Raw genomic sequence first — 144,179 nt, forward strand, 5'->3', positions numbered from 1 at the left:
ATGATATACACGGCTTATGTTCATTCATTCATTGATTCTCATGTATCCTCAATCTTTTCATCATATTCAAAAAAAAAAAAAAAATTTTAAGAAATTAATTTTTTTGAGTTTGGTATTTAATTTTTTTTTAAATTTGCACCAGTCATGGTTGAAAAGAAATTTTTCAAAAGAATATCAAAGAACGATGGCACATTTTTAACACGTAGGTAGGTATGCCTATAATGGAATAATTGTTTTAACAGAAGAATAGAAAGAAGGATTTTAAATGGCTTCGAACTTTTTCGAAAGTATCATCGATATGGGTACAATTTTATTATCTGTTGGATTTGTGACAAGCTTCCTAAATTTGCCAAAGGATTACAAAATTTGTGTATTTATGCGGCTTCAAATACATGTTTTTTTCAGATTTCAAAATTTATTTTTTCTGAGGTATTTGATATAATATTTTTTCGTCAAAAAAAATTGAAATCCACATTATTTTGTTATTTTTCAATGAATATTATAACAAAAAACGCAGTGAATTTTAAAAGCTTTTCAAATAAAATATGTAAAAAAAAGTAATGAGTGAATTTAAAAATTTGGTAAACACCTGGAGACACCCTGCGCAAATTGTTATATAATGTATCTATTTTCCCGTAATATGTATGTACTGTAAATATTTCGTTTATTTCAATGGAGCTAACAAATGAAGTATATTCTCCGATCTAAAAAGCCTAAAATACGTAACTTTGACAAATAAGTTGTTTAATTCGCAGAATAATTTGTTTTGGTATTCGGTATAATTTCGCACTAAATTTTACAAAGTTTTATTTTTAATATCATATTGCTCTCCATGAAGCCTTTACAAACCCATAAAACTATTGTAATACATCCGTTTAGGAGCACTCATTGCTTAAAAAATAATGGTAAGTGGTTATGAAATAAGAAAAATTCATAACAATACACATCTGTTATTCGACAGTACAGATCATATAGGTATCAAATATTAGAAATTAAAAAAAAAATATACAGGTTTTTCCGACTTTTAATTCGAACTCATGAATGATTGGTACTGATTTTGGTAAACTTCATCTTTAAATGGTACAGAAACCAACAAAAAACCACAACTCTTAAATAAAACTAAGACCACATATAACATTTTAGAAAAAGCTTCGCGGGCCACAAAAAGACAGCCGCGGGCCACATGTGGCCAATGGGCCATGGTTTGGCCACCCCTGTTCTAAACCATTTGGTCTGAAAAAAAAATCAGAAAAAATCAACAGTTCATGAGCTTTCAAGTCAACAATGAAGAATTTTCGAGGCGCAAAATGCGTAAAAGTTGCAAATTTGTGCAAAATTATTTTTACCATGTCTTTTTGCATCGTAAATATCTCAAACACTCGTTACCTTAAAAATCTATCAAAAATAGGTAAGATAGTGCTTTTCATAACCAACACAACGCTTCTAAAGTTTTGCATATCCGAGCTCTATCAACGTAGCTAGCACCGAAATAAAGTGCCCGGATACTAAATGATCATAGCCTTAAACATTTATGGAACGAATATGTGTTTATGTTACAGCTGTATGAGTAAGGAGAATCGACTTTTTTGGACTTTTAATATTTTTTTAGACTCTTGATTAGAAACCGCGTAATTTTTGTTGTTGAATATATAAATTCACGAATTTTATCCATTGTCGAAATGACTCTATCTTTTCTTCTGGACTTATTTGTTGTTGGTTTGTCACAGAAAAAAGCGTTATGAAAAAATCATTCACACCATTTTACATAACCATAAATCATAACACGTTCTTCGGGTGTGAAAAAATGTTTGTCTTTCAAATCCTTCATCGGTGTTCGAAAGTATCCAGACCCATCTTTCGGTTGTATTTTTGTTTCTGTTTTTAATCGAATTTTATGATGCATGCGTTTTCCTTCCAGGAATTTCGTTTACGTTTTCACTGTGTGTAGCAAGGACCTTCAACACAAAAGAGTGGAATGTGAGAAAAGCGAGAAACCCTCCCATCCTGGTGTTTCGTTCACAAGGCTTAAGGCCGTTTGGACATGTGTGCCTATTTCGAACCATTTGCTGGAAAAAATCAATTCCCATCGGGATTTGAATTACGTTAAATGTTCTTTGGTTTTTTTGTCGCGTTTGTTATTGTATCTCGATGATGAATGATGTCTTGAAGGTCAAGGGAAACAGCTGGAGAAAGCTACATTCGAAGTATTGAAAAGGGTTTATTCCTCTGACAAAACAAACATAGAGAATGTTTCAAAATCATATGGGCACCTTGCATTTCATAGAAATGAATCTTAGAATGGTCTTCAAAATTAATGACTTTGAAAGACGATTTCGTAATTGTATTATATAGCAGTCTGTAATAATTCATACTAATCACAACTTACGCAATTTATCAAAACATATTCGGGCTCAACCGGGATTTGAACCCGGGACCTCTCGCACCCAAAGCGAGAATCATACCCCTAGACCATTGAGCCGCTTGCATTTACTAAAATGATTTGTGCCTCAAAATTGGTGGCTCGCGTTGTTTTTCTCAGTGCCATTCGTGCTTTCACTTAATAAACCAGCTGAGCCAATAAAATACTACCAGCAGACTACTCAACAAGCAGCATTGCACCAAGACGAAAAAAAAATCGTGCCGACGATGTGAGAGGTGGTTGAAGGCAAAGAAACTGAAAATAGACAAACCAGTCTTCGTGGGGGGAGTTGCGTTTTGTTTTGGTCTGGGGGGTTGAAATCAAGTTTGATTTTCTCGATCAGCTGGCTTGGTGGTTGGTTTGCTACCATTTAGGCTCAATTTTGTTGCGCTTGTGCACTACGGTCTCTACATGGCATGTGGCTCAATGGTCTAGGGGTATGATTCTCGCTTTGGGTGCGAGAGGTCCCGGGTTCAAATCCCGGTTGAGCCCGAATATTTTGATAAATTTTGTAGGAGTCAGCTCAGGTTTTGATATTCTGTTCTCCCCACACCGAACTTACTACTACCCTGGTGAAGCTATGATCGGTGTAAGAAGTATCAAAACTTTTGAACATGATTAAAACATTCCGCATAATTTGGACAACGTTTCGAGATTAAAGGAAGAATTATCAAGGTGAAAAGGATTTTTCAGGCGATTTATTGATGTTTCAGCTCAACTTACCCTTATACTGATCAGAAAATGTACAGCTCCATCCAGACTCTAATTCAGCTGAATAATTATTTCTATCTAGATCCATGCCTTCGCTTACGGAACAATGTGGGTCGTGTTGCCTTTTATTTTCGAAAGGGGTTTCGACGAGAGACGTAAAATCCCATAAGTGATGTTTTCAAAACAAACCCAACTCATTCGGACAGAATATTACAACATCATACCATTTAGAGGGCCTTATCGGTAGTTTCAATCTGCAAAACAAAAAAAAAAGGGCAGAGACGAATGCTCTCGACGACGATATGATTAGTGTTCCCACTTCTTCTAGCAGCCGCGCAGCGGCGTAAATTGCAACGAACTCCATCCAGATTGTAATGTTTGCTCCGCGATGAAAATCTTGCCAAAACACCGTGGGCGTAAGATCTACTTCACGTTTTTTTGCGCTCTCTGCCGCGCCGTTATGTTGTTGTCTATATCTATATGGCTTAGAGTCCTCTCGAAAAACTATCTCAACGGTGCATGTTAGGGCGGTGAACTTGCGCGTATTTGACGTTGGTTGTTGTTGGGGCTGCTGCTGGAACGATTTGCTTTCCTTCGCTTGGAATTGACAACTCGCCGACCACGCCACACCACACCAAAACTTCAAACGCTGCTCTCAAAAAGCTGAAAAAAATGGCAGCAGCTGCTGCTGCCACTAACATAAAGAGTCTGCCATTAAAACAAATTGCGTCCATGTTAATACAACTCGCGCGCGGCGTACTCACACGCAGAAGTAGGTTGTACTCAGCTGTACCTACGACTTGTTGCGCAGCGCATGATAGAGAAACTTTTGCACCAAATTATGGTTCCAAACAAGTTTGATGGTCCAAATCGAGCGGAATAGTGGCGGGCGGCTTGGTGCAATTGCATACGCCCTTTCGGTTACCTACTTGAGTAAGGGCCGCGGGTTTAAGCGAAATCGATCGAGCAAATTGGCACCAGCAAAGCCTTCAATATGCAGCGGAAAACAACCACAAGCTGCTAGAACAATTTGCAGTTCCTACTCCTGACTTGGCCCACATACCTTAGATGGCTAGATCGGTTCAAAACATTTGACAATTTTGACAATTTTGACAATTTTGACAATTTTGACAATTTTGACAATTTTGACAATTTTGACAATTTTGACAATTTTGACAATTTTGACAATTTTGACAATTTTGACAATTTTGACAATTTTGACAATTTTGACAATTTTGACAATTTTGACAATTTTGACAATTTTGACTATTTTGACCATTTTGACAATTTTGACAATTTTGACAATTTTGACAATTTTGACAATTTTGACAATTTTGACAATTTTGACAATTTTGACAATTTTAACAATTTTGACAATTTTGACAATTTTGACAATTTTGACAATTTTGACAATTTTGACAATTTTGACAATTTTGACAATTTTGACAATTTTGACAATTTTGACAATTTTGACAATTTTGACAATTTTGACAATTTTGACAATTTTGACAATTTTGACAATTTTGACAATTTTGACAATTTTGACAATTTTGACAATTTTGACAATTTTGCAGTGATTGAATTTTGCTGAGCATGAGTTGATCAACCATCTCTCGCTCAACGCTTTACTCGGAAGCAAAGGTTGCTTTGAGGCAGCGAAAACGACAAAACCGATGATGTATACGCTCTCAACATGGCTGCCTTCATGAAGCAATATACATTTTAGGCAGCGAATCCAAAAAACCAAACGAATGGCTCTCACTCATCTCCTGTCCCAACCTTGAGGGAACCGAATTCAAAAGGCAGAGCAAACCCGAGTCTCCTCGTTGATAGATGATAAACTCAATTTTAAATGTCATTTGAACCTAGTTCGTAAAGCTACCCTCAACAAAATTAACATCCTCCGCATCCTTAGCAATAAAACCAGCCTAGCCCATCGTGAACCTCTCTTCCGTTTTGTTCATGGTTGGCTGCTACCAGCCTCCCTGTACGGTTTGGGTTTTATCAGTAGAGCTGGAGAAACTCTTTTTAAAAAACTTGAACCCCTGTATAATGAGTGCATACGAACAATTGGAAACACCTTCAAAACCAGTCCTATATTATCGCTAATGGCTGAAAGTGGCCAAATGCCCTTCAAATTCCTTATTGCCCAACACCTATCTTCGAAGTCTTTGCGATGGTTAGCCTTGGGTGGCTCTGAAAATGCCTGCATTGTAATCCGTACCAATTCCCTACTACAAGAGTTAACTGATTCGCGTATCCCTCCTATATGCCCAAGAAAAGCTACAAGATTCCGTTACTGGTCCGATAAAAATCCTTCAATCGACTTAAGTCTACTGAATAAAGTAAAAGCTGGCCAACCTCCCCAAGTTGTGCTACCTCACTTTCGATCTCTGGTTGAACAAAAATACTGCTCTCATGTTCATATTTTCACAGATGGATCCAAAACCGATGATCATCGAGTGGGATGTGGGATCCATGATGGCTCTAACAACAGAAGTCTTGCCCTGCCTGCCGACTGTTCGGTGTTTAGTGCAGAGGCCTACGCCCTACTCAACGCTCTACGTAACTTGAATCCAGAAGTTGGTTCCCACGTTATCTTCACCGATTCCGCCAGCGTTCTTAATGCGGCCCTCACCGGCAACTTGAAACATCCCTGGGTATCGAGCATTTCAGACGAGGCTCTTTCGAAGAAGGTTAGCCTTGTATGGATTCCTGGACATGCAGGTATAACGGGGAACGAAGCCGCAGACCGACTTGCGGCCGAAGGAACTAAATTATCTCCTCCCTCCCTACCCATTCCTCAACAAGACGCCTACCGATCAATCAAAAACACACTGTTCTACGCTTGGGAAGCCAAATGGAGTTCGATACAGAACAATAAACTCCGGGAGATTAAAAACAGCACCCTTAGATGGGTAGATCGTCCCAACCCCAGGGAACGCCGCGCTCTAACACGGCTACGCATTGGGCACACTCTCCTTACCCACAGCTACCTAATGGATCGAAAGGATCCTCCCATCTGCTTTTCATGTCACTGCCAACTCACAGTCAAGCATGTTCTCATCAATTGCCCCATCCATGAAAGCCTAAGACAGTTCTTCGATATAGGCATAAGCCTTCGGGAAGTTCTTTCCAACTGCCCCGATGAAGAAGACAAACTGATAAAGTTCCTTCAGAAAACCGGCCTAATCTACCAAATTTAAATCTTATGTGTCAATCTATCCTCATCTTTCCTATCAAAAATATGAAAACGACCGATATTATTTCCCTACTTTTATGTTTCTATCTTTCCCTTTGTTTCTTCCAAAAAAAAAAAAAAAAAAAAATAAAACCAAAAAAAACAAAAAAAAAAAACAAAAAAAAAACAAAACAAAAAAAACCAAAAAAAAAAACACACACACTAGACACGGACGGAGTCGGGATGAATCATCCAAACGGATGAAAATCCTTGCAAAAAAAAAAAAAAAAAAAGAGTCTCCTCGTTTGTGCCTGGATCGAATGCGTGAGGTTTTTCTGCTATTGCTATTATTGCACAGCAACCGCACGCAGGCAGCTAGTTTTTTCATTTCTTTTTCTTCCCCCCTCTTTCACCATACGTTGCGGGCCGTGCAACGCAATAAGTTCGGTTGTTTTTGTTGTTGCCTCAACCTTTGCGGTCGGCTCGAGTTATTCAAATTCAACAACGTAAATGAGTATGTGTGCCTCGTCTTCTTCATGCATCATGTAGCAACCGAACGTTGAGAGAGTTCGTTCGGGGCAGCAAACGGATAGTGTCTCTCAGAGCAGATCCTCCTCATGGGGGGAGGTTTGAATGAATGTATATGTATCGTCTCCTGTATAGCTATGCGAGGCCTCAAAGTGTGTATTTTGAATGCCTCTGATGAGAAAATTGGTGAGGAGGAGAGGATGGCAACGCTGCCGTGTAGAAGCTGCTCGTGTTTTAGTCCGCGTATTTTTCAACTTTTAAAACGTTTTTATTATAGAGTTTTAAAATATTGTTCCGAAACATCATCAAGAAGCCGACAACGAATGTTATTGATACATATTTGTGTTATTTGCTAAGTGGAAGTGATATTTTGAAGATTGTGAAGTGCAATTACGGCCCCGAAGTCACTGAGGAGAAGGGGGCTTATGCTACGCCCTCTGGACGCACACAGAAATGCTGACGTGGAAAATGGGACCTTCCAAGCAAACTGAGCTAAAAGAGGCCATCTGAGTTCAAGATAAGTGATTTGTTTCTGTTTTTATTTTTATTTTACCATAATATTAAATGCATTTTTTAAATTTAAAATCAAACATTCAGCAAAATTGAAATTAGAACCTTTTCTTACCCTGGTAGTAAAGCCCGAAATATTTCTTGGAAATATTTCATTTTCCCTATTTTATGCAAGATTGTACACAAGCAGGGGTACAAGTCGAAAGCTTCTTCGATAATAGTCAAAGCTCAAAAGAGCTACAACCAGAGAAGCTCAAATCTAACTACTTGTGAATTTAAATTCCAATTAGATTTCAATCAAGATAATTCTCATTGAATTTATTTCGATGTTTGTTGTTGTTGTGGTCATCTGTTTCATTACACGAAGTCAGGTGTTTAGTTTGTCAATAAAAATCAAAGGTAACATTAAGTCGGGGAATTTCATGTTAGGCTGACGACATACTGGAGCGGTGTGTGCTGTTGCAATAAGTAATGAGAGTGAATAAGACGGACATAGTGTGGAAACAAATGCACTGCGGGGACATAGCAGGACGTAGCTAAGTAGAAATAAGTGTAGTTGCATCTCGTTTACACGTATTGAAATATCGGAACATTATTCCGATATCAGTTTAGAATAGCATAAGCGATAGAAGAAAAAGGCTACCTATTCTTTCCTTAAAACCTTTCTATGGGCATCTATTAGAATTTGAGTGAAATGTTCTTTGCATTTCACTTTCGCACAAAACCATCACCAAACCTCGTTTTCGCTTCCATCGTCTATAGCTATACAAAGAGAAACTTCTAGGGGTGCTCATCTATTCAAATTATTCAATAAGTTGGATTTTTCTAATTAATGTATTTTTTTTTATCTTTACGGAATGAAATATCTTATTAAGTGATGTAGTACGTGTCAAATTAATAATAATAATTTATCAAAATTATAATTATAATGATATTATAACTTTTCAATCATGGGAACTCGATAGTTAAATCCAATTTTTTTAATTCTTCATGAAGGGTAAAGAGAAACTTTATAATGTTAAATCATCAATTGTCGATTGAAATTGCTTACCGAAATCTATTTTCCGATACACCGAATAAAAAAACATTCCTCCTCACAAGCTCCTACAAGTTTTACTCTTTATGCAACGAGGTACATGTTGCTATGGAGCAATGTCATTTATTACTATCGTTAAGTGGAGTCCTTTTTTCTTTTTATTAGATTTCCATGTTTATTGTTCTTTTTTTTCTGTTATGATCCATCCTAATAAATCACCTAACACAGATCGGAGCGCAGCATATTATAAAAATAATATATGTGCATATCAATGTTATATTTGTCAATTTTAGTTGTCTTATCATCACATTGCAAATATTTCAAATTTAAATTATTTTTATGTCAATTAATTTTTTTCAGTTGGCCTTATTCATCGTATCAAATTTACAATTCTGATATTTCTGTAGTTAGTTTAATTGAAATTTTTAGATTCAAAGCATACATTAAACTACGATTTCAGCATATTATAATTTGAAGCCATCATTCCCATTCACCGCCCACGGGCAAAAATATAAATTTAAATAATGTATGATTTAAGTTTTTTAATTTTTTTTTAGAACGCTCTCAACTACATATTATGAAAAAGAAAAATAATGAAGGAACTATATCTCTTACATTTGCTATTATGTAGGGGAGAGTGGGGTATCGTGGGCCATGGGGAAACGTGGGCCACTTTTAATATCTCAGATGTGTGTTGAGATAAAAATCTCAAACCAACTGTCATCGTCGTCGCTTTGCGTGAGCATATATTCCTATATATTGTTGACTGAAATACGCATCATATGCTTCTTTTATTTATCAAGCTAAAAAAAGTTGGAAAAATTTACTTATATAATTAAAAAAACACCCACTAATTTCATCGACGGGGAACCTTAAGTGCATAACTAAAATATGCTCATACGCTTTTGATCTTTGTTTTGTCATGATCTTTCACATGGAAAAGGAATTTTTGATGAAACATCAATAAGTCACACAAACGCAACCAATTTGCAAATCATAGCTTGTGGGGAATCGTGGGCCACACATCTTGAATCACCTATATTTTTATGTTTTTATACACATTCAGAACTTAAAATACGTTTTACCTATCTGCAAAGTTTTCTTATGCCAAATGAAGAGTTATGAAAAATATTTTGTCCATCCTATATAAGAAATTCAGCCAAAACGTTCGCGAGCTAGGTTTTGAAATCTATGCGATCATACACTGCTCCCTTTTTTATTTCATCATCTGAAATTGCTTTAAAATAACGAAATGAATTAGGAAATCACAATTTTGGGTCAATTCATAAACTTCGCATGTTATTTGGTCGATTTGAAATTGGTGGCCCACGATTCCCCACCATTTTTCAAAATCCAAAAAATATTGCATTTTTTTAAACAATCAGAATTTGGGGAAAATAACTTATTAAAAATTTTAAAAAAATACCTTCTGATACCTTTAAAATGTAGAAAACCATATCATTTTTTATTTTCATTTTATCTTTTATAATAAAGAAGTTATGGAACAACGAAAAAAAGTGGCCCATGATTCCCCACTCTCCCATATTACATCCACCAAACATATAATTATTTTAATGTTACTTTTTTTTCAGCTCCTCAGAACATTAATTCCATGTGTAATTTAAACTGTTTTAATTTTATTTTTTTTATCCATAATTTTTACCTCCGTCCATATCACTATAAAACTTATCAACATGCATTGTACTAAACAATAAACTAAATACACGTCGATCTTTTACTAGGTGTCTAAGAGTACTAACTTCATATAATTAGTTAACAGTTGTTAAATTTAATTAGGGGCCGTTTAAATATTACGTAACGCAATTTTTTAGCATTTTCAACCCCCCCTCTCCCCTACGTAACACATTCGTCTCAAAATTTCTAGGCAAAATTCACGAAGCGTAACAAACTTCTATACCCCCTCCCCCCCTAAAAGCGTTACGTAATATTTGAATGGTATCTTAGGTGTTCCGTAGCTGCCTGCCGGTTGAAGAGGTTTAAAACATCGCATGGATTACTAGTTTATACGGGTTCATGCGTAGGACAGAATTGAGTGTTTTCAAACCGTTTACGGGATGAATAACAAAATGTGTTAAAATTCCTCAAAAACAAAGAAAAAAACAAACTTAAACCAGATTATGTTGTTCAACATAAATTACTAATTATTATTGAAGTTTCACAGCTTTATAGGAAAAAAACCCAATTCACAAAAAATGGTCTAAATCTTATAAAATTTTATGTTTTGGCTGATTTATTAATGGTTTAAGATTTGTAAAAGTTAAACAGTTATATTAACATTAGAATATGAAGATTTTTTTTTTAAATCCTTAAATTTTCAGCTGGATCGCCACAGGATGAATAACAAGCAGAAATTTCGAACAATTTATGCATCAAATGTTTTATTAACCATGTTTTTTTTTCAGAAAAATATGATAACTTTATTTCAGTTTTCAACTCTTCCGAATTATTCGTTTTTTAAATAAATCTTTTTTTTTTACCCATATTATTTATCTTTATCTACATCATAATAGTAATTATAATTGAAACATAAACTAAATACCTGTCTATCTTTTATTGGACGTATTAGGGTGCTAAGTTTATATAATTTGGCAATTATATTTATGAAGTTCCTGGATACGTCAACAATAAAAGATGGAAAGACTAATCATAATTTCATGACCCTTTTGGTCATGCGGCTATGATTGGGCGGGGCTTATTGGCAATGAAAGTAGCCTCAGGATGTGCAGTTGCCATTCTGAAATGGGTTACTGGAATTTCAATAGAGCTAACACCACCAGCACCCGCGATTGAACAATTTTAATCAAACGGATTAATATTGGTTCTTTTGCATAACATACCTGCCAGCTCAGGGGGTCGTTGGATGGATTATACATACATACATACATACATACTCTGATGAGAAAATTGGTGAGGATTTCAATCACTGCAATTTTGACAATTTTGACACTTTCGACAATTTTGACAATTTTGACAATTTTTATCCGTTCATGTACATAGAACTTTCTCAAAAGAACAAAATATTTTCAATCTGAATTTGGCAAGCTTTTTCCAGAGCTTATAGATGTGTAACGAGTTTGCGTAAAATCTCTAGATTTTTGTTTTATTTAACTGTTTTACGCCGGGTGTCTTCGTATCTAACCCGAAATTTCGGATTTGTCTACATTTTTCATAGCCTTGAGTAAGTGAATGTTTCATTTTGGTGTCTTGAGATGATAATTGCGACAATTATTGAGCTACAAGAATAATTTTTTTGCCTTTTTTTTCAAATTTAATCTGTTATTATAGGCTTATTAAATTTAAATACGTTCTGATGTAATTCTTCATGATTTCTGTTGAAAAATTCATAGTTATGAGCATTTGAAAAATGATTCAATTTCTAACACTTTAACTTAAAATATATTGATTTCTATTTCAATTTGCGTGAAAATTTTGGGGAAAAATAAAGACCCCAGTTGTGCGGAAATCTAATAAATTCCATTAAAGCTTGTAACCCTTAGGATCGGGGCGCATACAATTTTCGATTTCTACACGAAGAAATAACACACAAAATTCCCAGCTAACATGAAATCGTAACAGAAATTATAATCCAAATCAACTATTAATATATTTTCAATAACAATCACAAAGACGTTGGTATTGAGTTATTTTCTATCATTTATTAACGACATGATTTGCCCAAAATAAGTTTCGTCTAAAAGCAGTATAGTTTAATATAATCTCATACAATTTCATCTGGAATATTTGCTTAAATAATTCTGTTGTCACTGCGATATACCTTCTTAAATGTTTGCTGGAGTGGTACGAATATGTTTTTGAATGATTTTTATTTAACGAAGAGAAAAATATAAAAGAAAATTGTTTGCTGTTTTCATGATTTTTTTAAACTTTTCGTCGAATACCTCCCGTAACCGTATCGCTTATTTTTTCTATCGCTTTGTCATATCAGATGATGATTCGATTGATTTGCCACCCTTTTTTAATTTACGCTTGACTATTGCTCAATATCTTTCGATGCCCAGCAAACATTATTGTAGCTTTATTGTTATGCTGTTTTAATATACGTTCCGCATACATTACAGAATGGTCGTATGAAAGTTAAAAGAAACTGCATTTGCTTACCAAAGTGAAGGCAATATACATACAAAAATTTCATTTCTTTCTAAACCGACGAAAACTACACCAATTAGGCGTTATCCGACATCTTATTCGTACCAATCGGAAGAATGCAATAGAGCGCCAGATTTTGCTTCATAGCTTTCAAATCGTTGCCAGTGACAATATTTCCCAGTTCCCTCATTGGTCAATATTACTCAATTTCCACCTGATATTTGTAGCCATCTGAATGCACTGCTGATAACGATGTTTTCCTCACTTGAAGCCCACGCGGAAGCAAAATCATTTCAAAATTTTCAAACATGGTGGGCTTGCTATCATATCCGATTTAAACTGACTTCAGACGACATTTTATACGATCTTTTATAGTTAGAATAGCGATTCGCAACACCATTGAAAACGACTTAAACTATCATTTCTGATACGAATTCATGTTTGCTGGATTTGACGAACTTTATCCGAAAATATATATATAAAAAAAGCTAGATCGGGCCTCATGAGGCCTTCGTTTGACTGGATAAACGGCATAGCTATATGTATGTATTTTCTGAAGAAATTTCTACTAGTAAACTTGTCCATACATGGATGCTCCAGTGATGAAAACTTTCATCTTCTTTTAACAGCCAAACATGTCCCGCTTTGTACGAAAATGTCCCGCCGTCCCGCTTTTTTTTTCTGAGAAAACTTTTGGGGTAGATTCAACCAACTCTCTCCGATTCTACCACTTCAAAATAGTTGGTCCGCGCTACATAAAAAAGGCTTTTTATAAAATCTCTTCTAGATTATTTGCAACTCCCTCTTGTTTTTCTAATCTTCTTTTGTCCATCTTTGATTTTCAAAACAAGAAATGATCATGACAATCATCGATAAGGCTGTAAAAATTAAAAACACTTTTATGAAGTTTCACTGACTTACACTGGAAAAACCAATATTAAGCCTCAATTTAAATTTATAAGTTCAACACAGAAAGTCATTCAAATATAATGTATTTTTTGTGACTTTTTCTTAATATAAGCAGCGTTTTTTGTTTTTCAAAGTTAACGCAAGACACACACACAAGACACAAGACAAGATAAATAACTCGTTTAATTCTTGAGGCCGATTTACACTACACAAATCAACGTGAAAAATCATATTTCGTCAATAACTCAACAACGCGACGAAACGGGGTTTTGTAACATAGTGGAATCGATGGGGAATGGTTAAAATATGAAATCCCAGCCGGACTTGTTCCTTAAAACCTGATAGAATTGCTATTATTCCAATTCCTCCGCCATAAAGAAATTTTCTCGGTGAAAACCGGGGGTAACGAATTAAAGATATTTTAAGAAGGTTTTAAGCAACAAGTCCGGCTGGAATTTCATCTTTCAACCATTCCCCATCGATTCCACCATGTTACACATGCTTTTCGTGAGTTGTTGTTGAAATAACTCACTCGAACTGTAAACTGAGCTCTACCATTTAAGGTTACCAGGATATTTTCCAGAGAAATCTGGACCTGGCGAATCCGGGCACTTTTATCAAAAAATATGCAGAATCTTGGCATTTAGTTTTACAATTTTCAACCCAAAATCCCGGCAAATTTGGGGAAAACCACGAAATTATTCAATAAAAATCAAAATCAATACATTTGAAAAAAAAATTTTCATCAAAATACATCAACAGATTTTGAATCGAATTTAAGGCTTCCGAAAAACTGTTCATGATTATTTAGATAAAACTTGATCAAAACCCGTAATAGGACGCAAAAATAAAAATTTTTATAACTTAATATGAGTTTTTTTTTCTAAATTTTTAAAATTTATTGCATAAATCTGTGCAAACCCTAGGCTTTATTCTACAAATACCTACAATCAACCCGAACCGATATTTTCTTAATTTGTTTGTCAAATATCCAGGCAAGTCCGGGTAAAACCGGGAAATCTGGCAAGCTTAAATATCTTAGCATCACGTAAACAATCTGGTTCAGTTAAGCGTTTTTGAGAAAGTTCTAGCGATGTAAATATTTTTCAAATGAAGAAAATATTCTATAAGATGCTTCCAAATAATGATGGCTCTAGACGGTTCCCCGGAATCCCAGCAGAATCCTTTGAATGTTAATCTTCAGGAAAAAGTCAAATTCCGGATAAAATAGAACAGGACAACCGAACAAAAAAAAAATGCAATAAAACAATGAATGTATGGACGAATTAAATAAAATAAACTTGATATATGGTCAAAAACGGCTGTTGATAAATTTAAAACTTTTTACAAATTTCGGGTTTTCAATTTCTCTGATACAACATTTTAGACTGGAGTGTTTGCGGTATACAAAATGGAAGTTTTCTTGAGAATAAAATTATTTTAACAAATTTCATTTATGCATAACTTATTACTTTCTACGAGCTATTTTTGCAAAAGGAACAGATACTTATGTATGGGAATGGTAGTAAAAAATAGGTTTTTAAGAGGTTTTAAAATGTCCCGCTTTTTTCGGCAATGTCTCGCTTTTTTTTCGTGAAATGTCCCGCTTTTTTCTGAAAGTATCTAGTAAGCCTACTTTAGGGGAACTTAGTGTGAAGTTCTTCACTTCAGAAACATGTCTTTCATACGGGAAGTAAAATTCGGGTTGCCCTGCCAGTCATTGCTATCTTGGGTGAAGCGTTTTCTCGGAGTTCTGAGCTTAACATGGAATCACAATTTTGAAATGCATTTTCTGGCCTGCCTTTAGAAAGGTTTCTTCGGGGTTCTGAGCTTAATTTGGGATCACAACTTCAAAATGCATTTCCTGATTTTAAGAATCGTTTTTTCGGGATTCTGAAGTAATTTGGAATCACTGTTTTGAAATGCGTTTTCTGGCCTTTAGAAAGGGTTTTTCGGGATAATGAGCTTAATTTCTGATCACAGCTTTAAAATGAATTCTCTGGCCTTCAGAAGCATTTTTCGAGATTCTAAGCTTAATTTGGGATCACATTTTTAAAATGCATTTTCTGACCTTAAGGAGCATTTTTCGGGATTCTGAGCTTAATTTGGAATCACAACTTTAAAATGCATTTTGTGGCCCTATGGAACGTTTTTTCGAAGTTCTGAGCTCAATTTGGGATCACAATTTTGAAATGCGTTTTCTGGCCATGAGAAACGATTTTCGGGATTCTGAGCTTCATTTGGGATCACAACTTTAGAGTGTGATTTATGGCCTTGAGAAGCGTATTTTCGGGATTCGAGCCCATCAGCACCGCCATGATGCAATTCAACGAGAAAACTGACTTTACCAACTGCATGTTCCCTAGGGGGACCCCACAAAGGGGTATGTCCTAAAATCAAAACCCTGGGGCTGAAATTGTTCTTTGGCTTACCAAATTTCAGCTCATTTGGTTGATGCACCGATTGCTCTACAAGTTTGGTTTTCTTAACCTAATCATAATTTCTCACATTTTCATTGGAGACTCAATGATGGTACGATTAGCGAATGATACACTTGCTGAAGAATTGGTTTATCTTGGATAGCTCAAAAATCAAATTTTTCGGATCGATTCTTTGGTCTGAAAAAAAATAAGATCAAGATTACAAAAAAATGTGCTCATATTTAAATGTTCTCCTTTACATCCTCTAAATTTATTCGCAGGTTTCTCCAAACTTGAACCGATCTAACTAGAATGTTCGATTCACCTTACAGCAATGTGCCAAATGGAGTTGAATTATCACGCCAACGCTATCATTTGGTTCCATTCTGAGAATTTCGCTTGTACGGCGTTCTGGCGGCGGCCTCCAGTGATAAAACCTTGAAAGGAGTGAAAATCCGCCAAACCAGAAATTATTTCTCTATCCTCTCGACTAACGGCCTAACGGTGTTTGTGGCTCCAAAGGAATTCCACGGTAGTATACTGTTTTCTGATACCTACCTCCTACAGCAACCGAATGCTACCAAGGAAGTTTTGGCCAGCCTTCAACCCTCCATTATTGATTGCAGCAACAGCAGACCTTGCAAGGTAATTTCAACTTATGCAAAACTCACGATCACTTGGAGCAGCACTTTTGTCCGATGCAAAAATGCAGCGAACGGCAATAATGCGAACTATGATTCTAGTCCCCGGGTTTCTTTCTGAGCCGTTAAATTTACCGTTTCGAATTTGCTGATAATACGTTTGTTGTGCTAAGATAGGTCCCGGTATCTACCAGTCGTGAACCTTCTTTGTGGCCTATAAGTACACACTTTGGGAAATGACCTTGAGCAATGGACGGACACGTTACGAAATCGGAATCTCAATTGCAAATTCTTGATTCCGGTCAAGCAGATCGAATTGATTTGTTCCTGGTTTAATTTGAGGACACTAAGAAAATTGGTAATTTTTGTTTTGATTGCGCATCATTGCGATGCAAATTATGGAGGCAAATTGGCTGATGCGTGTGACTTGCGGTCAATCTCTAAATTAAAAAAAAATGTTTCAACTTTAATTTTGAAAAAAGCTGGGAATGACCTAAGAAAACGAATGCAATGACAAAAAAAACAACAAAAAGCAATTTAAAAAAAAATTAACACTAACATAAAACGAAAATGATACAAAAATGACAAAAATTACAATAAATACAAAAATTACAAAACTGACAAAAATTAAAAATGACAAAAATAACAAAAATTACAAAAATAACACAAATAACAAGAGTTACAAAAATGACAATAATGACAAAAATGACAAAAATGACAAAAATGACAAAAATGACAAAAATGACAAAAATGACAAAAATGACAAAAATGACAAAAATGACAAAAATGACAAAAATGACAAAAATGACAAAAATGACAAAAATGACAAAAATGACAAAAATGACAAAAATGACAAAAATGACAAAAATGACAAAAATGACAAAAATGACAAAAATGACAAAAATGACAAAAATGACAAAAATGACAAAAATGACAAAAATGACAAAAATGACAAAAATGACAAAAATGACAAAAATGACAAAAATGACAAAAATGACAAAAATGACAAAAATGACAAAAATGACAAAAATGACAAAAATGACAAAAATGACAAAAATGACAAAAATGACAAAAATGACAAAAATGACAAAAATGCCAAAAATGACAAAAATGACAAAAATGACAAAAATGACAAAAATGACAAAAATGACAAAAATGACAAAAATGAAAAAAATGACAAAAATTACGCAAAATACAAAAATAACACAAATGACAAGAGTTACAAAAATGACAAAAATGACAAAAATGAAAAAAATGACAAAAATGACAAAAATGACAAAGATGACAAAAATGACAAAAATGCCAAAAATGACAAAAATGACAAAAATGACAAAAATGACAAAAATGACAAAAATGACAAAAATGACAAAAATGACAAAAATGACAAAAATGACAAAAATGACAAAAATGACAAAAATGACAAAAATGACAAAAATGACAAAAATGACAAAAATGACAAAAATGACAAAAATGACAAAAATGACAAAAATGACAAAAATGACAAAAATGACAAAAATGACAAAAATGACAAAAATGACAAAAATGACAAAAATGACAAAAATGACAAAAATGACAAAAATGACAAAAATGACAAAAATGACAAAAATGACAAAAATGACAAAAATGACAAAAATGACAAAAATGACAAAAATGACAAAAATGACAAAAATGACAAAAATGACAAAAATGACAAAAATGACAAAAATGACAAAAATGACAAAAATGACAAAAATGACAAAAATGACAAAAATGACAAAAATGACAAAAATGACAAAAATGACAAAAATGACAAAAATGACAAAAATGACAAAAATGACAAAAATGACAAAAATGACAAAAATGACAAAAATGACAAAAATGACAAAAATGACAAAAATGACAAAAATGACAAAAATGACAAAAATGACAAAAATGACAAAAATGACAAAAATGACAAAAATGACAAAAATGACAAAAATGACAAAAATGACAAAAATGACAAAAATGACAAAAATGACAAAAATGACAAAAATGACAAAAATGACAAAAATGAAAAAAATGAAAAAAATGACAAAAATGACAAAGATGACAAAAATGACAAAAATGACAAAAATGACAAAAATGACAAAAATGACAAAAATGACAAAAATGACAAAAATGACAAAAATGACAAAAATGACAAAAATGACAAAAATGACAAAAATGACAAAAATGACAAAAATGACAAAAATGACAAAAATGACAAAAATGACAAAAATGACAAAAATGACAAAAATGACAAAAATGACAAAAATGACAAAAATGACAAAAATGACAAAAATGACAAAAATGACAAAAATGACAAAAATGACAAAAATGACAAAAATGACAAAAATGACAAAAATGACAAAAATGACAAAAATGACAAAAATGACAAAAATGACAAAAATGACAAAAATGACAAAAATGACAAAAATGACAAAAATGACAAAAATGACAAAAATGACAAAAATGACAAAAATGACAAAAATGACAAAAATGACAAAAATGACAAAAATGACAAAAATGACAAAAATGACAAAAATGACAAAAATGACAAAAATGACAAAAATGACAAAAATGACAAAAATGACAAAAATGACAAAAATGACAAAAATGACAAAAATGACAAAAATGACAAAAATGACAAAAATGACAAAAATGACAAAAATGACAAAAATGACAAAAATGACAAAAATGACAAAAATGACAAAAATGACAAAAATGACAAAAATGACAAAAATGACAAAAATGACAAAAATGACAAAAATGACAAAAATGACAAAAATGACAAAAATGACAAAAATGACAAAAATGACAAAAATGACAAAAATGACAAAAATGACAAAAATGACAAAAATGACAAAAATGACAAAAATGACAAAAATGACAAAAATGACAAAAATGACAAAAATGACAAAAATGACAAAAATGACAAAAATGACAAAAATGACAAAAATGACAAAAATGACAAAAATGACAAAAATGACAAAAATGACAAAAATGACAAAAATGACAAAAATGACAAAAATGACAAAAATGACAAAAATGACAAAAATGACAAAAATGACAAAAATGACAAAAATGACAAAAATGACAAAAATGACAAAAATGACAAAAATGACAAAAATGACAAAAATGACAAAAATGACAAAAATGACAAAAATGACAAAAATGACAAAAATGACAAAAATGACAAAAATGACAAAAATGACAAAAATGACAAAAATGACAAAAATGACAAAAATGACAAAAATGACAAAAATGACAAAAATGACAAAAATGACAAAAATGACAAAAATGACAAAAATGACAAAAATGACAAAAATGACAAAAATGACAAAAATGACAAAAATGACAAAAATGACAAAAATGACAAAAATGACAAAAATGACAAAAATGACAAAAATGACAAAAATGACAAAAATGACAAAAATTACAAAAATTACAAAAATGACAAAAATGACAAAAATGACAAAAATGACAAAAATGACAAAAATGACAAAAATGACAAAAATGACAAAAATGACAAAAATGACAAAAATGACAAAAATGCCAAAAATGACAAAAATGACAAAAATGACAAAAATGACAAAAATTACAAAAATTACAAAAATGACAAAAATGACAAAAATGACAAAAATGACAAAAATGACAAAAATGACAAAAATGACAAAAATGACAAAAATGACAAAAATGACAAAAATGACAAAAATGACAAAAATGACAAAAATGACAAAAATGACAAAAATGACAAAAATGACAAAAATGACAAAAATGACAAAAATGACAAAAATGACAAAAATGACAAAAATGACAAAAATGACAAAAATGACAAAAATGACAAAAATGACAAAAATGACAAAAATGACAAAAATGACAAAAATGACAAAAATGACAAAAATGACAAAAATGACAAAAATGACAAAAATGACAAAAATGACAAAAATGACAAAAATGACAAAAATGACAAAAATGACAAAAATGACAAAAATGACAAAAATGACAAAAATGACAAAAATGACAAAAATGACAAAAATGACAAAAATGACAAAAATGACAAAAATGACAAAAATGACAAAAATGACAAAAATGACAAAAATGACAAAAATGACAAAAATGACAAAAATGACAAAAATGACAAAAATGACAAAAATGACAAAAATGACAAAAATGACAAAAATGACAAAAATGACAAAAATGACAAAAATGACAAAAATGACAAAAATGACAAAAATGACAAAAATGACAAAAATGACAAAAATGACAAAAATGACAAAAATGACAAAAATGACAAAAATGACAAAAATGACAAAAATGACAAAAATGACAAAAATGACAAAAATGACAAAAATGACAAAAATGACAAAAATGAAAAAAATGACAAAAATAACAAAAAAGTCAAAAATAACAAAAATGATACAAAAACGATACAAAAATGATACAAAAATGATACAAAAATGATACAAAAATGATACAAAAATGATACAAAAATGATACAAAAATGATACAAAAATGATTCAAAAATGATACAAAAATGACAAAAATGATACAAAAATGATACAAAATTGATACAAAAAAATTACAAAAATTATACAAAAATGATACAAAAATGATACAAAGATGATACAAAAATGATACAAAAATGATACAAAAATGATACAAAAATGATACAAAAATGATACAAGAATGATTCAAAAATGATACAAAAATGATACAAAAATGATACAAAAATGATTCAAAAGTGAAACAAAAATGATACAAAAATGATTCAAAATTGATTCAAAAATGATACAAAAATGATACAAAAATGATACAAAAATGATACAAAAATGATACAAAAATGATACAATAATGAAACAGAAATGATACAAAAATGATACAAAAATGATACAAAAATGATACAAAAATGAAACAAAATTGATACAAAAATGATACAAAAATTGAAAAAAAAATGATACAAAAATAATTCAAAATTGATACAAAAATGATACAAAAATTGAAACAAAAATGATACAAAAATGATACAAAAATGATACAGAAATGATACAAAAATAACACAAAAATAATACAAAATTGGTACAAAAGTGTTACAAAAATGATACCAAAATGATACAAAAATGATACAAAAATGATACAAAAATGATACAAAAATGATACAAAAATGATACACATACGATGCAAAAATGATACAAAAATGATTCAAAAATGATACAAAAATAATATAAAAATGATACAAAAAATGATACAAAAATGGTACGAAAATGATACAAAAATGATACAAAAATATTACAAAAATGATACAAAAATGATACAAAAATGATACTTAAATAATACAAAAATGATACAAAAACGGTACAAAAATGATACAAAAATAATACAAAAATGATATAAAAATAATTCAAAATGATCCACAAATGAATCAAAAACGATACAAAAATGTAACACAAGTGTTACAAAAATGATACATAAATGATACAAAAATGATACAAAAATGATTAAAAAATTATACAAAAATGATACAAAACTTATACAAAAATGAAACAAAAATGATACAAAAATGATACAAAAATAATATAAAAATGATACAAAAATGATACAAAAATGATACAAAAATGATACAAAAATGATACAAAAATGATACAAAAATGATACGAAAATGATTCAAAAGTGAAACAAAAATGATACAAAAATGATACAAAAATGATTAAAAATGATACAAAAAGATACAAAAATGATACAAAAATGATACAAAAATGATACAAAAATGATTCAAAAATGAAACAGAAATGATACAAAAATGATACAAAAATGATACAAAAATGATACAAAAATGATACAAAAATGATACAAAAATAATATAAAAATGATACAAAAATGATACAAAAATGATACAAAAATGATACAAAAATGATACAAAAATGATACAAAAATGATACGAAAATGATTCAAAAGTGAAACAAAAATGATACAAAAATGATACAAAAATGATTAAAAATGATACAAAAATGATACAAAAATGATACAAAAATGATACAAAAATGAAACAGAAATGATACAAAAATGATACAAAAATGATACAAAAATGATACAAAAATGATACAAAAATGATACAAAAATGATACAAAAATGATACAAAAATGATACGAAAATGATTCAAAAGTGAAACAAAAATGATACAAAAATGATACAAAAATGATTAAAAATGATACAAAAATGATACAAAAATGATACAAAAATGATACAAAAATGAAACAGAAATGATACAAAAATGATACAAAAATGATACAAAAATGATACAAAAATGATACAAAAATGATACAAAAATGATACAAAAATGATACAAAAATAATATAAAAATGATACAAAAATGATACAAAAATGATACAAAAATGATAAAAAAATGATTCAAAAATGATACAAAAATGGAACAGAAATGATACAAAAATGATACAAAAATGATACAAAAGTTATACAAAAATGATACAAAAATGATACAAAAATGATACAAAAATGATTCAAAATTGATACAAAAATGATACCAAAATTGAAACAAAAATGATACAAAAATAATTCTAAATTGATACAAAAATGATACAAAAATTGAAACAAAAATGATTCAAAAATGATACAAATATGATACAGAAATGATACAAAAATGATACAAAAATAACACAAAAATAATACAAAAATGATACAAAAGTGTTACAAAAATGATACCAAAATGATACAAAAATGATACAAAAATGATACAAAAATGACACACATATGATGCCAAAATGATACAAAAATGATACAAAAATGATACAAAAATGATACAAAAATAATACAAAAACGATACAAAAATGATACAAAAATGGTACAAAAATGATACAAAAATGATACAAAAATATTACAAAAATGATACAAAAATGATACAAAAATGATACTAAAATAATACAAAAATGATACAAAAACGGTACAAAAATGATACAAAAATAATACAAAAATGATATAAAAATGATTCAAAATGATCCATAAATGAATCAAAAACGATACAAAAATGTAACACAAGTGTTACAAAAATTATACATAAATGATACAAAAATGATACAAAAATGATTAAAAAATTATACAAAACTTATACAAAAATGAAACAAAAATGATACAAAAATAATATAAAAATGATACACAAATGATACAAAAATTTAACAAAAATGATTCAAAAATAATACAAAAATGATATAAAAATGATTCAAAAATGATCCATTAATGAAACATAAACGATATAAAAATGTAACACAAGTGTTACAAAAATGATACATAAATGATACAACAGTGATACAAAAATGATACAAAAATGATTTAAAAATTATACAAAAACGATACAAAAGTGATACAAAAATAATACAAAAATGATACAAAAATGATACAAAAATGATACAAAAATGATACAAAAATAATATAAAAATGATACAAAAATGATACAAAAATGATATAAAAATGATACAAAAATGATACAAAAATGATACAAAAATAATACAAAAACGATACAAAAATGATACAAAAATGGTACAAAAATGATACAAAAATGATACAAAAATATTACAAAAATGATACAAAAATGATACAAAAATGATACTAAAATAATACAAAAATGATACAAAAACGGTACAAAAATGATACAAAAATAATACAAAAATGATATAAAAATGATTCAAAATGATCCATAAACGAATCAAAAACGATACAAAAATGTAACACAAGTGTTACAAAAATTATACATAAATGATACAAAAATGATACAAAAATGATTAAAAAATTATACAAAACTTATACAAAAATGAAACAAAAATGATACAAAAATAATATAAAAATGATACACAAATGATACAAAAATTTAACAAAAATGATTCAAAAATAATACACAAATGATATAAAAATGATTCAAAAATGATCCATTAATGAAACATAAACGATACAAAAATGTAACACAAGTGTTACAAAAATGATACATAAATGATACAAAAGTGATACAAAAATGATACAAAAATGATTTAAAAATTATACAAAAATGATACAAAAGTGATACAAAAATAATACAAAAATGATACAAAAATGATACAAAAATGATACAAAAATGATACAAAAATGATACAAAAATAATATAAAAATGATACAAAAATGATACAAAAATGATATAAAAATGATACAAAAATGATACAAAAATGATACAAAAATAATACAAAAACGATACAAAAATGATACAAAAATGGTACAAAAATGATACAAAAATGATACAAAAATATTACAAAAATGATACAAAAATGATACAAAAACGATACTAAAATTATACAAAAATGATACAAAAACGGTACAAAAATGATACAAAAATAATACAAAAATGATATAAAAATGATTCAAAATGATCCATAAATGAAACAAAAACGATACAAAAATGTAACACAAGTGTTACAAAAATTATACATAAATGATACAAAAATGATACAAAAATGATTAAAAAATTATACAAAACTTATACAAAAATGAAACAAAAATGATACAAAAATAATATAAAAATGATACACAAATGATACAAAAATTTAACAAAAATGATTCAAAAATAATACAAAAATGATATAAAAATGATTCAAAAATGATCCATTAATGAAACATAAACGATACAAAAATGTAACACAAGTGTTACAAAAATGATACATAAATGATACAAAAGTGATACAAAAATGATACAAAAATGATTTAAAAATTATACAAAAATGAAACAAAAGTGATACAAAAAAAATACAAAAATGATACAAAAATGATACAAAAATAATACAAAAATGATACAAAAATAATATAAAAATGATACAAAAATGATACAAAAATGATATAAAAATGATACAAAAATGATACAAAAATGATACAAAAATGATATAACAATGATACAAAAAGGATTCCAAAATGATACTTGAATGAAACAAAAACGATACAAAAATGATACAAAAATGTTACAAAAATAATATAAAAATGATACAAAAAATGATACAAAAATGGTACGAAAATGATACAAAAATGATACAAAAATATTACAAAAATGATACAAAAATGATACAAAAATGATACTAAAATAATACAAAAATGATACAAAAACGGTACAAAAATGATACAAAAATAATACAAAAATGATATAAAAATGATTCAAAATGATCCACAAATGAATCAAAAACGATACAAAAATGTAACACAAGTGTTACAAAAATGATACATAAATGATACGAAAATGATACAAAAATGATACAAAAATGATTAAAAAATTATACAAAAATGATACAAAACTTATACAAAAATGAAACAAAAATGATACAAAAATGATACAAAAATGATACAAAAATAATATAAAAATGATACAAAAATGATACAAAAATTTAACAAAAGTGATTCAAAAATAATACAAAAATGATATAAAAATGATTCAAAAATGATCCATTAATGAAACAAAAACGATACAAAAATGTAACACAAGTGTTACAAAAATGATACATAAATGATACAAATGTGATACAAAAATGATACAAAAATGATTAAAAAATTATACAAAAATGATACAAAAGTGATATAAAAATAATACAAAAATGATACAAAAATGATACAAAAATGATACAAAAATGATACAAAAATAATATAAAAATGATACAAAAATGATACAAAAATGATACAAAAATGATACAAAAATGATACAAAAATGATACAAAAATGATTCAAAAGTGAAACAAAAATGATACAAAAATGATACAAAAATGATTCAAAAATGATACAAAAATGATACAAAAATGATACAAAAATGATACAAAAATGATACAAAAATGAATCAGAAATGATACAAAAATGATACAAAAATGATACAAAAATGATACAAAAATGATACAAAAATGATACAAAAATGATTCAAAAATGATACAAAAATGATACAAAATTGATACAAAAGTGATACAAAAATGATACAAAAATGATACAAAAATGATACAAAATTAATACAAAAATATTACAAAAATTATACAAAAATGATACAAAAATGATACAAAGATGATACATAAATGAAACAAAAATGATACAAAAATGATACAAAAATGATACAAAAATGATTCAAAAGTGAAACAAATATGATACAAAAATGATTCAAAAATGATTCAAAAATGATACAAAAATAATACAAAAATGATAAAAAAATGATTCAAAAATGATACAAAAATGGAACAGAAATGATACAAAAATGATACAAAAATGATACAAAAGTGATACAAAAATGATACAAAAATGATACAAAAATGATACAAAAATGATACAAAAATGATTCAAAATTGATACAAAAATGATACCAAAATTGAAACAAAAATGATACAAAAATAATTCTTAATTGATACAAAAATGATACAAAAATTGAAACAAACATGATTCAAAAATGATACAAATATGATAAAAAAATAACACAAAAATAATACAAAAATGATACAAAAGTGTTACAAAAATGATACCAAAATGATACAAAAATGATACAAAAATGAAACAAAAATGACACACATATGATGCAAAAATGATACAAAAATGATACAAAAATGATACAAAAATAATACAAAAATGATACAAAAATGATACAAAAATGGTACAAAAATGATACAGAAATGATACAAAAATATTACAAAAATGATACAAAAATGATACAAAAATGATACTAAAATAATACAAAAATGATACAAAAACGGTACAAAAATGATACAAAAATAATACAAAAATGATATAAAAATGATTCAAAATGATCCATAAATGAATCAAAAACGATACAAAAATGTAACACAAGTGTTACAAAAATTATACATAAATGATACAAAAATGATACAAAAATGATTAAAAAATTATACAAAACTTATACAAAAATGAAACAAAAATGATACAAAAATGATACAAAAATAATATAAAAATGAAACACAAATGATACAAAAATTTAACAAAAGTGATTCAAAAATAATACAAAAATGATATAAAAATGATTCAAAAATGATCCATTAATGAAACAAAAACGATACAAAAATGTAACACAAGTGTTACAAAAATGATACATAAATGATACAAAAGTGATACAAAAATGATACAAAAATGATTTAAAAATTATACAAAAATGATACAAAAGTGATACAAAAATAATACAAAAATGATACAAAAATGATACAAAAATGATACAAAAATGATACAAAAATAATATAAAAATGATACAAAAATGATACAAAAATGATATAAAAAAGATACAAAAATGATACAAAAATGATACAAAAATTATATAACAATGATACAAAAAGGATTCCAAAATGATACTTGAAGGAAACAAAAACGATACAAAAATTATACAAAAATTTTACACAAATGATATTCATATGATACATAAATGACACAAAAATAAAACAAAAAAGATACAAAAATATTTCGAAAATAATACAAAAATGATACAAAATTGATACAAAAATGTTACCTTAATGTCACAAAAATGACGCAAAAATGACAAAAATGACACAAAAATGACACAAAAATGACACAAAAATGACACAAAAATGATACAAAAATGATACAAAAATGACACAAAAATGAGACCAAAATGACACCAAAATGACACCAACATGATTCAAATATGATACAAAAATGACACCAAAATGACAGAAAAATGACACAAAAATGACACAATAATGACACAATAATGACACAATAATGACACAAGAATTACACAAAAATGACACAAAATTGAAACAAAAATGACACAAAAATGACTCAAAAATGACACAAAAATGACACAAAAATGACACAAAAATGACACGAAAATGACACACAAACAATGGGACAAAAATTACACAAAAATGACACATAAATGCCACCAAAATGATACACAAATGACAGAAAATTACTTAAAAATGACACTGAAATGTCACAAAAATGGCACAAAAATGATACGATTAAGATGAAATATGACATAAAATAATTTCTAAACAAAATCAAAATTTATTTAAAAAAAAAGGAAAAAATAAGGGAAAATTTGGGCCTTTTAATGCAAAATAAGGGCAAAAAGAAGGCAACAATAAGACAAAATAATAATAGAGCAAAACTGAGAGTAAAATTATGGAAATTTTAAATTGATCGTCTTTTACCATTATTTCCGGAAGCTCCCCAAAATCACAATTCCTGAATATAAACATACCGTAAAATCTTTCAAATTAACAATCTTTTACTCTACATTAACTACTTTAACCTGTTTTGAGCCTGTTATACTCATTAGTTTGGATAGATTTTTTATTAAATGCTGAGATTATCGGAATACAATTTTCGCCATGCTTGACATGTAAGCTCATTTTCAAATCTACCTCCACGAGATTAGAAAAGTGAATACCCCTTCATGTGGTTACACCCCAAAGTCGTCAAAATAAACGCATTTAGCTCAAATCAAGCCTGTTACACCTTAGTTCAACATATGTACATTAGGGTGACAATGGATGTATGGGAAAAATTTCATGATCGAATTTTTAAAACAAATGATCATAAACATTTCGTAGATTGGTCCAACCAAATTTATTGGTTGACTTCAAAATTTTAAAAATCACGTAAGAAGGGCCAAAGGAAATAGGAAAAATCAAAATTTTTATTTTGATGCCAAATGACATAAAAATAAATAAAAAGTCACGATATGGTGTTATCTCGAAAAAATCATTTTTTTTCCTAAAATCGATTTTCTGGGTCCCAGTCAGTTTTCCGGAAAACAGCTGAATTTCAGGAAAACGGCAAAATCCCAAAAAATCGATTTTTGGCAAAACATTTGCTTGCGACAATAGATACTGACGTATTATGCTTTTTTTTTTGTAATTTGGCATCAAAATTGAAATTTTGATTTTCCCAATTTCTCTTGATGAGGGATGACTTTGATGATTTTTGAGGATCTAAAAACCGAAAGTTTTAGCGCTTTGAGGCATCCCTTAATCAAATCCGATTGAGCTGAAATTTTGAACAGGTCATTTTTTTTGCCAATCTACAAAATGTATATGATCGGTTTGCGAAGTTCGACATGATCCATTTGGCAGCCACCCTAATGTAATTCCATATTCCTTCTCACTGTTCATATGAGATCGCTTCTATTGCACATATGAGAAGGAATTTCGAACGAGACGGACGCGTGTCTCCCCGGGGTAAAATTTATTACATTGCGTCAAAGATATTATATTCTATCAAGATACCCGGCTGCATAGATTTTCGGATAAGTAGTCTGGGACATCGATACGTTTGTTTACGGTGCTGCCACTCAGCGAAAAAGACTTCAAGCTTTAAACTTGCATGCAAGTTGAAAAACGAGCAAGTTTCTCATGCGACCAACAAAACTACCCAAACAAGATTTTTGTGAAAAGAAACTTTAGCTCAGGTTTTTTTGCCTGGTTCGTTAGATGGAATGCCAATCGAGGCATCGGTGAACACTGATTTTGTCAATAGGGCAGATTCTGGAGAAAATTGAAATTAAATAATTTCAAATTTCGTTTTATTTCGGACATTTTCTCCTTTCAACTGAACATACATAATTTTTCATTGATGATTGATCATGTTAAGATAGGCAGCCTAAATTTGCAAACAAAAATCAAATTTATTAGAATGGAATAAATGGGAAAGCTGCATCGTCAGCTGCAGTTCGGCGGAAAACGAATCCTTTGGTGGCTTATTTTAGTATCGATTCGTTTTTCTTTGAGCTTTTTTATAATCACCGATAAGTTCTTGTAGCTTTTTTGAAATAATTTTTGTAGTTCTTTAGAGCAGCATGAAGGTTTCCGAGAACTTGAACCAATGATGTCCATGAGCAAATACATTCGGAATCAGTCCTGCATTTGGAACGATGTTCCCGGAAAGGGTCTTCATCACGTTCTGTTGCCCCTGAAATACAAAATCAAATTTTCAAATTGAAAACCAAAAATCTTTTAAAAGTTCGAAACTAACTTCAAACCATTGCCATCGTCCCAGAAGTAGTTCTCGGTGATCATGTTCTTGAAGTCCAGCAAAGCGTTTTTGCCTCGCAGGATGATTTTGTTCCACAGGAGCACCTGATTGAGCTCGTTCTGTTCCGTCTGGTATTCGGCCGTCAGATACAAGAATAGCTGCTTCACACTCCATTTGAACAATTCATTGAGATCGAACGTCAGGAAGCCCAGATAAATTTTTTCCCGGGAAGCGCTGAAGTCCGGAACGTTGCTGCCAGATTTCATCAGATTTCATCGAAACTCGAATCACTCCCACACGAAAAAAATCAATCATGGAGCTTTCATCGATTGTGGTGTAAACAAAAACTCCAAAGCATGCTGTTAAAATTTTCGAATTAATGGTTAAAGTCTAATTCGTCAATATTATTTTGGCGCTAGTGTTTTGTCCCCAAAATTTCTCAGAAGCCGATAGTACCTGATTGCGTGCACCAATGTTATCAGTTTGTTTTTAATTGAATGTCCCGTTTCAAAGCGATCGTCGCTCCCAACCTCTTGCTTCTAACTAGTAGAGGGGAAAAACTGCAATTGCGCGATCTTTCGGCGTATGGTTCAACCCAATCACTAGTCGCTGGTGTTGGCTGGATGGAAATGCATCATGCATGCAGCAGCTGCCATTGATAGATTAATTGCTTTGGCTAGAGCTGGAGTTTAGGGGAAGGTGACTTAGTTTGGGAATCTCTAACGCTAAATTTGAAGATCCTAAACAATTTCTGAACAATCATGTTCAAATATTGTTTCCAAACCATGTTTAGGTACCTTAGAGATATTTTTTTTTATTTTGTGGATCACTGAATCTAGATAGAATGTGACACTTTTCCCTAATAGGCTTTTTTTTCAAACTTATCACGCACGCTCGTGCGCAGCAGCCATGCCCGTAGATGTCGTTTTTTGACAAAGCTGGCAGTGTAATTTGTTTTGAAAGCCCGTTTGATGTATGACCAATCACAAAATTACGAGAACTCGTAAGATCTGCGTTTCGTTTCTCCTCAATTGACGATAGAGTTAATAACTGAAAAAAAAACTACAACTAGGAACTTTTACCCCGATCGTAACAAAAGGCCTCAAGTAAGATCACACAAAATCTTCTACACTATGAAGGAGTAACAATTTCGTAAACACACCCATCATCCATTCATCTTCTTAGAATCACTCGCTTGAGGAGGCGGGACGGTTGTTTTCGTAACTGACGCTCGTGTAAAGGGTATTTCATTCATAAAACCGCAAGCGAACCAAACCGGAAGACGACTTCAAAACCGATCGAAAGATTCGGCCCACACCATACCTAAATACAAAATGCAATACTCTGCGCTGCGCTGCTCGAAGCGACACAATGTAATTAAACGCCCGGGCGAAATCTTGTTCCATTAATAACCATTCGAGATGGAGAGAGACAGAGGCTTAGCCGAGATTAATCCCTCCACCATCATCAGCTATTATAGGTCCTACAACATATAGCTGCAAATGGATCACCATCGTAGATCGTCGCTGTCGTAGGTATGAATGAATGGAAACTCCCACACGATTGTTGAGTAGATGTTAGATGTTAGGTAAGGTTGGGCTCGTGACAACCAGATGAAGCGACTTTAATAAGTCGATTAAGTTCATTAATCTAGTTTGTCATAGGTTTGATTATCGCGTTTGCTAAGCGTGTAGGTTATAATATCGAGGACGATTAATTTCGAAAGCATTACTGGCAAGACTACTGAAAGTGTGACATTTTTCTTCGACTTAGATGAAGTTAGAAATATGGCTATTATAATTTTGCATTAAAGTCGCCATTGCCTTAACCATTAAGGACAAAAATAGTTGAAAATTAGCAGATTTAAGACATACCTATTTATAGTTTAAGGTTCATTATTTCGTCGAAGAACTTCGTGCTTGTGCCCAGGGCCATGAACAGTAGAAAGAAAAAAAACCTGCCAAAAATTTCCGCTATCAAATTTTCAATCATCAGTAGGCTTTGATTTGCTGTCCAATGCCCGACCCATGCTGGCGAAGGTGCAAACAACTCCGCCAAAGAGAAAAAAATCGGTGCCGTGACTTTTGGTTCGTAGGAATTAAAATGAAAGTAGTATGAGAGGGTCCCTTTTACTAGATGGGAGGAGCTTTAGGAGACTTAAACCTTGCTCAGGTCCAAGAACATTACTGTATCAAATTTCAGGCTAATCGGTAGAGCGGTGTGGATTTGTATAAGTTGCAGACATAAACTTGCTCTATTGCCTGGTTATCTATCCGGACTTGCCCGAATGTTTAGTAATTTTTTTTTCTATGAGAAAAGGTATTAAATGTTTTTGTACAATCTGAAAGCACAAGGATTACATTGTTTCCTTCGTCAAGAGATTTAACAATATCATCGCTTATTTCAATCATGGCTGCTTTAGTACTATGTCCAAATCTGTAGCTTGGCAAATTTTCATTGAAAAGCTTGTATTTTCTATATAAAGTACAGTTCTAGAGTTTGTTTTGATTAGGTCGTATGAACCAATATAAACAAAACTAGACGTTCTTCGATCGGCCAGTGGCGCCATAGGTTGTGCCCGGCAACGCCTTGCAGAATTCCCAATGGCCAGTTCCATCACACGGTATTTCCCGATTTTATCGGAAGATTGTTTACGTGGATTTATTGGATAGGAAAATTGAGTAAAGCATTTCGCTAATCAACTCCGAAAAAATTAATGGCCTTTGGGCCAACCAAACCAGTTTATCGATTGACCGAAAAGACGTCTACGCCAAACGAGAAATGCATTAAGTCGTAAGTATATCTTTATTAAAAATAATTAAATTATCACCAGTTTCAAGTACACTAGCATGTGATAGTGATGCGAATGTCATCCTGAAGACAGTTGGGATCGTAACAGTCGCATAACATTTTTCAATGACATTCGAAGAGATCTAATTGACATTCAAGGTCATCCAAAAAAAAAAGTTACACGATTGGAAAAATTGTAAGGCTATGATCATTAAGTATCCGGGCACTTTATTTCGGTGATAACTACGTTAATAGAGCTCGGATATGCAAAACTTTAGTAGCGTTGTGTTGATTATGAAAAAGACTTTCTTGCCTATTTTTGATTGATTTTTAAGTTAACGTGTGTTTGAGATATTTACGTTACAAAAAGACAAGGTAAAAATAATTCTGCACAAATTTGCTCCTTTTACGCATTTTGCGCCTCGATAACTCTTCATAGTTGACTTGAAAGTTCATGAACTGTTGATTTTTCTGATTTTTTTGTTCGTACCAAATGGCTAAGAAGTATTAGGAGCCACTCTAGGATCCACACGAAGTTCAAACCAACCATCGGAATCCAACCCTTGATCTTAAATATGGTAAAAAGGCTATTGTTTATTTTGATAACTGAATGCAGAATCCTTAAATGATGCAAAAAATCCATTTCCGGCTGACAAAAAGTGTTGCCTGTTAACTAGACACCAAGTAAATAACTAATAATGATCAGTTCCAAAGATCGCAATCTGTGCATCCGGTTTTTACACAATATGACAGATGTGTTCTGATGGACAAATTTTTTTTGTTAAAACCGAATTTAAGAGATTAAATTCTTCGAGATGTCTACTCATGAAAAGGTTCCAACCAAATTCCAATTGCTTTTTCCAGATGAGTTTGTGGAAAATATTATGATTTTGCAAAGGTTTTGCTTCTGTGGTAAAAAAAAAATAAATCAATACATGACTGAAAAAAGTGTGCAAAGATAAAAAAGAGATTTTATGAAAAAGTTAGAGTATTTATTAAAATCATTGCTAAATATTTTTTTTAAATTTTAACATTAAATTTCATATTAACACTTCATTTCCTCCATAGAAAGTTTTTCGATCAAATGAATAGTTTTTAAAATACACACGTTTGTAACTTCCCGGATTCTAAATGATCATAGCCTTAATTCAGTTTTGCAACGAATGACAGTTCTCAGAAAAATGTCATCATTTCGATAACATTTTTGACTTGTAACTTTCGAAGATTCTTTCTGTTGGTCCTCTGACAGTCTGTAAGACATTTTCAAATTTTATATCTCGTGAATGTTATGAAAGAAAAATATATCATGATTTTGACGGTCCATCTGGCCGGGTCCGGAATCCGCAAAATCAAAATGATAGTATTTTGAGTTGCGACAAAAATGATACAAAAATAATACGAAAATGATACAAAACTCATACAAGAATGGTACAAAAATGATACAAAAATGATACAAAAATGATACAAAAATGATACAAAAATGATACAAAAATGATACAAAAATGATACAAAAATGATAAAAAAAGATTCGAAAATTATACAAAACTCATTCAATAATGATACAAGAATGATATAAAAATGATAAAAAAAATGATAAAATAATACAAAATTGATACAAAATTGATACAAAAATGATACAAAAATTATACAAAAACTATACAAAAATGACACAAAATAATACAAAAATGTCACAAAAATAATACCAGAATGACACAAAAATGATACTAAAAAAAGACAAAAAATATACAATAATGATACTAAAATAATATAAAAATCATACACAAATTATAAAAAAATGGCACAAAAATTATTCAAAAAAGGCACATAAATGATACAAAATAATACCTTCAAAAACAATATAAAAAATTGTTGTTTATTGAAAATAATATCATCTGACATAGGTGTCTTAATGATCTACTTAATACTATTTGTACATAACATTATAGGCATTTTTAGTTTCGTAATTGTACGCTTAAATCAGATTCAATCCGACGTTTAAAAATTGAAATGGATACATTAAAGTCAAAGTGTGTAAAATGACGTAAAAAGCATGTTATTGCGGAACGTAGAGGGTCGTTGCTGCCATAGCGCGTGCTTTTTGATTCCAGGGAGAGCCAATTTCGATTGCGAAGAGTTCGTTCTGGTGCATAGATGTTACATCGGGAAAGCAGCCATGCGCAATCGATTTCGTTCCGTAAAATCTTTGCCACGAATAGAGATTGGCCGATGGAATGACGATTCGATAGCGTCTGGAGACCAAGCAGGGCACAACGATGAGCATAAGGTGGCAGGTTTAAAGGATTCTCCCAGGGTAGCTCACGAAGAGCATAACGCACAAATCGTCGTTGAATTGCTTCAAAACGCGTAATCCAAGCAGCTTCGAAAGGCCACCAGGAACATGCGCTATTATGCGCCACCTAAGCGAATCGCTGATTTTCTATGTATTCCACGTACAAATTGTGTTAAAATTGAGTGTAATCGTTGAAGAAAAGTGTTTTCTACAAATGCCTATGATTTTTTATTACTCAAACTGCTTCAAAAACTTGATTTTTAAAGCCATATTCAAAGCCACAGAACAAAACTGTGTTGCAAATACGCGCCGCTGTGTATTCAATACGCGCCTAGCAGCCGAACACACCCGAAAGCAGCCGAAGATCGAAAACACACCAATACTTACAGACACTTTGACTGAAAAGAAAATCAAAATGGACTAATCAAAATTTAAAAAAAATTAAAAGTAGATTTTTTGGGCTGAATTAACGCTCAAAACATGGTTTAGACTTTTTGTTCATTTTAAATGAAAATTGGCCTTTTTGAAAAATTAATGCTATTTTCAGCCTACTACGATTGGCGCGTTATAACGAGCGCATGGTCAGTGATAGAACATACCCATAAAATGCATACCTTAGCGAGTTCAGTATGATTTTTTAGCATGAAATCATAGTTAAGATTTTTCTCTATCAATGTGTCAGAAAATATTGTCTTATGCGTTTTTCTCTGCTTGGTGACACCTTATTGAAAGTGTTTTGAAATTTAGTTCGAAATGAAGAAAAACCTAAATTGTGAAATTATCACGATACAGGGGCATTTTAAGGAAAAAATCATACTTGCCATGACCAATCACAGCATTTAAAACAAATTGGTAATATTTTGCAGGCTTGAAATGTTTCAGATTCTTCAAAACAAAGGTGGCGCGTTTTAGCCACATGGGGCGTTATATGAAGTTTTCCCCTACCAGGTTCGCCGATTCCAGTATTGATCGAACCAGGCAGCAATACAGAGCTCGCAAGCAGATCGGATCGGTGAATTCTTTACTCAAACGTATGATGAATCCCAGCATGCGGTTTGCCTTTTCAAGTACCACAGAGTAATGACGTTTAAAAGTCATACGACTGTTCAATAAGACGCCAAGATCCTTTATTTCCTCCACACGATGCAACTGCTCACCCAATATATTGTAATTATAGAAGAACGGATGTTCCTGCGCCCAAATGTTATAATACAGCACTTCGGAACGCTCAAAACCAATAAATTACAGGCACACCAGCTCACTACTATGTCCAGGAAGCGTTGTAACGCGTAACAATCAGCTAGACTGTTTATAACTTAATATATTTTTAGATCGTCCGAATACTGGAGAACGCCACATCCCATGAGTAGTAAATTGATATCATTACAGAACAGCGTAAACAATAATGGACCCAGATTGCTGCCTTGTGGTATGCCAGAGTTTGGAATGAAATCAAAGGATTCAGCAGAACCAATTTTAACAGCTAATCGGCGATTCGTTAGGTAACTTTTTATCCATGCACACAGTCTTTCCGAAAATCCTAAGCGATGCAATTTTTTCAGGAGGATTTCATGGTTCACTGAATCGAATGCAGCTGAAATATCTGTGTAAATAGCATCGATTTGTTTGCCGCCATCCATTTTCGATATACAGAAGGATGTAAAAACTGTTAGATTTGAAGTTACCGATCGTTTAGGGAAAAATCCATGCTGATTCTCAGAGATCCAGTTCCGACAAGCTGAGAACATAACACCGTTGACGATCCTCTCCAATACCTTTGAGCATGCAGCTAGCGATGTGACACCTTTGTAATTAAGAACATCTTGTTTGTCGCCTTTTTTGTGGACTGGACTCATATGCGATTTTTTCTAGATGGAAGGGATTTTCTGTTGTACTAGGGACTGATTAAAGATGTGGGTAAGAGGTTTTATCAGTGAATTGCGACATTTTTTCAATACGCATGCTGGTATTCCATCTTGTCCGAAAAAATGATACAAATATTAAACAAAAATGATACAAAAATGAATTAAAAAATGATACATAAATGATTGAAAAAATTTAATAAATAGACACAAAATGACAAAAACGTGGCAATAAAAATGACAAAAATGACAAAATGACAAAAATTACAAAAATGACAAAAATGACAAAATTGACTTGATTCCTATCATTTGTATTTTGCGGATTCCGGAACCGGCCCGATTGTCCAGTTCACATGAGCTTAGTCCCACTTCCAAAACTCCTCTGAAGAAAACAAGCAAGAAACCGTTTTAACTGCCTCGACATTCATTCATTTTAATAACATTTAATTGAAATTCCTATGAATGTTACGATTATGATTCTGTGACATTCAAAATGTTAAATGTCGCCATAACATTTGCGCATATGAATAGCATCGAAGCTTCGACCGATTTTCTGACCGTTATCACCCCTGTTTAAAGCAATCGACTGGAACGCACTTATCGTGTAACAATTTATTGCTGTCGTTCAAGAAATTTGCTAGGTTGTTCGAATCAAAATTTGAATAAAAAAATCTCCATTTAGATTTTCAAAATGATCGAGGATCAACTTCAGGACTTTTTTTTTCAATAATTTCCAAAATAAGGATATCGGTAGGTTCAGTATTAATGTCAAGAGAAGCATATATCATGTCATGATTTGACGCAAAAGGTACGTTTATCTGTCCAAATCTGAGAACTTTTACAGGTTTACTCTAAATCAACAATTCTAATTGAGAACAACCGTTTTTATAGAAAAATGTAGGCCCTGAACCGATATTGGTTATGGACGTTGAAACAAGCATTTCCTTTAAACGGTCAGCTTTAGGGGTATGTACTAGCAACTTATTTAGTATTGAAGATCACATAATTCCTTCTTACTGGAAAAGGGAGGGGGTATCCAAAGCAAAAAAAAAGAAATATTAGCATAACTTGAGAACCAAGCAAATGGTACCAAATTTGGCATTGGAGGGTATTTGGCTACGAGAAATATTTCTACGAATGATTGGTACTGGTACCCCTCTGTTTTTCCAGAGAGGAAAAAGGAAGGCGGATGGGTGCTCTCTTACATTTTTTAACTTAACTCGAGAATTATTCAAGCAAATGGGACCAGATTATTCGGATTCGGATACAAGAAATGTTTCAATAATTATTTGGGACCCCTCCCTTCTTCCAGTGGAGATACTGACAGAGGGAAGGAAGCTTCCATACAATTTTAATTGCAAAATTCGATAATTATTCGAGAAAATGAAACCCACTTGGCTTGGGAAGATATTTGGATTTGGGAAAAGGATAAATGATTGTTTGAAACTTCTTCCGATTTGCATGGGAGGAAGAGGGGAGGTGGCCCATACAAATTTTTTCAATACTCGATAACTGATCAAGAGAGGGGAATCAAATTTGACATGCGAGGATATTTGGGTGAACGAAAAGTTCTCAAGATGGTTTGAAGCTCTTCAAACCTTACATTGGAGGAACATAAAGGGGGAGGGATCTCCCAAACAACTTTTTTTGTCTGACTGGTGTTTGATGGAATTAAATTTGGCATGGGAGGATATTTGGATAAGGAAAAGACTCTATGGTTGTTTGAGACCCTTCTCTGTTCCCGTTAAAAAAAAATTTAGAAGAGAAGAGGGGGCCACCACCGTTTTTTTACACTAAACATACTGACACCTTATATATACCAATTCATACCGCGAGCGGTCAAATGACGGCAAACAGTTTTTTCGCTAAAACTTTCTTGTTTCTCAACCGATTTCTAAAAAATTAATATTTTCGGAAAGCTTGTAACGTGACTCACTACTCATTGCTAGTTTTATCACAGATAACAGAGTTCGGGCTGGAGCTCGAAACGTGTGTGAGAATATCAACCTAAGTTTCAAACCAAATTCGTGGACTAACATCCATAAGATGTCGCTATCAGTACACCTAATTTTTTTTCATTTTTTCGACACGCTTAGAAATTAATACTCATCGCTTATCTTAAATGAGGCCAGTGCAATATATGACAGTAACACAATTTGGTGTGTAATAAATTAGAAAAACATCATGATTTATAAAAATGCAAATCATATTTCAATCACACTTTAATCGCTGTCATTTGCCCCAGCATATGCTCCATATTGAATTGAAAGTTGAATTCCAAGTTTGAAAGTACTGGCTGGGCTGGGATTTTACTATCAGTAATCAGTTTTCTAGAACTGAAAATATGAACATAAATGTTTAAGGGATGAATCAGCCTATTGGTTGAAAATCCCCAGAAAAAAAAATAACATAAATGTTATAATTGTAAATTATGGGTCGATATTCCGGTTGAAGTTAACTGAGATCGATACATAAGGACTTTTAAATCAGGATTAGTAACCAGTAGAAATGAATAAAGTTATTAATAATCATGAGTTACAAGTCCTCATGTATCGATCTCAGTTAACATCAACCGGAATATCGACCCATAATTTACAGTTATAACATTTATGTTCACATTTTCTGTTCTAGAAAACTGTTTACTGATAGTTAAATTCCAGCCCATACTTTCAAATATGGAATTCAAATTTCAATTCAATATGGAGCATATGACAGCGATTAAAGTGTGATTGAAATATGATTTGCATTTTTTTAAATAATGATGTTTTTATAATTTATTACACAAAAAAATGTGTTACTGTCATATATTGCAATGGTCTCCTTTGGAATAAGCGATGAGTATTAATTTCTAAGCGTGTCGAAAAAATGAAAAAAATTGGGTGTACTGGTAGCGACATCTTATGGATGTTAGTCCACTTAGAAATTGGGTTTGAAACTTAGGTTGGTATTTACACACGTTTTCAACACATTTTTGTTCGAGGCTCGTTGTCTGTTCTCTGTGGTTTTATTCAGAAGGGTTTTGAAAGTGACAAATTTGTATTTTTGTCAAGCATTGCATCGCCAATGCAGTTACATCACTAGAGCCGGTATGACATTCGCTTTCTTTTGCATATAATTTTTGTGCCTAAACCTTACGTTAACATACTCAAAATCCAGTGGAAAGCTGAATTTAGGTGTAGGAATTGTTTCAGAAAATGCAGATTAATAAAAAGTTTGAAATACAGCTACTTTTGAAAAGTCGAAAAAAGCGTGTTCCTTCATGTAATAATACAGCGTACGTCATGAAAATCTCCGCCTGCATTGTTTATCGTAGAATTACAATCAAAACCTCACTACAATATGTTTATGGGCATGGGATGTTTTCAAATGTTTAGAAAAACAGTGGTTTATTTTTAGTAATGTTGTTTATTAAGCGTAAAGTCCTGTACGAAACATTTAATTTTTCTTGTTAAAAATAAAGTATCTTCAATCAAATATCGATGGTACAGAGCATAACTGAAATTGCTCATATTTCGGTTGTTTCACAATCATGCAATTACAATTCAATAGACTTTGGCTTAACAATTTGTTTACACATGTTTCTTAATTAATATTTCAAATCACTTGAACATGACGACAAACAAGCAGTAATGAGGCTAACATTGAAAAAAATACCGTTCATGAAGCCAACGCACTCTGTAGCTAATCGGGCTAGCATACCTTTTTCCCTGCTTATTTCATAAGGTATTCGATTTCATTCTATCACACTATCTTCTCTTTGTCACTACCATCCCTTACTTGTGAAAATAACTTCCGCTTCAGTTCCGTTTCTGTTTTTAATTTGTTCGATGAGGACTTATAAAAATAAATACAATTGCTAAAAAGAAAAAAAGATGTATCAATATTAACCCCCAAAACAAAATAAAACACAAAACAAACCAGTAATCCGATCCACGAATAACTATGACTCAGGGCGAAGCTTTTCTGGATACTTATTCCTCATCGGTGATGTCGGCATCCTGCACCGGAATGATTGCGCCCAGAGAAGATGATGTTCCGGAACTTGTATCGACCCGTCCACGTTAACATTGGAAAATAATTGCTTCAGGCATTTCGCTGGAGGTTGCCTGCATCGAAAAAAGTCCGTCATGGAACCTGTTTTTGTATTAAAAAAGACAAATTTGTATCTAATGTATTCTCGGGAATTATCAAAAACATTAAAAAACAAATTTCAATGGAATCTTACCAGGTATAAGTGTACTCGGCGACCTCCAATTGTCCACTAGAAGCCAGGCCAGGAGTTGTGCCTCATCGTTGAATATCGGGTCATTTCGTGTAGGTAGCAACTGTAAAATGAGCCCAATTGGAATAATCACTAACTGAAAATTGGAATTAAACATTCACCAAAACAACGACATACACTGCTAGTTTTTAACACTCTTAATGTTTAAATTATAGCAAAGGATGGATCGGTAACTGAGACCATTTAGCCTACAGTTTTTTTGCCTCGATTCAATGTATCTCAAAAACTACATCATAGTTATGGATTGATAATGAATTATTAAGTGATAATGCATGTTTATGTCTTTTTGTTACAATGATTACAGTTGTTCTAATGATTACAGTTGACTAAAAATTAGAAAATGTTTTAAATTTTGCAATAACGAATGTTAAACTGATTGAATATTCAATAGGTTCACTTTCAAGTCGTACGAAGAAACAATAGACTCCGTAGCAGCGTAGCTTTACGTTCTAACAAATAGACATTAGACATTAACATACATTATCGCTGTATCAGATTTAATAAATAACATAAATAAATTCGATTATCAATTGAAGCTCAATTGCTTCAATCAAGGATGGATCCAAGCTGAATTATGCATTTGGCAGTTTCGGCCTTTCGAAATATCACGCTGAATATTTTTATTGATTGTTAAAAACTAATTGAATCAACTTCTTTTAGATTTTCGTGTTGAATCTGAAAATAAACAAGCGAAACTGATCATTAATATGGATTACGTTTATCTTTCCGGTTTCAATGTTTTGATTACGGATTTTGTACTGATTTATCGTAACTTAAACATCTTAGGTAGTTATTCATACATTATTTAATAAATGAAATCCTTCTTCATTTTGACGGATCCAACTTTTTTCAGATTAACGTTTATGCAAAGTAAACTTTCCTATCATCCTAGTGATTTTTTCTCATTTGTCCGCACGGAAAATGTTCTTGAAATCGTAAAGACCTCACCTCAAACTTCTTGTTTGTAGTAGCACCGATGAGGCGGCCAGTTACCAATTTCAATATGGACGGACATAAATCGATTCACTCGAGTTCCACTTTTTGCATCTTCCGGAATATGACGACCAATTCTTCAGGACGTTGTTGATACACAATGCAGCTGTTGTCACCAAAAAACAATTGTTCCGGAGTACACTTAAGGACAGAAGCTCTGATGCCCGGCCAAACAGCACGTTGCCACTGAACCATCGTGTTTCTTCATCGTGCTCTTTAAGGTAACCCCGGTTAAACGTATCCTTACTTTTATCAGTAGGGTTAGAATGTGTAGCATTTCATCTGTTCCTTAACACAAAGCATATTTATTCCTATTATCGCACAACTTTTTGGAAACAATCAGAAGAGCTGCTCATTAAATTTGGTTTACTCCGCCTTCTTGGTAGTACTGAAACATTTCTTGGAACTGGAGTTTATGGAAGACTAAAATTTTAAATGTCTTATAACATAGTAAGAAATGAAAGAATTGTTTTGCTTATTTGTTGTTGATTTTTTTAATAAGATTCATGTGACGGGATTTTTTTGTGTGTTCCGGATCACATCGTAGGCCAGTACGGGGATGCCTTTTCAGAGCTACTAAAACGAAATATTTCAATGCACATTCTTTGAAGCATAGTTAATTCTGGAGCGAAACACTTACCTTTTGTTTTGAACTATCTTGTAACAACAACTGAATTATATTCCGCAAGGAAAACCTAGAAAGTTGGTTTCAGTTCCAGCAGCTTCTCACCGAACCAGATTCAAACTCAAAATCACAGATGTTATTTTAAAGAAACCAAAGAGAAATTTTTCGCGACTTGATTCGATTGCAAATAGACGACATGTTTGAAAAGATTGGTTCACTGCCAATGGCGTGTAAATGAAATTACACGAATGACATACGAAATTTCTTGTGATGAACTGTGTTGTTACATGAAGACACATTCGACCGTTTTTATTGATGAAATTTTACATGATATTTTATGCAACACAACTTCAGTGCAAAAACAAATCAACTTCACATGCGATGTGATATTACATTTGATTTACTCTGTACATTTACAATACACAATGAAACAAAATGTGAACGGAGATTTACATGAACAAGCTTTATAATTACATGAAAATACCCGATTCCTTTCTACCCATGTTCTTACATGTAATTTCACATGGATTTTCTAAACTGTGAATACTCGCTTGTGTTTCTTACATGTCTTTTCAAGCGATTTTTCTTTTAGATGTCAAAAACTCAAAATTCCGTGCAATGTAACATTACATTTTTTTTTCTGTGTTCCCTACATATCATGAATTTCCTAACAAATTTTAAAATGTCCCGCTTCATTTTTGAAACGTCCCGCTTTCTTTGAAAACCATCTGGTAAGCCTAAACTAGGTCGATCTTCAGCCAACCTTTTTAACTTAAAATTTCAGTTGTTTTGATTGATTCTTCGATAAAATAAGACTAACATTAATCGCATCCGTGAGATGTTTGACTCAATTTGAAGCTAAATTTACCTGAATACGATAATTTTAGGCTTCAACAACTCAAGATTCTCTCCAAAGAGCTTTAGGATTTTTTAAGCAGGATCGATCTTTCGTTTCTGGAACTGCAGCTGAATCGATTTTGGAGATCAAATTTTTTCCCTAAAGATCTAACAATCCTTCATCAATCAAATTCTCACAGTTTGTTTGCAAAACAGCTCCACATTTCAATCGCTAGCATTGCTCTATTTGGCACAAAAAAAAACATCGTTTTAATAGCCCAATTCGTTATACAAATATTTGAGTCAATGAAGAGAGAAGAAATAAAAAATAGAGAGAAAATAAGAAAAAAAGATCGGGAACTTGGAACAAACCGTAGAAAATTTTTCTTTCTTATCGATTCTAGGCAACTGAAATTGAGCAGATGTCTGACAAATGTGTGGGATCCAGCATGGCCAGATCTACGGATTTCTTCGAAGATCTCGAATTTTGAGCACTTCTACGGATCCACGGATCGATGCTCGAAATTTACGGATTTTCAGCATTTCATACGGATTTTCTATGGATTATTAGAAAAATTGTAGCAGTGATGCGAATGTCATCCAAAAGACAGTCGAGGTCGTGACAGTCGCATAACATTTTCCAATGACATTCGAAAATGTCTCAATGACATTGACGGTCATCCAAAAAAATGTTAAACAACTGGAGAAAATGTCATTCAGTTTTACAATGACAGTCGCTTAGAAAAATGTCATAGAATTATTCATCTCAATAACATTTTTAACTTGTGACAGTCGAAGAATCTGTTGGACTGTCGGAATGACATTTTTGAATTTTCGATTCCGTGACTGTCATGGAAAAATTTTAAAAAATGTCATGATTTTGACAATCATGAAGTTCATTGGCCACGGCCAATCTGACCGGTTCCGGAATCCGAAAAATCAAAATGATCAGATTTTAACTTCCGACACATAAATAGAAAGCTCTTGGCCTGTACATGATGGGAATTGTTAGGAAAAGTGAGCTTTCTATTCATGTGTCGCAAGTGAAAATCTGATCATTTTGATTTTTCGGATTCCGGAACCGGCCAGATTGGCCAGCTAACATGGCAAAGAACCGTTTTGACTGTCGCGACATTCATTTTAATAACATTTCATTGAAATTTTTATGAATGTTACTATTCTGTGACATTCAAAATGTTAAATGTCGCCATAACATTTGCCAATATTAATGTCATCGAAGCAACGACCGACTTTCATCAGCTTATCGTAACATTTTTTTTCCATGACTATCACAATCTTGATGCAAGTTGTGACATTCATCCCAAATGTTATTTGACATTTTCTCGAGGGAATTTCTTAGCGATGACATTCACAAAATCCAAAAAGGAAATGACTGCGACAGTCGTTTTCGTACTGATGAATGTCGCTCTATGCTTCAGAAAAATGTCAAATGACATTCGGACAGTTATCATACCTGAATTGTAGGAATTAACGGATCTCTTACCGGAGGATTGCAATGGAGAGGGAGTTCTCAGATTTTGCAACAGTTCGTACATTTCTTCTCTCTTTCTCTCTCTATCTCTCTGAATACTGGGTTCTCTAATTTTAATTCAAATTTACTCATTTAGCCGCACAATTGGTTACAATTTACTACAGTTTCAATAATTGGATGCACAATTTGTGTGATCATTGACGTATCATCTCTCTTTATCTCAGTCTCCTGTCTCTTACACATGACTCTCACTTTCATCTGAACTCTCTCAAACACATCTGCTCTATTCTCTCTCTTTCACCCGTGTTTTTTTACTCTCACTTTTTCTCCCTATCTCTGAACCTTTTCATAAATAGTATTACTGACGTAGGATCTTTTTTTTAAAAGTGTAAAATGTTCTAAGTTTTCCAAGACTGTGATAGATTTTATATTGTGCGATAAAAATCAGTTTTTTGTTCAGAAATTCAAAAATGATGTCAGCTCATTGCGACACATTGTTGTTGTGACCATAAAAACTCCCAGCTTAAATGAAATCGTAGTAGAAATGATAATCTCAATCGAATATAAAGACATTTTCAATAACCATAGCAAACAAGTTGGTATTGAGTGATTTTCTATCATTCATTTACGACAAGCTTTGCCCGAAAATAGTTGAGTCGGATAGCAGTTTAGTCAATTCGTAAATATGTCTCCAAAAAGTTGGGAATATGCTAATTCGACATTTACGATTTGAGTGGACTGATTTACGATAAATGGGCGGTCCATCGATTGAAACTCTATCCGATCTCTCCGGTTCGTAAAAATAAAATCTCGCCTATAGAGTTATAGCGTGGATCTTATCAACTGATGAGTTGGCATCGTGGTAAGATACCGGACTGCGAACTCGGAGGACTGGAATTCAAATTTCGGTCGGGAAACTTTTTTTTTCGTTTTACTCATATTGCTAAAAATCGTATATTTAGCATTTTGTTGGGAAATCGAATCGTTGAAATCTTGTCATTGTAGATATATTGCCTCCACTTTTGTAGCTACATATATACTATTTTGATAAGTTTAATACAATCATTTCATCTGGTATAATTGTTTGAACAATTCTGTTGTTCCTGCGCTATACCTTCTTAAATGTTTGCTGGGCTTGTCTCTCCTTCATTGGATCAAGATTATCGCTAAAGCCTAGTCCACACTAGGAGACGGTCTCAGCGTCTCCCATTTTCTTCGGGAGACACTGAGACCGTCTCAGGTTTCCAACAACAACAACAGACAACAAAGTTCGTCTCATAACAAAAATCGCAGTTCATGTTGCCTAGTGTGGACTAGGCTTAACGATGCCAGCCAAGAAGAAAAGGTTTGGCGGTAGAACAAAGCAAAAATTGATTTTAAATTTATCGTTTAAAATTCTTGTTGAAGGTTCAAATGAGCAGTTTTTCTAAAATTTCCATTTTAATTGATAAAAAAAACATTAAATTAAACAAAGAAAAAATTTTGTGAAATGAAATTTAGCTTCCGCCAGACACCTGATAATGAACAGTTTTGAGAATTGAACTTTGATAACTATTAAAACCAACCTCGACGAAAAAAAGGCATCCATACCACTGCCAATTGCAATAAGTCCAAAAATGGCAAAGACTAGGTCCGGACTCCGCCGGGACAATTATCTACACCGATCGATTGGATCGAAGAGAAAAGAAAGCTTTGCCCGAGTTGTCCGTTGGGGTGCTGGTCTGGTAGCCATCAATGATCTTATCGACCTGGATTGGTCTTCATTCTTCAGTAAAGCAGAGCCAGACCGCTGCCTGGTTCCTCAAAAGGACAACGACGGACGCCATATAACCAACAAAGTGGGTTCCTCCTCCTCCTTCTAGAGGCCCCAGGTAATTGAAACTGATCGGGTTGGAAATTGATTATGATTAAATTGTGCGTCTCAAGTGGGTCATAAAAATTTCCAAGGGTATTGCTCGATTTGTAGTGCGTTGTTTTTTTTCTTCTCTTCTGGGGGAGTCTACCGGATTTCTGTTGTTGGAAATTTGCAAAAAGTTTTGTCCCAGTTATGGAGTGCTTGTTGTTTTTTTTTATTGTCCCAGTACCAGTGATGCCACATTTCTATCGGTATTTTGAAACCCAAAAAAATCTTTTATCGGTATGTAAATCCTAAAAATCGGTATGAAAATCGGTATTTGAGGTAGATATTCAAAAATGCTTACATTTTAAACTTCCTAACGTATTTTTCTTTAAATAGAAGCTTTCAATAAACAGCAAGTCTCTTATGAATGTTCATTTTTAGTTCAAAACTAGCTGACTAAATGTGTTTTAGCATATATTACAGGAAGGTTTTTTTTACACTGATATACGTACCGCGTAAAAAAATCCGTGCCGTGTAAAAAAAAGCTGTGTTTATTGCATTTCCTCCGTAACTTGGTTCTAAGTAAGACTAGTTTACACAAAATGACAATTTTGAAATTTTAACAGAACTTTATGTTTGTTATGACTTGTATATTTTTTTTTTAATTTTTAAACTATCTGCTTTTGCTGACGAAAGCACAAATCACGAATGAAAATTCAGCAGAAAATCCGAAATAGGTATTTTTTCCAGTACTCATAACTGAATGGGAATTTATTTTAAAAGTTACCGTTTGATAAGAAAAATAAGTGGCATGGCGAGAACCTTCAGGTTACACGTTGTTTAGGCATATAAATTAAGGAAAAACTTGAGACTTCAATTGATTTTTGGCTGAAGTGGGATGTAAATTTGATAAATTCGATAAGGCAATAGAACCAGGTCAATCTAAAGGAAATTTTAATTTAGTAAACACTTACAAATCCAATGGCTTTTTGACGTTCGAGGTAAGTATAGGCCCAAGTTGATGTTCTTCGTTTTGTTGATGGATTTTCGCCAAACTTTAAAAGAATAGGTTCTTCCGAAAAAGATTTAAAACACATAGTTTTACTGTAACTGAAAGTACCCATTTTGCCTGGCGTGGTCTTTAATTCTGCGATCTCTGGTACCTTCTTATGATATCATATATTTTGCTAACAAGATGCAGAAGGATTGAAGATTATGCCGATGATATTACATACCGTGTATCTGATTGCACTTCAAATCTCGACATACCCCACGACGAGTTGAACAAGGATTATATTCAAACGGTGTATGTATTTCCTTGAAAAGTTAGCATCTCGCGAAACAAGAACTTTAATGCGATCGTCAATTGAAATTGACCTTAAGAAACTTCAATTGGCAGTCGCAGAAGGTCAAATATCAGCCTTGAGCTTAGTCCATTGGCTTTTAGGTTGAGTACCATAATAGTGCATCATTTGACAGAACAAAAGAAAAAACAGCGCGAACAACTAAACGAATTATGAGAGTGAGCCGTGGAGATCTTTGCAGAATACTTTCAAAGCTGTACAGATCAAAGTTACGCCACGCCAGCTACCGAACTTTGTCTTCTTTCTACGGGACCTTTACGAGGATAGCTTGAATGAAGTGGGAGTGTTGAAGGGGGATGAATTTTGAGTTGAAATCTTAAAAATCGGTATGAAATCGGTATGTTTTGCCAAAAATCGGTAATCGGTATATACCGATTCTTGGTCAAAATTTTGCTCAAAAATCGGTATAAATACCGGAAAATCGGTATGTGTGGCATCGCTGCCCAGTACCTATTCCAAGTTTGCCAGTCAAGTGGCTGGGTCGGTCCGTTTTGAAGTTTTATTATGATTGTTACCCCCTTTTTGTCATCAATAGAAGTTGTAATGGGGAACCTCGTTGGGAATTCCAGTTCGGTTTACATTGACTAGCATCTCGGGTAGAAAAAGTACCCAAAACCCATAATGAAAGAAAAAAACATTCTACTTGAAGAATGAATACCATTCCTCCGTCGCCGTTAGTTCCCTGTATCTCAAATTAACGGCCAATATTATGACAGGTAAAAATTGCAACTTAATTCATCCGGAGGCCAAATGGACGCACGAATTAAACAGCACTTTTATTATAATAACACACGGCGTAATGTATCCATTACAGTCGCGTTAATCTGCATGTAAACGACGATGACGACGATAGACTCTTGATGGAGACTACGACGACTGCCGAGGGACTTCAAAGCCTCCAAAGGTGCATATGCGCATAGAAATTGGCCAGTAAGCGTCATCGGCGTGCCGGGCAAGTTACTTCGAATGGGTCCAACCAGTCTCGCTAAGATTCAAAATGTTTTCCTAACCCTTGATCGACTACCGCTGCTGCAGTGCTAATCTAGTGTATATGACTAAACGCTGGAAAGATTCCTCGTAACTTAACATTCGGTAGGGAAACTGGGGGTAAAATGCGCACATGGAGAGTAAATAATCTTTATTCCACAGGACATAAAATACCTTCAAAACTTCGTTTAGTTTGGTTCGTACACGCGTACGTGTGTTAAAAACAAACAACAATTTTAGTTCGAGAAATAAAGATTGCCACTACAGCTTCCAAATTGCATATCTATTGAAATATGTTGGTGACCGTTTTGCCCCTACTGCACATTCAACCTGAAGCCCGCTTTCCTTGGGTACTTTTTGCAGTGCATCCAGGTGATCACGAGTTCAGGCACTTTGTCGTCACTTCATACAACACTTTGACTATAGTTAAGGCGGTGGACTGCTCATGGGGCGATTCAATGTGCACGGAATTCAGCTATCGCTGCCAGGAAGAAGCCAGATAAGTAAAGGCACGTTCGAATTCCTCAGCAGCTGACTATTTAGCTGACTGGGGTGACTAGGAAACAATTTGTATATCTAAGCCTATACTGTTACAGGCACGCGCGCACCCGCGCCGTTTGTGACAAATTCGTTTGAAAGAAGTAACATTCAACAGAAGAAAAAAGGAAAATCTACCCCGTTAGATGTTGTTAGTCATCCAAAGGCAACGACATTAGCTATAAAATGACGATGATGATAATGGGACTTTGCCCAGCGTAAAAGGGCATCTAATCTGAACGATTTAAATTGGAGCGATGATCTTTTACTAAATGTCATGTGCGAGATCGCTATCGGTGATATCGTTTGCTGCTGAAGTACGTTAATGGGAAGTTGGCTTACAGCAGAGCTGCTAGTGGAAATGTCAAGTTCGTTTCTTATTTATATTATCCAAAGTGTAACGGATAGGGGCAGAGTCCTGGAAAAACCAATGTCTCTAACACTTTAATATCTTAGATACCTAGTTCCGTCTCTTGTCTTAGTTTTCATTTATTTTTGTATTTTACAAAATTCAAACTGTTTCAATCAGCAAAATTGTAAAAACAAAAATTGAAAAAGCATTAAAAAATGAGTAATGATGAGGAGGTTTTGCGCCCTTTGGAGAAGGACCTCAAGAGGAGGAACACTCCCGCGGGCTTTTCCCTGCTCATACATACATAGAAAACTAAAATGGCGTTATTTTTTCAATTTTTAATTTTGATAACATACAGAATCTCGTGGATTTACTTTGCATGAGTCCCCTTAGAATTGGGTCTCAATTTTATTGCATCATGTTTAACTAAGTAGGAGAAAAATCAACACTCAAGGTAATGCCCAACACCTCCTCTTATCGGGGTTAGTAAAATTAACATAAAACTAAACCAAATAGTAATTTTTACAATTTTCTGCGAGAAATGATTGGAAAGATGCTAACCTTACAATTCGAAATCATGGCAGATGTCCGTCAACTTTATCGACTGCCACCAAATGCAAAGAAAATTCTGGCTCCTTACTTTAATTTCGTTTTCCCCAAGTCCTGACAAAATGTTTAGCCTTGAGATGTAAACCTATATTATTTACGGTCTATTTTTTCTGAAACCGCTCTACTCAGCAAAACAAATGTAAGCCACTCTACGTATTATTAATGATTAGTTCTCATATTCGAGAAATATAACAATTTGTTGATGCTAATATTACATCTTAATAATGTACTAATTTTGAGCACGTCTGGTAGTGTAATATCACAACTTGCTATGCATTATTACACCAAAGTAGTTACGGTTCAATTTCTCGGATCGATGTAGAATATGTGTATGACACCAATAAACACCGGTATTCTTTTGTTTTTTCATTTTATAGAAAGTTTACTAATACGAAGAGTTTTGAAATCAATCTTTTATGATATAATTCTCAAATTAAACTCCTTTTTTATTGTGTGTGATGAGAGCATATAAGTTTTGTCATGCAAGCATTTTATTTCTGATAAGATGCGATCGGTTTTTAAAGACAAATCGAACATACTTTTCTTCCTAAAGCATTTTACCGAGTCGGAACAAAAAAGATTGCTTATCGCATCCGCAGAATAAGTTTGAATTACTTGCTAATCCCTGCATTAAAAAAATCTATGCATAAGCAAATAAAAATAGTCCAGACATTTTCCACTGATAATAATTTCGCTTTTCCGTTTTTTATTTTGTTTCCTTGTTATTACTACATTAAATTTGAAGAAAGATCCACAATTTTTCAGGAAACTCTGTAACATTTGAATCACAATATCCTCTAAACATCAACAGAACACTTCCATCGTTGCTATGCTCTCGTTTGTTTTCATGGATACCTTAATCCGGGGTAAGATTGATCTTTTTTTTTTCTAATATATTGCGATTATTTTTTCTTTTAAGGGAAATATGGCATTTTTGTCATTTTTGTCATTTTTGTCATTTTTTGTCATTTTTGTCATTTTTGTCATTTTTGTCATTTTTGTCATTTTTGTCATTTTTGTCATTTTTGTCATTTTTGTCATTTTTGTCATTTTTGTCATTTTTGTCATTTTTGTCATTTTTGTCATTTTTGTCATTTTTGTCATTTTTGTCATTTTTGTCATTTTTGTCATTTTTGTCATTTTTGTCATTTTTGTCATTTTTGTCATTTTTGTCATTTTTGTCATTTTTGTCATTTTTGTCATTTTTGTCATTTTTGTCATTTTTGTCATTTTTGTCATTTTTGTCATTTTTGTCATTTTTGTCATTTTTGTCATTTTTGTCATTTTTGTCATTTTTGTCATTTTTGTCATTTTTGTCATTTTTGTCATTTTTGTCATTTTTGTCATTTTTGTCATTTTTGTCATTTTTGTCATTTTTGTCATTTTTGTCATTTTTCTCAATTTATGCAATTTTTTAATTATGTCAACTTTGTCAAACGGCATGACAGAATTTGAGATGATGTGCTTCGTACGTTAAGGGCAATGTCATTTTCTCGTTCTATGAGAAGCTTTTACTTGCGAAATGAGCGTTGGACGAAGTATCGAAGTTACAATCGCTATCGCAGTATTCGATGTGGAAATCAAGTCCCAAACTTCCAAGGTTAATAGCTAAACATCGAGACAACAGAAGACATCGATGCCGCCATCCAGGGGTTCCAGGAGGCTATTCGAATTGCAGAAAACGGACACATCAGGGAGGTGCCAGTTTATCGTAAGTCTATTGAATTTGATCCAATTATAAAAAAGCTTATTGCGTTGAGAAATATTTATCGTAGGCAGTATCAAAGAACAGGCTTGCTTGAAAAGAAGATAACGTTCAAAAATCTCTCGAAAATTGTTAGAAATAGGGCAGATGAATTGCGTAATCGAAATTTCTCGAAACATATAGCTAGCCTTGATAATTATAGCAAACCCTTTTGGAAACATGCAAAGTTGCTAAAAACGAAACCTAAACCTATCCCTCATCTTGCTTCTGATGGTAGAAATCTCTTAACACCGGTTGAGAAATCTAATGCTCTAGGAAATCATTTTTTAACCTCACACCAGCTGGGTGACAGGGTTGTTAGTACACAAGCTGATGTGGTGGATAATGTTGTCCGTACTATTGACGAGTCCCCAAATAACTTCCCAAGAGATCACACAGTATCGGCCGATGAGATTAAAGCCACCATAAGACGATCCAAAAATATAAAAGCACCTGGTTTCGACGGTATTTTGAACATCGTGCTGAAACATCTGAGTTCAAATGCTTATCAACATCTTTCATCAATCTTCAATAGATGCCTTGAACTTGGCTACTTTCCACTTTGCTGGAAACTGGCAAAAGTAACCCCCATCCTAAAGCCAGGCAAAGATCCCACATCTCCTAAAAGTTATCGCCCAATAAGTTTGTTATCGTCACTCTCCAAACTGTTTGAAAAGATCATCCAAAGTCGTATACTGGACTTTGCGGATACGAATCATGTTTTCCTCGAGGAGCAGTTCGGTTTTCGGAAAGGAAGATCCACTGTCCATCAACTTACCCGTGTCACTGATATCATCAGATGTAATAAAGCAGTCTCAAAAACATCTATTATGGCTTTACTGGACGTCGAAAAGGCCTTCGATAACGTCTGGCATAATGGCCTTATATGCAAACTGAAAAGATTCAACTTCCCAATCTTCCTAGTGAAAATTATTAGAAACTATTTAACAACCAGATCCTTTCAAGTTTCAATTTGTAACACCTGCTCTGACACATTCAACATCCACGCTGGTGTCCCCCAAGGAAGTATCCTTGGTCCCATCCTGTTCAATATATTTACATCAGACATTCCAGAACTCCCTGATGGAGGACAATTGTCACTATTTGCCGATGACACTGCTATTATTTACAAAGGCCGCATCATCCGCTCGATCGTAAATAAACTGCAAAATGGACTGGATGTTTTGGCAGAATACTTTAACAATTGGAAAATATGCATCAACGCAGCGAAAACCCAAAGTATTGTCTTCCCTCACTCAAAGTCACCAAAGCTCGTTCCACCCGAGGATGTCAAGATTCGCCTAGGAGGTTCGTCTGTTGAATGGTCAAGTGATGTTGTGTATTTGGGGATAACTCTCGACAGTAAGCTGATATTCAGATCTCACATAGACAAAATAGCTACAAGATGCAATATGCTTATTAAGCAATTGTACTCTCTAATCAACCGAAAATCGAAACTCAGTCTGAACAATAAGCTTGCTGTTTTCAAGCAAATCGTACGCCCTGTGATTGAGTACGGACTTCCAGTTTGGGACTCGTGTGCTAAAACGCACAAACTAAGACTACAAAGGATTCAAAATAAAATCCTCAAAATGATTTTGAATCTCAACCCCAGAACGAGTACAAATGAAGTACATGAAAGAGCTGAACTAGAAACCCTAGAGCTGAGATTTCAAAAACTGGTCCTGTCCTTCCGCCAGAGTGCTTCACACTCAGAACATTCAATAATTCGCGATCTTGTATCATAGTAACTCAACCATCAGTCAATTCTTCCCAAATGTAAATATTTGTAAATAGTAGGTTAAGTAGTTAGGTATTTAGGTTAGATAAAAAAAAAATTTTAAACAGTGATTGTATCACAAAACTGACAAGCTATTGAAAAATTAGGAGTAAACCAAGATGTGTCGAAATGTAGGTACCAAAGATGCAAAGCAATTAGGCTGAATCACTTGAAATGTAAACTCAACATAAGAAACTGTAAATAAATTTAAATTCAACTTTAAAAAAAAAAAAAGTTAATAGCTAAACCGGTAAAATAATTAAAATTAAAAAAAATGAGCTCTGCAATTTGGACTGGCTTGTAGAAAAAGTCTGCTGTAGGAGGAAGCTCCTATACAATTTTCTGTAACGATGACAGCATAGCTGAGTGGGAGAATAGGCTGTTAGTTTCTTTCTCCTTTCTACACATGGTAAATTGTATACCATGATATCGAGCGCTCCCATCTCCTATCGTGTCTATGACGTCATGTAGAATTTGGCGTCATCATCAAAACTCATGTTGATTAGAGATTGCTGGATGTTGCAAGCAAGCCAACTGGATACGATCTTTGAAAGAAACATTCTTATAATATTTACAATGAAAAAAAAAATTAAAGCTATTTTATTTCATTCTTTCAGTGTTCGGCATCGCTAACTGAAAAGTTAGCGGCGCTGATTAGATCGCTAATTCGGTCAAAGTTAGCGATCGCTAATTAAAACAGCTAAATTTTGCGTTAAAGTTATCGATCTATTAAAAGCGCTAATCGCTAATCGATAATAGAATTTAAAAAAAAAAAAAGCAAAACGCAAAGTTTGCAGCCATCTTTAATTATAATATTGACTAGAAAAGTTGTTAAAGGATATATATAGGTAGTATTTGGTGAAAAGTAAAAGGAAAAACTTTTGAATCAAATTTTTTTTAAATGTTCACTCGTTTATCATTTTTCACACCAGTTAATACAAAGGTCCTCTTTAGGTAGATTCTTTGTTTGTCCGAAATAGTTTTTCATCTTTTTTAACATTAATACTCAAAAGATTGATTGATTTATTGACTTATTGGAAATTTCAATTTTTCACAACTTTCTCATCTCTTTTATATTCAAAGAAGGCTTATGCTTCAGACATAAATTCAAGTGATGACAATTCAATAAGACGCTTATTCCTATGATTCCAGTCAAAATCGAGATCGAATGACTTCTGAAATCCATATTTAATGAAAACTTGAATACCTGATCGAATTCAAAATTTGAAATTTGTAAGATGCCGAATTTATGATCTAAATATAAGTCTTTGGCCAAACTAACACTTCAAAGAGGTAGCGTTCTTCAGTTAGCGGAACTAAAAATTAGCGGAACTTTCTTATCCGCTAGCTGAAGAAAAATTTAGCGAGAAAATAAATTCGCTAACTGAAAGTTAGCGGACTAATTAGCGATTAGCGGATTAGCGTTTTTTTTGCCGGACACTGCATTCTTTTAAAGATTATAGATAAAAAAAACATTTTTTAAGATAAAAATCACTTTAATTGTGCAGCACAGTTTCGCTAAACAAAGTGTGCACAAATTCACACTTATTCACAGGCATCTTCAGAACTCGTCGAGCTGATTTGATAGGTATAAAGGTAGGTCTAAGGTAAACACACATAATGTTGACATCAAGAAGTGTGTTTTTAAAACTTGATGACAATCAAGTTACAATCAATTAATCAATTTTGAGACTTTCCGGCGCAAATTGTACAAAAGAAAAAACAACAATAACTCATTCTATCATTCTAGAACCAACCATAAACAAGTTTTTTATTTCGTTTATAGCAGAGATGTTTAGAACGATTCGACATTTTAAGTTTTTAGTGTTGCAATTTTTCTTGGCTTGTCCAGCATTTATTGAAGAGTAAAACGATGAGTTTTTCTTGTTTGAAGGTTCACTTTCAACCCGCATTGTATAGAATAGAGAAATCCCTTCAGCGAAATCGTTAAAATTACATAGACGCCGGTCCGGATAACTTAGTGAAGGCGTTTAATATGTTCGTTTTACCAATTAAAAGGTGTTCATCCTAGACTAAGGTTGCCAGATTGCCCGGTTTTATCTGGGTTTGCCCGGGTATTTAATACAAAATTTTAGAACAGTCCGGCCCGGCCCGGTTGCCCGGATTTAATTGAAAATGCCAGGATTTTGTCCGGATTTTTCCACTTTATTTGGCAAAAAAAAAACACCAAAAAAATTAATTTTTTTTTGTAAATCTTTTTTATTGAGCTACCAAAACAAAAATATTTGAGCAGATTGTGCAAAAATAATCATGGAAGGATTTTTCGAAGATTAAAATGCGATTTAAAATTTGTAGATGAAATAAGATTTTTTTTCAATTCTTTTATCTGGGTTTTGACAAAATTTGCCCGAATATTGCCCGGATTTTCGATCTCGATTTAGAAATTAAATGCCCAGATTTTGCCAGGTTTTTTATAAGAAAAATTGCCCGGATTGTCCGGCCCGGATACATGTTGAAAAAATTCTGGCAACCTTATCCTAGACCACATAAGTCATTTGAATCGAACGCATTTTCCAGAAGCGATATGCCTGCAACTGTCGTCCGAGGGCAATATCCCCATTAGGAAGCGCTTTCATTAGCAATGTACCCAGTCACGGATGAGAAACAGGAAGTCTGCGCATCCCAAAATCACCACCTCTAAGCAAAGCTTGGATGTTGCTGCCGGTATGAATAAATCATATCCAGTTAGTGATGATATCCGTTTTGGTTCTTGATTGTAAATCTTGCGTGGTGTTGAAAATTCGCATTGCCGCATCCATTGCGACCAGCAGCAGCCCATCCTCAAAATCCAATCAGACACATGTCCCGCAAATTTTCGCAGCTCTAGGCACTGTCGGCCGAGGGAAGTTTTGCATGTCAATGATCTCTCTTGATACACGAATTTGCATCAGTTAATTCAATCATGTAATGTAGCAAAGAGAGTCGTTCGGTTTTATACCGGATGAGGGACTGTTGTGAAGGTGGAGTCTTTTTCGGAGGGATCCAGAAAAGGGAGGCAACAAGCTGCACTTTATTTTAATTTATGTCGTACGCGTTGAAGCGTTCTCATGTGCACGTTTGACGCTGCTGCTGGAGCATTTCTTCAAAAGATTATGACGGAAATGTGAAGGAAGTTGGTGAAACAGTTTCTTTTTTACTTATTCTGGCCTGTCGGTTTCGGGTTTGTTGAATAAATGTGGTTCAATATAAACGGTTCCGCTTTTAGATTAATGGTCCGAGAGTGTAGTTCAATTTGAAACTATAAAGACATTGTAAATCCAGACCATCGCAAGTATACTCACTTATAAGTTTAGAAAGTTTTCAATGCTAAGTCTGTGGAAAGTTTTCTCACAAAAACACCAGATTTTCTGAATGAGAAAAGTCAAAGGGGTTCCCATGAGTAAAAAAAAGTAAATTCACAAAACACTGCCGGCAAATTTCAAGCTGTGAAGAATCACGCCATTCCAGCTTTTCGATGCATTCGCTTCACAGACGCTGCGCTGTTGCGGTGCGTTTGAAGATGCAAAATACGAATATAGAAGTGAGGTTTTTTTTTTCTCGGTCGGGTAAGAAGCGTTTATTACGGAATGCACTTAATGGTGCAAAATTTATTTCGTCTCGAAATTGGCATGAATTATTGACATTAATTAGGGCTAAACGGGTAGAATTAGTAGCCGCTTAATGGATTTACAAGTACTTGCGCTTGAGCTAAGCCGAAATAAGCGAAAATCGATGGTGATGGTTGGCTTCCAAAAAAAAACGAGACACTACAGATACTCTTATTCAAAATGAAATACAACTGACTAATTTCGTTGAGAAAAAAAAAAGTGCGGTAGCGTCATCTCACACGTTTGAATCAAACAAAAACCGTCTGTCGGATGCACCCAATTGAAGCCTACACTTGGCAATCGAGTCGAGTACCGTGTTCCCGCCTCTCGTTCGTTTGGGAATTTCAAGAACCGGTAGCCAACGACTGCTTCTTGTGGTTCTTTCAAGAAGACACTCCAGACGTTCCGTTTTGGGGTCTCTCCTCCTCATCAGTGGATTCCCCCATCAGCTAAAGCGGAGGCTGGCCGAGGGCAATCCAAATCCGATGTACTTCTTCTTCTGAATCTGGCTGGCTGAATTCTGAGGCTGGAACATTCTGAGCCAGGAATCTGCTGGATCCCGCCGAGAACATGCCGGACGGACATACACGGACATGGAAACATTCTTTGTATGTTTGCGCAAGCGAAAGGTCGGAAGAAAAAATCGACCGGCCAAGCCATCTGTTGGTGGGTGAGGGATGCTGTTGTACTCGATGTTTGCACCGGACAGGAACATTGGTTTGCTTTTAGGAGTGCATACGTCGTTGTTTTACCCGTTGAGCAAGGTCGGAAGGTTATTCTTCGATGTAGGATCGGAACCGTTGCGTTGCATCGTTTTACCGATATTCATATTGTTGTACCTATATGTATAGCCAAAATTTTCGTTAAAAAAACATTTTATGAGATATATACAAACATGCCAAAAATAACCCCTTCGAAAACAATAAAAATTGCTTGGATCACAGGCCCCCGAATTTCTACACCAACAAATGGGGGTCAAATGACATTTTTTAAACTTTAAATGACTATAACTCCTATAATGAATGTTTTTCGCAACTTTTTCTACATGACAATTTTTATTTTTTTTTTCTAAGTTTGTAGATTTTGAAAAACAAATGTATACTAATATTATATTTACAGCCGGGGGACAAATGACCCCTACCACTTTTTTCCGCTATAAATTTCTTGTTTCACTACCGATTTTTACAAAATTTATAGTTTTGGAAAGCTTGTAACGTGACTCAAATATGATTCTCAGGCAATATTCATCTGCACTCATTTATGTTGAAGTTATTCAAAGTCGAAGAAATTAAAAAAAATATGCTTCGGGAAAAAGGCTAAGTCAGATTTGGTAATGCACCGCATCGCCCAAATGATTACTTCACTAAAACCGGTATAAAATTGGCCTTTCTTTAACACATGGTTTATTGAGATTTCTTTGCTTTAACATACTCAAAATTAAGGGCAAAGTCGAATTTAGTTGGTAGAATAGTCTCAGAAAGAGCAGATTGATAAAAACATCTAAAAACAGCTACTTTTGAACAGGCTTAAAAAGTTCTGTGTTTCGTGTTTTATTAATTTGAAGATGACAAAATGTCACTTTCCATTTCACTTTTTAAAAAAATTTCTATTGTGACTAGGACAGCTTTGGCGATTAATACATTAAAAAGTACAGTTTCTACACCACTTTTTTACATTTTTTGTGACCATGATCTTAAGAAATTTTAAAAATATTTCCATATTTGCAACACATTGCTTTTACCTTCAGATTTCTCAGGCACTAAGTGAATTTATTTTCGAGCACTTAATAACTGACTTACAGCCTATTTCCCGAAGCATGTTTTTTTTTTCAAAAATTAATTCTTCGACTTTGAATAACCTCAAAATAAACGAAAGTAACTGAATATTGTCTGGCAATCATATTGAGGTCACATTACAAGCTTTCCAAAACTAAATTTTGTAAAAAATCTGTTGAGAAACAACAGAGTTTAGAGAAAAAAGTGTTCGGAGTAGTTTCTAAACAAAGCAGGGATGAATTTTCTTTCAATTTACATCATTATTTATGATAAATTTTAATTATTCGAAGAAAAAACAAGAAAACATTGATTACGATGTTTTCCATACAAACATCCGTTAGAAAAAGAATGAAATCGTCTTTTGGGCGATAATGAACCTAATTTTCTATTCGGCACCAGTTTTGATCGCTTATTTGATTTTTACGAAACTACAGCTCAAAACATTTTTACATCGTTGGACTAAATTTTAAGATTTTTCAAAAAAAATTGTCAAAGATACAGCGAAGTGAGTGAAGCAATTCCAAATTCCCCTTTTTACGGGAATAGCTATTTCTTTGTTTCCAGTCATTGTAAAGACTTCAAGTTTTTTTTAGAGCGTTAGTTAAATCGTGTGAAAATTTTCTTGAAAAATATCAACCAAACAAGAAATGGCAGCTTGTCAAAGTTGGAAGAGAGTGTGCAGCTTCACACGATTTAATTCTTTTTGGAACGCAACTGCATGTGTTTAAGTGTCGGTATGTTAAGTGTTGAAAAACTGAGCAATGTTCGCTATTTTCGAAGGCGCTTAAAATAAATTACTTTAAGTTTAGTTTTCAACCCTTTAATGCATGACTTTTTTTAAATGAGAATTGCAGGTATTGAATCAGTGAAAAAATAACATTTTAATTCGAATTACAAAACTCAACAGGTTTGAAATCGTTATTTTGAGTATTATAAAAGTTCTGGCTCATTAAAGTTGAAAAATAATTTTTGAAATTTTTTGTTGATTTCAATGCAATTTTGCAAATTTCTTCAAAACCTTGTTAATTGGGTGCAGGAAGGTGTTTATAAATGATTGAGATTATAAAATTTGTTAGAAATTGCAAAACGGAAGAAATAACAGCGATTTTCCAAAAACTACTTTTTTCAAAAAAATAAATAAATTCGATTTTTGCAATTTTTTTTTGCATACTTTGTTCGATGTCTCACACATACTTCAAAATATAGAAATAAATATACCATGGGCTAATTTCTTTTCATCTCTTAAATATTTATTGTGAATACACCATTAAAAAATATCCACGCGTTTTCGAGATAATTGGATTTTTATTAGTGTTGTTTTAAAACAACACTATGCATTAAAGGGTTAGGGTCTGTACTCGAAAAAAAATGCACCACTTTTTTTGGTGAATTATGATTTGGCGGATGGAATCTAACGTGATTTTTACTTGTGCAGAATTTTATGAAAATGTGTCAAGTGGTTTTTGAAATATCTTCTTAACCGTTTACTGCATGGACTATGTATCAGTTGAGAAAAACAATCTTCAACTGAAATAACTTTATTGCAATTTATGCCACAAATTGTTCATAACAGTTTTAATTGTTTCAATAGTCGTTCTATAATCTTATTTTGGGTGTTTATTATTGCTAATCATATGTTTTATGTATATTTTTTTGTTAATTCTTTAACAGTACTGAGTTATACAGGCCCCGTTCGTTTTTGGCAACATTCGATTTTGGCAACATCCGATTTTGGCAACATCCGATTTTGACAAAATCCGATTTTGGCACATGTGCCAAAATCGAACGGTTTTTAGAAGCGACATTCCTTTTTAGTTTTCTCTGTAACAGGACTAGAGATGTACCGAATAGTGGTATTCGGCGAACGGCCGAATACCGAATATTGACCTTTTCAACTATTCGGCCAAACGAATATTCGGCCGAATATTCGGCCGGATATTCGGCCGAATATTCGGTTGAATATTCTATTGAGTTTTCAATAGAAATACTTCTATCTCTACTGCTATTACTGATAGAAATCTTCTATTTCTGCCATCTTAATGTCCCTCATGTTTTTAAATCGATTATTTCCAATCAGATGTATCAGATCTTTTTTAAGTAGAGGTTTCTTTAATTTTCCAAATTTTCACTATAAGCTGAAAGGACATCAAATGACTTATCGCTTCTAGGACGTTTGTCACAAAAGAGATTGGTTTCCAGTGAAATCTGGGACAAAACATGTCAAAACAGGTGTTAAGCTTTTTGAAATTGCTTTTTTTATGTCTAATTTTTGCTAGATATCTTCAAAATAGTTGCTAAAAAGAACGAAGATCTTTAACCTTAAGCATACAATACTTTTTACGACATCGGGTCTTAACGATTTATTGAAAAACTTGTAAAAAAAAAGGAAAATCTGAACAGAAACTAGGCACTATTCTCAAACATACAAGAGGAAAAGGATATAAAATTACTTGTAATTGAAAGTTTTCATCGAATTACAACAGCAGTGTTCAAATCGTATCTAACAAATGGATTTTCTCTAAAAAAACGTTTTGCAACAGAAAATTTGAAAATTTTCAAGCAAATATTTGTTTTTTTTTTATTTCATTTAGCAATAAATAAACCCGGGTGAAATTACTAAAATCCGGAAAGTTTTTAAAAATAATCGGCAATCCCGGTCAGATTTAATTTTTCTCGAATTCTTTATTTTGTTCATGGGCAAGCCTGGATGTACCTAGAAAATTTGAAATAAACGATAATCAAAGTTTGAAGCTATCTTCAGTGAAAAATACACGGATACATTTAAAATGTTTTACTGAAATCATAAGTTTTTGATGATTTTGATGGTTTTTCAACATTACTTTTGGATATTTAATAAATTATCCAACATCATTTAAAAAATTTGATAATTCTGTCTTTGAATAAATTTAAAATGATAAATATTCGGCTTATTCGGCCTATTCGGCCGAATACTTAGCTCAACTATTCGGTGAGCCGAATATTCGGCTTAACGGTTTTTCGGCGATATTCGGCGCCGAATATTCGGCCAACCGAATATTCGGTACATCTCTAAACAGGACCCATATAATTTGGACAAACACCAAAGATACGTTTTAACGTTCAGAAATGATGATAGAATAAAACAACAAAAACAAAAAAATCTAAAAAAAATTATGAAGTACTCAAAAATTACAAAAAGATAAAAATCAATAAAATCAAAAATAAACACAAACAAAAGACTAAAAATGACAAAATTAACTTAAAAATTATGAAGAATGACAAAAACAAAACAAAAATAGTGCCAAACGATCAAAACATGAGAAAAAAAACTATAAAAATTCTAAAAATGGTCGGAAATTGACTTAAAATAACGTTAATGATTACAAAAAGAGTTATTATGTAGAAATAGGAGAAAAAAATTTCAGAAAAAAACCGTCCGATTTTGGCAACACAAAATGTTCGGGCATGTTGCCAAAAACGAACGGGGTCTGTATAAGCTAAAAATGTGAAAAAAAACTTCGAAGGCATATATGGGCTCGTATGCAGTAGAGGGTTTACAAGAAGAACATAGACAGTAAATTTTACGCCTTACTGGCGCCACCTTTCTGACAGAGAGTGAATCACATTTTTTTTAAATCCAGGGCACTTTATAAGACTGTTCCTTATTTTAAATGCAGTTTGACGGGTTTGGAAGATTTTTTCGGCTTCTGAGCAAAAACTATATTTTTGGATTTTTATCACTGTATCGCATAGTTTTCGCGTTATAGCACGATGCTAGAGATAAAAAATCTAACTTTTCGAGAGACTAAGAGAGGTATGAAAGTGAGAACTTCTCTTAAAATTTTACAAAAATACTCACGCGGGACTCATCAGCAAAAAATTTCTTGCCGGAGATCTGCTAGACGCCCACTATAAAGTACGTTCCGTAGTCCATTACAAAGCATTTCAGAATTTCAAACACCTAGCGATAGTTGACCGTACACGGAAAAAAAAGGTAAAATTTACCTTTTTGCCATTGAAAAATTTATATTTATTTTATACAAATAAATAGGGACAATTCATTATATTATTTTTTTTTAAATATATCACCTTTTTTCGCCAGGCTTGTGGCAATTCGGCTTCTCGTTCTTCCGCGCCATAATGGCGACTTATCCAGTCAGGTCCGGCTTTTCCGGAATGATATCTGTAGGATGACGTGGAATACACCTCAAAGCTGGGCCGATCTGAAACAAAAGCAAATTATTATGATGAGAACCAGCGCAGCTAAATAATAGCTAAGAAAACACTTACCATTCTGTTCCGATTTTTCCATATTGGCACGAAACAAAACTTCCCTTCTGAACGACAAAACAGCTTAACCTCAATAAACGGATTCGGCAAATAGTTCTTTTGTTCGAGATGATTGTAAGATTTACCTTTTTTGGATTCACCTTTTTCCTCGGTGAATTGTACCTTTTTTCCAACCTCGATTCAGGTCAATTTTACCTCGCTGTGAGGTGAGTTTCACCTCGAAGAGGTAGAAGTTACCTTTTTTGCTTTCACCTAGCTATTTCGGTAAATTTTACCTTTTTATTATTTTCCGTGGTAGTATTCTTATGAAATGCGTCCTGTTTCTATGTCTGATGGACGAACCAGAAAGGAAAATGGACCATCTTTGGCGTTCTTAAATCAAAAGGTTTAGTTTGGACATGATTTAACCCTTCGCCTTTCTTGCCTTCATAGTAGAGTCGATCAAATCAGCTTTTATTTCACTTCCAGCTAAACACTGGGTTCTCTAGATTTTTCCAAAGATTTTTCCGCATGAATAAAGATGAATAAGGTTGTTTTTAGCATGGGAAAAAAAAAACAAAAAACACGGTCAAATGTCAAATTAATCTGATTAAATCACCGACCAGTGAGCAGGCATCAAATTTTTTGTTTTCATTAGAATGACCATTCTTAAAACTTTCTTAAGCTGTTGCAGGAGTTTTGCTTTGGATAAGTTTACAAGTTTCACCAAACTGAGCATGCCTCATCTTTGAAACAACAGCTTTATTGATTTTGTTCGGTTCCGGCACGAATTTTTATTATCTTTTCAAAAAGTGCTCATTTTTCTGTCGAAATGTAAGAAATGCTGCAGCAAAATTTCTTTTTGCCTGACCTACCCAGCAAACATGAAATCGCATTACAAATGATAAATCAAGTCATTAAAAACGTTACTGCGAATCGTAATTCCAACTAACGCAAGTAAAATGTCGTAAAAATCGTTACTCGAAGTCGTATTAAATGGGTTAAATCGGAAATGATAAAAAGTCCGCCATGTTTGCAGAATTTGAAGACGATTTCGTTCCTTTTTTTTCTCCCGCGTGGGTCAAAAGAGAGAACAGCTTTGTTGTTCTCTTTGCGACCAGCAGTGCAACCAGATTGCTAAAAATCAGATGGTGTATTTGCAAGAATTGCCCAATGACAGAGGCAGCAAATATTGTCGCTGGCAAAGGTTCGCATGCGTTGAGAGAAAAAACTTGTGCTCTCTTGCATTCTTTCAGTATGTATGAATATGGTGTCGAAATCGTATACTCTTATCGCTTTAGCCAGAAGTTGAAAATTTGTATGTATATTGCCTCCACTTTGGTAGGTAAATGCTGTTTTTTCGTGTTTCATACGATCATTCTATAATGTATATGAAACGTATAACAAAGTTGTTGAGTAATATACCTACAAAAATGTTTGCTGGGTAGGGTTTTAGCAATGTATTTATGTCAGGATCAACCTGTGGGATTGGATAAGAGTTCAAGTAGGCGTTGCCTTGCACGGCTGTTAAAAGTTTAGCTCCATGGAAAAAAAATTCTCAATCGAAAGACAGTTAACCGCGCAGGTTAACATGCAAGTGAAGTGGGCTGTCGCAAATTCTCGTGAATATTTCATACAACGGAAAGATATGAAGAGGCAAATCGGTTTTAGAAGTTCCGGTTGCAGTAGGTTCCAGCATCAAAACATTACCACGATTCCTGCCAACTAATGACGCACGGATCCAAATCAATAAAAAATGCATCCTCTCGGAGACAACTTATTTGGTGAAATACAACCTTTTAACAGTATTTATGGTTCATGGCATCAATCCTTGGCATCCCCAACGCATCAGCAGCTCGGATAACGTCTCAAATAGGAAACTTTATCTGGGAACGACATCCAACCAGAGTTTCAATGGAGCAGATTGGTCTTGCAGTTGAAAAAGGTGGCCTTAACCTTCAATTACCAATGCAGAAATGTAGGTCTCTTTTGCTTAACCGTTTCGTTCGATGTCGAGAACACAATCCCTTTGCTTCCTCATTTGAGGGATTAATGGCTAATCCACCGTTTCCTGGATGCATCCCGGCCTTATATCCGTGTCTTAAAACTATCGCTCGAGAGATGGCGTACATCCCAGCTAATGTTCGAGAAAGTCCATCGGCCGCAGTACTTTTAGAGGTCTACAGAGGAAGAAGTAAAACACCTAAAATTGTTGAGGAAAATCCTACGGTCCAACGAGTTTGGCGGAATATTCGACACCGACATCTATCATCACCCGAAAAATCTCGGTACTATCTTCTGGTGAATCGAAGGATACCGCACCGCATGCAGCGTTGTTGTAGATATAGACAAAATAGAACAGATAGTGAATTTTGCGAGCATTGACCAACAATGATCGAAGATCTTAAACATAAATTCTCTAGTTGTAGTAGAATTTAACATCTCTGGTCTTTTGAAAAACCAAAACTAGAATCAACTTTGAATAGGAGAATAGTTTATAGAGATTTTGCAATTCCTGATTCCAATCAAACAAGAGCATCAAACAGAAGAAAAGCGCTAAAAATGTTTATAGTTGATGTGAACTTTATCTCAGAAGCTAGTAATGATTTGACGATAGGTGCTCTTGATTTTGTGTTGCACTGTGAAAATTTGTAAGATGAATGCTATGTAGAGAAGAAAATCCAAATAAATCTGTTTACAAAAAAACAGTATTAAACTATAACATTGCATTATTTTTTATAAAAATACATATGAAGTGTTTGGGAGTCTTAAATTGTTTTTCAATTTTCCAGATAAAATCTCGAGTTATTCAAAAAAAAAGTCGTATAAGAGAACTTCTTCTCTCTTACTATTTCCTCAATGGAATAATGGGAGGGGACCAAATAATCAAAGTAACATTTTTGGTACCCAAATATCCTTACCTGTCAAATTCGGTTCTCGATTTGTTTCCGAATTTTGCAAACATTTGTGTGGGCCCTTTGGCACTTTGTATTTTTTCCATCAGAAGGAGAAAGGGGTGCTTGATCGTCTTAGAAAAAATTAACGTATCCAAATATATTTCCATGTCAAATTTGGTTCCATTTACTTCATAAAATTTCGAGTTACGCAGAAAAATGTATTTCAATGCACTTCCTCGTTTTCTTGTTTCCCAATGTAAGAAAGGAGGGGTCTCAAATAGTCATAGAAACATTTCTCGTATTAAAATATCCTCTCATACCAAGTTTGGATCCATTTGCTTGATTGGTTCTTGAGTTGTATCAATATTTTTATTGGAGACCCTCATTTCCCTACAGAAAAGCCAAATCATCATGAAAACATTTTACGCCAAATTTGGACCCGTTTAATCGATAAGTGTTCGAATTAAGCAAAAAATAGATAGGAGCCCCCTCTTCCTTTTATATTTCTCTACTGAAAGGAGGAAGGGGTAACAAACCATCATAGAAACATTCCTCATATCAAAATACCCTTCCATGCTAACTTTGGTTCCATTTGCTCAACTAGTTTTACACTGTCATGTATATTTTGGTTCCATTTGTCTAATCAGTACTCAAATTATGCATTCATGTTACTATTGTTTGGGAGTTTTCGAGTCAATAGGGAACAGACAAACATAAATTCATTTTGATATACAAAGATTTATATGGAGCCAACAGTGGCAAGGGGTTTCAATACAATAAATTAAGGTACGCCGGGGTAAGTGGGGACGGGTTTTCATATAGTTCAACTTAAAAAAATCATGAAAAAATCAGCAGTGGGTCAATTTTGATATAATTGCGTTCAATATGATGCTGAACATGTTTTTCACAAATGCTGAAGAGATGAGCTTGATAGAAGCAAAGCGAAAAAAGTTCTCACGTAAATTGTTATGGACTGCTGGTGTCTTCACTTGCCCCGCTTTATGGGGTAAGAGGGGACGGTAGATTTTCCCTTTGATTTCTCAGGAAATTTTCAACAAATTTGTGTTTTTTTGGATGAATGCGTTACTTTATTGCTCGAACCGTCCGAAATTTCGAAAAAAGTTCATGGTACTATTAATAAGGCATCTTTCAATAATTATTGTGTGTAATCCGATATTATCGAAAATATATACTTATTTTAGAAAAAACAAGTACTTTTTCCAATTTTTCTTTATCTAAATGCTAAATAAAGCTAAATTGTATTGAATGAAGGAGAGAAAATTGAAAAAATGTGTAAACATCAAGTTTTATAAAGCCGTCCCCACTTACCCCAGGAGACAAAATTTTAGATTTTTGCAAATAAACCCTTTTTTCTCAATTTTTAACCGTCGTTTCATTTCCTAACTGGTTGTTTCGAATGTAAGGATTGTTTCAATGTAGAGTTTTTCGTCAAGAGCCAGCTAGTTTACGAGAAATTTGCGATTGAAAAAGATGTACATCAACTCCACATCGTAGTTAAAAATAGAAAATTTATAAAAAGTCACCGTAAACATCCGCAATTGTCGGAACCGTAACTCTTCTACAGTTATTGGATAGATTACAAGTAAATTTAACATTCTGCATTAAAAGTTTGAAAAAATAGTACACAGTATTGTTTTAATAGCCACCGTCCCCACTTACCCCGCGTCCCCACTTACCCCGGTGTACCTTATCTGAAAATATCCAACAAATAAACTCATGATGCGATAATTTTATATTCTATGAAACTTAATGAAGATAAAAAAAAGTATAGGTTGTTCCATATTTTATGTTTATTTTGAATGGGAGCCCTCTCTCCTTCAAGTTAAAGCGTAAAGTAAACGTTAAATCACAGGTTAAATCATTATAGAAACCATCTCCGACCCCAATTTATTTTTATATGTATAAATTTGAAATTTGTAATTCAATATTTTTATTTGAGTTACCAATTCCAGGTGTGAACAAGAGTTTTCATTCTTTGTTTTTAACATGAATTTAAACTTATTCTGAACTCTCAATCCTAATTTTGAAACATAAACACATGGCCATATTCTGAATTTTCGTTGTTCGTCTGGCAGTAGTACAGTTTGAAAGTCGTATCTGTACCCTTTCAGCACCGAGCAAGAAGAGTATACACTGCCGAAAATAACCGACCCAAATTGGAAAATTTTCAGAGGTTTCTTGAATAGTTTATAGATTCGTAAGTAGGAATGATATTGACAAAATTCAAACAGCAGTTTGTTGAAAAAATTATGAAAAATGAAATCATGTTAATTTTATTTCGATCTTTATTTACACGCGTAGGTTTAACGCCATAACTTTGCAAAAATCGACAATAATGTAAAAATCTTAAGCTGCGTAGTTTGAGGAACCGTGTTCGTAAAGCCCGAAAAGGTTTTCTGAAGCATATCGATGACTCCAGGAGAGAAATTTTTGGTGTCTTAGAGGTAAAGAGTGGTATTGAGGTAAAGAGTGGTACTGGATGGGGTTCCCAAACAGGTTCAGTTGGATGGAATTGTTGCAAAATATATCCGAGAATCTGCTAATTTTTTTCTGATTTCTTCGTAAAAGCTATGAGAACTTGTTCATCCCCTCTAGACCATAAATATAAAAAAAACGAAAGTTTGACGCTTTAAGGCGTTTCAAGATCATCTCTGGTAGTGCTGAAAATTTGCTCAGATAGTCATGATCGGATGAATTGGATCATGATTTTTTCCGCACATTCATTACCATCATACTGTATTTAAAAAAAAAGTCTTTTGTCCAAAACAATCTTTTAGTATAAATTCCTTGTGAGACTTGACAATAATCACTACAATAATCAAATGATGCCGTCAGTGGAAGAAATCTGACTGGCAAAGAGAAACGCATTTTAATTGGATACCCCATACGGGCTTCATTACTGACCACTTGTCCGAATGACAACTTTTTGTTCATCATCCTACACACCCACACGTTTATCAATCCATATTATCCTATCTACCAGCAAATCTTAAAGAGTAGCTGACATCGCAAGACTTAAGGCACCGAATGGACGGATTAATTAAACGTTACTTACCATTTTTAAAAGCTACAAAATTGCAACTTTCCATATGTCCGCCGTCGTCGCCGGTCAATCAAAACCTCTTCGGACTCTTCCGACAGGTAGTGTGTGGGTGAAAGAAAATTTCCCCAAGGTGCCTACTTCATAAGGTCGGAAACTTCACAATGAAGAGAGCGACCCAGACAGCACCGATTCCAAGGATTTCTGAAACTCATACACGGCTTCGGGATTAAGAAAGACTTAACTGGGAACTACCAGTCGGCTGCTTTGGGTCATAAAGCAATCAAAACAAAACGCTGCCAACCCCAAACAGTGCTGAGTGTTTTATGACTGCTTTGGGTGTACCTGGAGCGGCTTTCCGATGATGTTTTCGGTATTGCATCTCTGCCGTGTTTTTTTTTTTTAAGAAGACCTGCAGAATGATGAGGTCTGTATGGCACGTGTCCCTCCTTTCAAGTGTCTGCCAGATGACAAAACCCTTTCTTGTTTTAATCCTACGCAAGAAAGCTTACACTGATGGCTTCAAGCGCTCAAAAAAAAACTCGGAACAAAAAGCCACAGAAAAAGTATTTGTAGTGTATCAATGAGTTTTTTTTATGAATTAAAGCTATCTTTATTTTAAAACTTTTGCTTGCTTTCTCAAATGTCCTTTATACACAGCATTTAAACAAATTTAATATATTCAACTGCATGTTTTGTGCATTTATCTCAATCAACAGTTGAGATTTAACAGATACAAAAACTTGATTGAACTATAAATCAGCGCAGTACGGAAAGTCCCGTTACGCTGATCCGCTTATTCCGATCAATTCAACCAACTCGTTGAAACAATCACACCTTACCCGATCAGCTGACACTTGTAGCCAGTGGCGGAATTGCCAATCTAACTTCTTGAACAATTGCCTTAATAAATAATTAATGCCGAGAACAACCTGTTGGCAGTGCTGTGGTTGATAATTTATGGGCTCGCGCAACCTCTGCCACTACTTGTTGTAGGTTGTTGGTGGGTGCACCTTTAGCTCATTCGTATGTAGATCCCAAGCAGCGAAGGATCTCGAAATTGAGCACAACTCTCTTACAAACCCGGGCGTACGCAAATTCTAGATGATGAAGTGCGCAGATAAGCCCCACCAATGTATTACTTAATTGGAGGCTGCCTCCTTCCTCAAACCTGAGCTCAGAGCTTCACTTCAGCTTCAGATCCCTCGACCCAGCAGTTACACAGCAGTTCATGTGGTAGGTATGCTAAAATCGTTAATGGACCTAACTGCTCTGATTTGCGCAGCTCCTTGTCGTCGTTCGTCGTCGGTCACACATTGATACTTACATAGGCCTCTACTTGGCAGCGCAAACGGTGTGTTACATGATGTACGAAGGCCATTAGGAGCACCCTATTACCCTATTATGGGGACTGCTACAGTTTGGTGTCAAGATAACAACTCCAGATAGGTTAATTTCCTCGCATTGGACTTCTCGCGCCCGCTTGAGAGAAGTTTGAGCTTAAGGTGCCTCTTGTAAAGTATGATCCTGTTCGGTACAAATCGGTTTTATTTGATTTGGACATGAATGGCGAGCCAAAACATCAATTGCAAGCTAACGGGGTTGAATGCGTGTGGGCCATATAGATCGAAAAGTTAATTAGGTGTTTTGAATAATGAAAGTAATTTGTTTAAGCGTTTCATGTCTAGTCTTAATGGGTGTGTACTAAAGATTGAGAATTATGGCTGCGTATGCCGTATACCTACCATTTTTTGAATGATCACGCAATCGCTATGGATTATCTGTTAATACATAGCGATTGCTGAATCTCTGTTAAATATGATATTTTCACCTATATCTTCCATATCAAATTTATGTCTGTTTGCTGTGACGGCAAACATAAAAAGATCTTCTGCGCATTGATGGTGAGGCCGTCCAAGTTGTTTTAAAAAATTTAAAATATGAACGAAAGATTACACCTTTTTAGGTGTCACTTGTTCCATTTATATTTATCAATATTTAGAAGATGGAATGTTGGCGATGTCCTGTGTTCTGATCACAAAAAACATCCCAAATCCTCGGTGTCAATATGACACTACTTTTTGTTAGTAACTTTTTCAGGCAAAAAAAATCATGAAATCTTTATTTTTGCATCATTTTTTTAGGGACACTTCCTGAAATAATAGATGTCAAAACTCCCCAATAACTTCACCGAAAATCGCTATCTGATCTTTTTTGTTTCTCGAACGATTTGTGAGAAACTTAGTTTTGGAAACTTTGTTACACAACTCAAATGTAATTATCAGAAAATATTAAGCTTCACTCGTACAATTTTAGTTTTCGTTATTGAAAGTCGAAGACAAAAAGAATTTAAAAAAAACATGCTCAAAAACAATTTAATAATCAGATGAAAGTTGAATAATATTGACCAATGAGAAAACCGGAAAATATTGTCGCTGGCAACGATTTGAAGATTTTGAGGGCAAAATCATGCACTCTCTGTATTTATTCGATAAGTACGAGTGAATAAAGTGTCGGATAGCGCCGAATTGATTTAGTTTTCATCGCTTTAGTAAAAAGTGAAATTTATGACTGTATATCAAGCCTGTTGCCCCGGGGAGGGGAGAGGTGTTTAGGGCTTAAACCCCCCTCCCCCCATGGAGCTATTTTCCTAGTAAAGTATCGGAAAATGACTTAAAGAGATCAAGTTATCAAGTCAAGGTGATTAAAAATAAGTGTTAACAAGCAAGTCAAAAATTTTGCTCGCCTCCGGTGGAATTTTGTTTTAAATCACCCTAGACTTGAAACATTTGATTTTACGACAATATATAATTTTCACGCATGTATTCTAATTTCTAATTGTAAAACTTCAACTAATCTTTTGTATTAAAACTTTGAACTGGACATACACAAAACGCTACCTTTTTTTCGAATGGGTGTTTATTAAGAAGTGTTATTAAACAAGAACAGAGTATGAAACTAACCATTTTAACTTCAGAATCCATTCATCGATCACTCATTTCATACATTGACAAGTTTTAACAGGCGTTTAACCATTTAATATGCGTTAACCTTTCACGATGGTCCACAGAATTAGCAAAACAAATCTCAAATCTAACATCCTCTACCATGGCCGTAGGAACGGGGGGGGTTTTGGGGGTTAAACCCCCCCCATGAGGGTCCAAAAAAGCAAGCGAGGTATTCTACTCTACACTCAAAATTTTAAATCCATAATCAAATTATGATAATAGAGCAAGTCTATTCAAGAAAAACAATCTAGACTAAAAATTAATTCCAAAACCTCAAAAACCCATTCCAAATTCAAAATTTTGCTACAATTTTTCAAAATTTTCTCACTTGTCAGATTTTTTTCACCACGTATCCGGGCCGAACAAATCCGGGCTGTTGTATGTAAAAACCAGGCAAAATCCGGGTATTTGATTTCAAAATTTTCTACCAAAATCCAGGCAATATCGGGCAATACAGATCAAAAGTTAGGAATTGCTCATCAAAAATCATGAAAAAAAGATTTGAAAAAACCTTTCCCGATTTTTTTTTAAACTTGCTTCAAAACTTTTGGACGCATGAATAAAAAATATTTTTTAACTCAATTTGTTTTTTAAAGTTTGATTTAAAATTGAAATGAGAACAAACCCGGCATTTCCAATGAAATCCGGGCAACCGGGTCAGACCGGATTTTTTTCCAAATTTTATATTAAATATCCGGGCATATTTATATTATTTGTCGGACAATCTTGCAACCTTATAATAGAAATTCAGGTCTGAATATTAAATTTTAAATTAAACTCATTTTGGAGATTTTGATTCTTTATTCCCATAACCAAAATTTTAATTTCTAAATATTTTCTTATTTCTGATTCTGTATCAAATTCAGGTTTCTTCATTTTCAGTTCGAATAATCATTAGAAATTAAGAATGAAAAGCTGCTTTGAAATCCTGATTCGGTTTTGCATTTCATATCAAATTTGAATCATGTTTTTCGAAAATAATTTGTATTTTCAATATTTTGATAATCATTTTCCGAATATGAAAAACCCGATTTAATACACTTAACAGTGGATTGGAGCCTTTCTAACAGAGTTTAAATTATATTTGGAAATATATAAAATAATATAGAATATACATGATAGATTCCTTCCCTCTGAATCATATAAGTATGATTTCAGATATTCAAACACGAAAAATTCCAATCTCAATATAAAAAAATGATGCCTGATACGTTTTTTTGGGGAAAAGCGAACTGGTATGTAAGGAGCTCATTTTATGTATGGAAAGAATGGTATTTAAACAGTAGAATTTCCAAGATTTATAACACGCTGAAATGGTGCCGTGGTAGCAACCAGAACTTTCACGTTGCTGGTCACGGTTCGAATCTTACTGTTTTTTTATGCTTTTTTTTTACTGAATAAGTAAAACCAACTACAATATTGATGGATAGCCGTGACGCGTGCCCTAGCATGATACCTTTTTTAGAGCTCAACCATGCATAGAGGAAAAATTCCCACAAAAGGAGGGGAAAGTAATATGACTATTAAATGATTAATCTCATTCTGTAAACTAAATCTGAAATCTTATTCTGATTCTAAAGTTTGAATTTTGAGTTACAACACTTAGTCTAATATTTGAATATAAGTTCCAATTTCAAATTCCAGGTTGATCTTTAATCCAAATTCTTAATCAGAATTCTAAATCTGAATTCTCAATCTGAATTCTGAATCTGAACTCTGAATTTGAATTCTAAATCTGTATTCTGAATCTGAATTCTGAATCTGAATTCTGAATCTGAATTCTGAATCTGAATTCTGAATCTGAATTCTGAATCTGAGTTCTGAATCTGAATTCTGAATCTGAATTCTGAATCTGAATTCTGAATTCTGAATCTGAATTCTGAATCTTAATTCTGAATCTGAATTCTGAATCTGAATTCTGAATCTGAATTCTGAATCTGAATTCTGAATCTGAATTCTGAATCTGAATTCTGAATCTAAATTCTGAATCTGAATTCTGAATCTGAATTCTGAATCTGAATTCTGAATCTGAATTCTGAATCTGAATTCTGAATCTGAATTCTGAATCTGAATTCTGAATCTGAATTCTGAATCTGAATTCTGAATCGGAATTCTGAATCTGAATTCTGAATCTGAATTCTGAATATGAATTCTGAATCTGAATTCTGGATCTGAATTCTGAATCTGAATTCTGAATCTGAATTCTGAATCTGAATTCTGAATCTGAATTCTGAATCTGAATTCTGAATCTGAATTCTGAATCTGAATTCTGAATCTGAATTCTGAATCTGAATTCTGAATCTGAATTCTGAATCTGAATTCTGAATCTGAATTCTGAATCTGAATTCTGAATCTGAATTCTGAATCTGAATTCTGAATCTGAATTCTGAATCTGAATTCTTAATCTTGTAAATCTCATTTTGATTGTTTTGCATCACACGGTTTTCAACATTGAAATTTCTTTCATCCAAATTTTTTTTTATGATTTCGGATTTTACAACTTTTAATAGTATGGTTTTACCCCTAAAAGTATGCAGCAAACTTAATTTCAGAAAAATTGTGAAAAAAAGTTTTCACAAAACAAAATCGTGTTTTCATGCGTAATGATCTTTAAGTCATCGCAAATTTATCAAAAACTGTGCAAATTGGTATTCTTGGAGAAACAATTCCAGAATTGAAAATTGATAAAGTGAGGAGAAATTTTACGGATGATGAAAAGAGCGAAAGAACATTTTTGCAAGGAAAATTTATTAACGTACACCATACTTTACCTCGCAACATCCAGCTTCATCAATTTTTAATTCTGATATTCTTTCTCCATGAATCTAAATTTTTCACCGATATGCCGAAAATAAATTTACAAAAATTCTGAATCTGAATTCTGAATCTGAATTCTGATTCTGAATTCTGAATCTGAATTCTGAATCTGAATTCTGATTCTGAATTCTGAATCTGAATTCTGAATCTGAATTCTGAATCTGAATTCTGAATCTGAATTCTGAATCTGAATTCTGAATCTGAATTCTGAATCTGAATTCTGAATCTGAATCTGAATTCTGAATCTGAATTCTGAATCTGAATTCTGAATCTGAATTCTGAATCTGAATTCTGAATCTGAATTCTGAATCTGAATTCTGAATCTGAATTCTGAATCTGAATTCTGAATCTGAATTCTGAATCTGAATTCTGAATCTGAATTCTGAATCTGAATTCTGAATCTGAATTCTGAATCTGAATTCTGAATCTGAATTCTGAATCTGAATTCTGAATCTGAATTCTGAATCTGAATTCTGAATCTGAATTCTGAATCTGAATTCTGAATCTGAATTCTGAATCTGAATTCTGAATCTGAATTCTGAATCTGAATTCTGAATCTGAATTCTGAATCTGAATTCTGAATCTGAATTCTGAATCTGAATTCTGAATCTGAATTCTGAATCTGAATTCTGAATCTGAATTCTGAATCTGAATTCTGAATCTGAATTCTGAATCTGAATTCTGAATCTGAATTCTTAATCTGAATTCTGAATCTGAATTCTGAATCTAAATTCTGAATCTGAATATGAGTTCTGAATCTGAATTTTGAATTCTGAATTTTGAATCCTGAATTCTGATTCCTAAACCTGTATCCTGAATTTGAAAACTGAATCTGAATTCTGCATCTGAAATTGAATCTAAATTATGTATGAGTATGTAGAAATGAAAAAAAAAACATAAATTCATTCTTCAACACGAGTAAAAAAAACGAGGGTCATAAGATCTTCATATAAATTCCCCCCCAACGCAGTTTCCTGTACGGCTCTGCATTTTGTTGACACCCGGCATGGCTTTAGACACTATAATTTCATAAATGAAATTATAATGTCTATAGGCATGGCGGACTCTGAAGGAAACGCCCATCCGCCATTTGCTGCATTGAAAAGCAAGAAGTGTAAGATATAAACACTGTTGCCGTATTTGCCCCAGCAGACTGAGAAACTGCCCAGACCACGGTGCGTCTTAGTAATGCCTTTTACCTATTTGAGTTTGAGCCGCTTTCAATCAAGCGTGCCGATGGTTTATTGGATAGCGCTTGCAACTTGGGATCTGAAGGGTTTTGGTTCAATTCTCGAGTTAATAAAAATATTATTTTTTTATTTTGATTATCTTCAATTTATAAATGATTGCTGGTGCTGCTGCTTCGAGGCGCCACTAGCAACTTTTTTTTATGCCATAATAAGTATGATATGTATTTGGTAAAGAAAACGGTTTCAACTATTTTGTTTTTTTCCCGTTTTTGAAAGGGTTGTGTAGAAAAAAAAATGCATTCTTTTGAGACTAAAATCATTTTAATTGTGCAGCCCAGTTTCGCAAAAACGTTCTAGACATTTTTAAAATGGCACATACAAATCCACGGACATCAACAGAACTCGTCGAGCTGAGTCGATAGGTACCTATAAAGGTATGTCTAAGACCCATAATTAATGATCTCTCAAATCGACCGATAACCAAACCTTTCTGTTAGAAAGGCAAAAATGATGCCTGATACGTTTTTTTGGGGAAAAGCGAACTGGTATGTAAGGAGCTCATTTTATGTATGGAAAGAATGGTATTTAAACAGTAGAATTTCCAAGATTTATAACACGCTGAAATGGTGCCGTGGTAGCAACCAGAACTTTCACGTTGCTGGTCACGGTTCGAATCTTACTGTTTTTTTATGCTTTTTTTTTTACTGAATAAGTAAAACCAACTACAATATTGATGGATAGCCGTGACGCGTGCCCTAGCATGATACCTTTTTTAGAGCTCAACCATGCATAGAGGAAAAATTCCCACAAAAGGAGGGGAAAGTAATATGACTATTAAATGATTAATCTCATTCTGTAAACTAAATCTGAAATCTTATTCTGATTCTAAAGTTTGAATTTTGAGTTACAACACTTAGTCTAATATTTGAATATAAGTTCCAATTTCAAATTCCAGGTTGATCTTTAATCCAAATTCTTAATCAGAATTCTAAATCTGAATTCTCAATCTGAATTCTGAATCTGAACTCTGAATTTGAATTCTAAATCTGTATTCTGAATCTGAATTCTGAATCTGAATTCTGAATCTGAATTCTGAATCTGAGTTCTGAATCTGAATTCTGAATCTGAATTCTGTAAATTTATTTTTCGGCATATCGGTGAAAAGTAGTTATGAAATTGATAAAGATGGATAGAGAAGTGAGAAGAAAATTTACAGATGTTGAAAAGAGCGAAAGAGCATTTTTGCGAGGAAACTTATTAACGTACACCATACTTTACCCTGCAACATTTCATTATTTAGGAGAAGTAGTACCGGGATAGAGGTGGCACTACCTTAACCTATACAATGAAATCTGGTTGGTCCGAAGTCTACATGTGGTGAACACGTATACTCCGGACGGGCGTATACGTGTTCACCACATGTAGACTTCGGACCAACCAGATTTCATTGTATAGGTTAAGGTAGTGCCACCTCTATCCCGGTACTACTTCTCCTAAATAATGAAATGTTGCAGGGTAAAGTATGGTGTACGTTAATAAGTTTCCTCGCAAAAATGCTCTTTCGCTCTTTTCAACATCTGTAAATTTTCTTCTCACTTCTCTATCCATCTTTATCAATTTCATAACTACTTTTCACCGATATGCCGAAAAATAAATTTACAAAATTAATTAACGGTGGTTAACTTATCTTAAGAATCTGAATTCTGAATCTGAATTCTGAATTCTGAATCTGAATTCTGAATCTTAATTCTGAATCTGAATTCTGAATCTGAATTCTGAATCTGAATTCTGAATCTGAATTCTGAATCTGAATTCTGAATCTGAATTCTGAATCTAAATTCTGAATCTGAATTCTGAATCTGAATTCTGAATCTGAATTCTGAATCTGAATTCTGAATCTGAATTCTGAATCTGAATTCTGAATCTGAATTCTGAATCTGAATTCTGAATCTGAATTCTGAATCGGAATTCTGAATCTGAATTCTGAATCTGAATTCTGAATATGAATTCTGAATCTGAATTCTGGATCTGAATTCTGAATCTGAATTCTGAATCTGAATTCTGAATCTGAATTCTGAATCTGAATTCTGAATCTGAATTCTGAATCTGAATTCTGAATCTGAATTCTGAATCTGAATTCTGAATCTGAATTCTGAATCTGAATTCTGAATCTGAATTCTGAATCTGAATTCTGAATCTGAATTCTGAATCTGAATTCTGAATCTGAATTCTGAATCTGAATTCTGAATCTGAATTCTTAATCTTGTAAATCTCATTTTGATTGTTTTGCATCACACGGTTTTCAACATTGAAATTTCTTTCATCCAAATTTTTTTTTATGATTTCGGATTTTACAACTTTTAATAGTATGGTTTTACCCCTAAAAGTATGCAGCAAACTTAATTTCAGAAAAATTGTGAAAAAAAGTTTTCACAAAACAAAATCGTGTTTTCATGCGTAATGATCTTTAAGTCATCGCAAATTTATCAAAAACTGTGCAAATTGGTATTCTTGGAGAAACAATTCCAGAATTGAAAATTGATAAAGTGAGGAGAAATTTTACGGATGATGAAAAGAGCGAAAGAACATTTTTGCAAGGAAAATTTATTAACGTACACCATACTTTACCTCGCAACATCCAGCTTCATCAATTTTTAATTCTGATATTCTTTCTCCATGAATCTAAATTTTTCACCGATATGCCGAAAATAAATTTACAAAAATTCTGAATCTGAATTCTGAATCTGAATTCTGATTCTGAATTCTGAATCTGAATTCTGAATCTGAATTCTGAATCTGAATTCTGATTCTGAATTCTGAATCTGAATTCTGAATCTGAATTCTGAATCTGAATTCTGAATCTGAATTCTGAATCTGAATTCTGAATCTGAATTCTGAATCTGAATTCTGAATCTGAATTCTGAATCTGAATCTGAATTCTGAATCTGAATTCTGAATCTGAATTCTGAATCTGAATTCTGAATCTGAATTCTGAATCTGAATTCTGAATCTGAATTCTGAATCTGAATTCTGAATCTGAATTCTGAATCTGAATTCTGAATCTGAATTCTGAATCTGAATTCTGAATCTGAATTCTGAATCTGAATTCTGAATCTGAATTCTGAATCTGAATTCTGAATCTGAATTCTGAATCTGAATTCTGAATCTGAATTCTGAATCTGAATTCTGAATCTGAATTCTGAATCTGAATTCTGAATCTGAATTCTGAATCTGAATTCTGAATCTGAATTCTGAATCTGAATTCTGAATCTGAATTCTGAATCTGAATTCTGAATCTGAATTCTGAATCTGAATTCTGAATCTGAATTCTGAATCTGAATTCTGAATCTGAATTCTGAATCTGAATTCTGAATCTGAATTCTGAATCTGAATTCTGAATCTGAATTCTGAATCTGAATTCTGAATCTGAATTCTGAATCTGAATTCTTAATCTGAATTCTGAATCTGAATTCTGAATCTAAATTCTGAATCTGAATATGAGTTCTGAATCTGAATTTTGAATTCTGAATTTTGAATCCTGAATTCTGATTCCTAAACCTGTATCCTGAATTTGAAAACTGAATCTGAATTCTGCATCTGAAATTGAATCTAAATTATGTATGAGTATGTAGAAATGAAAAAAAAAACATAAATTCATTCTTCAACACGAGTAAAAAAAACGAGGGTCATAAGATCTTCATATAAATTCCCCCCCAACGCAGTTTCCTGTACGGCTCTGCATTTTGTTGACACCCGGCATGGCTTTAGACACTATAATTTCATAAATGAAATTATAATGTCTATAGGCATGGCGGACTCTGAAGGAAACGCCCATCCGCCATTTGCTGCATTGAAAAGCAAGAAGTGTAAGATATAAACACTGTTGCCGTATTTGCCCCAGCAGACTGAGAAACTGCCCAGACCACGGTGCGTCTTAGTAATGCCTTTTACCTATTTGAGTTTGAGCCGCTTTCAATCAAGCGTGCCGATGGTTTATTGGATAGCGCTTGCAACTTGGGATCTGAAGGGTTTTGGTTCAATTCTCGAGTTAATAAAAATATTATTTTTTTATTTTGATTATCTTCAATTTATAAATGATTGCTGGTGCTGCTGCTTCGAGGCGCCACTAGCAACTTTTTTTTATGCCATAATAAGTATGATATGTATTTGGTAAAGAAAACGGTTTCAACTATTTTGTTTTTTTCCCGTTTTTGAAAGGGTTGTGTAGAAAAAAAAAATGCATTCTTTTGAGACTAAAATCATTTTAATTGTGCAGCCCAGTTTCGCAAAAACGTTCTAGACATTTTTAAAATGGCACATACAAATCCACGGACATCAACAGAACTCGTCGAGCTGAGTCGATAGGTACCTATAATGGTATGTCTAAGACCCATAATTAATGATCTCTCAAATCGACCGATAACCAAACCTTTCTGTTAGAAAGGCAAAAAGAAGAATTTTGTTCTACATTTTAAATCGAAGTTCTCAAACTTTATTCTAAAACAACATTTAAACTTTAAAAGCTTCTAAGTGGCGATCCAAAATTGAAAACTCAGATTCAGATTCATCATTTTAATTCTGATTCACAATACAGATTAAAAATAAATAATTAAAAAAATGAATTAATATTAAACCAGCGATGCATAATTTAAATAAAAGATTCATGAATGATGACTCTGAAACTTGGCTCATAAAATTCTGATCTGAAATTTAGATTCGGATTCGTATTTTTGTACATTTCAGAAATGGTATAGAAATTTTGAAACAGTTCAATTTTTTAATTCAGGTTCAGTGTTAAGGTTTGAAATTCAGGAATGAGTGAACGAGTTTTTCAATCAACATAAAATTGTAAAAGAACTCAAGAGAACATGAACATAAAAATTTGCTTGTCAATTTCCAGATTTAATTTTTTTTTAATCAAAAGAAGTTTGTACACACAATTCAGCTGAAAATCGTAGATATAAAGAAGAATTTTCTATGTTTTGCTTTATGCATAATATTCCAAATTATATTTGAAAAAATAACAAACAGGATTTTCATTATGGTATTGATTCTATACCATTCTATACCAATATTACCTGTTAAAAAAACAAGTATCTGATCTTCACCTAAAAAATCTGCAAAAAAATTCTATATTTTTTCGGTGTATTGATTAACATTCTTAATATTGAAGTTTTTTAAAGCTGAATTTCAAACTGAAATCATAACTTTAGTTCAAGTTTGCTTCGAGTAAATTTGATCCGAAAATTTGTTATCACTTACTGTTTTTTTTTGAAATTTTTAATTTATTTTCTTCTAAGGTTAAATTCTTGGAATTTGCAAAAGAGTTTGGGCTTGTATGTTTTGAGCATAGAATACGTTTTTTTTAATAAATTGAAGGCAAGCTTGAAAAGAACTTATTTTATGCTTCGACCTACCAGACTTTTAAACAAGTTCTTAAATTTGTACTTTCGATGAAAGCAAATTCCATATTTTGTTTCCAAAAGTTTCATAAAAAAAATTAGCTCACCCTTTAGGCTAAGGACCATTTTTCTAAAGTTCCGTTTTAAAACAAAAACTATTAATGAAAACTTAAAAATGAATAATCATAGTAACAAATAAAATTTGTTTTTTTTCGTACGTTGTTGGGCAAAACATCATAGGTTAAAATCAGTCACCAAAACCCCCCCCATGAGTCGGTTCTTCCTACGGCCCTGTCCTCTACTATCTTACTTAAAATTTTGATTTAAATAAAACCTTTATGTCATAACAAATGTTATGCTGATATGAAATATTCTTCAAGAAACCAATTTCAGCCTCAATTAAAATTTTGGTCTTGTTCTTCTCAATGTTCAGGAGAACATTTAAAAGGGGTTAGATAAATTACACAAGGCCACAAAATTTACATTCTTCCGAGGTGCAATGAGTTTAAGATGTTTTTTTTTTTAATAATTTGGGTTGCCTAAATATCAATATGCAATTTTTCTATCAGCTTTTGTTGTTGAAATAACTTTTGAAAATAGGATAAATTATTTAAGAAAGATTTGACTTTTTGACAAACTTTAAAACAATAACATTTTGATAAAAGTTTTGTATCAATTATAAATTTTCCTCGAGGTTTTAAGTATTTTTAAGCTCTGCGAAAAAAGTTGTCGAAGTTTCTATTTGTTTACTTATCTTCATTTTAAGTATTTTTGAAAAAGTTTTAAATAAAATTGAATCTTAGAAATTTTTTTAAAAATAAAATCTAATCGTTTTGCAGGTTTCAACAAATGTGTTAAATGAAATCAAGTTGTTTCAACTTTCTGCAGTAATGTCAAAAATATCTTTACCTTATGAAATTTTTACTAATTTTAAAAACTGTTATACTTAACTTTTTAAGATATTGCATCATTATCATCAAAATATTATTCCATAATTTAATGAAGTTTTAAAAACAAAATCAGAATCAGATTTTTTTTCTTGAATGCAGATTTGATTGTTAATCAGTTATTTAATGATTGATTTAAAAACAGACACCTTTAAAAACTCCATGTCACAAAAACTGAATGATGTACCCTAAAATTTACAAAAGATTCGAGTTCAGGGTGACCAAATCAATCATTAAAACTTAAGCAACAAAATGCTTGAATAATCAACTAAACTCTATAAATAAGTTATAATTGATAAAAAATTATTTTCAGTTTTTAAATAAATTTACCAAATTTTATATGTCAAACTATTTAAATATTTAGGAATATTTTTATAAGGTTATCTATGTTTTTCAATTCAAAATTTTAGGTGTACTAAACATTAACCTTAATCTTTCAATTTACTATCGACTGATCCAGTAATGTTGAAAAAGTTTCTTGGCGATTTCAGTCTAAAAAATCATAAAACGACGTTTATTCACTACATCCGACGTTTCGGCATGTTTATTTTGCCTTTATCAAGAGATCTGGTGAGTTGGAAAAAGTTTACAAAAAGTTTCGATAAAAAATTGTATCAGCTAATCTGATTCCTTACTTCTAACTGTTTTAATATTATGAAGACAAGACAAAATAAACATTACATAATTAAATGTTGAGGACAATACAAATCCAAAATAAAACAAATCATCACAAAAGTTAAAGATGATGTTTCAAAGGACGATAGAATAGAATAGTGAGATAGGAAAATCATTTTTTGTAGTTTTCATTTTAGAGCTATCATGTCTTCAGCAAAAACTTTATATGGTAAAAAGTGTAGAAATTTCGTTTAAAACGTTAATCACGTAGAAGCTAACCATAAAAAGTTAGAAGGTGGGGAAAGGTTGAAAAATAAAAAATATTTGCTTTACAAATTTTCAGCTTTTAAACGATATATTTTCAGGCAGATTTTACATGCAAAGTATGTTTGAAAAAGTTTTAAATCACTAAAATTATACAGTTTTACACAACAAACTTATTAAAATATTTAGATTGAAACGAGATATATTGAAAAAAAAACTAAGAAAAAATAGCTGTTTCAATCAACTGTATCTTCCTAGTTCAGCAATGGTTTTTGATGACTTTTCATAACTAATGAATTTTTACTTATCAATAAAAAAAAAATTAAAATTTGTGCTAGGCTAATAATGAGTACAAATTTAATCTAAGATATTTCAGGTTGAAGAAAATGTAAATTATTGTAGTAAAAATACAAAAATAAGAAAAATAAACAAACGGAAAGATAAAAAAACAATAATGCTCAATGATTGAAAATCTACCTATGGCCGTCCGGATGCCCTTTTTCGGGAGGCTTAAATAACGTCATACGCGAGCAAGAGAAGGATGTGGATAAAATTACAACCAAACAAAACGGTTGCTGATTGCCAGTTTTAAAATTTTTCCTCAAAAACCATTGAAAATTATTAGCTAAAATCAATTATAAAGCTGCAAATAAATCAATTTAACATTGAAAATTATAGATTTATTTAAACGTTAAATCTGCCTTGACAATAATGCAACCAAAACATAAACCGAACTCACCCAAAGATGTAGTTGATTGAAACAACTATTTTTTCTTAGTTTTTCCAATAGATGTATCTCGTTTCAGTCTAAATATTTTTAATAAGTTTGTTCTACAAAACTGTTTCATTTTAAGTGACTTAAATCTCTTTCAAACATACAATTAGCATGTATAAGCTCTGCCTGAAAAGATATCGTTAAAAAACTGCCAAATTTGAAAAAAAATATTTTTTTATTTTTAAACATACGATGTTAACATCTTGAACGAATTTACTACACTTTATATAATATAAAAATTTGCTGAAGACATGATAGCTCTAAAATGAAATCTTCAAAAAGTAATTTTTCTGTCTCACTAGTAGATGATTTATTCACATTTATTAGAGCGCGCATTTCCCGGGCTTTTTTCCTTCCCAAGTATCGTAAAGGTACGATGACCCATTCACTGGGAGTTCCCGGGTTCCCGGGAAAAAATGGGAAAGGAGATATTCAACCTCTACTACAAACGAATACAAATATTTAGATTTTGTGATCATTAATTATTTCAAAGGTAAGGTATTTCAATAAGAATTATTGAAAAACAATGGCGTAAATTTTATTCATCTTTTAAAATGTATGCTATCTAGAAGTTTGGAACCTCTTACTTAAAACTTTAAGCCAAAAACACTGTGACCTCAACAAGAAAACGAAACTTTTAAAGTAAATTTCATACATATGTAATCGCAAAATAATATAAAAAAATCATCTTAAATCCCTACAGAAGATCTAAAATGGATCGAAACGTTGGATTTATAAAAACAAAAATCAGTTTTGCTATAAAAAAAAGCAAGGCGGAATTCCCATAGGATAAACATTACATTCAAGCGAGACCCATACACAAAATTAAGGTCATGTAATTTTTCAAAAAATTTGCTCTATTTGTTGAATTCGGGAATTCCCGGGATTTTCCATCCGTTTCCCGGGATACGGAAAATGCCGAAGTTTCATAATTTCCGGAAATTCCCGATCGGGAAATCCCGGGATGGATACTCAAACTATTATCAAAAGCTCATTTTATAGAACTAGTAATGTAGCTCAAATGTCCCAAAGACCCTAAAACACTTCGTTTTGACATCAACAGTTTCGATCACTTTTTTCTATCGTTTTCCTCTGTGTGCAGCGTGTGTACTTCTCTCAGACGCTGGACGGTAAAATTTGATGCTGCTACATTTCGATACAACTGTTCGGTTGAGCCGTGGTGTACTCTAAACTACATTCAAGCATCTATTTTGGGTTTGGTTTACGATGCATTTTCTTATATGTCAATCATGTTTTGCATGTATCGATATTTTTGACCCAATAGAGCTCACCATCAATTGTTAAATTCCAATCAATCAATTGTTTGTTGGATAATGGTTGAGTCGACGACAAGATTTGGGATAATCTGTGCTATATTCGAGCGCGGTGCTCTAAATAGGGTGTTATATTTTGTCTTCAGATCAACTCTCATGTAATGGATAATTTCTTCTGCATTGTCACCAATATACAGAATTGAAGTGTCGTTAACGGGAAAGACGAGATCTTGCACAAGGCTCAAGTTTTGGTACTTACTTAATGATCCCGCGCCGATCCTCCGGTGCATAGGGCCGTGGTAAAAGACCTCCACTGTTGACGATCCGGAGCCAGCGTCTTCACCTGGTCCCAGTCAAGATTCTCGTCGACAGTTCGGATTTCAGCGGCTAGGCTTCGCCGCCACGAGTTTCTGGGCCTGCCTCTTCTTCGATGACCTTCTGGATTCCAATCTAGCGCCTCTCTGCAAATCTCGTTTTCATATTTTCGCAGCGTGTGCCCAATCCATCTCCACTTACGTTCCCGAATCTCAATTTCTAGCGCCCTTTGATGACACCGGCGATGTAGTTCCTCATTCGAGATCCAGTTGCCAGGCCACCAAGCGCGGATGATGTTCCGCAGGCAGCGGTTTACAAATACTTGCAGTTTTCGCGTCGTCACCGCATATGTGCACCAAGTTTCGCACCCGTACGCAATACGGATTTGACGTTTGAGTTGAAGATTCGGATTTTTGTTCGTAGAGAGATCTGACGTGACCGCCAGATGTTTCGGAGACTCGCAAACGCAAATCGGGCCTTTCTGATCCGGGTTTCGATGTCTTTTCTGGTACCACCATCAGGCGTTATCTGGCTACCAAGATACTGGAAGCACTCCACTTTCTCAACTTGTTGCCCAGCTACCATGAAACTGGAGGGATTTCCTGTGTTAATGATCTCCATCGACTTGGTCTTTCCGACATTGACTTTGAGACCTGCTGCCTTGGAACTTTCGGTGAGGTCGTCGAGTTTGCTCTGCATGTCCGGTTGTGTTTGGGCGAGCAAAACAATATCGTCAGCCAGGTCAAGGTCGTTCAGTTGCTCCATTGTTAAAGGATTCCACGGCAATCCTCGGTTCGGTGCACAGTCGATCGATCCAGTCAGAATCTCATCCATTACGATGACGAAAAGTAGCGGTGATAAGATACATCCTTGTCTCACTCCAGCAGTTACCGGGATTGGTTCGGACAAGACACCATCGTGCAAGACCTTGCACGAAAATGCCTCGTATTGTGCTTCGATGAGATAGACTAGTTTCTCTGGGACCCCTCGTCGTCTAAGAGCAGCCCAGATGTTTTCGTGGTTCAGTCGGTCAAATGCTTTTTCGAAATCAACGAACACCAGCAGAAGAGAGTCCTGGAATTCGTTGATTTGTTCCAGTATGATTCGTAGCGTTGTGATGTGGTCCACACATGATCGTCCGGATCGGAATCCAGCTTGTTGCCGTCGGAGTGTAGCGTCGATTTTCTCCTGGATCCTGTTCAGGATCACTTTGCAGAGTACTTTGAGGGTTGTACAGATCAACGTTATGCCTCGCCAGTTACCGCACTCTGTCAGGTCTCCTTTCTTCGGGACCTTTACGAGGATACCCTGCATCCAGTCGGCCGGGAATGTTGCAGTATCCCAGATGTCAGCGAAAAGACGGTGCAACATTTGTGCTGATAGGGCAGGGTCGGCTTTCAGCATTTCAGCAGGGATGCAATCGATCCCAGGTGCTTTGTTGGATTTCATGTTTTTGATTGCCGCTTCTATTTCAGCCAGCGAGGGCGCTTCCGAGTTGACGCCATTAATGCGACTTACTGTTGGCGCTTCGAGCTGCGGGTTTTGTTGGCCATCGCTATTCGTGACTCGGAAGAGTTGTTCGAAGTGCTCAGTCCATCGTTTGAGCTGATCTGTTCGATCGGTCAATAGCTGACCTGCTCAGTCTTTTAGCGGCATTCTTGCATTAGTCCTTGCACCACTGAGGCGGCGAGAAATGTCATATAGTAATCGGATATCTCCATTGGCGGCGGCTCTTTCTCCCTCTTCGGCTAGGGAGTTTGTCCAGGCTCCCTTGTCTCGTCTACAAGCTCGTTTAACTGCCTTTTCCAGCTCCGCATATCGTAAGCGGGCGGCTGCTTTGGCTGACCCGGTACATGCCTGCTCAATTCCGACTTTCGCCTTTCTCCGATCATCGACCATCCTCCAAGTTTCATCCGACATCCATTCACTCCTTCTTCCACAAACTTTACCGAGAGTACCATGGCTCGTCGTGATAAAGACATTCTTGATTTCACACCACTGTTCTTCGACTGTTCCGTCTGTCGGCAACTCCGAGGCTCGGGATTCTAGCTGTTCAACGTATGCCCTTTTCACCTCTGGATTCTCCAACCGGCGGACGTCGTATCGACACCCGACTTTCTCCTCGCGCCGTTGGACACGCGCAACTTTCAGTCGTATCTCGCCAAGAACGAGGTGATGGTCAGATGCAATGTCTGCGCTTCGTTTGTTGCGGACATCAAGAAGGCTCCTTCTCCATTTTCGGCTGATGCAGATGTGGTCAATTTGATTTTCTGTTCGGCCATCCCGGGATACCCAAGTGACCTTATGTGCTGGTCGATCATTGATATAAAACAAGAAAAACAGTGAACCTAAGTTACTGCCTTGTGGAACACCGACTTTCAATGGGCACAGTTGACTGGTGAAGCTCTCCTGATGTCATATACATTCATTTTGTCCAATATAATCGTATGATCAATGTTCGGCGCTAATCGCTCTTTAATCCGCTTAGTTTCTGTTCTTTTCTGCTTCTTTTTGGTTCCGCTTATTGAAGACCGCTAACTTCCATATATTTGTTTCACACTCACGGATTTTTATTAGTCATTTGTAAGAGGACGAGACTGCGATGGTAAATATCCTGTAAATATCTTGGCTAGGTACAATTCTGACTCCAATGCACTCTGGGAAAAATTGTCATCTAAATAGCATAAATGGCATTGTAAGGCTGATAAGTAAGTCTTCGATTTAAGTTCGAGCTTATTTTGCGAGTCGAGTGAAGTAACTCGCGAAATTTAACGCTGGCGTCCTGACTACAGGACTACAGGAAATGCAGGAAAAAAATGAAAGTTTAGATGAGTTCCGAAAACCGAACGCAGTTCATCCGAGCTAAATTTTTTAGCCTAGTCAGCGTTACGGAATAAAATTTGGCAAGTTACCTTAATTTCCTTAATGATCCACGTTTGGCATTGCTTCTACCATTAGAATTTTGCATTTCTATCACGCAAGATTGAAAAAGTGGAAAAGTTTTATTACGTGCAGATAGCGATTAGCGCTTTGAGTGATCACTATTCCAGCACATTTAGCGGATTTAACTAGCGATCGCTGATATTGTTTGAGTTAGCGATTCAATTAGCGGCCCTAAGTTTTAAGTTAGCGATGCCGAGCACTGCGTATGATCAATTGTATCGAACGCTTTACTGAGATGGATTTCACTGCGAAAATATTAGTGATTGTACAAAATATTATGATGATTTAGGCAGTTCAACAACCTAGAGGCCAACACATGCTTAATAACTTTGCGCATGATTGACTGATATCAGTCTGTGCTTGTTAACTTCCAAACTGCCGCATTCCTTATAAAATGGTATACCTTAGCTGTCTTTAGGTAAGCGGGGTAGCAACCAGTCTTGATTGAACGCATCCCTTATGAATTCGGTGATGTTTTTTTCAAAAAGTTTCCCGTAATTCCATTTGGTTACGGACTCTTATTTGTCTCCAGATTCCTTATTTTTAAAATAACCTTATTTCCATTGGCAGGTTTCATAAAAAATGAAGGGAGGTTTGGTATCAAGTTCAGGAATAGGTTTAAATTACGTTCACTGGTAATTGTGGAGGCTAGGGTCCTACTCAGACAACCATTTGGTGGGTATTTCGAATTTGCTACACACATATACATGCAAAAATTATTCGTTCAAATATACGTGAAAACATATCGTATATAATCACATCCTGGCAATGCTATACAAACCGTATGGAGCACATCTCTCAGATTTCCCCTCAGATTTCCCCTTTTTCGACAGATTTAAGCTTTTTTCTTCAGATTTGAGCTTTCATCTCCTATGCTCTCAAGGTAAAAAAAGCTTAAATCTGAGGAAAAAAAGCTTAAAAACGAGACTCACCAACACTTAGTTAAAAGATGTTGGTCACACGATACATAGACAAATCCTGTATCGTTGCCGGGACCTGTATATAATGCGGCAAAACCAGTATATACGTATCATTTTGTAGGCCATATAGGCACACATATTCTTGATTTGGATTGTTTTGACTTACGATGTGCACGATTTGTCATACGAATCATTTACGACTACCCTGATTCTTTTTGGAATATACTATGATAATTTACATCATCATATAGATAATTGAGGTTGTAATCTTGCAGGTCTTCGCTCAATATGCGATTTGGAATATCATTATATACGACATTTTTCGTAACAATATGGAAAGTTTGACGACTTATTTGGTCGTCTTCTGCGACTTAGGTTAAGGGCTCTCATTTTCCGTCAGTTGAATAAAAATACGATTATTTCAAAGAGATGCGTTTTTTGCTGTCAAATTCAAGTTTATATCGTAAAATTTATTATTAGCCTGATTGCTGATTTTTTTCAACGTTCATGAAGTTTCTTTAGTACCTGGACTTGATCCCCCGACGATACGATCTACAGCAAGAAATTTTATCACCAGCAGATACCTTAGTACTTTTGTATCGCTGAACTAAACGACTACCACTCTTCCGAGATTTTATATTTTTTCTTTTTAAAATATAATCTCTCATTTTAGCAATCTTGTTCGATTGAAAAATGTACTTTCTGCTTAGATCTAACACCTGATTGTTATGATAATATAAATTGTATTTCATGATAAAAAAAAAACATTAATTTCGAATTATTTTATGCATAGCACGACAAATCAATCTCGACTGATCATCGTATATCGGTCGTTTCACAATTTTTTTGCGAATTGTGGTACACAAAGATCGAGTTCATAAGAACATAAATATGAGTCCCTCTTCTTGTCGTGATAAAATCATGCCATGCATTTAAATACGATAAAGAATATGAATGGGCCGTACATTGTAGGTGCAGATATACGAAAATGAGTTTGAATAAAATTCTATACCATATAATCTGTAACATAAAATACGACTTCTGGTTGTCTGGGTATTGCACTTAAGTGTTGGTCAAACACATCGGCTACATCTTTCTTCTCAATATCCAGATCGTTTTTTTTTTCGATGTGTTGAACAAAAATTGTTTGTAAGATTGTATAGCATGCGCTTTTTCGCCTACGATTCCTAATGATACAGGAGTCAGAAGTGATTTCAATTCGCTGTTTAGGTGATTATTTTCATTTACTGTTTACATTTATTAATTATAGCATTCAATTGATATAATGAATAAACGTTAAAATGATGCTGCTGCTTGTTCGATTGCAAAACAAGAATTAATTTACCAAACAGCTAGTAACGAATAGTTTGTGAGATATGAGGGTTGGGATTTTTCTTCCGATTGGTTGAAAAACTTTTGTCAACCAAAACAATCCCAATATGCCACACCTTAACATGTCAACGTTCCCAAGTATGAAATTCGTCGATTGCTGCCTAGCGACTTCAATGAATGCATTGACGGGTGGTGACCAACCGAATTGAAGGGTGTTCGTCACCCCCATATTCGAAAATGTGTTCGATTCAAAGGAAGGGAGGGTGAGTGATTCATAGCTTAGGACCGTTGTTACAATCAAACTTCCGAGGAATTCGATCAGAAGTAAGTAAGTAAGTGCAAATTTGCAACCGAACAACAGACATATATTTATTCGTATACCAGCGAGTAGGGTAAAACTGTACAAGACGCACCAGTTAAGCAAAATTGCTATTTACAGCGATTCCAATCATGTAAGAACCAAATTGAAAGTTGACGACGATTCAGAGATCAGTGTTACGTAATATCGGAAAGAAATAATATGATAAAAACACGATTTTGACTATATTTTTGTAAAAAACGAAAACAGCCAGAAAACAAACCACGGGGCAGAACGCCAAAGCTAGTGGACAGAACGCACCAAACATGAAGGGTGGTAAGAAATGGAACAAAGATTATACGGAATGTAATTATTGAAACATCAAATGTTTGACTACATGTCATCGTATTTTCGTAAACTAACCATTATTTGGCTAAAAATTATTTAGTATTGCTAAACTCATCGAAAATTTCGCTTTTCAAAATACACTTTTTAATATCCTTATATATAAAACGCCTTCAAGTAGGCAACAGAAATCAATTTTTTTGACTAATATAGTGATATCGCGGCAAACATGGCGGCCGATAATTTTTTCGAATCGAATATTGGTGCACCATTTTTACTCGAACAAGGACGAAATTTGTTATAATTATTCATTGTTATCGCAATTTGGGAGTCAGCAAATAAAAAGAATGTCATTTTGTTCTGATATTCGGGTTTTCTCAAAAGTTAACAGCATTCAAAATTTGAGCGTAAGACACGTGGTCTTGTGGGCATTCTGCCCCAATTTTCATATGATTGATTTTTGATAAAATTTGGAGGACGTTAATAAAATATAACAAAAATTTCATAGTCTTTCGAAAGTGCACATGAGTGGATAAACGATAAGCTGTAGTTTCATCAGATTGCGCAAGCTGTTTTACCATAAAACCTTATATGTTACTTATGAAAAATAACAAGTTTCACGCTGATTCCATTAATTCTTCTGTTTCTAAGAACTAAAGTAGTTTTTTTGATTTTTTCATCTATTGAATGATGAAAAAGTTTGTTTGCTACAATAAAAATAAAGAAAGACATCATTCGAAGCCATTGGTTGGTGTGTATTTGAGAAATAATGGCATGGGCCATCTTACCCCGCTGGTGCGTCTTGTACAGTTTTCCCCTACTGAGGAGAAGTTGTTTGCCTTGGGTAGCTGCAATTAATACCTTCTTCCCCAATTAGCAGCTGTGGGGTGACCTAATTACCCCTTTCCCGCCAAAGAGAATGCGCATTTGGAAGGGGATCAAATTATAAATCCACGGTGCAACTTTTCCTAACAGCTGGGGGGTTGTTTTTTTCGACTTCACCTTTCTATGCATGCAAATAAACGAGTGCACACGCTCTAAAGTAGGCATGCACTCGCAAATCTCGCAGATCAATTTGTTCACATCAAAGAGAAAAAAGAGAAAAGTCGGAATGACATTCACAAGTGCAATCATCTAATCTCGGGCGTGCTATAATAACAAGAAGAAAGAAAAACGACTTCGACTTACTACGTGCATACATCCATATGAACGCGGGACGTTGTTTTCATGATTGCTACATGGGCTGTCCGCGTGATTAGATATAATTGGTGACATTATAATCGCACCGTTTTGCAGCAGCATCGTCAGCGGGGGGTGCAACATGTGAATGCATCATGCAGCAGCTTGCTTGGGGCCATTTTTTTCGCTCCTCCGAAGCGCAAATCGCTAAGCCCGGTAGCAACAGGGCGGCCACGCCGGTTTTTTCCTTCTTTCCTCTACTCTGCTCGAGTTAGATTATTCAAATCGGCAAAAAGTGTAACAACTTCACAGCTGAATCACAACGAGAATACATAAATAACACAACATTAGAGCGAAGATATCGAGGCTTGATGAATGCAAACGAGATCTGGGATTCATCAATTATAGCTGCTTATAACGCGATCAGCAATCTGAATTAAGAACTAAGAAATTGATCACATTAAGTTTAAAATTGAAATTTTTGTTCTTCAAATCGAACCAACTATGAACTATTTTGAAATTAACATATCATGATTTCAGAATCAACGGAACGCCCCGAAAAATCCAATAAAGCTTTCAATGCAACCTAGCTGCATTAAGATTTCATGCGAAACTAATGTGAACTTATGGCGCTTCGCATTAATCCTCGAATAAGAGAAGACACATTTATGAGTAGGTACCCCGCACATAATATCCCAAAGGTTATTCTTCATATTACTGTATACTGAAACATACCAGTTTAACCAAACCCGTAAACCTAGTCACGGTACAGGGAAGCATTCTACTGGCATCAATATGAATCGTTAATGTAAGGTGTGGGTGTTTGTAATGTGCCGGAAATCTCCGCCCTCCTCGATTCGACCAGTTTTGTTGCCGAAGATTATGGTTTAGCAGTAAATATGAGAACGTCCACGCGTTTGAACCGTTCCTAGATAAAACGTAGGTCTTCTTCAGCTTGGAATGAAGTTGCATTTTATTTACTGGCAATTTTAAGCATTTTGTCCCGAAGGGACTCGTAAAGTACCTTTACGGTTATAATACATATGAGGCCTGTCTCAATTCAGAGATTCACTCAGACACGTCTTTCACTCACAAGAATAGATCAATGACTGACTACATTTCTTCTCAGCTCTATTCTCAATAGAATCTTTCTCAAATACAAATTTTTTAAATTAAATATCCCTCATCTCAATTATACATTCCATTCTCGGCAAAAGCTTTGCAAATCTTAAAATTTTATTTATTTTCTGCATATTCTTCATCCAATCCAAAAATATTCTTCACAAAAGCCTTGCCAATTTGTGCTTTTCCTGTCGCTCTGCTTTTGTTTAAAAGAGCCGGAACAATCCGCAAAAAAAAATTCTTAGCAACAGCTTTCAACCTGTACTTTCTTGTCACTCTGTCTTTGTTTACCAGAGCCCGAATAATTCGAAAGTATTCTTCGAAACAGCCTTCCCAACCAGAAGGCTAATTAAAACAAGCAATTAGCAGCAGAAGCCTAAAAAATCCAAATCAAAATTAAAAATCAGAAGCTGCAACGTTAAAAATCTACGCTTCCAAAGCCAATTCCATTTCTTTCTACCGGAAGGCCAAATCAAAGCAAACAATCAACAAAAGCAGCCTTAAAATGTACATTTTTTAAGTCAGTTCCGTCTTCTTCCACCGGAAGGCTTAATCAAAGTAAATAATCAGCTGCCTGAAAATCTCCGCTTCCAAATCCATTCCGCCTTTTTACACAGAAAGGCCAAATCAAAACATGCAATCAACAGCAGCAGCCTTAAAAATCTGCACTTCCTAAGCCAATTCCATCTTTTTCCACTGGAAAGCCAAATCATAACAAACAATCAGCCCCAACAGTCCTAAAAATCTGCGCTTCCAAAGCCATTCCGTCTTAACCCACCGGAAAGCCAAACCAAAACAATCAATCAGCAGCAGCAGCCTTAAAAATCTGCGCTTTCTTAGCCAATTCCGTCTTTTCCACAGCTAGGCCAAATCAAAGTAAACAATCAGCAGAAGCTGCCTGAAAATCTCCGCTTCCGAATCCATTCCGCCTTTTTACACAGAAAGGCTAAATCAAAACAAGCAATCTACAGCAGCAACCTTAAAAATCTGCACTTCCTAAGCCAAATCATAACAAATAATCAGCCCCAACAGTCCTAAAAATCTACACTTCCAAAGCCATTCCGTCTTTATTCACCAAAAGGCCAAACCATAACAAACAATCAGCAGCAGCAGCCTCGAAAATCTGCTCTTATTTAGCCAATTCCGTTTTTATTTTTTCACCGGAAAGCCAAACCAAAACAAACAATCAGCAGCAGCAGCCATAAAAATCTGCGCTTCCTTAACCAAATTCCTTCTTTTTCACCGGTAGGCCAAATCAAAGTTAACAATCAGCAGAAGCTGTCATTTTCTACCGGGAAGCCAAACCAAAACAAACAAACAGCAGTCACAGTCTTAATCTGCGCTCTGAAGCCATTCCGTCTTTTCCACCGGAAAACAAAATCATATCAAACAATCAGCAGCAGCAGTCTTAAAATCTGCACTTCCTAAGCCAATTCCGTCGTTTTCCACCGGATGGCCAAATCCTAGCAAACAATCAGTCGCAACAGTCCTGGAGATCTGCGCTTCCAAATCCATTCCGTCTTTTTCTAGTGACCGAATCAGCAACATTTTTTTTTTCGTAGCAGCAGCATTTAAAATCTGTGCTCCCTGTGTAAATCCGTGTTCCTACCGGAGGCCTAATCAAAACAATTTTGTTCGTAGCATCAGCCTTTTAAATCTGTTCTCCCTGTGCCAATCCGTCTTTCATACCGGAGGCCGAATCAGAAATAAATTTTTCATAGCAGCAGCCTTGATAATCTGCGTCAATCTATGTCCTCATTCTACCAACCACGTCATTGTCGTGATTTTACGATTCTTATGAATCTCAATTTAGAGATTCACTCAGACATGTCTTTCACTCACAAGAAAAGATTGATGACTGACTTTGTTTTGTTTGTTTTGTTTAGTGTTGCCAAAATAACAAACGATCCCATGGATCATTTTTATTATTTTATTTCATTTATCTTCAGTGTTGCCGAATACAACTATTATTTTATTTTATTTTTAATAAGATTTGATTTATTTTTATATATCCTTCATCTTATTCCTACAAGCCTCTCAGAGCCAAAGACGTAGAAGCGCAAAAATGATCGATTTTGAGTTAATAGTTTTTCAAAAACGATCCACCAACTGCAACGTGCCATAAAGATGGAAAAACGGCTATAATCGAAACAAAAAAAAAGCAAAATGATTATTCATACTTCGATCTATATTTGATGATTTTTTAAAACTCTTTTCAAATTATATTTACTTTTTTTTCTTTTTGATAGGAGTTCAACCCATTAAGGCCATTCTTCCTCGAAATTTTATTTACATAGTTTTACGTTCGAAAGAAAAATTCAAATGTATGGAAAATGGCCAAAAACAAAAACTTAAAAACAACTAAACCTATACTACTGAATATAACCAAGTAGGCTCGCAACAAAAAACAGAGTTAAACTTGTATTTTTTCAGTTCCAAGCTCCGCTTATATTTACCTTCTACTGCAAACGAGCCCATAAATGGTTTCGGAGTTTTTTTGTAACATTTTTTAGCTTAATTCAAAACTGTGAAGAATTTTAAACAATTTTAATTTTAGTTGGATTATTATCGGCTTTTCAGTCTATAAGGCATTGAAAACTATTGAAGTTTAGTCCGACTTCAAGGATTCTATTACAATTACAATTACAAGTACAATTGTTGGAAAAAATATGAAAATTGAAATTACTTACAAAAACGATGTTTTCTTGTCGGATTTGTGGCGTGACTATATGGAATATTTGTAATTAGCTTATTTTTACTTATATAAATTGATAGAATACTTACAATAATATTTTTGCCCGACAAGATAACTTAACAATAAATTTTAATTTTTTGTTGTTGAATAGTTCAACGAGCACCTACATACTGTGCTGTACTGTATTGGTTTGATTTGGCAGCCTATTTTTTTCTATGATTTATTTGCTCAAACAATGCACGAATTGTAAACTGCAAATTGAAGATTGTAAACTAGATTTTTATAAGTAATAAATTAGAGAGCTAACTTTCATCGATGGTTCAAATCTTTGAATTGGCTCTTTGGTCAATTTAGCTTATTTGATTTGAACAAAGAATAAGTTTTTTCAAGAAAACCGTCGATTTGATGAAAAAAACTTATTCTATGCTCAAATCAAGTAAGCAAAATCTATCAAACTCTCGAAAAAATTAAAAAAAAAACTAACCAGTCTGCGATCTCTTGCAACTTGAATATCTCAACGAAAAAGAAATCTTGATAATTATAACTTAGATCCTCACAAAATCTGAATTTTGAATAATAATTATTTAGCTGAGTTCTGAACCTGAATATGAATTCATGTTCAGAATTCAGATACAGATTAATATTCAAAATCAAATTAAGTCCATAAATGAGCTAAAATTATCAAGATTACAAATTATGATCTTATGGATCTTTTTCCGAGTTCAATACAATTTCAAAAATGATCTGAAATGTAAAAAAAGGTTTTTGGATTTTGAATCCAGATCAATAATTCGATATGACCCTAGAGTTGAATTTTGTTTTAAAGCCCTTAATCATCAATCTTGTATTTTATATTTGATGCCTTGGGTTTAAATTTTTTTCTGATTCTTCTTCTGACACAAACATGGCCAAAACTTGTATGCATCCTGGAAAATGAAAAACTTATGTTCTAAATTTTTGTTTTCAACATAGCATTCGATACTTAAAACATGCATTGCAGATACTATTTACTACGGCCAGGCCAACCATGTGATGTAAAACTCAAAAGATACGTAAACAAGCTATGGATGAAGCGTGGAGTTCCCTGCCAAATTCTTCTAATGATTATGTAGAGTTAGGTTATGATAATTAAAAATATTTTCAAACTATGTATGAATGAAAAATTGAACGAAATTATGTAAAACCAATTCAAGGGATCTGACACGATTTAGTCATTTTTCACTTGAATCGCTGCATCTTATAACATGAAACGAACTCACCCAATGAAAAAAAAAAACATTCGTAAACATTGGTTACGTTTAATCCAATCTTACAACGTTTGTTTTTTTTTTTTTTTTTGATAATCTCCATGCTTCTAAAACACCGTAACCTTCATAATATTTCAAAACTTTCACACTTGTTTATAAATTTTCACTTTTTTCGCAGCTTCTGTCAAAGACTTCCTTTTTCTAGCACAGCCTACTCAAGTATCCTGATGCCTTAGGTTTCAATCTGAATAAATATTTCATTTTTTTTTAATACGTATGAAAATATGACTTTCGAAAATGAATCTTATTTTGAGTTTTCAATTCTGAGTAGCCATTTCGAAGTTTAAAATTCTGCAAAAGAATAAAGTTTAAGAACTTCGGATCTAAATAGGAAACAACTATCTCGGTTTCTATTCTTTCGATCATTTAGAGTCCGGGCACTTCATTTCGGTGATAACCAAATTCCGAGGGATCGGATATTCAAAATTTTGCCAGCGTTGTGTTGATAATGAAAGGTCTACCTTACCTTTTTTTAGATGTCTAAGTTTACGTGTTTATAAGGAATTTACGATTAAAATGTACACATAGTAAAAATATTTTTGCACAATAACTTCGGAAATCTTTTATTGTCGATTTGAACTGTTAATTTTTTCTGCAATTTGCTTGGCCCAAAGAGATTAAAAAAAGAAAAAAAAAACTAGATACACAATGCTGAATATGAAAACATTAATAGAATTAGATTTTGATAATGGGGAACCAGAACCCTGAAATGAGTTTAATCAATTAAATTCAGTATTAAGAAATGAATTTATATCATCTAGTGAGAAATTTTTGTAAATCTGTACGAAATTCTGAGCCTGGGATTGGTTTTCGAGGATTTGGCATCAGAAAAGATTGTTAATCTTGGATAACCTTGCTCAATCACCAAAACTTGATTAAGAATTTCAAAATTTGAGTGTAGAGTAGAACACTTTGGTTACTTTCCCTGGACCCTTATGAGGTGAAGGGTTTGAGGATTAATTTTTTCCGCTCCTTTCGGCCATGCTTTGACACATAATATTTTTAAAGTTTAAATTGAAAATGAATGTTTCTCTATAACATTTACCTCCTTTAGTGAATCTAGAAATGTTTTTCATTAAGAAAACACACCAAAGCTTTAGCAAAAATATCCAAAAAAATGGAGAGCAAAATAGGAAAATGACGAAATAAAAAAAATAACTAAAATGTCAAAACGAACTGAAATAAATTTTTTCAAACTTTTTATCACTTTTTAATTTTTATTTTATTTTTGTCATTTTTGTCATTTTTGTCATTTTTGTCATTTTTGTCATTTTTGTCATTTTTGTCATTTTTGTCATTTTTGTCATTTTTGTCATTTTTGTCATTTTTGTCATTTTTGTCATTTTTGTCATTTTTGCCATTTTTGTCATTTTTGTCATTTTTGTCATTTTTGTCATTTTTGTCATTTTTGTCATTTTTGTCATTTTTGTCATTTTTGTCATTTTTGTCATTTTTGTCATTTTTGTCATTTTTGTCATTTTTGTCATTTTTGTCATTTTTGTCATTTTTGTCATTTTTGTCATTTTTGTCATTTTTGTCATTTTTGTCATTTTTGTCATTTTTGTCATTTTTGTCATTTTTGTCATTTTTGTCATTTTTGTCATTTTTGTCATTTTTGTCATTTTTGTCATTTTTGTCATTTTTGTCATTTTTGTCATTTTTGTCATTTTTGTCATTTTTGTCATTTTTGTCATTTTTGTCATTTTTGTCATTTTTGTCATTTTTGTCATTTGTGTCATTTTTGTCATTTTTGTCATTTTTGTCATTTTTGTCATTTTTGTCATTTTTGTCATTTTTGTCATTTTTGTCATTTTTGTCATTTTTGTCATTTTTGTCATTTTTGTCATTTTTGTCATTTTTGTCATTTTTGTCATTTTTGTCATTTTTGTCATTTTTGTCATTTTTGTCATTTTTGTCATTTTTGTCATTTTTGTCATTTTTGTCATTTTTGTCATTTTTGTCATTTTTGTCATTTTTGTCATTTTTGTCATTTTTGTCATTTTTGTCATTTTTGTCATTTTTGTCATTTTTGTCATTTTTGTCATTTTTGTCATTTTTGTCATTTTTGTCATTTTTGTCATTTTTGTCATTTTTGTCATTTTTGTCATTTTTGTCATTTTTGTCATTTTTGTCATTTTGATCATTTTTGTCATTTTTGTCATTTTTGTCATTTTTGTCATTTTTGTCATTTTTGTCATTTTTGTCATTTTTGTCATTTTTGTCATTTTTGTCATTTTTGTCATTTTTGTCATTTTTGTCATTTTTGTCATTTTTGTCATTTTTGTCATTTTTGTCATTTTTGTCATTTTTGTCATTTTTGTCATTTTTGTCATTTTTGTCATTTTTGTCATTTTTGTCATTTTTGTCATTTTTGTCATTTTTGTCATTTTTGTCATTTTTGTCATTTTTGTCATTTTTGTCATTTTTGTCATTTTTGTCATTTTTGTCATTTTTGTCATTTTTGTCATTTTTGTCATTTTTGTCATTTTTGTCATTTTTGTCATTTTTGTCATTTTTGTCATTTTTGTCATTTTTGTCATTTTTGTCATTTTTGTCATTTTTGTCATTTTTGTCATTTTTGTCATTTTTGTCATTTTTGTCATTTTTGTCATTTTTGTCATTTTTGTCATTTTTGTCATTTTTGTCATTTTTGTCATTTTTGTCATTTTTGTCATTTTTGTCATTTTTGTCATTTTTGTCATTTTTGTCATTTTTGTCATTTTTGTCATTTTTGTCATTTTTGTCATTTTTGTCATTTTTGTCATTTTTGTCATTTTTGTCATTTTTGTCATTTTTGTCATTTTTGTCATTTTTGTCATTTTTGTCATTTTTGTCATTTTTGTCATTTTTGTCATTTTTGTCATTTTTGTCATTTTTGTCATTTTTGTCATTTTTGTCATTTTTGTCATTTTTGTCATTTTTGTCATTTTTGTCATTTTTGTCATTTTTGTCATTTTTGTCATTTTTGTCATTTTTGTCATTTTTGTCATTTTTGTAATTTTTGTCATTTTTGTCATTTTTGTCATTTTTGTCATTTTTGTCATTTTTGTCATTTTTGTCATTTTTGTCATTTTTGTCATTTTTGTCATTTTTGTCATTTTTGTCATTTTTGTCATTTTTGTCATTTTTGTCATTTTTGTCATTTTTGTCATTTTTGTCATTTTTGTCATTTTTGTCATTTTTGTCATTTTTGTCATTTTTGTCATTTTTGTCATTTTTGTCATTTTTGTCATTTTTGGCATTTTTGTCATTTTTGTCATTTTTGTCATTTTTGTCATTTTTGTAATTTTTTGTCATTTTTGTCATTTTTATTTCCTCGATTATAAACCCAATTAAAATCATTTTTCGTGTAATTGAGACATTGATAAAATGACAAATTATTGACACATACAGATAGCAAAATTGTCTTTTTTTATTTGAAATATCTTTTTTTTGCAAATTCAAAAGAATATACCTTAGAGTCCAAGAGGATTCAAAACCCGGGAAAAAAAATTGTTAGAGAAACATACTTGAAGGCCATTTCAAACCATTGTTACGTAACAGTGGGGTATGACAACATTCCCTTTTGCATGGATATTTTTTACAATCAATCAACGTAGCTGCAATTTATGAGTTTTATAAACAGCTCGTAGGGACACTGGGAAACATTACCATCTGCAAACAAATCCGACCCCACTATGAATATGAATGTACAAAGCTTTCCATGTAATCAATTTTAGCAATCACTGAATTACATTCATCATCCCCCAATTGTAAATATTTCTGCTCAGCCAGCGCTCTTCAAAAGCTAGCACACGTCCAACCGGAAGATCCATTAGGTCCGCTGAAACATCCGCTCGACGTTTTCCCTCCCATCGTTTTCAATAATGGTTTACCGATGCAAAGGCAAACTTCCACCCCCGCTAAACAGTGCTGTTATAAATACACTTTTTGCCGATTGGAGGAGATAGCGCGTGCTGTTCATTCATAACTTTGCAAACCGGCGCACGGTTTCATTCATCGGATGCGTTTTTTGTACTGTAGTAAATACGAGTATTTAGTTTTGTTGATGTAGCTGTTCTAGGAAACGCTCTGCAATCGAAAAACCACTGACAGTCTCGTTTCGGTTTGATCACGTTCACTTTAAGGAAAACTGTCAGTGTGACCTCTATAAAATTTGGATTCATTTGTTTTAAATAAAACCTGGCATATATCATACTTGGTCAGATTCGAAACAATCGGGCTAAATTTTTACTGAAAAAAAATTGTTTACGATTTTTTGCAGCTGGTCTATAGAAGGTTCTTTTTGAAATACGCTTTACGCTTTTTGTTTTTATAAAATAGCATCATTTAACCTTTTATGACCTTCTTCCAAAGAAGAGTTTTATGAACATTTTAAAGAATATTTCAGAAGTATTTTTTGGTTTGTACAAACAAGTATTCAAAGTTATCTCCGTTTGGACAACTGCAGAGCTAATTTATGACTGATCCCAGCATTAATTGCTGGTTCCTACAAGTTCCTTAATCGATTTTTCACGCTCGTGGATCAAATTTATTGCACACGTAAGGCTGTTATGACCACTCGTTTATCACGTGCAGTTCCTCCTTGAACGAACCCTTCGTCACATTTTCATCAAGATTCCTTTTCCCTCGGATCGAAACCCCTTTTGGAGTCTCGTAGAGGAGCCCTTATTCTAGATATTTTCACACCTTGTGATACCTTCGTTCGATGATTTCGCAATGCGGCTCAGCTTCGGTCAGCCAAACAGCCGGAAGAGCAACAAAACTCGGTGTGGTTAATTTTAGTTCGTTCATGTGCAATCACCATTTATCAAATTGATTTAATGAGCATTTTGCACCGGAGCGTATGTGAAGAACGTGAATCGGACACATACATCGGGTGTAATGTAGAGAAACTCGAATGAGGATGGATGCTGCGACCTGAAGTATGGAATATGTGCCGTATGGGATGCTTTCGCCGAGATAAATCGGTGCGCCCTAAGATGCGGAAAATCCCTGTTGAATCGTTTCGCGAGTTAGTAACACGCAAAACCGGAACATTAATTTTCCTGGAGCCATTTGGAACATCGCTCTAGAGTAGTATGGTCCTATGATCGTGGCTTAGATACATCAGATCATTCAACTCGCAAATGCAATCCAATGGATGCTCTTCTTCCCAGAGGGCGTTTGCGTGACAAAACGGGAATGGAACGAAGAAGATTCCTACGCTGAACCTGGTTTACGATATTCCATTTCACGCTCGATCGCCCTTAGTCCCTTAGCACAGGTCGCGTACGGTTCGGGTAAAGAGACTTTCCAATGTTGCACGTCATCCTCATTACCGGACCATCATCTCGTGGTCATAAGCGAAGGTTCTTTTCATGTTCTGAAACCGTAAATGTTCGTGACCGACCAGTGCAGAATTTCATTCCCTCTCTCTATTTTCTTCGCTCCTCGACTCATTTCGACTTTCATTATCATAAAAATTGATTTTGATGGCTTTTTCTTCTCGCGCCACACTCGAACCCACGACTTTGTGGTCATAATGATGCCTCTTGTTGTGCAAAAGGCAGGGCTGAATTTAGGGAGATGAAAAAGTCGTGGCGAATGACAAAAATGACAAAAATGACAAAAATGACAAAAATGACAAAAATGACAAAAATGACAAAAATGACAAAAATGACAAAAATGACAAAAATGACAAAAATGACAAAAATGACAAAAATGACAAAAATGACAAAAATGACAAAAATGACAAAAATGACAAAAATGACAAAAATGACAAAAATGACAAAAATGACAAAAATGACAAAAATGACAAAAATGACAAAAATGACAAAAATGACAAAAATGACAAAAATGACAAAAATGACAAAAATGACAAAAATGACAAAAATGACAAAAATGACAAAAATGACAAAAATGACAAAAATGACAAAAATGACAAAAATGACAAAAATGACAAAAATGACAAAAATGACAAAAATGACAAAAATGACAAAAATGACAAAAATGACAAAAATGACAAAAATGACAAAAATGACAAAAATGACAAAAATGACAAAAATGACAAAAATGACAAAAATGACAAAAATGACAAAAATGACAAAAATGACAAAAATGACAAAAATGACAAAAATGACAAAAATGACAAAAATGACAAAAATGACAAAAATGACAAAAATGACAAAAATGACAAAAATGACAAAAATGACAAAAATGACAAAAATGACAAAAATGACAAAAATGACAAAAATGACAAAAATGACAAAAATGACAAAAATGACAAAAATGACAAAAATGACAAAAATGACAAAAATGACAAAAATGACAAAAATGACAAAAATGACAAAAATGACAAAAATGACAAAAATGACAAAAATGACAAAAATGACAAAAATGACAAAAATGACAAAAATGACAAAAATGACAAAAATGACAAAAATGACAAAAATGACAAAAATGACAAAAATGACAAAAATGACAAAAATGACAAAAATGACAAAAATGACAAAAATGACAAAAATGACAAAAATGACAAAAATGACAAAAATGACAAAAATGACAAAAATGACAAAAATGACAAAAATGACAAAAATGACAAAAATGACAAAAATGACAAAAATGACAAAAATGACAAAAATGACAAAAATGACAAAAATGACAAAAATGACAAAAATGACAAAAATGACAAAAATGACAAAAATGACAAAAATGACAAAAATGACAAAAATGACAAAAATGACAAAAATGACAAAAATGACAAAAATGACAAAAATGACAAAAATGACAAAAATGACAAAAATGACAAAAATGACAAAAATGACAAAAATGACAAAAATGACAAAAATGACAAAAATGACAAAAATGACAAAAATGACAAAAATGACAAAAATGACAAAAATGACAAAAATGACAAAAATGACAAAAATGACAAAAATGACAAAAATGACAAAAATGACAAAAATGACAAAAATGACAAAAATGACAAAAATGACAAAAATGACAAAAATGACAAAAATGACAAAAATGACAAAAATGACAAAAATGACAAAAATGACAAAAATGACAAAAATGACAAAAATGACAAAAATGACAAAAATGACAAAAATGACAAAAATGACAAAAATGACAAAAATGACAAAAATGACAAAAATGACAAAAATGACAAAAATGACAAAAATGACAAAAATGACAAAAATGACAAAAATGACAAAAATGACAAAAATGACAAAAATGACAAAAATGACAAAAATGACAAAAATGACAAAAATGACAAAAATGACAAAAATGACAAAAATGACAAAAATGACAAAAATGACAAAAATGACAAAAATGACAAAAATGACAAAAATGACAAAAATGACAAAAATGACAAAAATGACAAAAATGACAAAAATGACAAAAATGACAAAAATGACAAAAATGACAAAAATGACAAAAATGACAAAAATGACAAAAATGACAAAAATGACAAAAATGACAAAAATGACAAAAATGACAAAAATGACAAAAATGACAAAAATGACAAAAATGACAAAAATGACAAAAATGACAAAAATGACAAAAATGACAAAAATGACAAAAATGACAAAAATGACAAAAATGACAAAAATGACAAAAATGACAAAAATGACAAAAATGACAAAAATGACAAAAATGACAAAAATGACAAAAATGACAAAAATGACAAAAATGACAAAAATGACAAAAATGACAAAAATGACAAAAATGACAAAAATGACAAAAATGACAAAAATGACAAAAATGACAAAAATGACAAAAATGACAAAAATGACAAAAATGACAAAAATGACAAAAATGACAAAAATGACAAAAATGACAAAAATGACAAAAATGACAAAAATGACAAAAATGACAAAAATGACAAAAATGACAAAAATGACAAAAATGACAAAAATGACAAAAATGACAAAAATGACAAAAATGACAAAAATGAAAAAAAATGACAAAAATGACAAAAATGACAAAAATGACAAAATTGACAAAATTGACAAAATTGACAAAATTGACAAAATTGACAAAATTGACAAAAAATACAAAAAATACAAAAATTACAAAAATTACAAAAATTACAAAAATGACAAAAATTACAAAAATTACAAAAATTACAAATATTACAAAAATGACAAAAATGATAAAAATAACAAAAACGACAAAAATGACAAAAATGACAAAAATGACAAAAATGACAAAAATGACAAAAATGACAAAAATGACAAAAATGACAAAAATGACAAAAATGACAAAAATGACAAAAATGACAAAAATGACAAAAATGACAAAAATGACAAAAATGACAAAAATGACAAAAATGACAAAAATGACAAAAATGACAAAAATGACAAAAATGACAAAAATGACAAAAATGACAAAAATGACAAAAATGACAAAAATGACAAAAATGACAAAAATGACAAAAATGACAAAAATGACAAAAATGACAAAAATGACAAAAATGACAAAAATGACAAAAATGACAAAAATGACAAAAATGACAAAAATGACAAAAATGACAAAAATGACAAAAATGACAAAAATGACAAAAATGACAAAAATGACAAAAATGACAAAAATGACAAAAATGACAAAAATGACAAAAATGACAAAAATGACAAAAATGACAAAAATGACAAAAATGACAAAAATGACAAAAATGACAAAAATGACAAAAATGACAAAAATGACAAAAATGACAAAAATGACAAAAATGACAAAAATGACAAAAATGACAAAAATGACAAAAATGACAAAAATGACAAAAATGACAAAAATGACAAAAATGACAAAAATGACAAAAATGACAAAAATGACAAAAATGACAAAAATGACAAAAATGACAAAAATGACAAAAATGACAAAAATGACAAAAATGACAAAAATGACAAAAATGACAAAAATGACAAAAATGACAAAAATGACAAAAATGACAAAAATGACAAAAATGACAAAAATGACAAAAATGACAAAAATGACAAAAATGACAAAAATGACAAAAATGACAAAAATGACAAAAATGACAAAAATGACAAAAATGACAAAAATGACAAAAATGACAAAAATGACAAAAATGACAAAAATGACAAAAATGACAAAAATGACAAAAATGACAAAAATGACAAAAATGACAAAAATGACAAAAATGACAAAAATGACAAAAATGACAAAAATGACAAAAATGACAAAAATGACAAAAATGACAAAAATGACAAAAATGACAAAAATGACAAAAATGACAAAAATGACAAAAATGACAAAAATGACAAAAATGACAAAAATGACAAAAATGACAAAAATGACAAAAATGACAAAAATGACAAAAATGACAAAAATGACAAAAATGACAAAAATGACAAAAATGACAAAAATGACAAAAATGACAAAAATGACAAAAATGACAAAAATGACAAAAATGACAAAAATGACAAAAATGACAAAAATGACAAAAATGACAAAAATGACAAAAATGACAAAAATGACAAAAATGACAAAAATGACAAAAATGACAAAAATGACAAAAATGACAAAAATGACAAAAATGACAAAAATGACAAAAATGACAAAAATGACAAAAATGACAAAAATGACAAAAATGACAAAAATGACAAAAATGACAAAAATGACAAAAATGACAAAAATGACAAAAATGACAAAAATGACAAAAATGACAAAAATGACAAAAATGACAAAAATGACAAAAATGACAAAAATGACAAAAATGACAAAAATGACAAAAATGACAAAAATGACAAAAATGACAAAAATGACAAAAATGACAAAAATGACAAAAATGACAAAAATGACAAAAATGACAAAAATGACAAAAATGACAAAAATGACAAAAATGACAAAAATGACAAAAATGACAAAAATGACAAAAATGACAAAAATGACAAAAATGACAAAAATGACAAAAATGACAAAAATGACAAAAATGACAAAAATGACAAAAATGACAAAAATGACAAAAATGACAAAAATGACAAAAATGACAAAAATGACAAAAATGACAAAAATGACAAAAATGACAAAAATGACAAAAATGACAAAAATGACAAAAATGACAAAAATGACAAAAATGACAAAAATGACAAAAATGACAAAAATGACAAAAATGACAAAAATGACAAAAATGACAAAAATGACAAAAATGACAAAAATGACAAAAATGACAAAAATGACAAAAATGACAAAAATGACAAAAATGACAAAAATGACAAAAATGACAAAAATGACAAAAATGACAAAAATGACAAAAATGACAAAAATGACAAAAATGACAAAAATGACAAAAATGACAAAAATGACAAAAATGACAAAAATGACAAAAATGACAAAAATGACAAAAATGACAAAAATGACAAAAATGACAAAAATGACAAAAATGACAAAAATGACAAAAATGACAAAAATGACAAAAATGACAAAAATGACAAAAATGACAAAAATGACAAAAATGACAAAAATGACAAAAATGACAAAAATGACAAAAATGACAAAAATGACAAAAATGACAAAAATGACAAAAATGACAAAAATGACAAAAATGACAAAAATGACAAAAATGACAAAAATGACAAAAATGACAAAAATGACAAAAATGACAAAAATGACAAAAATGACAAAAATGACAAAAATGACAAAAATGACAAAAATGACAAAAATGACAAAAATGACAAAAATGACAAAAATGACAAAAATGACAAAAATGACAAAAATGACAAAAATGACAAAAATGACAAAAATGACAAAAATGACAAAAATGACAAAAATGACAAAAATGACAAAAATGACAAAAATGACAAAAATGACAAAAATGAAAAAAAATGACAAAAATGACAAAAATGACAAAAATGACAAAATTGACAAAATTGACAAAATTGACAAAATTGACAAAATTGACAAAATTGACAAAAAATACAAAAAATACAAAAATTACAAAAATTACAAAAATTACAAAAATGACAAAAATTACAAAAATTACAAAAATTACAAATATTACAAAAATGACAAAAATGATAAAAATAACAAAAACGACAAAAATGACAAAAATGACAAAAATGACAAAAATGACAAAAATGACAAAAATGACAAAAATGACAAAAATGACAAAAATGACAAAAATGACAAAAATGACAAAAATGACAAAAATGACAAAAATGACAAAAATGACAAAAATGACAAAAATGACAAAAATGACAAAAATGACAAAAATGACAAAAATGACAAAAATGACAAAAATGACAAAAATGACAAAAATGACAAAAATGACAAAAATGACAAAAATGACAAAAATGACAAAAATGACAAAAATGACAAAAATGACAAAAATGACAAAAATGACAAAAATGACAAAAATGACAAAAATGACAAAAATGACAAAAATGACAAAAATGACAAAAATGACAAAAATGACAAAAATGACAAAAATGACAAAAATGACAAAAATGACAAAAATGACAAAAATGACAAAAATGACAAAAATGACAAAAATGACAAAAATGACAAAAATGACAAAAATGACAAAAATGACAAAAATGACAAAAATGACAAAAATGACAAAAATGACAAAAATGACAAAAATGACAAAAATGACAAAAATGACAAAAATGACAAAAATGACAAAAATGACAAAAATGACAAAAATGACAAAAATGACAAAAATGACAAAAATGACAAAAATGACAAAAATGACAAAAATGACAAAAATGACAAAAATGACAAAAATGACAAAAATGACAAAAATGACAAAAATGACAAAAATGACAAAAATGACAAAAATGACAAAAATGACAAAAATGACAAAAATGACAAAAATGACAAAAATGACAAAAATGACAAAAATGACAAAAATGACAAAAATGACAAAAATGACAAAAATGACAAAAATGACAAAAATGACAAAAATGACAAAAATGACAAAAATGACAAAAATGACAAAAATGACAAAAATGACAAAAATGACAAAAATGACAAAAATGACAAAAATGACAAAAATGACAAAAATGACAAAAATGACAAAAATGACAAAAATGACAAAAATGACAAAAATGACAAAAATGACAAAAATGACAAAAATGACAAAAATGACAAAAATGACAAAAATGACAAAAATGACAAAAATGACAAAAATGACAAAAATGACAAAAATGACAAAAATGACAAAAATGACAAAAATGACAAAAATGACAAAAATGACAAAAATGACAAAAATGACAAAAATGACAAAAATGACAAAAATGACAAAAATGACAAAAATGACAAAAATGACAAAAATGACAAAAATGACAAAAATGACAAAAATGACAAAAATGACAAAAATGACAAAAATGACAAAAATGACAAAAATGACAAAAATGACAAAAATGACAAAAATGACAAAAATGACAAAAATGACAAAAATGACAAAAATGACAAAAATGACAAAAATGACAAAAATGACAAAAATGACAAAAATGACAAAAATGACAAAAATGACAAAAATGACAAAAATGACAAAAATGACAAAAATGACAAAAATGACAAAAATGACAAAAATGACAAAAATGACAAAAATGACAAAAATGACAAAAATGACAAAAATGACAAAAATGACAAAAATGACAAAAATGACAAAAATGACAAAAATGACAAAAATGACAAAAATGTCAAAAATGACAAAAATGACAAAAATGACAAAAAAGACAAAAATGACAAAAATGACAAAAATGACAAAAATGACAAAAATGACAAAAATGACAAAAATGACAAAAATGACAAAAATGACAAAAATGACAAAAATGACAAAAATGACAAAAATGACAAAAATGACAAAAATGACAAAAATGACAAAAATGACAAAAATGACAAAAATGACAAAAATGACAAAAATGACAAAAATGACAAAAATGACAAAAATGACAAAAATGACAAAAATGACAAAAATGACAAAAATGACAAAAATGACAAAAATGACAAAAATGACAAAAATGACAAAAATGACAAAAATGACAAAAATGACAAAAATGACAAAAATGACAAAAATGACAAAAATGACAAAAATGACAAAAATGACAAAAATGACAAAAATGACAAAAATGACAAAAATGACAAAAATGACAAAAATGACAAAAATGACAAAAATGACAAAAATGACAAAAATGACAAAAATGACAAAAATGACAAAAATGACAAAAATGACAAAAATGACAAAAATGACAAAAATGACAAAAATGACAAAAATGACAAAAATGACAAAAATGACAAAAATGACAAAAATGACAAAAATGACAAAAATGACAAAAATGACAAAAATGACAAAAATGACAAAAATGACAAAAATGACAAAAATGACAAAAATGACAAAAATGACAAAAATGACAAAAATGACAAAAATGACAAAAATGACAAAAATGACAAAAATGACAAAAATGACAAAAATGACAAAAATGACAAAAATGACAAAAATGACAAAAATGACAAAAATGACAAAAATGACAAAAATGACAAAAATGACAAAAATGACAAAAATGACAAAAATGACAAAAATGACAAAAATGACAAAAATGACAAAAATGACAAAAATGACAAAAATGACAAAAATGACAAAAATGACAAAAATGACAAAAATGACAAAAATGACAAAAATGACCAATATGACAAAAATGACAAAAATGACAAAAATGACAAAAATGACAAAAATGACAAAAATGGCAAAAATGACAAAAATGACAAAAATGACAAAAATGACAAAAATGACAAAAATGACAAAAATGACAAAAATGACAAAAATGACAAAAATGACAAAAATGACAAAAATGACAAAAATGACAAAAATGACAAAAATGACAAAAATGACAAAAATGACAAAAATGACAAAAATGCCAAAAATGACAAAAATGACAAAAATGACAAAAATGACAAAAATGATAAAAATGACAAAAATGACAAAAATGACAAAAACGACAAAAATGACAAAAATGACAAAAATGGCAAAAATGACAAAAATGACAAAAATGAGACAAAAATGAGAAAAAAATGAGAAAAAAATGAGAAAAAAATGAGAAAAAAATGAGAAAAAAATGAGAAAAAAATGAGAAAAAAATGAGAAAAAGATGAGACAAAAATGAGACAAAAATGAGACAAAAATGAGACAAAAATGAGACAAAAATGAGACAAAAATTTGACAAAAATGAGACAAAAATGACAAAAATGACAAAAATGACAAAAATGACAAAAATGACAAAAATGACAAAAATGACAAAAATGACAAAAATGACAAAAATGACAAAAATGACAAAAATGACAAAAATGACAAAAATGACAAAAATGACAAAAATGACAAAAATGACAAAAATGACAAAAATGACAAAAATGACAAAAATGACAAAAATGACAAAAATGACAAAAATGACAAAAATGACAAAAATGACAAAAATGACAAAAATGACAAAAATGACAAAAATGACAAAAATGACAAAAATGACAAAAATGACAAAAATGACAAAAATGACAAAAATGACAAAAATGACAAAAATGACAAAAATGACAAAAATGACAAAAATGACAAAAATGACAAAAATGACAAAAATGACAAAAATGACAAAAATGACAAAAATGACAAAAATGACAAAAATGACAAAAATGACAAAAATGACAAAAATGACAAAAATGACAAAAATGACAAAAATGACAAAAATGACAAAAATGACAAAAATGACAAAAATGACAAAAATGACAAAAATGACAAAAATGACAAAAATGACAAAAATGACAAAAATGACAAAAATGACAAAAATGACAAAAATGACAAAAATGACAAAAATGACAAAAATGACAAAAATGACAAAAATGACAAAAATGACAAAAATGACAAAAATGACAAAAATGACAAAAATGACAAAAATGACAAAAATGACAAAAATGACAGAAATGACAGAAATGACAAAAATGACAGAAATGACAAAAATGACAAAAATGACAAAAATGACAAAAATGACAAAAATGACAAAAATGACAAAAATGACAAAAATGACAAAAATGACAAAAATGACAAAAATGACAAAAATGACAAAAATGACAAAAATGACAAAAATGAGACAAAATTGAGAAAAAAATGAGAAAAAAATGAGAAAAAAATGAGAAAAAGATGAGACAAAAATGAGACAAAAATGAGACAAAAATGAGACAAAAATGAGACAAAAATGAGACAAAAATGAGACAAAAATTAGACAAAAATGAGACAAAAATGAGACAAAAATGAGACAAAAATGAGACAAAAATGAGACAAAAATGAGACAAAAATGAGACTTTAATGAGACAAAAATGAGACTATAATGAGACAAAAATGAGACAAAAATGAGAAAAAAATGAGACAAAAATGAGACAAAAATGAGACAAAAATGAGACAAAAATGAGACAAAAATGAGACAAAAATGAGACAAAAATGAGACAAAAATGAGACAAAAATGAGACAAAAATGAGACAAAAATGAGACAAAAATGAGACAAAAATGAGACTAAAATGAGACTAAAATGAGACTAAAATGAGACTAAAATTAGACAAAAATTAGACAAAAATGAGACAAAAATGAGACAAAATTGAGACAAAAGTGAGTCAAAAATGAGACAAAAATTCCATAAATGTTAACAATTATAATTATGAAAAATGACAAAAATTACATCAATTAACATGTAATTTGCTATTGTATGAAAATGAGTTTAAGTTGAAAAAATCTGTTCATTATATTCATACTCTTAGCACAGAATTTCTGATAAAACCAAATCTTTTCAGTTTATTTCAATTACCACTGTTTAAAAAAAAATGCGATAGGATTCAAATAGTGAATTAATTTTTTTTTCTTATTATAACTGCTTTCTAAAATTCTCATAAATTAACCAAACAAACATTGACCATTTTCTCTTTATGGTTTTGCTTATTTTTTATTTTCTTATTGATTATAAAAAAGCAGCTTTTCTTGTTAGCGAGTCACGGCACGGGGAAGTTTTTGAATTTGACATCTTGAATATACTAGGTTGTTAAGGTTCAGTTAAAAATTATAATTTAATCGCTTATTGAAGTTGGAAAACCGTTAAATAGAGCTACCGTGACAGTTTTTTTTTGTTTTTGAGAAGCGGGAAGCTCAGAACTGAAGAAAAAACCCCGAAAACTAATCCCAGATTCAAAATTCTGACACAGTAGTTTGAAATTTTCGCACTTATTGATTGAAATTCAGTTTTGAATGTAGAACTTTAAATGAGATTTAACTCATTTCGGAAATTCTGGTTCCATATTATTAGAATAAAAAAAATAATTTCCTTTTTAATATTTGGAATTTTGCATCCAGTTCAAGATTTTTGATTTTTGATTCGAATCATCATTAGAAATAAGAAATAAACAGCCGTTTTGAAATCCTGGTTCAAATTCGGTTTTGCATTTCATTAAAAATTTAAATTATGAATTTTGAAACTCCTATGCTTTTATTATTGTAATAATAATTTTCCGAATATGTATGATACACACACGAAACCATCCTGAGTTTCATGTTCACATTCAAAATTCTTAAACTTCATTCTCCGGAAGCATTCAAACATAACAAAGCTTCAAAATGACGATCCAGAATTAAAATCTCATTTCTATTATTTTAAATCAGATTCCCAGATTGAATTGAAAATGAATAGTTGAAAAAATGAATTCAGATTCAAACCTAAAACATCAGAGTTATATTTAAAGATTCACGAGATAAAATTCACTCCTTAGCTGATATTTAAAATGCTGATCTGGAATTAGGATTCAAAATTGTCAAATCACAAACATAAAGAATAATTTCAGACAATTTTTTTTAATTGATCCACAGAATTTAAATAATGGAATTGATTTTATTGGAAAAAACTTATTGTTAAAGAAACATGTATTCTTCACGTTAAAAAAACGCCGAAATTTGGAAATCCAGATTGTAAGAGTCAGATTTTTGCCACATAATTTTAATCTCTTGCTTTTACTTTAGAAAAATTTGATTCATTCCCAATTATGTTGAAAATTTTTGAATTTTCATAAGAATCTCGTACATCCTTATTTGATTTGAGCATAGAACAAATTCAAACTTAAACCAACCCTACCAAATTCACCACACTCTTGCTTGACTAAGTTCAAAGATTTTATCATCGATGAGAGTATGCTCCCTGATTTTTTACTAAAGGCTGTATAAGAACTTGCAAATGAATAATCTAAAAGTACTTGAAAATTTCTTAATTTTTTTTTTTATTCATGCTTTGTTAGAGCGAGAATATGATAGAAAAATAATAGTCACCAAAACCCCCCGCACGAGGCGGTTCTTCCTACGGCCCTGACACATACACACGTATACATACATTCATTCCATAACAGGTCACACGAAGCCATGGTGTCGGTTATTTGGTGTTTTGCATTGCAGATTTGCCGAACTAATAATCTCAAGCATGCAGTTCAGTGCATACGTTGGCGAAACTGCGGTGAATCCGTGCTCTCATAGTAGATTATCTTTAGTACCTACATACATTAAGTTCAGTTCATTAAGAAATGGGACAGTTACAATGCGTGTATCTCAAAAACCATTCGTTTAATCGAAATACTTTCTATGAAGGGAAAAGGTAATCTTATGATAATTCATAAAAAAAAAATTGAAAAAAGAATATTTATCTTTTTTGTAAGAAATATTTTAACTTTATTCTTAGTATCTCTTATTAACAAGCGCACACTTTTTTAAGTCATTATATTGATTAGTTTTTCTCAATTAAACTAGATAAAATAGATCGCCAGATCAACAGCTTTGAAAACGAAAACGGCCGTATGTTAGACCTCTGCTTCATAAAAGAAGGCTTCAGGAATCCGACAATTGATTTAGCTCCTGCTCCTCTTGTTAAAGTTGTTTCCCATCACCACGCTTTAGTGGTCTCACTCGGTGTCACTAGAGTTAACGCTCCTATAGGGGAAACTGCTCCCTTCTACCAGGACTTCAAAAACGTCGACTACGAAGCTATCTCACTCGTCCTGGACTCTATCTAATGGGAGAACGAGCTCGATATGTCTAATCCCGATGCAGCCGCTGCGACTTTTTCAAATATACTGAACTATATAATTAACCGCCATGTTCCGAAACGTAGCTTACCCTCCAACCCACGAGCTCCCTGGGTCACTAATCAACTGCGACAACTGATGACGGCAAAAAACCGTGCTCTTCGAAACTTCAGCAAGCACAAGTCCCTCTGCACAAAGGAAGAATACCGCATGCTGAACACGGCGTACAAAAAAAGCAGTAGGCGTTGCTACCAGACAGAACTATCTCCACCGACTACAGCGTAATTTTAAGACCAACCCGAGATCTTTCTGGAAGTACGTTAAAATCAGCGGAAAGAATCTGGGCTTCCGTCTCGAATGTTTTTGAACGGCCACACAGCGAACACCGATCTTAAAATATGCAACCTCTTTGTTGAGAAATTTTCTAGCGTTTTCACAACTGGGTCCATTTCCTCAGAGCAACTGGATATGGCTGTAAGAAATATCACACCTCTAGACTCTTCCTTAAACGGTATTGCCTTCGATGACGCAGCCATTTTAAGGGCGACAGCAAAGCTTAAAAATTCATCATCTGAGGGTCCGGACGGGATACCAGCTATCTTCTTGAAACGTTTCATGCAACATTTGCTGACTCCCATCAGACATATTTTTCGAGCTTCGCTGGACTTCGCAACCTTTCCCTCGCTCTGGAAAGAAGCTTACATGTTCCCTGTTCACAAAAATGGAAATAAGAAAGATGTGAACAACTACCGCGGAATATCAGCTCTTTGTTCGATAGCCAAACTGTTCGAATTGGTTGTTCTAGATCCGATTTTCTCGTCCTCAAAACAATACTTTTCCAACGATCAGCACGGATTTCTGCCGAAACGATCCACGACAACAAATTTGCTGACTTTTACATCGTTCGCGCAAGATAGCTTCACCATGAAGTCACAAACTGACGCCATCTATACTGATCTGTCTACTGCTTTCGATAAAGTAAATCACGAAATTGCTATTGCTAAACTCGAACGCTTAGGATTCTGTGGATCTCTACTGGACTGGTTTCGAAGCTATTTAACGGGACGAAAGTTATCAGTGGAAATTACTTTTCAAGACAATTCTCCGCTTGTTCAGGTGTGCCCCAGGGAAGCCACTTGGGACCGATAATTTTTGTCATCTACTTTAACGATGTTCTCACTCTATTGGACGGCCCAAAACATTTTTTTTTTCTTTTTGATAGGAGTTTAACCCATTAAGGTCATTCTTCCTCGAGCCCAAAACATGCGTATGCCGACGACCTCAAACTTTTCCACACCATCAATGGCCAAGACGATATCGATCTCTTGCAAAGGCAGTTCAACACCTTCGCTCACTGGTGTGACACCAACTGCTTGCCTCTGAACCACAGCAAATGTACGGTCATTTCTTTTTCTCGCAAGCGGAACCCTCTTCACGCAGAGTACACTCTTGGGAACGAAACCATCGCCCGGGTGGACCACATCAACGATATGGGCGTTTTGCCTAGACCATCGGCTGGAGTTTAAGACTCATACGAATTACATCGTCGATAAAGCGTCTAGAATTCTTGGCTTCTTATTTGGCGTAACGAAGGAGTTTAAAGATGTGTACTGCCTAAAAAGTTTGTATTGCAGCATAGTACGCTCAACGCTTGAATATGCATCTGCAGTTTGGTGCCCATTTTACCAGAACGGAGCTGAACGAATAGAGGCTATCCAGCGGCGTTTCATACGGTATGCCCTGCGACATTTGATCTGGTTAGATCCGTTTCGTTTACCCAGTTACGAAAACCGTTGCCGCCTAATTGATTTAGACACGCTTCAAATTCGTCGTAATGCTTAACGTGCTCTAGTCGTAGCGGATCTCCTTGCGTCGAGGATTGACGCTCCCATGCTGCTGGAGGCTATTCCTCTCCCGGGGATTAAGGAACCAAAATCTACAGCTCTATGTTCCCATCCGGCTGAATAACTACGGAGCCAACAGCGCTCTAATTGGTATTTTGAGAACTTTTAACCGCTTCGCCGAGTACTTCGACTTCGACGCTTCAAGGGCTACTTTCCGAAGAAAAATTTTAATGGTTTCGAGAACTTTGTAGATTTAACTAGTTTTTAACTCATTATTTTATTAAGTTATCATTAGGATCAACATGTGATCCGTTGATGTTTTTACAAATAAATAATTTCAAACTTCGTCTAACCAGTATTTTGAGTGGATGCATTCTTTTCCTTCAATTTTTGCTACTTTTCGGCCCAATACTTCTCTTTTAAAAGAAACTGAGGGCAATTAAGTGGATACACTTCTTTCAAAATTAACAAAATTTTTGAGCCACTTAAAAGTGTGTTTACTGAATTGTCTGCTGGCAAAATCTGCGAAAAATGAAGCAAAACCATCATGAGATTGAACTTAAAGTATTATCAGTTAGAATTGATCGTAGATTGCGAAGAGTACATACAAGATTACTCTTTTTTGGGCTTTTCAAAAAAGCGAAAACTAAAGTTTTCGTTTTGAAAATTGTTGTTGTTTCCCGCAGAAGCAGATCTTTAGTAAATCATTACATTCTTTATAAACAACCATCAAATACATACTTTAACCTGTCAGGGACCTTTCTATGAGCAGAAACGTTATAGGATTCAACCGCTGAAAATTGTTTGAAATAGGGGCTTTCATAAGTTTTGTCATCCATCAGAAATCACTTGTCTCATTGTCTCGGTATCGGCTGTACAGCTTACGAGTTAAGGAACTAGTAAAAAATTGTTGTTTGAGGTTAGCTTTAAGGGGGGGGTAGGGTCTAACGGGTATTAAAAAAACACTATTTTCACGATTTTTTTTCTAGAGCTCTATTTCAAACAAATGTATTCATATTTTTTGCATTATATAAAACATTGTTAAAAGAACATTTAGTAATTTATTCGTAGAAAAATATTGAAAAATGAGCCGGTGACGGAGCATTTTCGAGGATGCCTTTTAAAAAACAGGATTTGCGGTGGACACTGTATCTCAGCACAGAATCATCTGAAGTCAAAAAATCAGAGCAAAATATTTTTAATAGATGTTTTTCTGGACCCCAACGTTTTTATTTAACTTAAAAAAATTTTTATGAAATTTTTGTGGCTGTTTGAAATAAGAACTACGATTTTTCACGAAAAAATCTGCCATTTTTCACCTGTAAAATCTCCCCAAAGTAAAAAAAAACAAAAAAGAAAAACGTTGGGGTCTGGTATTTTATATGTAGAAAATATGTTCCAAATTTGAAAAGAATCGGATAAGTAGTTTTCAAATGACGATGTCCACGGACTTTAAAAATGTACTTTCGAGAAAAACGCGTTTAAAGTTTCTGCTCTTTCTTTCTTGCAGTATTAGAAAGGAGGAGATAAGGGCCTATAATTTCTACAGTTTTGCTTCAATTGACTTGAAAATTTGACACAACATTCTTGAAATGTTTTACAATAAGAAAATAAAAAAAATAAAAAAATCGATTTTTTTAAAGTGTTAGACCCTACCCCCCCCTTAAATGACTCATAACTAGGCAACACTTTCAGCTTACCGGAAAAAATTTTTTGGGACATTTCAGCGATCTACACTTAGTTTTTCACCTATTTGAAATTAAAAATTCTGGTATGAGACTTCTCTGATGACTCTTAACTGTATCGATCATGTGCACCTCTCCAATGCTTGATTTGAACTTCGTGGACATTTTCAACAGTGTGTGCATGCATTTCCAACCCTCACACACAGCTGTTTTGTTAATAATCAACAGTTTGTCAGCAGTCAATTCAATAATGATGGATTTTGAAAGAAACTGTGCAAAATAAATATTTTCATTTACTCTTGCATCGTTAATATCACAAAAACTCGTTAATTTTAAATTTTGAGAAAAATAGGTTGAAAAGTACTGGCAAAAAATGCTGTCAAAATTTTGAATATCCAATAGCTAAGAAATGAGCTATCAGCAAAAGAAAGTGTCCCATTTCTAAAAAAACCAAGCTTTACATACAACAAAAGCACAGTAATTACCCAAGGTACATAAATGCTTCGAATTCGTTCCATATGAAACAAAATATTCCATTTATGGTTGATTAGGGAGCAGGTTGATTACCTATGTGATATAAGTACATAGAGGACACGTAATATGCTGAATCGCGAACTGTAGAAGTTTGTTGAGAGTTCAAAATTGAGTATTAGTGGAAAACTTTTTTCAATACCATCCATTTAAGGATATCTAATGCTCATGTTTTAATAATACTGTGATTATAAGCAATTCAAAAGTGTCTGAAGCTGGAACCTCTTTCATGAGCTGTTCTATAAAATTTTGCTTTTTGGTACCGTGAAGGACCCAATGGCCGCGCATTTAAGCAATGATAAATGTTCTCAGTGCCGTACAAAAATCGTTTTTTTGTGCGATTCCGAAAAGAAAAGCACTGACACGTAGTAAAACTTACGTTCTTTAAGGGAAAAATTTAAAATTCATAGATTTTTCATTGTAACGTCTCAAAAAACTCGAATTTGTAAAAAATGATAGTGTACCAATGGACGCGCACGCTTATGATGCTTGTTCCAATCGCCGCTCACAAGTGTACCAATGGCCGCGCACTTCTTAATTTGGTTTAAACAGTGATTAAGGTATCCAAACAGTTAAAAATGCTGTTTACATTTCTCTCAGGCTCATTGCGATTATTCCCAGGTAAGGATTTTCAAGATTCACACATCAAATACTGATTTGTCGTCATTGTTTTGTGATACTAGTCTAGTGCAAAATTAGTATGAGGCGCCATTTTTACATAGCATTATTTTGCCGGCAAATATATTGGAACAATGTTTTCGGTCCCGATTTCGATGAATCATCACAAATTCGGCGAGCTGTCTGAAAATCCACGAAGAAACTGAGCAACTAAAACGTAAACAGATCCGAATTGCTATCTAACCTCAAATTTCTAACACTTTGTAGCAATTTTTATTAGATAACACTGAGTAACAAAAAAAGATTTTTTGAAAATAGTCCAGGGTTTTCCAACTGAATTAGACTAATATTGACGCCCTGAGTCCGAAAATGACCATGGTTTTGTTCAATCAGGTCAGGATATTAGAATACTGTATCTCAAAAAGTTGACCTGATACAGCAAAATCAATGTGATATTCTAACTCAGGACACAAAAATTAGTCTAAATCAGCTGAGAAACCCCAGACTATTTTTTTGGCTGTCACCCAGTGTAATCGTTTCTTCTGACACTGATTCAAAAAAATGTGTTTTTTCAGCCGGTTTTATGAAGGAAAACATTGATTGGAAAACCTGCCTGTGAATCTTATATAACCTTTGTGAAATTCCGAAGAAGTTCTCTAAGTTTAACTGCTGATAAATACTAGAACACTTTCCGTGCGCGGCAATAGAAACATTCGAAAATCAAGTGTACCAATGGCCGTGCACAACAATATTGTCATTTTTTCCGCAACAGAACCTTCAAACTGTTTACTTTTCTTCACAAATGATTCGTTATACAGCCACAAATAACTTACGTTCGAAAATTTTAAACACCAAAAACTGAATTTCAAAAAGGGAACCGTTAAGCTCACTTGCTAAGGACAACAGAAAAAATGGCATCCGACAAAAACGATGTTTGTTTTTATTTTTTCCTGACCTCAAAAAGCAGAATAAATTTATTTCTAGTATGGCAAGTGAAAGATACCTACACTCAGAAAAATACTATTATGTATGCCATAAGATTCTCTTATGAAGTGGCGCCATAAGAAAAATTAATGAAATTCATAAGATTGTCTTATGACGCGAATGAATTCTGAAGATGAACGCCTACTTCAATGAGAGGTTGTTGTTTTTCATAAGAGATTCTTATGGAAACAGTAAATCACTTTCTAATAAGAAAAATTCTCGATATTTCATGCTGAAAACATTCACTTTATTGTTTGCCAAATTTGTTTAAAATTAAATCCTTCATGGTCACCATCAGCAGCGCATCAACAGACAGCTCCATCAAAGTTTTTTTTGCCGCATTTTAATCTTCGACCTTTCGTTTTTTGCCGATCAGCTTGCTGAAAAGTAAACAAATAATGTATTTTAGTTTACTAATATATTCAACGTTCACACCAAAAACATCAAATCCAACTTACTATTCCGGAGATAACAATAATATTTAACATTGAAGGAAAACTATAATAACTATGAACTGGCGATTGCTTCGTACTGTTAGATAATGAAAAAAAAACTGATGCTATGAATGAATGTGTTCATCATTTTTTCACAATGTCGTTTCTTCTATTTTTCATAAGAACATTGTATGAAAATTGAAAGAATTTCATAAGACTCTTATGAAAAATTAGTTTGGACGCAAAAAAGTGGTTCATAAGATGTGTCTTATGAAATTTATAATAAGGTTTCCTCTGAGTGTAGAAGAGGTATCCGAAAATGCGAAACATAGAAATTTTCGTTGTTGAATTTCGGAGAAAATAAAGATTAAAGTTGAAAGTGCGCGGCCATTGGTGCTTTCACGGTAATACTGTTTAACTTTTTTTGTGAAAGCCCCACAGATTTGAATGCTAAATTCAGCTCTGGGCTGGAGGAGCTCGATCATTGAATAGAAGCATCAGAAATGATGGAGTTTCAAATTTATTCATCTAATTTTTTTTCCTGGCTTTGTACATCGGCATCGTACGTCTCGTCTTGTGGTGGGCAAATGTTCAACAGACGTCCGTCGTCAGGCAGGGGTATCAATATGAATCTTGATAATGGTATTCCCCCGTATTGATGGATCTTCTCTTGTGTTCCAAAAACGGCCACGGACCATGTGCGAGAAGAAAACCCCGACCGATCCTCTTCAACGAACGAATCTTCTTCAACAACAATCGAAAAAAAAAGCGTTCTCTTGAAGATTTTCTGAAATTGAAACCACACGTACCCACACGGGAAAAAGACTAATGGGCCCAAAGATCTCCAGTTACTACGGGTTGATCGTGGTTTGGCTGTGTGTGTGGTTTCCTCAAAAAAAAAAAAAAAAAAAAAACATCTGCATAAATAATCCAAAGTGTCGAATCGAAGTGTGGTGTGTAGTACCTTCTCGCCTTACTCAATGCTATATCGAAGCGTTGTGTCCGAGAAGAGTGAATAAATATCAAGAAAATCGCCAGTTCTTCGCACCAGCCAGGGAAGACAACTCCCGGGAACAATCCGGGAAGAAACCGTTTTGTTTTGTTACTTTTCTTCTCCATCAGCCAGTGGTCTTCCGCCTACAGGGAGTTGTCTTCTTCCCGGGCAACAACATCACACCACAGCACCCAAGTTCTTGTGCGCTCTGCCACTTTCGTTATGCACGAAGAAAAAATAATAAAATCTGATTCCTTAACACCCTAAAAAGGCCAAGGAGAGAATGAAAAAAAATTGTCCAGAAAATAAGTCTGGAGGAATACACCGATATCAGATGCCCACGAGGAAAAAAGAACAAACCTGCGTCTCGAAAAAGCGTAGAAAATTCGACGATGACTATAATGACGGGAATGATGTTCCAGAAGATGATGGTGTATTGAAATGAGATAAATATTACAAACCATTTTTCTCCACCTCGCTTCGATCTTCTTTTGGGCTTCATCCAAAGCAAAAACTGTGTTTTTGTTAGCTCTCTTTTGTGTTCACGAGTTTCCCATTCCACCCGATCGTCCTTTTCTTCACAAATCCAATGCTGAAAGCCATTCTTCTTGATTTGAGTCACTTGAATGAGTTTTGTTCTCGAATCACTCGAAAGTATTGAATTCGCTCTTCCATCGTAAATCCCGCTCGAAAAAAAAAACAACTATCATCATGATCTATTCCATCATTTATGGTTTAAATAATCTCCTAGGAAGAGCAAACAATATACATCTTCGCTTGGTCGGTCGACAATTTTCAAAAGCCATATAACATTGTCATTTGTCATGAAGAAACGAAATTTCAGCAGCAGCAGCATCTATTGCGACGTTTATCGTTTTTTTGGGGAGAAAAAAGCAAAAAAAAACGAACCTGACGGCTTAAACATTTAGGCCACCGCTAGAGGTCGCGACGTGTGTCTGTTTGTCTGAACCCATACACTTTTCCCGTTCCCCCCGAGAACGTCTTGAGAAGAGGTGGTCTCAGGATTACTACAATGTCTGGTCCGGGAGTCCCGTCACCTCTAGCAGCCGAGAAAAACAAAACATTTTAGAATAAACAGCTGCTGTCGTCTGAAACCGATGTTTTTCTTCCCATTTTTTTTCACCCCGCTACTAGTCGCGGAATGTCTGCGGGATCGGGAAAATTTCCCAGACTAAATTGCGACTTTTCCGCGACAGAACGAAATATGAGCACGGGAACGGACTTTTTCGGGGCGGCACAGTGGGGAAAATCGTTTTTTCGAAATCAAAATATTACTTCTAAACTTCTAACTATTAGATAAAGGGTGATACGGTCAAAATTTGGTCAAGGGAAAACGCGTGTAAATCGGTGAAATCGTTTATTTAAAAAATCAAATTAAATTTCTTTTTCAAGTTTAATTAGTATAAAATTCAGGAAAAATATTCAGTTAGGCTTCCGCTTTTCCAAATACGAATTGCCGGGCCTTACGCTTAACCCCTGCCATCAGATTTTGTACAGCCACCTTGTCCACCTTCTTCGCCGCAGAAAGCCAGTTTGCCTTGAACTGCTGCTCGTCCTTAGCAGTTTTTTCGGTCTTCTTTAGGTTCCGCTTGACAATAGCCCAGTATTTCTCAATTGGGCGGAGCTCTGGCGTGTTGGGAGGGTTCTTGTCCTTGGGAACCACCTGCACATTGTTGGCGACGTACCACTTCATGACCTTTTTACCGTAATGGCAAGATGCCAAATCCGGCCAAAACAGTTTGGAACAACCGTGTTTCTTCAGGAAAGGCAGCAGACGTTTATTCAAACACTCTTTCACGTAAATTTCTTGGATGACAGTCCCGGAAGCTATGAAAATGCTGCTTTTCAAGCCACAGGTACAGATGGCTTGCCAAACCAGATATTTCTTCGCGAACTTTGACAGTTTCATGTGCTTGAAAATATCTGCTACCTTTCCCCTTCCTTTTGCCGTATAAAACTCCTGTCCCGGAAGCTGCTTGTAGTTGGCTTTGACGTAGGTTTCGTCGTCCATTACCACGCAGTCAAACTTCGTCAGCATCGTCGTGTAAAGCCTCCGAGATCGCGCTTTGGCCGCCGTATTTTGTTTATCATCGCGATTTGGAGTCGCTACCTTCTTGTAAGTCAATAGTCCGGCTCGTTATTTGGCTCGATGCACGGTTGTAGACGATACACCCAGCTTATTTGCGGCATCTCGGAGAGAGAGGTTAGGGTTTCACTTGAAACTACCGGCAACTCTCTTAATCGTCTCAGTGGCTTCCGGTTTTCGGTTTCCCCCCGATCCAGACTTCCTGGCTGTCGACAACCTCCCACTTTAATTACATTTGTAACGGTTGATTTGGCAACTTTTAGCGATTTTGCCAGCTTTGCGTGCGAGTAGCTCGGATTTTCGCGATGCGCGAGCTAAATAGGAGCAACATTCTACACACACACACACACACACACACACACACACACACACACACACACACACACACACACACACACACACACACACACACATACACACACACACACACACACACACACACACACACACACACACACACACACACACACACACACACACACACACACACACACACACACACACACACACACACACACACACACACACACACACACACACACACACACACACACACACACACACACACACACACACACACACACACACACACACACACACCTTCAAGATAAGGGGTGTTCAGGTTTATTTTAATGCAAAATTGAAAGAAATACGTCAAGTTGATATTGACCAAATTTTGACCGTAACACCCTTTATAAGGTTAGGCATAACCCCCTGTGTGGTGTCATTTAGATGGTATTTTTCAAATCGATAATTTTATCAAGCTTTGTTATACAGTTCAAAAGTCATCGGAAAGAAAACGCAAGAACGGTAGCAAATTTAATACCTGTTAAAATAATTTGCATCAGAGCCGACTTTTACCAATTCTAAGTTATTTTGACATCATGACTATGCTGATTTGATTAAAAATCAAGTTAAGTTTTTTTTCGCTAAGTGGCGTTAAAGCTTGTATCAATTCGCCTAAAACAAAATCATTTTAATATTTTTATATGCATGTGAGATATCCATTCTTAAAGGTTTTAAATCTTTATTCTGTTCAACAGAAAAGCCTTTGATAATTCAAAGGCTGTTTGAGTTTAATGTTAAGTTGAAGTAACTATAAGTCAGCTCTCCTACAAATTTGACTTTGATCATTGTCATTACAGAACAATCCTATTATGTCCCTACGAGATTTGATCAGAAATTTTATAAATTCAAACGATTATCATACTTAACCCTTCGTTTCATAAAGTTACAAATTTGCAACAATTAATGTATGGAAAAAGTGAAAAATCGTATTTTATTTTAATTTTTTTTCTTGATGTACTCATCATGTCCAACTGAAAAAAATTATTTTTAAGAAAAAATAAAAAATCATGAAATGAAGGGTTAAAAGTTAATACTTTTGGATATCTTAAACTAAAACGGGGGCCAAATTACATTCCAGAATTCCAGTTTATAATTCAACATAAAGTAACACACCTGATATTAAAAATAGTTATATTTGTTTCAGAGTTATTAAGCTTTTACTTTAAAACATACTAGAAATTGTTCTTTATGCTTAACTAATGTTGATTTTTAATTAACATGAAAAAAATGTTCATAACATTTGTTTTCGGAATACACTACGGTTTTGTCAGCTCTCGATTTCATAATGGTGGATTTTGAAGACAACTGTGCCCAGATATTTTGTCTTCTTTTCTTGCATCTTAAGAGCAAGTTCACTGGTGTTGGAAGAAAGTGGTAGAAATTTGGACACTTGTAGCACATTTTGAATTTTTCAATGCAAAACATTTTTCATGATCTGCTGCCGTCAAATTTCTCTACAACACTGTTTCTATTTCAGGCGTATCTGATATAAATCCAACTATTTTTGCATCACAGCATGTGAAAATAGACAAAGTGTTGTAAAAAAATGACTGCCACAGATCTTGAAAATAATTTGACATTGTAAAATTTTCAAAATGTGCTTGAAGTGTCAATATTTCAACCACTTTCTTCCAACACCAGTGAACTTTAGACCGTTGCAAAAAATGACTTTTTGCTCCCATATGTTTTTTCGATGCCTTTTGGGTCACCAAGCATCAGTGTACAATTTGAGATGATTTGGTTGATTCCTGAGTTAGCGCAACGCGTTTTAATTTTGTATGGAAATTTGTATGGAAGAAGAAATTTTTGCACATTAAATCATCCAGAAAATTTAAATAAGCTTGAAATGAAGCCAGTCTTTGATTTTTAGTTTTGACTATTCTTAAGCTTCATTTTTTGCTGACATGGCAAGCAGCTAAGAATTTCATGAAAAAAGTTATAGTCATTTCAAAATGAAAAATCTGAATCCATTGAAAACTATTCAAAAATGGCAGACTTTGCTTACTAGAGCTATTAATAGTTGCATGCAATGTTTTTGCAAAGGATATATAAATCAGTGAATTCTCTAGAACTGCAAAGCAGTTTTTTGAGATGTTTTATTTCCATTCTACTATTACACAGCTTTCAAATAAACAGTCAAAAACTATACAATTAAAAAAAAATAATTTTGAAAACAAAAATTTTATATAACATTGAATACCTTTTCTGGAGTACAATTAAGGTTTGTGGTTTGTTCACATGAAATGTAGTGCAAGAATCAAGGATTATTTTTCATCTAAAGTTATATTTTTTGGAACTTTCCGAACATCTCTGGCGATTTTTGAATGAAAATTTTGTTTTCCCATATAAATTTCCATACAAAATTAAAACTCGTTGCGCTAATTCAGGACTGGATGGATCGCTTCCGAAATTTTTATTGCTATTTCTACCAGCAAAATTAACCAAAAAAAGTTATAGGAGGTGTAAAAATTTTAGAATTTTAAATTTTCATACAAAGCTTGCAGCGGTCTAGTGGACTTGCTCTAAATATATCGGAAATGCGATGGTTTTAAATTTTTAAAAAATACCGTAGGATAGTACTTTTTACAAGCAAGACAACGCTGTCAAAATTTTGAAAAATCACAGTAGACGTTGGTAGAATCGGCCGTATAATTTTCCACGTGTCACAAAATCGGAATCGGAAAATTCTTTTCCATATGATTCAATAAGGGAAAAATTAAATTATGATGTTTCCTATTATATTGGAGATGGATCAACCTTAAAGGCCCTCGAATTCCGATGCTGCTCTTTCCGGAGTTTCCTAGAGCGAGTGAATAAGTCTAGCGAGGCAGAGTGTTGTTCCTCGGACGGGTGTGGCCTATTGACTGGACTGCGGAAGAGCCTTCACCGTCCTCTTTGGCAGTGTTCGGCATCGCTAACTGTAAAGTTAGCGGCGCTAATTAGATCGCTATCTCGGTCTAAGTTAGCGATCGCTAATTGAAGCCGCTAAATGTTGCATAAAAGTTATCGATCTATAATAAAACGCTAATCGCTAATCGATGGTAGAAAGTTTTGAAAAGATAAGCAAAACATAAATTTTGCAGCCATCTTTAATTATTGACTAAAAAAGTTGTTAAATGATATCAATAAGGGCAGTTTTCGAACTTATTTTGTAATATTTCTGTACAATCAGTTTCGTCAGTCCACTTTTAGTTTTAGTTAGCGTAATTGGTGGAAAGTAAAAGGAAAAAAATGGGTGAGCGTGACCCGTTATGTTTGGTGACTTTTTTCGGGACATGTATAGTTGCTGGGCTTATTCAAGAATCATTCATAAATTTAAACATCGAGTTCTTGAACGTAATGTGAAAGTGCGATACATAGGATATTTCAAAAGTAAAACAAACGTTAGTGCTTATAATATTTATTGGAAGAACACAGGTTATCCGGAAAAATGTGTTTATCCCCATTTGATTTTATTCAAACCGTGAGAAGAATACCTGATTGGAGTGTTTGTCGGCCGATGCGCATTTTGCTGCTTAAAAATTGGTGAGCTTGTTCCTTGCACTTTTTTTTTATTACCATTTGCAATTCCAACTTGATATGAATCTATGTAAAACGCGAATTATGTTGTGAAATTTATCATGTTGTATATGAAAGTGACAAAAGAATACATAAAGATTATAATTTGGAAACAAAAGTAAAAAATTAACGATCGTCGGTTTCAGTAGATTTTTTTCTTTCCCATGCTTTTGCCAGACTGAAAGCTTGCTGCGTCCATATCTGTACGTTGCTTCTAAAATTTTAATCAGTATGGATTTTGAAACTAAAAACTAATATGAAATGGAATTGCAGGTGGTAAGAAGATAATATATGAAACAATATTATTAATTTGTTATATAATAAAATAGCTTAACTCTATTATTGGGGATAAGAGGGGGGAATGGACAGGACATTAAACGATCGGAAGACTGATATACAATGGATAGTGGATTCAAGCCAGCCGGAGTATCTCGGCAAATTTGGAATTCTGATGAGAATACTTAGGTACCTTTTCTGGATTCTTTATTTGTTTCAAACAGTTTGAAGGGAGTAAGATGAGTCAAACCTGTCCCAAGCCAGTGGTAACGGACCCCTTGGTAGTGCTGCAATTATTGTTAATGAGTTAAGCATGAACAATATTTGAATGTGTGATCGAGACTTCCCGTACCGCCTCGGAAGACCTATCAGCCACTGGTGGGTTCTCATACATACATACATTTAAGTCTATTGCCAAATTAACACTTCAAAGAGTTAGCGTTCTTCAGTTAGCGGAACAAAAAATTAGCGGAACTTTCTTATCCGCTAGCTGAAGAAAAAATATAGCGAGAAAATTAATTCGCTAACCGAAAGTTAGCGGACTTATTAGCGATTAGCGGATTAGCGTTTTTGTGCCGGACACTGCTCTTTGGCAAACATTTCAAACGTTTCCAGATTTTTTTTGTTATTGTTGTAGCAATTGTTTTTGATTATTTTATTTATTTATTATTATTTAATCAACAGATCATATATTGATCCAAATATCTAACGAACAGATGTAAGTAATTTACTTACTTTAACAGAAAGCATTTTACGAAAAGCTAAAATAATGATGAAAATTCGTGAGCTGAAGTACTTATGTCACAAAAAGTATAAAACTACAAAAATATGAAGCAAATATTGGCAATGAGCCGCAAAGTTTTTCATTAAAACTTTCTTCCCAAAATTCAACATGTTTTAAAATTAAATCATCTATAACTTTTCGATTCTTCGTTCCATGTTTTTGAGTGTTTATTTGTTATTTCTTTCCAAGAGTCGTTTCGAGAATCAGTGATAAGTTAAAGATTATAGTGAGGGAAACACCTAGCTTGTAAGAAATTCGAATGGTTGCTTTTCTATTTAGTTGAGTATTCATAATTCTTTTTAAATTTTCTAAATAAAAACAGCTGGTAAATTATATTGAGGGTTTCCTCAGAAAATGGCTAGGAGCATAGGAGGTGTAGGTCAACCAAAAATCGCACCATTTTCCAAAAATGTCTCCTGATCCAAACATTTCCGTTACTACAAAAAAAAACCCTACCCGAGAAAATGGTGGAATTTTTTAAAACTAATTAAAGCAATTCGGGCTTATTTATTTATTTATTTATTTATTTATTTATTGGATCCTAGGCTTCAGCCTTTAATCTTTACTACTCTTAACAAAATATTTAAGAGTACGCTAACTTAAATCTATATGAAATGAATTTGCGGCTTTATCGGTGAGGGTTAAAGAGTTGAAAATGAAAGACGGATAGAAGATCAGAAGAAAATTCTAAGGTGGTGAAAAGAGCGAAGAGCATTTGAAATAGAAGCTTGACCACATGCTAAATTCTTTGTCCCGCATCAATTAACTGTATTGAAGAAGTAGTACCCAATAGAGAAGGCACTACATTTTTCGATACAGTTAATTCGCTCTTCGCTCTTTTCACCACCTTAGAATTTTCTTCTGATCTTCTATCCGTCTTTCATTTTCAACTCTTTAACCACAGACAAACAGACAGGACACTTAGAAGAAAAACCATACGAATTTTCGCAAGTGACTACATTGCCATCTGGTGTCGGTATTGCCTACCAATCAGTTTTGCCTAAAATTAAATGATCAAGGTAGCCTGAGATATTGTGATGTTAAAAAGATGTAAACAAAAACAAAATACATTTGCGCTGAGATTTTGTCAATTTGATTTTTTGCGTGTGATTGAGACATCCCATTGGAGATCAGGGAACAAGAATTTACACAACTGTATTCAAGAAAGAGTGCAAAGTGATTGTTACTTTTAATCATATATTCATGAAAGTTCTGGCTCAAGATAGTGCTCTGGTTAAAACCGAAGGCTTTATGAGGATATTAGAAACTTCATGAACGGCAGGAGCACAGTAGAAGGAAAAAAGAACGGAGCTTCGTCATCCCTCACAACCAGAGTTTCTGGAACCGGATTGTTTAGAATAACTGCCTCAAAAATTCCTTAGCGTGTTTTCAATTATTCGAATAACAATTTTATTTTGCAGAGTCATACAATGGAAATTAACAGTTTTATCGCCCAAGACTATTTAGGTAAACCCTTGCGTTGGAGCGAATCCCGTCGACAGATACGATTTGGTTTTAAGATGGTTAAAATCGATAACCAAACTAACTCATGAACTATCGAAAATTCCTCCAGCCGAAATCGATGAAGACTTATCAAATTGAACTGCTTCGGATTTAATTGTTATACATATTGTGTTTAAATTACAACTGTCATTTTGAAAAAGGCTGTTTTTTTCATGTCACCTATTTTCTGGTCAGATTTTCAATATTGTTGCAAACTATGTATGCAGCCCAGAATTCAATATGTACTTTTCATTTGCTATTTTTATTTTTCGTGATTGATAAAAGAGGGATGAAGGAAGGTTGTTTCGGGTTCCGGCTTTTTTCGAATGACAATAACGTTGTGGACAGGTGACACCGGATTTGAACCTTTCCGTGTGACCGTCTGCTTTTCCGAACAGGTCTTCGGTCCGGGCAATCGTTGTCGTCGGATCCCAATTGTCATCTTCGGTGATGCAGCAGCTCCGGATCAGGTGCCGACAGTCGGCCCTGAATGTACTTTTCCTGAAGTCATAAATTACGACAATCTTCCAAATACATTGAGCTTTCGAAAGATTTCAAACTACGTTGACTCCTAAAATACAAATGCACTGGCTATCAGAAGCTCGTCCTGCACGAAGATAGTTTACATACCGATCAAATGAGCTGGTCTGATCATTTCTGCTGTTCGTTGCGGTTAATTTTTCAACGTTGTAAACTACTTTGAAATTTATTCTCGAAAAGTTGGAAATTTCGCTGAATCAAAACAAACGGAAATAAACATTCTATAAGCACCATGGTGATGAAAATATTATTACCTCATTACATAGCTACCATGATGAAAAATTCATATTTGCCTCTTAGTGATTCTAGTGCACTCTGGTGGCGACATTGCCTAGCTTCGATACAGATTTGCGAAAAACGAAAACCGAGTGTCCCGTCTGTTTGTCTGTGCTTTAACCTTCACCGATAAAGCCGCAAATTCATTTCATAAAACAAATTCACGGTGATTTCTCCTCTTAATAATAAAAAAAAAAAAATAATTCGGCTATAAAAATCAATTACAAAACATCGTTCCGATAATCGAAAATAGTTAGGTCAAGATTTCTGACCGTTGACCGTATGCGACAACTCAATCCAGTTGGAACATCCGCACAAAACGAAAATAAGAATTCTACCTAGCCATCGATGGAACGATATCGCACAATAGAAGACTTAACAGAGCAACCACATGCTAAATTTTTTGTCCGTTCGGCACATGTGCACACTCACATGGCGGTCGAACCATCCATAATTAACTGTATCGAAAAATGTAGTGCCTTCTCTATTGGGTACTACTTCTTCAATACAGTTAATTGATGCGGGACAAAGAATTTAGCATGTGGTCAAGCTTCTATTTCAAATGCTCTTCGCTCTTTTCACCACCTTAGAATTTTCTTCTGATCTTCTATCCGTCTTTCATTTTCAACTCTTTAACCCTCACCGATAAAGCCGCAAATTCATTTCATAAAACAAATTCACGGTGATTTCTCCTCTTAATAATAAAAAAAAAATTAAATCTATATTTGATTTGTTCTCTGGACATTTCTTGCTTTATTACATTAGCATGAGCGTTATAGAGCGTCATCATTCTATAAATAGGTTCATTCTGAGCGTAGTTCTGGATACGGTTTGTTAGCTGAAACGGTCTTATGCTGCGCAAACTGCTACGTCCTTCGTTAGGTGAGATTTGTGACAAAAAATACGGTGAAAAATATTTTCCACTGGTTAGATCTTTAACAAACAACACGTCGATTGATTTCCTACGATTTTCCCGGGCATCCAATCCTACCAGCATACATAAGGCTCGATATTCCGGCATTACGTCATGCCAACCAAGGTTCCTTAGAGCGTATCTCAGAAATCTTTTTTGAACTCGTTCTATTCTGTTTTTATGTAGATACATTGTAGTATGGCTGCCACACTATACTGGCATATTCGATAGCAGTTCGGATAAGACCAACATAAATCGAAACAATTGTGTAAGGGTTGTCCAGTTCGTGACAGATCCTACTTACCATACCGCACATAGAGTTTGCTTTGGCAACGACTTGTTCAATATGTTTTGAAAAACTGAGTTCCGCATCCAACTCAACGCCTAGGTCCTTCACCGACGATTTTCTAGCAATGATACTGCTGTTGAAACGATATTCATGCAAAATGTTATTCATTTTCCGAGAAAAGGGTATCGTGCTACATTTTGAGGCATTAATTTTCAATTCAAACGCGCTTCAGCACTCAGAAAACCTATATACCGCGTTTTGTGGAGTCAAGCAATCCTTGGGGTTTCGAACTGGAAGGAACATTTTCAGATCATCTGCGTATATCAAAACATACACGCCACGCAACACTGTGGGAAACTCGTTCATAACAGTGATGAAAAGAAGGGGTCCCAAGTGACTCCCTTGTGGTACACCACTGGTAGCCGAGAATACGCTGGATCTCGCATTCCCAAGCTTCACGAATTGTACTCTTTCTGTTAGGTATGAACCAATCCACTGCAGGCAAGTACCGATAATTCCATTTTTAAATAGAACTGACACTATAGCATTAATGTCGATCACGTCAAAAGCCTTTGACATGTCGGTATATATGGTATCAACTTGTGATCCCTGCACCATCCATTGTGTAGCTCGAGAAACGAATTCCGCCAAGTTCGTCACTGTTGAACGCTTTTTCAAAAAGCCGTGCTGAAGATCTGACATCTTTCTTTCTAACCATGGGTACATTTGATCGTAAATTATGCTTTCGAACAGTTTGGGAACCGCAGATAGAATTGCTACCCCACGGTAGTTTTCAGCAAGCAGTTTTGAACCATTCTTATGAATCGGCAAAATGGGTGAGATCTTTCATAGTTTTGGAAACCAACCTTCACGAATTGAGCTAAGAATAGCAATTGCAAAGGCACTTCGATGCCAGTTACGCACCTCTTCTGTTTGTATTATTTTTCTATCTATCTATTTATGATCTAATTCAGTTTGGATGATGGAACTAAGATTGCCTACTCATTTTATGAAAAGTTTTGAACAGAATCGTTGAACAGAATGGTCAGAATAGAGTTAAATGAATGGATATTATTGGAGTTAGAAGTCTGAATCAGTCCAGCCAAATAACCATTAAAAATATTCAATTTAAACGAAAACATTTAATTTTACCACTATCCATCGGCGGTTCGGTTGAATAATCGCTGGTCCATATTGACTCTGCTAGCCGCAGTCTAAGCGGCATCAAATCAACATCATCGTCATCGTCGTCTACAGCTAATCCTCATGTACGAACTAGCCAGACATACCGAGGACACATCTTCCTGATTCCGTTGATATCACTCAACCCAGTTTTGAGCGGCACAAGGGAAAATTCAACAAGCTGATGCCAACAGTCTGCCAGAGTGAAACATTATTTATTCTAAAATTAGTCCTGATTTGTGACCGGTAATCGGAACAGCATCAGCGCGCTCAGTAACCGCATCGATTCGTGATGTTACGACTTCTTTCTTACTGCCGTGATGGGAAAGCTTAACACGTTACGGGCTGTAATTTTGAGTCGAAATAAAAGAGTGAAAAAATAAATTAAACCAACTAACTGAATATGTACACTCGGCTCGGTAGAATGATTGCGCGCGTCTTTCGAGCAACGCGACGTACGCACGCAGGATGTGCCCATGCGGTGTCGCGCGATTGCGGTAGCAGACAAGATGCACTATTTTTAACGTCCTCCTATGCGGTGGACCTTTGAAACTCATCCATTTTCCGATTGAAACGCGTGGTGGTATCTTCGTCTGGCTGAGCCAAGCAGGGGACACGTCTCGCGTGAAATTGCGACGGTAAAAGAAAAACCAAAAGGATGAATGTACAAATACAATTTGTGTCGTCTATCTGTAATCTATTTCGGTACGAACTCTGGCCGATGATCGGCCAAAGTGTAAGCTGCGGATTGAAAACGACCAATACATGTTTTGTAAACGTTGTATTGACAAATGAAATAAATTGTTCAAATTTAACACTCAGTTTGACTTTTGGAAACTTATCTTAGAGCGGGCAAATTTAAAACATATTTGCAAAGAGACTGAAAGTTGGATACGTCATTAACGATTGCTATCCGTTGTATAATTAAGCTGCGACTAAGAAAATATACAGAACTTACCAAAACAACACTCTGGGTAACGAAATGTGATGGACAATAAATAGCTAAGTTAGCGCAAAATATCACAATTATCTAAGTGCATATAGCTGCTGAGTTTGCTTGCCGACAGCCTGAGATGGGTACTTACATAAATTCAGATTATAGCTGCTACTAAACGAGATTATACTTTTCTTTCTGACTGACAAAAACTCAAATCTTCGCGAAAAACGTCGTCCAATTAATTCAAAAAGAAAAAATCGTCTTTAGGCGTCGTACACAAATTACGTAACGCATGTAGGGGGGAGAGGGGGGTTGAGTCTGCGTTACTTACTGTTACATAGGGGGGAGGGGGGGTACTTGGTTCAGTTACGTAACAAATTAATGGAAAAAAACATAAAGAAAAGAATTGTAATTTTCTTTTTTTTGGCGAGCAAATCTACGCACCCCTTGTTCGAAAGCGTCAATGGTGGTTAAGTATTTTGTAAATAAAGTTTGATTCAGAAAAATCGCACTGCGCGAATGAAACGAAGTGAGCTTTGCTGTTATATTTATTTTACTGTCACGTAATCGACTGCAGCTCATTCAGTGTTTATGTGCAGTGTAATTCAAATCAAATAAATTTTTATGTACTTTCACTTTTAATTTCAAAATTGAATATAGTTGGGAGCAGGGCCGTAGGAAGAACCGACTCATGGGGGGGGTTTTGGACACTAATTTTTACCTATGAATTTTTGTCTAACAAAACACGAATAAAAAAAATTAAAACAAATTATGTTTGTAACTATATGATTATTCATTTTAAGTACTCATTAAATGTTTTTTAAAAACGAACACAAACACTTACAGGATCTCAATGAAACTTGATGTTTCCTCGAAGAGATTCCATTTTCTTAACTCTAACCGTACATCTTTCGAGGATATGATAGCTATTAAGTTAATAAAAGTGGTCCTTAGCTTAAAGGGTGAGCTAAATTTTTTAAAATTAAACCTCTAGAAACAAAATATGAAGTTTGCTTTCATCGATGGTTAAAATTTTTGAATTTGTTTAAAAGTCTGGTAGATCAAAGTTATTTCATTTGAGCATGAAATACATAAGTTCTTTTTAGAGTAGCCTTCAATTCCTTAAAAAAATTATTCTATTCTTTAATTAAACAAGCTCAATCTTCTAAACTCTTTTGCAAATCCCAAGATTCTAACCTTTGATGAAAATAAATAAAATTTTCCAAAAAAAACAGTACGAGATAATAAATAATTTCGAATCAAATTTGCTTGATGCAAACTTGAGTTAAATGTATGATTTTAGTTTGAAATTTGGCTTATAAAAAAGCTGCAGTATTAATAATGTTAAACAATACACCGAAAAAATAGAAAAAAATGGTGCAGAATTTTTAGGATAAGTTCAGGTATATGTTTCTTAAACAGAAAATGTTTTTCATAAAGAATCACTTCCGTACTAAAAATCCTGTAGATGATTTTTTTTAAATATTAGTTGGGATATTTTGCATGAATCAAAATTAACTCAAATTCTACTTTACATTTGTGATTTTCAGCTGAATTGTGTGTACAAACTTATTTTGATTAAAAACTTCTGTAAATTATTTTTCGGCATATCGGTGAAATGTATATTCTTGGAGAAAGAATATCAGAAATGAAATTGATGAAGATGGATAGAAAAGTGAGAAGAAAATTTACAGATGTTCTTTCTCCAAGAATATACATTTCACCGATATGCCGAAAAATAATTTACAAAACTTAATTAACGGTGGTTAACTTATCCTTAAAAGATTAAAAACTTCGAAATCAGAAATTGAATTGACAAGCTAATTTTTATGTTTAAGTTCTCTTGAATTTCTCAACAATTTTATGTTGATTGTAAAACTCATTCACAAGCTAAATCTTTTCCTGAATTTTGAATCTGAATTCTAAACCTGAATTTGTAAATTAAGCTTTGAATCTGTTTCCGAATTTCTTTACGATTTCTGAAATGTACAAAAAATACGATTTCCGAATCTAAGATCAGATCAGATCAGAATTTCTTGAGCCAAATCTTAGAGCCCTCATTCATGAATCTATTATTTTAATTCTGTAGTCCTGGTTTAATCTTAATTCATTATTTCAATTATTTATTATTAATCTGTTTTGTGAATCTGATTTGAAATGTAAATTTCGAATGATAAATCAGAATCTGGTTTTAAATTTTGGAATGCCACTAATAAGCTTTAAATGTTTAAATTTTGTTTTACTATAAAGTTTAAGAATTTCGAATTGGTTTATAAAACAAATTTCTTTTTTTTATATTCGGAAAACTATCATCAAAACATTGAAAATGCATTTGATTTTCGAAAAAGATGATTCAAATTTGATATGAAATGCAAAACCGAATTCGAACAAGGATTTCAAAGCAGTTGTTCATTTCTAATTGATTCGAACTGAAAATCATGAATCCTTAACTTGATATAAAATTAGAAATACGAAAATATGTAGGAATACAAATTTGGTTATAGGAATATGGAACCAGAACCTCCAAAATGGGTTTAATCTCAAATTCAGTACTAAGACCTGAATTTACCCGGATTTTGCCAGGTTTTTATATCAAACATATATAAATAACATATAATAACTATGAACAAGTAAGAAAATTTTCAAAAATTGCTGCAGAATTTTGAGTTTGAAATGGGCTTTTCAGGTTTTTGTATTAGTTTTCAATTCAGATAGTTACTCTTGAATATCTTCGCTCTATTATCATAATTTGATTATGAATTTAAAATTTTGAGTGTAGAGTAGAATGTCTCGCATGCTTTTTAGGACCCTCATGGGGGGGGGGGTTTAACCCCCAAAACCCCCCCCGTTCCTACGGCCATGGTTGGGAGAGGGGGGGGGGGGGGTTCAGCGTTACGTAACTATAGAAGGGGGGTCCTATCAAACGTTACTTATTGTTACATAGGGGGGAGAGGGGGTCTAAATTCTAGATTTTTTGCGTTACGTAATTTGTGTACGACGCCTTACATGCGATGACAAAAATGAAAAAATTACAAAAATGTCAAAAATGACAAAAATGACAAAAATGACAAAAATGACAAAAATGACAAAAATGACAAAAATGACAAAAATGACAAAAATGACAAAAATGACAAAAATGACAAAAATGACAAAAATGACAAAAATGACAAAAATGACAAAAATGACAAAAATGACAAAAATGACAAAAATGACAAAAATGACAAAAATGACAAAAATGACAAAAATGACAAAAATGACAAAAATGACAAAAATGACAAAAATGACAAAAATGATAAAAATGACAAAAATGACAAAAATGACAAAAATGACAGAATTAACTGAAATGACATAAATGACAAAAAATTGCAATAATTACAAAAAATAATAAAATTACAAAAATTACAATAAATACAAATTTTAAAAACATGACACAAATTTCAAAAAAGTTTTTAAGAGACGAAAGCACGTAGAATGAAAAATGATTATGGAAAACTTCGAACAGCGAAGAAGAAATATGATAAACTTAAACACAAATTACAAAAAATATCGTCCATCAAGACTTATTGCTGTAAAAAAGAATTGAGGATTTTTGCCAAAATGGTTCGCACCCAGATTGACGCATTCGATTTTTAGATATGGTAATTTTTAGGTATATTTGTATTTGTAAAAGCTGTTTTAGTTTGAAGTTCATTGGCTTTAGACATTTAAATTCATCACCTAAACACAGATACATATTCACAAATGTTACCAGTCAGCATAATTTTAATTTTTTCGATGAGCAAGGATTACCAAATTCTTGGGCGCTGAATCCATAATTGTAATTTTTTTCTATAAGTTTTCGCTTTCAATATAACTTTCGGAAATTTGTTAAAATTCATTTAAAAAAATGTGTACACTTTTCTGGCGAAAATGTAAATTGTTAAAATTTTTATGATATATAACTATAAATTCCGAGTTCAGGAAGCGAACATTTTCCATAATCAAGTTTTAACATAGGCACCAAAAAGGTGTCTTTTTTTTAATTACTCCGTTATTCCGTTATCACTATTTCCGACTTTTTACTAGGCAACAGGGCAATGGCTCGAGTTATGGCTCGAGTTGAACATCCGGAAGATCTTTTTGTAATTTATGACCAACACGACTAGATTTTAAGATTCACTTCCGACATTGAAATTTTAAGTTGTAATTCAGTTTTAGATATGACACTTTGAATCTGAAACTTTGGTTAAACCAATGCAATTAATAAAGACTTCTCATTAAAAAAATAGTTTCAACCCTTCATTTCATAATTTTGTATTACATTTGAAAATCATTTGAAAATTTGGAAATAATATTTACAAAAAGAAAAAAATATAATTTATTTTTCATTTATCAGTTTCTGTAAATTTGTTTTTATTTTTTTCAAATTAAAAATCACGTTGAGAGCTTGAAATTCAAGAGCAAATCAATAAAAATAGAATTCAAAAAGCTTCATACCTAATTGTTTGATTTTGATAATCTCATTTCAGAGAGTAAATTTATATTTTGAAATTGAAATGCTTACAAATTTTACTTTTTACCCTGGATGATTTCGTTCCTTGACAGTTTTTTTTTTCATTTTGAAAATAAGTTTAAATTTGAAACATTTATCGGAGATGTTCGAGTTTAAAAAAAAATAAATGAACACATCTTGGTGAATCTGCCAAGGGGATTTGGCTACGAAAAATACTTTTATGAATGTTTGGTACCCCTCCTTTTTACAGAGAGGAAATAAGGAAGGGGGCTCTCTTACTATTTTTAACATTGCTCGAGAATAAGTCAAGCAAATGGAACCAAATTTGGCATGCGAGGGTATTTGGATACGAGAAATGTGTCAATGATTGTTTGAGCCCCTCCCTTCTTACAGTGGACAGATTGATAGGGGGAAGGGCTTCCATACAATTTTTATTGCAAAATTCGATATCTATTCGAGCAAATGGAACCAAATTGGCTTGGGAGGATATTCGCATTGGAGGGATAGCAATAGAGGAGGGAGCCCATACAAATTTTGGCATACTCGATAACTGATTAATCTTTTTTTTTCTTTCGAGGGTATTTGGGCGAACGAAATGTTTCCAAGATGGCTTGAAGCTCCTCCCACCTTTCATTAGAGAAACATAAAAGAAAAGGTGGCTTCTATACAATTTTTTGCATAACTAGGAAATAATCGAGCAAACGGAATCAAAATTGCCATGGAAAGATTTTTTTTTGTGATGGCCCCGTAGGACCATTTGGGTCCTTCCCCCACCCCATACGCTTCTTTAGAAGTGGGAGGGACATTTTATCCTTAGTATAATTTTATACTACTTTGAATTTTCTTATTCTGTACGACTTTTTTCGTCTTACTCCCGCGTATGTCCATCACCGTACAATTCTTTATCTGAATCCTCATCAAATTTCCATCACTTTCATCATATGATCCTTGTCAGGATTTGTCATATTTTAAACAGTCTGTTTGATGTATTGTATTGCCAGTGTTTATGTTCACACTATTTTTGATGCTTGTCGGTAGGTTGTTGAACATTTACAATCCGTTGTAGAAGCGTTTGCTCATCTCTTTTTTGATATTCGGCAGCCTGAAGTCTTGTGCTCTTCTTGTGTTGTATCTGTAAATGTCGATTCCGTATTGCAGGCCATCCATTAAATAATATTTTAACATTCCATTTTTCATCTTATATATAAATATTAAACTGTTATATGCAATTCTTTGTTTCACTGACAACCATTGAAGAATATCGAGCATTAAAACACTGGGAGTGTATCGATTACATCGAATCACTACTCGCATAATTTTATTTTGTATTCTTTGTAGTCGATTTGTTTGTGTGTCAGATGCGTGAAGCAATATTGTAGCGCAATAATCAAAATGTGGCATGATCACAGATTTAACATAAATTACTTTTGACCAGGAAGTCATATAACGGCTAATTCGGCACAGTATGCCATATTTTTTGGCGATTTTCTTGATTGTATAGTCAAAATGGGCTATGAAAAACCATCAATCAGTAATTCTGGGCATACTCTTATTTTCGATTACCAATAACCATCCAGTTCGTTTTATTAAGGTTCAGACACAATTTTTAATGTGTCTTTTTATATTTGGATACGGAAAAAGACTATATGGCTGTTTTACACTTCTCCCTGATCCCAGTAAACATATAGGAAGAGAGGAGGGGGCACCATAGTTTTTTTTAAAGATGTCGAGAGTTATTCAGTCGAAAGACACCGAATTTGGCATGGGATTGTCTATTGATACGAGTAATGTTTCTATTATTATTTGGGACCCTTCCCTTCTTTTATTGATTGAGATAGGAAGAGGAGACGGGAGCCTCATACATGTACAATGTACATACATATCTATAGAATAAGTCATACAAAAGAAACCAACATTAGTAGGGGAGGGTTTTTGGGATGGAGAAATATGTCTACGCTTATTTGGGAACCCTCCAGTGGGGAAAGGAAGAGGGGGCTCTCATACATTTGTTGCCTAACTCTATTGCTTTTAAAGCAAATGGGGTCAAAGTAGTCATGGGAAAGTATGTGAAAATATGAATTTAAGACTCCTCCTTTCCTTTCATTGAGGAGCTTGAAAAAGGAGAGGGATGCACACATACTATTTTTTTTAATAACTCGAAAAATGATCGAACAAATTTTGCATAGATGCATGCATTCTTGATTATTAAACTCTCAAAATTTTATTTTTAATGATTTGCATTTGCATTTTGTGATCAAGCAATAAGAAATTTGGCTCGGAAGGAGAATGTTATACAAGTAAAACATTTATTGTTGCAGAATTTACGAACTTATGAATAAATAAATACAAAGTCTTAATTTTAGATACAAAATAATGATTGGAAAATAAATTTTAGGACAGGTTCTGAAAACTGAGAATAAAATTTAAGAAAACAAGAATTCATCTCTTTTAATAAGTTTCCATTAATTTTAGAAAGTGTTTTAAACACGCCGGGTCAGCTAGTATAGTATATATTTGAAATTTAAAAATTATGACTTTTGGAAAAATTAATCCAACTTTGTCAACTTTGGAATGATTGAATGAAAATTGAAGGTGAAAACATGCGAAGAAAATTCCTCTTGTCTCCCGGCGACACTTGAACCCTCATCTTGCGCCTCT

The 144,179-nt window shown here is 33.0% G+C and overlaps 2 protein-coding genes, 1 long non-coding RNA gene and 2 other non-coding genes across 5 annotated transcripts; 2 read left to right on the forward strand and 3 right to left on the reverse strand.

Annotated features, from left to right (window-relative positions):
* Window positions 1-2,407: 2,407 nt before the first annotated feature.
* Window positions 2,408-2,479, reverse strand: Trnap-ugg (transfer RNA proline (anticodon UGG)). Its single transcript has one exon. It is a non-coding gene; the product is annotated as a tRNA-Pro (tRNA).
* A 360-nt stretch (window positions 2,480-2,839) lies between these two features.
* Trnap-ugg (transfer RNA proline (anticodon UGG)) lies at window positions 2,840-2,911 on the forward strand. Its single transcript has one exon. It is a non-coding gene; the product is annotated as a tRNA-Pro (tRNA).
* Window positions 2,912-30,156: 27,245 nt separating this feature from the next.
* LOC129741387 (signal peptidase complex subunit 3-like) lies at window positions 30,157-30,738 on the reverse strand. The gene is made up of 2 exons (XM_055733111.1): window positions 30,469-30,738; window positions 30,157-30,409 (listed from the first exon to the last, which is right to left on the reverse strand). The coding sequence occupies exons 1-2, from the start codon at window positions 30,736-30,738 to the stop codon at window positions 30,287-30,289; spliced, it is 393 nt and encodes a 130-aa protein (XP_055589086.1). The 3' UTR covers window positions 30,157-30,286.
* A 10,186-nt stretch (window positions 30,739-40,924) lies between these two features.
* Window positions 40,925-41,785, reverse strand: LOC129743798 (uncharacterized). Its single transcript, XR_008736682.1, has 3 exons — window positions 41,640-41,785; window positions 41,333-41,548; window positions 40,925-41,270 (listed from the first exon to the last, which is right to left on the reverse strand). It is a non-coding gene; the product is annotated as an uncharacterized LOC129743798 (long non-coding RNA).
* An 11,069-nt stretch (window positions 41,786-52,854) lies between these two features.
* LOC129741388 (uncharacterized) lies at window positions 52,855-118,752 on the forward strand. The gene is made up of 6 exons (XM_055733113.1): window positions 52,855-52,932; window positions 53,379-54,384; window positions 104,353-104,566; window positions 117,313-117,507; window positions 117,868-118,204; window positions 118,648-118,752. Exons 1-6 carry the CDS (start codon window positions 52,855-52,857, stop codon window positions 118,750-118,752), a joined length of 1,935 nt encoding a protein of 644 aa, XP_055589088.1.
* The last annotated feature ends 25,427 nt before the right edge of the window (window positions 118,753-144,179 follow it).

The sequence above is a fragment of the Uranotaenia lowii genome, chromosome 2 (assembly GCF_029784155.1).
Source record: "Uranotaenia lowii strain MFRU-FL chromosome 2, ASM2978415v1, whole genome shotgun sequence".
Classification (NCBI taxonomy): domain Eukaryota; kingdom Metazoa; phylum Arthropoda; class Insecta; order Diptera; family Culicidae; genus Uranotaenia; species Uranotaenia lowii.

What these genes read in the sequence shown, in the direction of transcription:
- LOC129741387 (XM_055733111.1), bottom strand. Translation starts at nt 30,738, where the DNA reads ATGAAATCTGGCAGCAACGTTCCGGACTTCAGCGCTTCCCGGGAAAAA. An exon ending in ATGGCAATGGTTTGAAGTTA is followed by an intron (nt 30,410 to 30,468) that starts GTTTCGAACTTT and finishes TTTGTATTTCAG; the next exon opens with GGGCAACAGAACGTGATGAA.
- LOC129741388 (XM_055733113.1), top strand. Translation starts at nt 52,855, where the DNA reads ATGAGCGTTGGACGAAGTATCGAAGTTACAATCGCTATCGCAGTATTC. An exon ending in TCAAGTCCCAAACTTCCAAG is followed by an intron (nt 52,933 to 53,378) that starts GTTAATAGCTAA and finishes ACCTCACACCAG; the next exon opens with CTGGGTGACAGGGTTGTTAG. An exon ending in TCTTTTCATGTTCTGAAACC is followed by an intron (nt 104,567 to 117,312) that starts GTAAATGTTCGT and finishes TCCGAAACGTAG; the next exon opens with CTTACCCTCCAACCCACGAG.